The sequence below is a fragment of the Tauraco erythrolophus genome, chromosome 6, assembly GCF_009769465.1.
Source record: "Tauraco erythrolophus isolate bTauEry1 chromosome 6, bTauEry1.pri, whole genome shotgun sequence".
Classification (NCBI taxonomy): domain Eukaryota; kingdom Metazoa; phylum Chordata; class Aves; order Musophagiformes; family Musophagidae; genus Tauraco; species Tauraco erythrolophus.
The window spans coordinates 21,164,674-21,308,852 of NC_141470.1; positions in this window are offsets into that span (position 1 = coordinate 21,164,674).

Consider the following 144,179-nt stretch of genomic DNA (forward strand, 5'->3'; position numbering starts at 1 on the left):
GCAGGCTTTATTTTTCTCTCAGGGAAAATTATATTATTTGGAATCTCCTTAAAAAGCATTATACATGCGTAAATGTATAAAGCTCTCCTTAGTCATTTACAAAATTCTGTCACCATAAAAAAGAAAGAACTAATTTGGTTTGGAATATGTTTAACAGTGTAAATTATCATTATAATAGCAGTAAATTACTTTACTTCACTGCTGAAAAGTGACCATATAGATACAAAAATAAAATGCCAACCTTTTTTTATTAGAAACTTTCGTACTATCAAAACAGCAAACAGTTGAAGCAGTTGCTTTTCATGCATTTTAGTGTTGTGTTTGTAGAATTTTAGCTTGAGGTTTCTAAACACCATGGTTGGATTAGTCAGATATATAGCTGAATTGATGAACTTGATAATTGAAGATGATAATTTTGGCCAGAGACAAATTCCTCACAGGACAATTTTTAGGACACACAGTATTTAGCTACTTATTAGCAGAAGCACCTTCAAATACAAATCAATAACAGCACTGAGGTACAAGAAGAGCTGAAATAGGGGATGTTCAAATCTTAACAGTAAAAATAGGTGCAAACACAAAATATTCTACATGCAGAGAAACAGAAAATGTTATGTGTCTGAAAAGGGGTACAGTAGTGATACGCAAAACAATGAAGGACACAAAGATTCACAACTTTTATTCAACCTATTTTTACACTCAAGCAGAAGGACTCATGTCATTGTATGATTGTAGTTTTAAGGTAATAAAAATATTTGTTTATATTGTAATAAGCCTCTCTAGAGGCCTGCATAGAGGTTAAACAGCCTCTATACTGGAAAGTTAGAGTAGATCAAGACTTCATGGCAAATGAAAAATGTCAGCTGCTTAACAGATAAAGAGACTACCTATTTTTTTATTTTTACCTGTAGGACAGGCTTTGGACTACTCTACAGAAGCAAACTGATTCACAGAAGGCTAAGCACATAATTTTTTATGAACCAGCAACAATATCTAACTCCCTGCATAAAGTGAGATGTTGCTTAATCTCTTTATATCATGGTATCATCTAAGAGTGATATATTAATCAAGCAGCCTGATTAGCCATTCTACTGTAGCTTACTCCACATTAATTTCCCTGTGTAAACAAGTCCTGGAGTTCATAGGAAGAAAAAAATTTTAAAAGGGAATATAAATCTCTTCTAGTGCAGGATTTACATTTATCAGCTGTTGATGATTATGAAAGTTATGAAATTGTAGTTGGTAAATGATAAATTTGATATGGTTTGGTGGTCTTTATGTTCCTTAAATTAGTCTTGTCTTAGAGGCATAAACATTAATAGGCCACTACCCTTTCCCTGATGCTACTGGCATTGATACAAATGCTGTATTTTCTCCAGTCCTTCTCATGACATGGCATTACTTTATATTTCCTCCTCATAAATTTTCTAGAACTGTTAACCTGTAACTTAGTAACTGGATTCTACCAGTGCTACACTTAGCTTTATCAAGGAACTACTATGAGTTTGTGTAAAATAATATGAACCTCTTATGCACAATTATGTTTTCATTCTAATTTTTAAGACGGGCTAAATTCCTGATCAGGCCAAACTAATGAAATGCAGCCAAAATCCTAATACTAATTACATGTTTAAAGAATAGCAATGCCTTTAGCAACCTCTATTCATTAAAGGCTTGAGGATGGTTCCTTTAAATTTATGTTAACATTGCTTTCCAATTTACTAGAAAGAGGAATCTTACGCTGACAAGGAGACAGTGTAATGGGGGTGGAAAATATACATGATCCAATCAGTGAAGCTAGAGGTGGGAGGAACAGCTGCTTCTTAAGTAATGACATATAAGTAATATTAGTCCCATTGGTTTAATTACAATGTAACCTTAAACAACAAACATCTGTTTTCCATGTTTTCTTCCCAAAGGCCCTGACATTTCCAACATAACCAAGCCTCCTTATATTTTTTCATGATAAAATAGTTTGAAGCAGTCAATAGTTGGAATGTTATTAGTATTAAAAAAACCCACACCCATAACTGAAAGCAAAATCCACAGGAAAAACATATCATAGTTGTTTGCATAGTTTTCTTGCCTCCTATATCCTAGTCGATTGTCTGATACAAAATGCAGAGATGAATTATGGGGGAAATAGTAGTTTAAGATGTCGGTATTTTTTTTCTCTTGTCCTCATGAATGTTTGCAAAGAACACGTACCTGTGATCTATGAGACATACTTAACTTTCAGATCAGTTCTGTTTCCAACATAAAAATAACTGGTGAATCACTGTGCAGATCTCAAGCATGTTTTTAAATTCTGTTGTGTTTTCCTTTCTCTCTTTGGTGCATCTACAAAACCAATCCATTTTTGGGTATTGTATAGTTGGAGTATGATGTACTGCTGTGATAAAGGGTGAGAGAATTTGCCTAAGTCTGTGTACCATATAGGAAGTCTGAGTGAATCACAAAAAAGGGAAAAAATCCTACAGGCAAAGATTTGTTTTATAGTAAAATTCAATATCCTGAAAAATTGTATTTGCAAGTAGATGCTTCTAGACATCAAGAGATGAGTCCCTAGAAATACCTAAAATGAGATAGCTAGGTAGGAAGGTAAGTGGGAAAGATAAGCCAGCTGGATAGTCTTGTAAATACGGTAATATGCTTGTCTTTCAGAGAAATTAATTTAAAATCAGGAACTCAATAATGTTTAGTGGAGTTTATCTATGGTACAGGAAATAATTCTTAGAGGAGGATTACAAATGCAGAAATGTATATAGAAACAACTAGTTCAGAATGCTGTAAATTGCATTATATTCATGTATTTCAAGAAAGACACAGTACACACTAAAATTGGAAATCAGGTTTAGAATGCATTTTAATAATTAATGAAAAATCATTAGAGGAGTATTGTAAATTTTATAGATTATGTGCATAGTACATACAAGATTAGCTGTGTCTGTGAAATTTTGTAAATCTGTAGGATGTAGAAATTCACAATTAGAGATATGACCCAACCCCCCAAACTCTGATAGTGCACTAACCATACACTTAAAAAATATTTCATTATTTTAAGTCTCATATTTAAATATATTGGTTCTTAAAGATGTATTAAAATAGTTAGAAAAGAACTGCTTTTCACATTGTCAAAAAATATTTGCAAATACATAATTTTCCACAAATACTCTGATCTGCAAAATACAAAAATATGTTTGAAATATTTTAGATATATTCTAAAAATAATAACCTTGTGGTTTTTCTATAAAATGTGGCTGAATGTAATTTAAAAGGGGTAAAACCTAATTAGAATCTATCAAAAAAAATCAGAATTAAATATTTGCATGACATATTTTTTTGTTTTGCAAGAAGACTGTGTTGTCTTACGGGCAAAAATAGGTAATTCCCAGCTATTTTCAGTCTACCTAGCAGTTACTTTCACAGACCTATAATAGATTTTGCTTTTAAAATGCTTTTTCCACAGTATCACAACAGAGTACCTTTACTTACTTGCTGCTTCCATGTCACGCATTCTGGGTCAGACTAGAGTAACTGACAAACCTTGTCTCAGATATTCAAGCCATTACCAGTGACAGCTGTTCACCCTGATTCTTTTTTTGAGGGTTTTGCTCTCAACTATACAGTCAGTTAATGGAATATGCGTCCCCATCTTAGCCAGTCCAGTCTGAAACTTGCATTTTAGCTTGAGCAACTCATAAAAGCAGATTTTAACCTAAGATTCTGAATTATGACCTGAAATTGCAGAGACAATAGCAGACACTGTGTTCTACAGGCTCCGCTGCAGGGAAATAACCTGAAGCAGAAGAACAGGGGTTTGACCAAAACAAAACAATGTAATAGTAAAATTTCTGAGTTCATTTCTCAATATCTTGTCTGCCACGTTAGCAGTCTTAAGCATTGAGTACTTGTGAATTAGGATGAAGTTTTCCAGTCTTTCTTCTCAGTGTAGTGCCTTTAATCTCTGACGGAAGGCCATATTTTTAAACTGTATGATCGTTCTCATGGTTTCTTTTTAATTTGTAATTCATTTGAAAAGTGACTATCAAAATTAAATGCAGTAATCCACTAATCTTACAAAATACTAGATCATTGATCCTAATCAGATGTCTTTATGTTATGAATGCCAGCATTCTGTTAAATTAGATATTTTAGCAAAGCATCACTTTGGGATTAATGTTAATGTGTATTTATATACAGACTCACATCTTGAAAAGACACCTGCATTCATGCTGTGAATAAGGTGCACAGTAGTAGCTCCTGCATGCATCATCTTGCATTAGTTGTGTTAAAATTCAAGTTTGTTAAACAGCCATGGAAATTTCCAATTTTAAACAAGGCCAATGAGATAAACATTGAAATGAAGTCATCCGACTCCACTGGAAAAACTCCAATTAATAAGATTCTCCATTAACACAGTGGCTTGTGATCTGTCAGCATCCTCTGTTTTATATTGATTTTTCCATACATATTCCTCCATGCTAAATGAAATGCCTAAAATCTAGAAATTTTGCGGGAACAACAAACCAATCTGCTCAAAATTTCTATGTAGTTTGTTTGCTGACATTTAATTCCATAAAATTGGAACTGATTGGCAACACTCCTATTTTTGTGGTTTAGTCCTTATTTACAGTCTGTTTCTATACTTTCTGTGGGCTTGATTCAAAGCTGTTGCTCTTAATACTGCATTTTTTTTCTTGGAGCTAGATATTCCTTCACAGTGTATGCTGAGGATATAAATAGGAAGTAAAAATCGCTGAATTGAGATAATGTGTTATTTGTGGTTTAGATCCTGTTACACAGGGCATATCTAAACTGCTAACGATGGCCCGGAAGCAGGCTCAAGCACTGGATCCCTGATCATCCACTCAGTTCCTTGGTTTACTTTGGATCATTCCCAAGATGGAATTGGAGTGCTCCCAAATAGCAGGATGAATCAAATCAGTGTATCAAATTTAGCTTCCTCTACCTACACGGTCTTTTAAAAAACTACCTCAGAATGTTTAGCACCCTCAAATGCACCCTCATGCCACTACCTCAGTCCTCTCCTTCACCTCAGCTTTGTGTTATAAAATCAGCCTCTCCGGTTGGCTGCAATGAAGCCATTGCGTTATCATAGACACTTGGGAATTTTAAAAGTCTTCAACAATGATAACATATCAGGGCAACAGAGCACGACAAGGGGATCAGAAGATAGTAAGATACAAAGGCTAAGGACCCTGGATGTGGGCAATCTACCGCAAAAGAGGCTACCCTTAAGTAGTGTGGATATAAATCAATCCACTCCACTTGGTGTTGGAGTTGCTTAGGTGTTTGAAATTGGTAGTGCTGAGAATGCGAGAAAAAAAATTCAAGGTTGGTTTTCTCCTCTACCTAAATGATTTTGCATGGCAGGAAGTGGTTTAAATTTGAAATTTTGCGTTGGTCTCATTTCTAGTTAAGAACAGTTTTATTTTTTATTTAGAAAAAGACAAAAATGTATCTTAAAGCTCTTGGAAAGAAGTTGGTTTTGTCTGTAGTAAAGAGTGCAGCAGGACACACTCACGTGTCGTCTCTGTACCAGGGCATCAACTGACAGGGAGTGTTGCATTAAGATAACATGAAGATTTTCCTTTTCAGGATTTAAAAGGTATATGTGACATGTCATTTCTGGTGACATTAACTTTAAGAAAAACATGTAGTTGCAGATTTCAGAGAGAAAGAGTATTTGTTGGCTTGTCTAGAGCTTCTTTCTTCACTTCAATGTGAGAAGTCAAATGTGAAAAGTTAAAACAACCCTTCTTCTTGCATTGAGTTGGCAATATCACCTGAGTTGTAGAAGGTGACATTTCCTATTTGTTAAATTTTCACAACATCTTGTTCTCTGTGCAATTTTTATCTCTGATGGATCTTTGTTTTGAGCTGTTATAGTAGGGAATTAAGGACTCACATATAAGATAACTCCCGAATCATAAGAAACACATATTCACGCTCAATTAATGGGCATTTTTGATCGGTAAAGTGCAGAGGCTTGGCTATAAAAATCAAAAATCTCTTGACGTATAGTGTTCCTGAGCAGTGGAAAAGTTTTCTTCTATCATTTCAGTAACTTAAATGTATGGACAGGAATAATTCTAGTATCTCGTCTGTATTGCTAATGCTGTATGTTGAACACATTGGAACCTCACTATCTTCATTTCTGTACCCGACTTGAACCACCACTTCCATCCATACTAACTCTTCCAAATAGCGAATCTTCCCATCAAACTCAAAACGTGTGGAAGAGACTTTCATCATGTTACACAGTTACTATGCTGTGGATCTTAAAATGCAAAGGTTATCGATAGAGGATACATGTCAATTAATCTGCAAAGACTGGGAGGAGATAATGAAAAACACGGAAATACACAGCAAGGTGGCATCAGTAGTGATTGGACATACTGTGTGTGACTAACCTTTGAGGAGCAGGGCTAAGAAGGAGCCAAGTTTGGGGAACTCACTGACACGTCTGTAAAACTCAGTTGCCTTGGATGTTAAGCCTCTCCTTGGTCTTCAGATTTTAAGACTCTTTCAATTTGTGAGTGCTTCAGTGTAAAGAAAAAAATAAAATCCAAAATAATATAAACTTTCCAGAAGACCATATAGAACATTTTAGTCTGGCAAATAATGCAATGCAACCTAGATTTTGCCAATTTACACTCAAATAAATCCTATTTCCTTTCAAAATAATCTCATGTACAGTGCTGGAATCCTTACTTTAAAGAAACAATTATAGAAAAACAATAGCAGAGGGGACAGTGAGAGGTAATACGCTTCACCCCTTTGTGCTGAGGTGTGATCCATCCTGTTCCTCAAGGTCTATTTGTACAGTGGATATTTAAATGTACTTAAAATCTGTTATTTTAAAAAAATTCCCATTTTTAAAATTTCCCATTTTTAAAAAGGGGAACAAGGAGGACCCGGGCAACTACAGGCTGGTCAGCCTCACCTCTGTGCCTGGCAAGGTCATGGAGCAGATTCTCCTGGGAACCATGCTAAGGCACATGGAGAGCAAGGAGGTGGTGGGTGACAGCCAACATGGCTTCACCAAAGGCAGATCGTGCCTGACCAACTTGGTGGCCTTTTATGATGGGGTGACAGCATCGGTGGACAAGAGTCGACCAATGGATATCATCTACCTGGACTTGTGCAAAGCTTTTGACACTGTCCCGCACGACATTCTTCTCTCTAAACTAGAGAGGCATGGGTTTGATGGATGGACCACTCGGTGGATAAGGAATTGGCTCAATGGCCGCACTCAGAGAGTAGTGGTCAACGGCTCAATGTCCAAGTGGAGACCGGTCACGAGTGGCGTCCCTCAGGGGTCTGTGTTGGGCCCGGCCCTCTTCAACATCTTTGTCGGTGACGTGGACAGTGGCATGGAGTGCACCCTCAGCAAGTTCGCCGATGACACCAAGCTGTGTGGTGCTGTCGACACGCTGGAAGGGAGGGATGCCATCCAGAGGGACCTCGACAGGCTGAAGAGGTGGGCCCGTACCAACCTCATGAAGTTCAACCAGGCCAAATGCAAGGTCCTACATCTGGGTCGTGGCAATCCCAGGCACAAATACAGACTGGGCGGAGAATGGATCGAGAGCAGCCCTGAGGAGAAGGACTTGGGAGTACTGGTGGACGAGAAGCTCAATATGAGCCGGCAATGTGCTCTTGCGGCCCAGAAGGCCAACCGCGTCCTGGGCTGCATCAAGAGGAGCGTGGCCAGTAGGTCGAGAGAGGTGATTCTTCCCCTCTACTCTGCCCTCGTGAGACCTCACCTGGAGTACTGCGTCCAGTTCTGGAGCCCCTAACATAAAAAGGACATGGACCAGTTAGAGAGGGTCCAGAGGAGGGCCACGAAGATGATAAGAGGGCTGGAGCACCTTTCCTATGAGGACAGGCTGAAAGAGTTGGGGCTGTTCAGCCTGGAGAAGAGGAGGCTCCGGGGTGACCTTATAGCGGTCTTCCAGTACCTCAAGGGGGCCTACAGGAAAGATGGGGAGAGGCTGTTCAGGAGGGCCTGTTGTGATAGGACAAGGGGTAATGGTTTTAAAATAGAGGGAGGTAGATTCAGATTGGATATTAGGAAAAAATTTTTTACCATGAGAGTTGTAAACCTCTGGAACAGGTTGCCCAGAGAGGTGGTGGATGCTCCATCCCTGGAGACGTTCAAGGCCAGGTTGGACGAGGCCCTGAGCAACCTGATCTAGTTGGAGATATCCCTGTTCCTTGCAGAGGGGTTGGACTAGATGACCTTTGAAGGTCCCTTCCAGCCCTAACCATTCTATGATTCTATGATTTTTCTCACTCTAGGGCCTCATGACTGGACCACAGAATCTGTCTATTGTTCTATCCTAGGATAATGTATGCTTTTCCAAGCAAAAGGCTTAACCACCTTTGTTAAATAGTGCCAAATATTCAGACAATAGAAGCTAAGCCTGTTGTCAAATTGCATTTCCAATTGACATTCTGTGAGACATTAGAAGACACTACATATATCTTCAGTGCATGTGGGAGTCCTGACATTAAAAATGACATAAAACTTATTATGCAGACAGAAAATAAACATTTTCTTCCCTTAAAGAATCTAAGATTGATGGATAATTACTTCGCTTGCCAAGGAGAGACTTCCATAATCAGTATAAATCATAAGGTCATTAAATTGGTAGGGCAATGAGAAATAAATCAGTGCCCTGAAGATGACTTGTAATTGCTTGTTGCAGGATACATGGCTGAATGATATTTTGTAAAGACCATACTGTGCATCTCTCTAATTGGGTTGGATGTGTTAGAGAGTCTATAACAGAGCTAGCTGAATAAGTCAAAGAACACCCACATATGAACCAAATGACTTACGTGTCTCTGGGACACTCAGGAAAATCTGTACTTTTTGCTCCACCTCAACTCCATCAGGAAATTCCAAGGCTGCCTTAAAAAAAAATAGAAAAAGAAACAAAAGATTGATGCAATTCATTTTGTGTAATGTTTCTGAAAGCGACGACATGGAGACAAAAATGACGTGCAGTCATAGCGACTGAGATGCTATTTTGGAATGTTCTGCGTGTACCTCTTTCATAATTGGATTCAAATGACCAGAAAGTGACACTTCTCCCACAAGCAGCCAGCTCGCTCTTGTAGCTAAATCTGATGAATAGTTTGGAATCAAAATCTCAAGAAATTAAGACTTTGCAGTTCGTGACCTTTTAGATCTGTGGGTTTATAAATAATATATTCATCAAAATCAATTTAATTAACATGTGCATCTGCATAAGGACAGTGAATAACTATTCTAAAATTTAAGCATATTGTGGTATGGGATTATCAGCGGGCTTTGTATTCTAGAGAATTGCCTTGAGTCTGTTTTGCAACACAGGCAAAATAAATGTGTTCATCTAAACTCCATTTATTCTATTGTTTTCCCTGTGGATTCTGGACTTTTTTGTTCTCAGCTGATGTCTATATCAGTTTGGATTAACTCTACTAAAAATAATAGGATCATTCCAGATTTACATCAGTATCATTTCATTTTAACATGCCTGTTACAAGTGAAGTAAAAGGCAGGGATTTATTAAGTGTTCTTGCTCATTCAACATGCTTAGTTTCAAGTATTTGTTTAGTATTGATGACGATGATAAAGTAGTTACATGACATTAGGGCTTAATAAATGTCTAATTCCTGTTGTTCTGGGAGCTGTACAAATATAGAAAAAGACATGTTCCTTACCTCCAGAAGTCTTAAATCTATGAATCTATGAATAGGCTTGGCAAAGTGATGTGTCACGCAAACAACTGAAAAAGGTACAATTAACATAGTTTTGCTAGTTACGTATTGTAGCTGGGTTTTTAGCATTTGTCTGTTTGTTTGTTAGTTTGTTGTTTTTTTTTTTAGTCAAGAGAAGACATAATGGAAAGAGGAGACAGTAGAAATAGCCAGATAAGTTACCACAAAAAAGCTGGAAAGGTGTAAAAAGCGAAGACTACATATTTGCCCAGTAAGTTACTGAGAAGAGTAAAGGAAGTCTGAAATTATTATTTAATCTGAATTCCTCAGTTTTATTGTTTGTTAACTGAGAATAGGCAAACACACAAGTGTTAGAGACTCTTCAGAACGTTTATTAAAGCAGTTCACTGTCTGCAGATTGCCATGGCTACTATCCAAGCATGTAACTCCAATAGCAGTGAATATGGCATCATTCAAAATTCCAAACATTATTCTAGATTAAACATTTGTATATTATCTCAGTCTTTATAAGGAGCCAAAGCATCAGAACTCCAAATAATACTGGCTGTTCAAAATTGAGATTAATCCTTCTGAATGTAGCTGGTCAATATCTTTCTAAAAACAAGCTAGATGAGTAACGCAAGAATTTTATTTTGCACATTTTTCTAATGGTTGAATCCAGTTTTAAATTTCATTTATGTTTAATTTTAAAACTGATGGAAATGAGTAAAAAAACAGCAAAATAGTTTCTAGTCTGTCAAATTACAGATAAATCTATTTAGCTGGTTTAGAATGAAGTATTGAACTATATTGAGGATTTCATGGCTATCTGTGCTTGCCTGAATTATGTCGGGTTAGCCTTCAGAAGAAAATCCAAATGCTTTGAATTATGTGATAACATGAGCAATTAGAAAATACATGGCAGCATCAACCATGATCGATTTTAACTTCGATATTTCACTCCAGTAGTCGCAGTCTTCCAGTAAAATTATTGCTGAACATAATAGAATGAGGATATGGCTTGATCGTATTCTACTTTCACATTCACTCTGTCTCAGACCTTTTCTGAATCATGACAATTTATTTTTTTCTAGTGAGATTTAAACAATTATCCTTTCTGTTACCCATGAGCAACAATGAGAGAAAGAGTTCATACTTTTCTGAAAAGTTGAAATTTTTATGCTTCTGCAGTGATTTCTTTGATTAAGTTATTGGGCCAAATTTTCAGGTGCAACAGTTCAGTGCTGTTCCATCAAATCTGCTTCTTTTAATACAAGCAGGCAAAGTATGCAGTCAGGAAGATGGTATGCAGGAGTGGTGAACAGAATAGACCTCTGAGCCATATGAAGTTTGAACTTTGTTGAATGCCTAAAAATAGATTTATGATATAGTAGAAGAAAGAGACTTAAATATTTCAAGGCTTCAACTGGAGAAACTAGAGCCATAGTATTTGCTGCTGTTTGTTGCTCTGTTGCCACATCTCTGTATAGAGAAGGGAAAAAGAAGTTTTTTGAAGTCTTTTCCAATGATCTTGAGCAGCTTTCTTGGACTCGAATCCTTTCAAAGTTTATATCTTACAGAACTGTGGAGCTTATTCTTTTTTCAGCACTACTGGTGGGCATTTCCATTTCCACCAGCACTGTCTGAATACAGAATAGGAAGATCATAGGGCACTGAATTGCCATGGATTGGCAGTTTTACTTAAAGTTAGTCTTCATGATTGTGTGGTCTATGCTTCATACATTAGATAAAGAAAAGCTTGTCCTCCTGTTAGGCGTCCGAACTTGGATGCTTATGTGTAAAGGCTAGACAGAAGATTAGGTAACATTTTTGAGTCTCCATGACTAAACGTCTTTGAGAACAAATCAGACAGACATTTAGGCGGGGCAGTAGACCAAAAGATCTTTTCTACCTCTGTTTTCTACAGTTCTATGATAGCTCCATGCCATTCCTTTTCACTTTCTCTGTATTTCCACTATGACCTGGTAAAAGAATTGCAAACATGGCAGATGCAATTTCAATATTACCTGGAGAAGCAGATGGAAATAGGGAAGCCAAAACCACTTCTTATTTTATTTTGGGAATTAAAGTTGAGGATAAGAGGTGTTTTCCCTTGGCCAGGGAGGCGGAGGGAAAGGAGGGATAATGCCAGCTGCTCTGTTACTCACGAAAGCAAGATCTCACTAATTCAATGTTCTTCTCCACCTACGTACAGAGAATAATCATCTCCTAAAAATATTTATACGTCTATACTGATTTCAAATAGAACACATGCTTCCAAAAATGTAATAAAGAGATGTATGTTCCAATAATGAAGGTTATAAAATATTTAAATACTTCCTCCGCTTCTCTCAAGAGGAAATGCCAAACAGTGAAGAGGAAGGAGATTCCAACTTCTCTTGTTTTTAGTGTGAGGTTCTTATTCCCCTTTGCTTTATCACTTTCTTCTCCCAGAATAAAAACCTATTACTATTTTGTGATGCGTATCCTGATCCAAACTTCATACATATGCATTGCCATATGTTTCACACATCATATGCTTTCCTTAGTTTCATTTCAGGTTCAACATCAACACTCTTTACCCATCACGCTTACATACACATACTTTGTTCATTTCACACATCTTCCTATGTTTGCAGAGTTAAATAGAGAAAGACATTGAATTGACTCTGTATCTTATGAGGAAGAAGAGATTCAAGCCCATATCTAGGTGCTTGTATGTCATCCTTACTCACCGCTTACTTTAAAAGAATAGCATAAGATATTCACTGACTACATGAATCCAATTTAAACTCCCTTGCCTCGGCAGGAGTAGAATTTCAGTGAAATTAAAAAAGAAAAATTATTTTATGAAAAGCATCGAGAGGAGAAATTGCAAGCAGATTTGGGTAGCTCTAGGCAGCATCACAAAATCGAATTTTAGACTCTGTCACCTAGCATTAAACTCTTGCTTAGTTTAATGCCCAGGTTATCCTGGGAACAGGTGGTTGCCTAAGTATGGATTCTCAGAGGCACAGCCTAGGGCAAAGACCTGCAGGCTGCAGGGAGAGCCCTGCTGCATCTCAGGGTGCTCAAGACAAGAGACCTAGACATACATTTTAGACTCTAAAGTGGGTATCATGCTTTTCCAGATACTGAAGTCCCAGCAATATAAAAGGAATCTTGCTTCTACTGACTGAATGGCAAAGAAAATAATACAGAAAGGAAAGGCTTGAGGTGGTTGTTCCTAGCTCTAAATCTCCTAAGAAACTGCTAAGGAGCTGACTATGAAAGACTTTCCATATTTGAAGGGTTCTTCTAAGATATTGTAACGGGTAGATGAAATGACTGCTACACAGGGCATGCAACAAATGTTCCTCTGGAGTGTTAAGTTTTTCTCCTGGCAGTTGTCTTAAAGGTCTTAAAGTCTGGGATTCTTTTTTTCTTTTTTTTTTTTTTTTTTTCCCAAGGGGGAGGCATATTGTGATTTACCTGCATAGTAACTGAGGAAGGAATTGTAGGGAATTTTTATGATTTTTTTTTTTTTCCAGTGGAAATGAAATGATCTAGCAGCCCTTTTCCTAAATTCTGCTTTCTTTTAAGACCATAATTATATAATTACAGTATGCTAATGTACTTGAAACAGGTGTTGTAAAATAGCATTTCTTATTATGTTTAAATTTTACAGTCTACACTTACAGTATATAAGAAAATCAGCACTTGGAACTGTGAATCTCAACGTTTTGAGATTTATAATAGGATTAGGCATTCCACCAATATATCTAGGTCTTACAAGGGAATGCTAAATGTATTTCTAGACAATGATCCTTTTGATCTGTTTTCTGCTTAAAGTTTTAGTTATGGCTACGGGTGGGAAACATTTATGTTGTGGATGCTTAAAAACGGATATAAAAATTAAGAATACTTTTATGTTTTAGAGGAAGAAATTTTTTTGCTTGCTTTATTGACCTGTATGGTAATATTTTGGTTTCCAAGCTGAGCGACCTAGCGCTGTTTGGTGTTACTCATGGACAAACTGACTCTTTGGCCTATTTAGATATTGAAGAACAAATTTTTAATTTTTTTGAGCTCCTTATAGTTAATAATGTAATAATTTTAGATTACTCATAACACAGTCAAAGTTCTTACTTATGGGGTAGCTAACCAAAAATTTACTTGGGTAGTAATTCTGTTCTGCTGATACCTGAGAAAAAGCAGATGGGTTTCACAAAGTACAAACGTTATGGTTCTCTAGTCTGAGGGGCATACACAGTCTCGATATTTTTATTTCTTCTGAGGGGCATACACAGTCTGGATATTTTTAGTTCTATCTCTACTGTCCCTATTCAAATATAATTCATTTTTAACTGTATTTTGCAGCTCTATTTCAGCAAATACGAAAATGAGCCATTCCCATAAAATAACTAATAATTTAGTGATTTGAGTACTCATCCAAAAAGTGGAATACCTGAGTTCATCTCTCTTCTCCAATCACATAATGAGGAAGGAGGTAGGAATTAAGTGTTGTGTTGGCTAAGGGTACAGCTGCTGTAGAAGGATCCTGTTCTTAAGTCATGAACATGAGCTGCTTAGGGCAGCCAGGGTATGGTGTGAGCTATTGCTTTAGAATCTGTAGTATCCTGGTTCATCACCACTATTAACCTCTGTTGGAGGAGGCACCTCTGTTGACCTCTACCCTTTCAGAACCCTAAATATCAGAGGAAGCAACCATTCATTTGATATTTATACAGATAAGAATACAGCTTTATTCTCATTTGACATTTATATACAGTTACATTATGGTTTTTCAGATAAATGTCAAATGAAAGGTTTCCAAATCTGACATTTTTTAATAGTATGTCTAAAAATGTTGCGGTCAAACGAAGGACTGTGATTCATGTAGCACTTAGAATGGTCTACCTGTCTTCACACAACTCGAAGGCTAATTCCAGCTAAACAGAGATCAGTATGGTAGCACCTAACCAGAAAAAGAGAACAGGAGAGTTCTCTGTGAGATTAATTATGCTGAAGGAATAAAACCTCATTTTCAAGTAATAGATAGTTTGAGTCTTTAGTATCAAAGAGATTAATAACCATTTTAATCCCATCAGACTCCAATACTCTCTGACCAGATTCTTCTAGATATTTCACACATGAAGGGTTTAATATTTAATGCCAGATTTATTTATTTGTAGATATTTGACATTATATGTGATTTTTATTTAGCAGACTGATACTGCAAGGTACTAAAATTGTAATATATTTGCAAATTTCACTTCACAGAATACAGGAATTGAACTATACAGTTAAACCACAGTACAAGTGTGATTCTTACTACTGGTCTTTATAATATAGTCACTGTCAAGACACTGGGCATCACCAGTATATATGGTTTGAAACCAGCTCAAGCCTATCACTCTCTTCAAAGTTCATTTTGGTTTTTTTTCCATCTTCTACACCCTGGGTTGAATTGAGCCACGTATAGACTCCCCCCATGTTAGTCTGGCTAACTAGGGAAGATATTCACACTCTTTTGATTAACTTGTCAGAAATATTTACACAACCAGTTCATCCACACAAGTGATCTAAGGCCACCTTTCAGTCCCCTTTGTGTTGAGCTAAGTTCAATTTCCTTTGTAACAGCTATCATCAGCCACTCCCTCCATTCTTCCCTGAGCTTCATGAGCATATCAACTTCACCCATATCCTGCGTGTCTTCTCTCATTGTAGAGGTTTATTGATCAGTCACAAACATGTTGACTAGTCTAGTTCTTTCCAAGAACTGATTGGATGTGGATTACATCAGAAAAAACGGTAACAGCAAATCAAACCAGAGTGACTCTTAATATAGGCAAGTCAATCATCATCTTTCAGGGATTTTTAACTATCTGCCTAATAGATTAAATTAAATTTTGTCTTCCAAAAATATGCAAAATTGACTTGTGATCAGAGACAGTTGTTCTTGTGTTGGCCCAGCAAAGGAAGATGCTATTCCATTGAGATTACTTCAGAAGAAGAATTTGTCAGAGGCACATGGGATTTCTGGCAGCATTTCTTCAATGCTGTTGAACTCTACTGTTGATACTATATTCTGTGTATAAGACCTTTAATGGACCTGACTAAATACTGAGAAGTTTGCAGATCTGCCAATAAATAACTTTGCAATCTATTTTACAGTAGTATAAGCCTTTAAAAAAAAAAGTTTCAGTGAGATTTTATTGCCTTATAGGATTTTCTTTTTCTCTTTTACAGGAGAAAGTAACTTAGCCCCACATCAGTTCATATATGTACATTTATTTGTACACACATTTAATGCCTAATGATTAATAGATCTAAGAATGCTCTGCCTTCTAGACACAGTTACTTCTGCTGTTGTTAAAAGTTACTTGCCAACAAGATGTTACCATTGACTTTTTGATTTGTATCAATCTCTAATAAGTGACCATTAGTAAAAAAATATATTAATCATATATTAACATTTTATGCATACTCTGCAATGAATTATGCTTAAGAAAATTTGAGGGATATAGTACATTTCAGCCTTATATAAGAATGTTTAAGAGGCATCCTTACACTCTCATGCAAACTACCAAGACTTGAGACACAGGCTTGTAGCACTAATTGCCAGCTTCTCAGAAGGAAAGTGGTCTGGGAGCAAACAGCCTCTTCTTCTCCTGCTTTGGTTCTGTTCCACTGGCAGCCCTAGGGAGGGACTGGAGTAATAGGCAAACGTCATTAATATAACACCCTCTTGGAACAAAGATTTATGAACAAGAACAAAGGAACAAGCCATCAGGAATCCTGCATAGTCTGTATAAACTTTAAATAAAGAGCATGAGTGTGAGAGAGAGAGACAAAAGGACTTGTGAGAGTGCAGATGCAGACATAAGTTTAGTTTTCAAGCATGTATAGGTGTGTACCAAAGGTGGTATCTACAGTCAGTCCTTAGAGCTGCAACAAAATCTTGAAAAATAAAATGACTGAGAATGTTGTTTCTTCTTTACCAATCACATTTTGATCAAACACATCTATGAAACTATAGAATATCCTCAAGTAAAATTTGTTGTGGACAATAGCTTAACATGGACAGTAACAGCTGATAAGAAAAGAGATTCTCCAGTCTAGCTGCATCTTTGTTCCACCTCTTTTCTTATAAGTAACCATGTTGTTTGTAATAATACAAAGAAATTTGGCTCATGTGAGACAAGGGAGCTTCTTTTCTCAATTTTATTTATAAACTTTAGTCCAAAGATGCAATTGATATTGTGAGCTCTAGACCTACCTTTTCAGGAGTAATGTATATTTCCTTCTGAGATAGTGTATCTCTGCTTTTTTCCATATTTCTGTGAAATCAAGAATATAGAATTATTTCAGCTCTTCATGGGGCATTTTATTCAATTACACATACCACCCTTTATCCTGGCAACATGTCCAGATGTATCTCACTGTGTTTCAGACAATGATCGATAATGTTCTTAATTACTTCCATGGAACAAGACAGGGAAGAAAGTCCAGAGCGATGTTTTCACTCCTGGAACTCTCCACTAAAAGATAATGGGCTGCTCACCACTGCCACGTATATGCCTCCACTATTGTTACCAGCCATGCTCATTAAGTGGCCATAGGCCAAAAGTTCAATCTTTCGAGCTCCATACACAGATATCTGTATAGAGTCAAAGCTGGCTTGGGTCTAGTTTTCATTTGGAGCATGTGCTGGTCTTTAGGGTTATATGCTCAGCCACTGCCTCTAGAAGAGAAAACTGAAATCAGAATTAGACTTATCTTTTTAAATAAGAATATACTTTGAAAATAAATTCTTATGAAATATAAAAAAGGTACTTCTTTTGCTTTAAATCGTAAGTTTGATTTAAAGATCTTGATCTTCAGATAGGCAAAATTCCTGTTACTGACATTTGTATTTTGTTTATGAAAAAGTTTTACCCATCAAGAATTTTTAATTATATTGGCTGATCATTACAGCATTGCAGATGTGAGCAAGCATAATGTTTTAAGTCAGAAATAAAATCTGTATAGTGAAGACTCTCTTCATTATTTTGATGTATGTGCAGATGAATAATGGCAAGGTAGAAGGGAGAGAACTAGAAGAATGCCGGAATGTAGAATTATGAAACTGAGTAACTCCATATTTACCAACTGGTATCTCTTAGATATTTTTTTCTTGAAGTTGGGGATGGTGAGGGAGGCAAACAAACCTTAAACCCATGTAATTTATCTCATAATATATGAAACTGTGTCTTATCATCATAGAATAATCACCAGGAGAGAAATTTGTCATAATTCCAATGCAAAACATTCCCAGCAGGGGCCCTGACCAGTAAGGCACTGCGAAGAACAAAACAAAACCAGCTATGTCAAAATATCATTTTTGTCATTTTTATATAAAGAGTTCTAGAGAATTAGAAGAATTTGTCTGAGATGTGTCAGACATGGGATGTCTGTGGAGAAGACACAAGCTGAACTTTGATCCAGATCAGAGTTAACTGTTAGACTGCTGTTCTTTTAATTACCAGAGAATCATAGAATCATAGATTGGCATAGGCTGGAAGGGACCTTAGAGATCATCTAATCCAACCTCCCTGTCATGGGCAGGGATGTCTCTCAACTAGACCAGGCTACTCAAGGCTCTGTCCAACCTGGCCTTGAACACCTCCAGGGAGGGGGCATCCACAACTTCTCTGGGCAATTTATTCCAAAGTCTTACCACCCTCGTACTGAAGAATTTCTTCCTAAAATCTAATCTAAATCTTTTCTCCTTCAACTTAAACCCATTTCCCCTTGTACTATCAGTGGACACTCTTGTAAAAAGTCCCTCCCCAGCCTTCCTGTAGGTTCCCTTCAGGTATTGGAAGGCAGCTATTAGGTCCCCTCGAAGTCTTCTCTTCTCAAGGCTGAACAATCCCAGCTCCCACAACCTGTCCTTGTAGCAGAGGTGCTCCAGCCCCTGGATCATCTTTGTGGCCTTCCTCTGAACACGCTCCAACAGATCTATGTCTCTCTTATGGTGGGGACACCAGAACTGGACGCAGTATTCGAGGTGGGGTCACACAAGAGCAGAGTAGAGGGGGAGAATCACCTCTCTTGACCTGCTGACCACGCTTCTCTTGATAACATCCCAGGATGCAGTTGGACTTCTGGGCCACATGAGCACACTGGCGGCTCATGTTGAGCTTCTCATCTATAAACATCCCCAAATCCTTCTCTTCAGGGCTACTCTCAACCCACTCTGTGCCCAGTTTGTATTTGTGCCTAGGATTGGTCCGACCCAGGGGAAGGGCCTTGCATTTTGACTTGTTGAAACTCATGCAGTTAGCACTGGCCCAATTCTCAAGCCTATCAAGGTCCCTCTGGATGGCATCTCTTCCCTCAAGTGAGTCCACGGCACCAAACAGCTTGGTGTCGTCAGCAAACTTACTGAAGGTGCACTCAATGCCGTCATCCGTGTCGCTGATAAAGATGTTGAACAGCTGGACCCAGAACAGACCCCTGAGGGACACCGCTTGACACTGGTCTCCATGTAGACATCGCACCATTGACCACAACTCTTTGAGTGTGATCATCCAGCCAGTATATGACAACCCAAAGGACACGGTTATAAAATTGAAACCTCATTGAAAAGATTAGGTTTGATTTTCTTAACAAACTTGGCTTTAACTCTAATAGATGAAACATATGTGTTATTGAGCAAGGAATTTAGTTTTTTATCCTTAAATGCATGGATTTTCAATACTTCTTTACTTATTTTGTTTCATTCTGTTTTCACAGAAAAAAAAAAACACAACCCAACAGTGAAACTTCCTTCCAGGTTTGGATTTTCAGTATCATTTTACCACTGTTGGCTAAAAGAGCTATCATAAGGAAATAAACATATTGAAACTTTATGAAAACCATTTGATCTTTACTGAGAATAATAAAGATAACTATTCTTTTTGTCATATGATTAAATAAGCACTAGAACTGAAAACACTTATTTGGTGCTAATCAACATGGTATCTGTTTTGGTATTCTGCCTTTAAGCCAGCCAATATTCCCATGGAAGATGCTGCACATTGATGATTTCATGTTGCACTAATCAGCTGTTCTGTTGGCTAGCCCTGGCCAACTCTTCAGGAACTGTTTGAGACATTTTTTGATTTCTGAATACCATAAAGGTAATTAAGTTTTATTTTTTACCCTCCACAAACTAGTTGATGAAAATTTGTTTCACCAAAATGTCTAAGTTAGATGCAAGATTTGAAATTGACTACTTTCATGTACGATTTAGATTCAGTTTGAACATATCCTTGCATAACTAACTAGTTTAAGGTTAGTGCAGTTAAGAGGACTAATTTGTTATGTCTCTGTCTTTACTGTGTCTTTTAATCCTTATCTTCTCTCTAAAACGTATTTCTGAACTGATATTACAGAAGAACATATAAAGTAACCTGGAAAACTGAAATAAAAATGCTTATTCTATCATCAGAAAAAAAAGGGAAAAAATGGAGAAAGAAAACAATAAGAGATATTGAAGAATGTGTTTTACTGAACTGAACTGTTCGAAGATACTCCACAGACCTTTAAATCCCCATTTCATGTCAAATGCTGTCAACTAAATTATTTTTTTTAAATTTTATTCATTACCTATACAAAGAAACATCTTAACATGAATTGGAACAAATTAGTCTATGCTTCTTCAAAAACTTGTATTTTGAATGAGGTTAAAAGAGAGATTAAAAAAAAAAAAAACAAAAACAACCAAACACACCAAAATCAACCTAACCCATAATATTCCTTATAAACATCAGATGGACCAGTTAGAAAAGAATGGTGTCGTGGGTTAGGCTGAGTCCGGCAACCAAACCCACGCAGCTCTCCCAGTCCAGTAAAATGGAGAGGAGAGAAAAATGTAATAAAAGAGCTGAGGATCGAGACAGGAACAGAAGAGCACCCACCAACCACGGTCCCGGGCAAAAGAGGCTTTTTCTTAATGCAAAACTATTTATTAACAGCTACCTAGAAAGAGAAAAGCACACAAAAACGGTTACTTAAGAGAATAACGAGAAAACAAGGCCAGGTCTTAAAACCAACACCACTCCCCCCCACCTTTGCCTCTTCTTCCCAGCTCTACCTCCTCCCCCCAGCGGCGCAGGGGGCAGGGAATGGGGGAGTGCAGGTCAGTTCATTCCAAGTTGTTACTGCCGCTTCTCTTAAAGGAAAAGGAGTCCTTACACCGTTGTCCCTTGCTCCAGCGGATCCCCTACTCACGGCGAAGGCGTGAATCCTGCCCGCTGGGGGGCAAATCCTTACCCCATCGGATTTGCCCCAAGTGCGGGCTTTACCAGTCCTGGACTTTTAAGGAGCTGTAGCCACTCGCTCTGGCGTGGGTCATCAACAAACTTTAAATGTGCTCCGGCGTGGGTCGTCATGTCGACCTTAAATGCGTCTCCGTACAGACTCTGAATGCGTAAAATGCGTAAAATGCGTAAAAGTGTCTCTACCTGTGCCCATGATTCACAATAGTCTCAGGCTTAGGCATCTCTTTCCAACGTGGGTCATCCACTGGTTGCGAGTGGGTTTTCTGCTTGCTCCACCGAGGACTGTTTGTTAGAAGGGGCCGCTCACAAGGGGGACTCAGCCGCGGCACACGTTGTTCCGTTCCATCTTCACTGACCTCTTAGCTGTGTGGCCGTTTCTCTTAGATTTCAGTCCTGTCTGGGTGAACTCGGCCCGGTGGGCGCCCCGGCAGCGGGGCTCTCCCCGAGTTCCCCAAGTGGCTCCGCCGCCGCCATCCTCGACGGAGCGGGCACCGGCATGGAGCGGGCCCGGCCCGGACCAGGCCAGGCCGCCGGCCCGGCCGGGAGCCGGGAGCGGGGGCCGTGCCCCCCTCTCCCCTCTCCTCGCTCCTGGGCAAAAGCACACCTTTCCGGTTCCTTTGTCCGACGTAAATAGGGCAATTCGCAGAGGCGCCGATTGGCTCAAGCCCCGAGGGGGACGGGAGTCCGGTCTGATGGGCAGCTTGTGCCACCCGGACCTCCCCCCCCCACTTCAAACCATAACATTGCTACACTTGAAATTTTGTTATCCCATGTCTGGGCCAGGTTTACCTTCTCACCATGAAAAGGAAATTCACATCTGCTTAAGTTTTTTTAGTAATTTATAATCCCAACCACTGAAATTAGAAACAGGTGGCAGTTAAATGAAAAGATGATGTAAAAACCCTACACAATATGTTTCCCATAAGATGGGGGAAGTGTAAGAAAGAGGAGGAAAGATTGTTTGAAGTCATACAGTCAGAGATTTGAGGAAATCAAATAAAAAAAATATCATGAAGGTCAGATAGGATATTTAAAATTGTTTCAACCTTACATGTCAACATCTGCAATAAGTTGCATGGCCAACATCACTACTTCTCCATCACTTATATCCGTATTAGAGAATCTGAGGTAAGAAAGTCCGTTGTGGTTTTCTAGTTTAGTCTCTGTTTCAGATGCACTTGAGTTTGGGGTTTTTGGTGATTTCGCGTGTGTCCCCGCCCCACACCTTCTCCATGAAAGGCATGATCTCTAAGGGAGAGAACAACTGATCATACATTGGTAACTACTGTACAAAATAATCATGCAACAGATAAGCAAACTACTAACGCTAAAGAACAACTAAAAAGATGGTCAAAAAATAGACAGCACTAAAATTTGAAATAAGCAACTGGCCTGACTAGATCTGGAGAAGTGAAGAACAGATTTGAGATGGTACAACTGGGTTATGGAATATATTGTTGGCTAAAATTTATTGGCAGGAAGTTATTAAAATATTACCTATTAAAGTAAACATATATGAGGTTACTTCTATAAAAAAGGCTGTATTAGAGATACAATTTGTTCAGATAAAGGGGACCTTCTAGTTCTTTACAATAATTAGGCTTCAAAAAGACAGGTTGAGTAGCAGACAATCTACATAGCATGTCATTCATTTTATGACTTTGTTGCAATAGCAAAAAATGATTTTTTCTTACTAGAAAAAAGCCAAGTTTATAGCCAGAATGTTAGAGGAAAACATACTGTCAAAGCAGAGAAAATAGCTAATGGAGCATTTGATAGCTGTTTTGCTTTCCAATGGATCCTTTACTTTCGTAGAGCTTAAAAGTCACAGTCTGTCAAATGGCTTCAAAAGTACAGGAATAATTTTGTGAAACCCCAAAGTATGAACTAGATGTTTCATCTTTCCTTTCTTTCAAGGTCTTGTATTTAGATGATAGAACGCAAGACTTTAAATTTAGGGATATAAGAGAAGTCTTAACATAAAACTAAATTAAAGAAGACAGATTTTAAAATATTTGACAAGTATAAGACTAGGAAATACTATTACTTTTTAATTACAATGATGTAAATCTTGAGGAAATTTGAGAATTAAAGTCATAGTTCTCTTTGACCTCATAGAAATCGGAATTAAGTGATTTGTTAAGATTACCAAGCTCTTAAAGCTGCCTTATTTTACAAGGGAAAAGCTGTAAATTTACAACATGGAAATTGCATTTAATGGAAATGGAGATTGACTGGCAATTGCACCTGTTGCCAGTGAACACCAGAAATTTAAAAACCAGCGACTTTTTAAAGTACTGTAATCTAAATGCTGTACTTCTGTATTACTTTTCTTACTATTTATAAGAAAAAAAAAACAGATGGAAGAAGATTGTATTTATTTTTCATACTATTTTTAATTCGTATTATACTATTAATAAAAGTGAGCATTTCTGATTTGTGTCCAAGAATGTTAAAAAATTTGCTGTTGGATATAAATGCTGAAAAAATGAAAACTGTGTTACCAAAGAAAGTCTTAGCTCCTATAAATTAGTTTAAACTTAAAAGAATATTCTGTTCTCCTGCATTTATGAACAGCTTTGAGTGCACAGGAACTTTGTAGTGAAACAAAGCTTTAATACAATACTAATATTTTTGAAATTAAACAATGTTGACTTTAATTTTTAACAACCCAAGGAAAACTTTGATTTCATTAGACAGGTTGAAGGGACAAGGAACATGTGCTTTCAGAAATTTTCTAACTTTTCTATTTCTAGTAGAAATACAGAATTGCAAAATATTATTGTAGAAAATTGTCAGAATGTCTAATTTTGGAACAAACCAAATTAAATATTTTTCTTGAGTTTAAAAACTTTTTTTTTTTTAAGTCTCTTACCAGGGTTTCAACTTTTTCACAATGTAGTCCAAATCCTACATATTCTGGTGTACATAAGTGCCTACAGCCAGAGAGTGGAGTTTACTCATTTATTTAACGATATTATAATAGCTGGTGATCAGGACATTCTCCTGACAGTGGGAGTCTTGGGTTTTTATCCTTGATTTCATATTTCTCCAATGACTCTATAACGCGGAACATATATACAAACTCAGGAATATATAGTAGAGTCAAAGATTATTTCTTTTCAGATTTGCTGTGAGCTATAATACAATGAACATCTCATAGTCTTTGAGCCTTATGAGTTTAAACACTTCAGGAGCTTATATCAGCAAATAAGCAGTGGTTTTAGACTTGGGCATCTAAATTGTCATTTATGTCCTAGACAGGTAAGACCTTAACGCAATTTTGCTCCAAGTGCCTAGATCATGTGTGTAAAGGTTGAATTTAGCAAGGCTGGGAGATAGAGAAGAGTAAAACAAATACAAATTGATTTGAGTGGTAGGGTCAGGAAGCACCAGGGCAGACTGTGTACCAAGGTCTTTCCTTATGAAACAAAAAACTATTGTATTTAAGCCAAAATATATGGTAAAAGGAAGAGGAAGATCTTCTTGCCAAGCCAAATATAAGAGACATTGCTCCTCAATTTATGGAGGAACAGTAGATGGGTAAAGAGCTAAAATGAGGTTTTCTTTGATAATTTAAAAAATATTTACGATAGATCTTTCTTAGAACGGGATTATTGGAATATCACACTACTACTCCGTGTTTCATAAGAATAATTACTTTTTTACCCATTCTGCCCACATAGTATGCCAGCATAAGAGAAGGCAGATCTCATGTTTCAAGTAATTTTTCATTAACAGAATCATGAATCTTGTGACAAGCAGCAGCAACAGCAGCAGTCTTCAAACTGCCCAAACCAGAGTTTCTAACTATCGCTTATTCAAGTTTCTTAATTATCTGCAGTAGGTTCTGAAAACAATACCATAACATATGACTGAATTCGAAGATAAGAGATCACAGTTTTATTTTAAGGAATTTAGCCATACAACAGTGGTTCTATACTCTGAAATGTGCTTTCTATTCCATTTTATTGTTCTTGGATTTTTAGCATATGCATTTTGGTGAGATCTTAAGGAACACATAATTATTATATTTTTAGACACATGTTGAGGTAGCTTAGTTGATAATTAGATATTTTGAAATTATATTGGTCTCAAAGACTTTCACAAAATCTAATATATAGTATTTTTGTGGAAAGTATAAAAACAGAACATCCTTTACTTAAAATACTTTACTGATCCCCATGTTGTGTTTAAAATGTCCTTTTTATAAACTAAAATTTAACAGTAGTTTTTAATTTTCAGCACGTCTAAATTAGTATGTTAAAGCAGATGACCCATGGGAAATTTTGACTTCTTTAACTCTGCATATCATTGTCTGTTGTGATACCAATTATGAAAGAATGTCAACTTTAGAGAAGACATCTGCAAAATATGAATCTCATAAAATTGACCTACCGTTTTACTTGTTGATGCAGCATCATGAAACAGTAGTACACTACAAAAATCATGTCCTTCCACTAAAGAACCAAATGCATTTTTAAATCATTGTGGGGAAGAATGCATTTTGGTTTACTACCATTCAGTGTCTAAAAAGGATTCATTTTTTGTCAAACTTTTGCATTAATCTTGAGCATCAAATTCTATCCCTGTCCCCCATGTTCTGTTCTATTACTCTATATTACTTTGGCTTTTCTTCAAAAAGAACTTTGGCAGTAAAATGAATGTTTTCAGCACCTGAAATATAATGCAATTATAGGAATTTCCTGACTTGAGCCCCTGTTTGGTTACCTCTGGGGAAGACCTGCCAGTCAGGGCTGTGACAGGAGTCAGCAGAGTTCTCCATGACCAAGGAGGGAGCAGAAAGTTCAGTTACTTGGGAAGACTGTTTCCTGCAGTGTCCCTTCAGTACCCATCTTCTTTTCATTTCCAACTTTAATGAACACAGCCATGACGGGAGCGTACAGAGGGAAAGAGACGGCCCTCCAGGGCAGAACACAGTGAGGGCAAATAGCTCTGAGACAGGAAGGGGGATAAAGCTGCTGTGTAATTCTCTGTGGAGCAGAAGACAAAGCAAAAATAATAGGATAAAAATGGAAAATTTAACTAAGTGTATAAATCTGGAGGAATTCTCAACTCCAAGACTGGCATATTAGAACAAGGTCTATATGCACAATGGGGAATAAAAGCCACAAAGATAGTGATGTTTAAATCTTATTTTTTTATGTATTATATGTTTTCTTTCTTTGGCTGAAGCTTTTTATTTTTATTTACTGCATTAAAAATATGACTGAAATACATGTGTACTATCTAATACGCAACTTCTCTCAAAACAGTAATTTAAGGTGAATTTCACTAAAAACCCTCTTTCTGAGCACATAAACAAAGCAGTAATGTATTTTTAATGAGGTAAGGTGATTTCTTGCTGTGCAAATGCGCCTAGATCTGTAAAAACACCGTTTTCTTTCTATCCAGTGAAGATAATCATGAGTGTTTGTCAATGCATCATTGTCCTATTTGCTGCTAAGACTGACCTAGTGAGCTATATACAAGCTATATACGAGCTATATACTCTGCCAATAAAAATGTCAGCATTGCTGTTCTGAAATTGCATTGTTTAATTGTTTGAATTATTATGATGTCATTGTCATAAACTTCCACGATCTTCTTTGTTTGAATTACAGCTTTAAGTTGAATTTGTCATGACATTTTTAGTGTTTTTTACTTAGGCTTTCCTGTTTCTGCTTATGATCACATGTGAAATGGCACCCATCAGAACTGTGGAGGATTTTGTTGGGTTTCACTGTGCTCTGAGTAGATGCTCATGGTTGGAAATAAATCATACTCTTCCTTTCCAAAAAACACTGTTCCCATGTCGAAGAAGCTTCTTAGAAAGTGGAGGATCATTCGCTTAGCAGTTTTCTTTTCTTCTTTTTTTTTTTAGAATAAAATCTTTGTTTTGGAGGGAGGTGTGGAAAGGATTGAAAAAGAGCAGGAAAGGTGTTCTCAAAGCACAGAATTATGGTATTTTTAGTAAACAAATCCAGATAAAAGGCTGAAAAAAATACCTGAAATGCATCTTCTGAGATACAGAAATTACTCCACCTGTGATTCACAAAAAAATGACAGGAAACAAAACCCCCACATAAAAGTAAATTGTGCTCTTTATCCAAACTCATCTGAGCCTCTTTGGTTCCACTTAATATAAAGCACTCTGGATACTTTGGGAAATTTCAGTTATCGTTATATATTAGACACCTCAGATTGCCTTAGAATAACCTGATGACCAAAAATGCATGATTTTGTGTGTTTTTACATTATGCTGAGGTAGGTATGTCACTTTTTTTTTTTTTGTATTATCTAAATTGGTTTATGACATTTACATATTATTATTACTATGATTATTATTGTTTTGAGTTTGGTTTTTGCTTTCTTTTTACGCTTTAGTTATGGGTAATATGTAGAAATTCTAATCTGGATCACAGACCTATTGCAAATTCATTTAGTAATTTTTCTGTGAGTGCTATGTTGTATTTTACACTAAATAAATGCTGTTAATATCTTATTGTCTTCCTAATTTTTAATTATGCTAATCCTGTGATTATTACTCATACCTAAATTTAGCAAAGTCCTGAAGTATAGTTATCTAATTTGATATAAATCAATGGAAAAATTCAAATTAATGTAAAATCTCTGCTTTTGGGTACAGGTATAAAATAAGCAGAAACTTTCAAAGAGAAGGCATACTTTGATTGATAGGCATCTGAATTAATACCTAAATGGTTAATGTATATTGCGTACACAAAGATAGATCTGAGAAAATCTTGGCAACTATTTTCCTTTCATTTCCTATTTGTTGAAAAACTGCTTCCATAAAATAATGATTAATTCTAAATTGGACTCCAAGAGGATTTCAACGCTGCTAAATTTGCAAGAGTATTTTGTGAATTATTGGCACTTAAATTTTTTTCCAGTTGGGACTTGTTGTGGAAATACTTTTTTTTTTTTTTTTTTTTTTAAATATCTAAGACCAACTTGTTAGCTAATCAGTAATAAGAAATACTGATCTCAGTGTGCAGATTCTGGACAAAGACAAGGGAACTGGTTTAGAAACATTTAATTTCAATTAATGGGAGTACGGTTTTGAAGAAAACTAAGCACTGCCATCTTTTGTTGGAAGAGACTAACTGCAACTTTCAAACGTCAGAATGGATCAGTTCTGATTTGTGTGCACTGCTTCCTAGCAGAAGGTTTATTTACCACTAAGACAACAGACCTTTTTTCTTACTAAACACAAGAAAGAACATTTTCTGTATTTGGTGAATATTTGCTGATGGAGATTTCAAGCATGAGCGCAGTTATGAACAAGACTCAAAACCTACCATTCTACTAAACTACTATAACTCTTATAAATTTCAGGACAAATCTATAAGAATAGACATTGTCTTTTTTTTTTTTAATGATAAAGACAATGCATTCAAGTGTGATTTGTTAATGTACCTGATGTTTTGCAGAAAAACAAACCCAAACCAAACCAATCCTAACTTTAACCTATACTACTGCTGAATTATAGTTTATTTTCTGAGAGGAGAGATCAAGCCTAACATGGTCAGAAGGTCTTTGCTTTCTGTTTTGTAGGTCAGGGAGCAAAGGGTGGAATGAAAAACGCCACATAATATACATGAAAATGCAGAAACTTCTATGTAGCCAATTTTACTTGTTGTGTATTATAGCAGCTTAACAAGGACTAGTGCTTCATGATCAAAAGTGTTTGTAAGAAATAGCTTAGTGAAGTTTCATAGTGCCTTTCAAAACTGGGAGTTCTGTGGTTTTAAAATGGTTATCAGTTCTTCATTTTCCCAAGTAGAAAGGCATGTCGGATCCACGCCTACCATTTTTGTATACATAATTTACTCATTTATATCTACTACTTCTTGAGTTCTTTCTGACACTTTTGTAACCAGACAAGTCATGACTCTTAAATCTGCATTTGACTGTCACTCTTTTGCTGAAAATGTACAGTAGATGACCTATAGGCAACTGTAGTTTGATGCCAGTACCTCAGTAGGAGTTTAAAAAAAAAGAAAAGAAAAAAATGTTCTATATTTACATAATGTAATAAATAGGCTTATAAAACATTCGCTGCACTCCCCCTGTTCTTCCTTCCCACTGTACAGTAGCTTCCCACTTGGAAGTTCAAGAAGGTGGAAAATGCTTATGACAGAGGGAAAGGACTGAAGATGCCAGATGATGGAAGAACCCTCTTTTATGTGAGTGCTGGGCATAAACCATCTTTTCACCTGAATAGCCCTGCTTACAAAAACGTGTCCTGAGCATGTAGAACTGCCACCAGCCATCTTAAACTGCAGCAGGGGGTGTGAGACCTGAATTCTCCACAAATGTGGCTGTAAAAATTTCTTTATATTCCTGATTCAGATACCACCCTGGTTTGAACACTGAGCATATCTGAAAAGGCAACTATTATATTCTTGCTCTATCCAAGCCCAGACGATCTAAGCTCAAAAGGCAATGCTTCCCCCCCCCGGGAATATTCAAATCTATACTATAAATATGTCACTTTGCTTTACAATCAAGATTGTTTTCTAAACCACTATCAATACTTTAATACAAAGTATCTTTTCCTTTGTCATCTTCAAATTTAGTTTCTAGCTTACAGTGCTTGACCAGACATTGGGAAATCTAATTTATTTAGTTAAGTTTTCAAATGGTCCATTTCCTTTAAAAAGTATTGAATCAAAACATTGTTTTGCTTTATTTATATTTTACATGTACTTGAAATTACCTGACTTGTATAAGACAAGTAACTAACACTATTGGATCTTAGTCTGTCAAGAGCCCAAATTTCATATTCCAGTAGCTTGTATGAAGGAGCTTTGGAAAGTTGTCATTGGAACAGCATTAATTGTCATATTGCTCATCTTGTTAAAAAAAATCAAGTGGGAAAGAAATACACTTAGGATTAAGAAAAGACATAGCCCTCTCCTTCCAGTTACCGGGACCTTTGTGTTTCAGTGTCATCTATGGTATTTGTGCCTTCCACAAGTCTGAAGCTAAACAAGTCAGTATCATTGATGGCTTTGGCAAGTCTCTGAGTAAGGAGACTAATTATATGACCTCATATATGTATTTGGATGTGTGAGGCATGACTGGTGCGAGCCTGAACTTAGGAAAGAAGAGACCTCTTGTTATTCATCCATGGAATGGCCTACAGACCTCTGTTTTGCCCTGAAGACTATCCTAAGATCTGAGAGTGAATATTTAGATAAAATAAAGATTCTCATAACCTTTAGAATTATATCATTCTGACTTCTTTCAAAATCCAAAATCTGATTTATGGAATGAAAAGCTCTCTCTCTAATCTATTTTGATAAGAAATAATTAGACCCTAAATGTATTAATATATATTTAATACATTAATATGCTCAATCAATGGGCTTATCATGCAATTTTAGTTCTTAGTTTTCCCAACAGGTTATGGTAATGACTGTTTCACGGTCTCAAAATAAAGAACTGCAAAAATCTCATTTGGCTCCATGAGTAAAAAGTATTTGCTCAAACAGCAAAATGTTAATGAGCACATCCCTATTATACTCTATGTCTTTTGTTAGAACTTGTTAACAAGGTTTCATATGAAAATTATTGAGCAATTTCATTTTTTGTCTGTATCTTTCTTGGATACGTAAGCAGTGAATTTTGAAAGACATAAATGCCACTTATTTAAGTCTTCTTTATGTAACCTCTGAGATTTGGCCATGTCAATGCTTTTATGAATATTAGCACAATTATACATTAACAGGATGCCCAGATACCCTAATTATACCTGTTTAACACAGGTATAATTCAATACATTTACTGGAGATATAATTTAATACACTCATTCTGTTCAAGCAGTTTTTGCATAAAACTGAGCGGTGATGTTTTTTAACCCAACAATATATAAACACATTTGAGTTATTGCTATAGGAAAGGAAAAGTTTTCTGCTCCAGTCAAGGCTACAGTCAGTTGTCAACTGATTAAAAAAGTAGTAAGTTTGTGCACTGAATTAACTCTTAGCTGTCTGTACATATCAAGCAGAGTTACTTTTTTTCTTCTGTAAAAGAATAAAAGTTCTAGGGTAAAAAAAATAAGCATGATAAAAGCAAGGGCAACTCAAAAGCAATGCATGGTAAAAATGAGAATGGTGATGCTCTTCCTAGATAAGAAGGGATTGCTGACATCTACTAAGTAAGGGACAATGAGCATTGCCGTATTTGCATTGCTATCTCTAGTTCAGTTCTTCATGCAACAAAATTTACGTTACAATTTCCAGCTCTAGGATGTTAGAAGTTTGCACGGTAAAATCTTAAATTAAGGGAGTGGTTTTGGAGATTTCTTTTTCCTTTTTTTTTAATAATAAAAAAGTGTTGGTTTTGAAAACTGAATATAACAAATTGCTTATGGGCAATCAAAAAAGCTCATCATAATAACAAACATATAAGCAGTACAAATCACTCATTCAACAATCGTAATGCATTTCATTCAAAGTCTGGGGTTCTCGAACTGTTCTCCCCTATACTGCAGAATGGCAGTAAGGCAGCCATCCGCTGCTGGAAGTGAAGTTACTAGATTTGAGAAGTCAGGTATATCCTAGGGTGCTTCTAGTTCATTCATGATCTTGCACTTTCCTTACTAAGTTCTGTTTCCCAAGTAATTAGGTGGTATCTACTTACATGCAGTAGACTAACCTCTGTCTCACGCATTCATGCCTCATTTCCTCATTTAATGCTCTTTTCAGTCTTGTTATTTATTTTCTTTAATATTACACTTCCAGCTCTATAGCCAGATGAGTCACACTCATTGCCATCTACAACAGCACTCTCCAAGGCCTGTGAAACAATAAAGTAATTTATAAAAGCTTTTCCACTGAAGTTATATACAGTCAGAGACACTAACCTTTATTTTAGTGGCACTCAAATTGGGATGAAGTTCCATTCAGAAAAGATTATTCATAATAAAATACAGAAGAACATCATGTATTTTATATTATTAAAAACAAAACAAAACAAAAGAACCCACAACACCACAACCACAACATACCACCATGGTGGTGTGAGACACAGTGGCTTGCACTCAGAGATTTTGCTGCGTTCCGAAACATATGAAAAAGAAATAGACTAGAAATTTCAAAGTAGTTTTTTTCTTTGCCACAGAAAAGAGGAGATCAAGTTCCCAGAAATTCCTGCATTAGCTACAGAATGACTGATTTATTCTCCTCACAACAGAAGAGTGATTTCTCATTTCAAAATATTGTTTCCTCTGAGTTATATACTGTTCCCTGTTCAGCTATCATTATCCACCTACGATCATTACATTTTAAAATTAGGATCTGGGATAAGAAAGTAATTGTTGCTTTCCGGAAGGTGATGCTGTCAGAGAGACAATAAAATGCCTATGAGATAAAAGAGAGATAATCCCTTCTAACATACAGAAAAAATATTGCTAGCCAAGAATAAAGATATCCAGAACGTAAACACAGAAGAATCTGTTTACCTATAACAGAGGGGGAACTCCTATACTTTTTCCGTGAAGGAAACTACCATTGTTTCAATGACATCAATAGAAACTTGATCTGTGAAAGTACAATACATTCCTTTTTCTGTCATTTTAACCACAAGTTTCAGTTTATTTATTATGATAGGAATATACTGAACGAGGAGATGGACAAATTGTTATTATTATCCTTTAATGCTTTTCTTCAAGGTAGCTCACTCCATTAACTTCAACTGGAATTAGCATGAGAACAGTCAAATGGATATACTACATATCTGTACCTACGTCACCCAAACTGCTCTGTAGAATTTAAGCAAGCTTCAAGATGCTGACATCCTGTACTAGTTTATAAAAATCACTTGCTGAAGACATTTAGTCAAATCTGCAGTGAAGCACCAGTCAGAATACAGCACTGCCAATTTCAGTGCAACAGTGTCATTTCTACAACCGTCACGTTCTGCCATGTTTAGTGTTCTATATCTGTAAAGCATAAGATGAGTTGTCCTATTTACAGTTGTTGATGTAAGCAGGGCACAACTACTTAACAGCATTCCCATATTAAGAAAGATATCTCTTAGTCTGCTAGGAAAAGAAAAAATATTTAATAATATATGCATACAGAATTCACAGTCTAATACTGTGTAGCTCATGAATTCTGTTAACTTGGGTTCAAGATGACAAATAAATCTTAAACAGACAAATATTGCTGAAATGGAGAAAATGTTCGGCTTCTGTTATTTGTTTTTTTTAATAAATAAATAAATTTACCTTTATATGGTAGAGGAGCTGGAAATGAAATTAAGGATCTAGACTGCCACACTTCTGATCTGATGTTCAAACATATATAAAATGAACGTATTTTGCCAGATCAAGAAGATGACTAGTCAACCAACACAAAACCACCAACAGACTTACAAAGTGCTGTTTATGTCTCTGTGAAGAGTATTCCATTCCCATTTGAGGAATATTTATCTCCTTCAAAATTAAGCAAGTGTTACTTGACACATTCGAATATTGTAACTTTTTACTAGTTTAAAAAAAAACCAACAAAACATTAGAAGTATCCTTTTAATACTGTTGCAGTGCTGTTAAAAATCAGAGCATAAAATTTCATGCTTGGAGAAGATGATAAAGTAGAACACATAATTTGTACCACCTTAAAAATCTACTTGTCTTTTCATATTTATTATATAAAGTTCAAATAAAATAATTTTTCATACCTGCAGACAATGGCATATTACAGGTCTATGTAAACGTCACATACACAATTTTAAAACTTCTTTTATAGAAAATGTTATATTTCTGTAATATTCTAGGAGAAACTTAATTGTCTTTGGCTGTACACTGACATTGTTAGCAGAGTCCTTTACAACAATAGAGTACATTCTGTAATTTTCCCTAGAGCTGAAAACTCAAATGAACATGAGTCAGGCAGTAGTTTTGGGAATAACGCTGCAAAGTTGTAAATGCTGCTTACCATTCCCATGAATACTGCCTTCTGGAGGAAGTACATCAAGTGTCAGAAATGATGTGAGCTCCAGTTTGCTGGAATACCTGTTAACATAGTGATATTTTCAAAGATATTGCTGTGTTGTCTTGCTAACTTCAAAGAGAAACAGCTATTTAGATTGACAAATGAGACAAAAGTTACACAAATCAAACAACATCAAATCAATTATGGTTTGCTGAATGATTTAAATATAGACCTGTATTCAAAGCTCATAAGCACTTTTGATCCAGGACAATTTCATATTAAATATTGGTCATTTAAAATCTAGAACCAGCCTGTTTACTGGAGAAACGCTAACAATAAATAGATTGATAGTGAGCATTCTCATGATAGTTCTGAGACCTCTTTTAAAATTAAGACACATGCTCAGCTCTTCCACCATCCTCTAGGATACTACCATAATTTGTGCTCTCTATTTGAAACTCTAGACATATGATAGGAGCCAATATGATTACTTTAGCAATTAAACTCTTATTAGAAACAGAGGAGAGCACAAGGTGGCATAAAAAGAATTAAATAAATCTGAATTCATCATGAATAATTTACTTCTTTCTGTAAATATTTTTACCTCTCCAGGAGAAACTTTCTTCTTATTTGATGATGGAATCACTATTGTGTGTGTCTTCTTCGGGTAGATGCTGTCTCAGATTTCTGAAGGTTTCGCTAATTGTTGTCGATGTTGAAATTATTAAAAAAAAAAAAAAAGTTGTATGATAATATAATATTTTCAAAATTGTCATGTTTCAGCCAAGTATTCAGAGTATTTTACTGTGTGAGAAGATTAATATTTCATAGAAATAAACTTCTTGAAGATAGACACAATTTTAAAAAAGGTGAATATATAGAGTTGATTTATTTTAACAAGTGTTCTAAGTAACTTTTTTTTTAAAGAGTTTGATACAGAGATGGAATTTCCAAAGTTGTCTATGGTTAAAGTTCTCAAAATCTCTTGTTCTGTATGTCCTTATGTCTTACATAGTATTACTAGTTTGTGTTTAATGAATGATACATGAAGGGCTGTTAGGAAGTTGTGCTGTAGGGAAAGACTTTATTCTGAGTCATGAACAGTGCTGAACTGTAGACTCATTAATTTGAGTAAAAGCATGGCTCGTTATAGCCCAGCTGGTTGTGCAATTTTTAAATAATACATAGTTTGTCTGAGATCTCACTAATTGAAGTTGTTATATATTTTATTTATTTTTATGACATTTTGATCTAAATTCTTGTATTACGCTGTTTACGCCATCAAGTTTGCTACTGCCTATGTATGTGCAACACCTGCATGTTTGCAGCATAATCTTTCTAACGCTTGCTAGATATTTAGTTGAGTTTTTGGCTTTTTGGTATAGTTTGAAATTACAAATCACTCAAAAGATTAATATATTGCATAGACTAGGTGCTGGGCCTGTCTCTGCAACCGTTTTGAAAACTAATTATGTAATCCCAAAGTATTGCTAATAAAAAAAAATTGTGACACAATTTAAACAATGCTGTGAAATAAACTCCCTTTCTACTTAAAAAAAAATAATTTAAATAGGATATAGTTAACAAAACAATCTACTGACAATTAGTTCTATACCGGCTTTCATGCACATACTTCTTTTCGTGGTGGACAAAGTTATTAAGGTCACAGTGATAAAATTATTTTTTTCTATAAATTGCTCAGTATTACATACCATGAGGCAATCAGCCATACATAAAATACTATTCTGAATCATCTGATAGATGCCAAGTTAGTAAGTAACAAATAGGCAGCAACGGTAAAACCCAAAACAAAACAAGACACCAACCAAGAACAACGTTGAAGGAAATCCTACAACAACAGGAAAAACAAAAAACATTAACACTGCAAAGCCAACTCACTTAAAAGCTTTGGTTCACATTCTCCTTAGATGAACTATCAATGCCATTTTTAGTAGGAATATATGATGATTCAAGTCATAATCTATTGTCTCTAGTGAATGCAGAAAGTTGATCTGTGTCATAAAAGATGCAGGAAACAACCCATACTCTGACTCTATGTGGAGAGAACAGTAACAAAAAATTTCCTTCAAGACCTAAGATTTCTTTCTTGTGGAGCCCTTGCTGACAGGTTTATGTTTGACATGACATGTCTGGAAAGCTTGTAATTGTCTGGCTTTCATATAATGTACTCTGATTCCGCAAAGAACTGCCTCATGACTCAATTGCAGTTCACTGGGAATATAACATTTACAAATAAGGAACTCTGAATGACAGACAAATTTGTAGAACTGGGGTAGGCTCTAGACCTTTTTATCAGAATTACATGTACTTGTCTCTTATAGACAAACACACCTTTCTTAGAGATGGCAAATGCTGTTTCAAAGCTTGACAAGATGTACCTGAAGATCGAATAGAAAAAATAAATTGAGATTTTCACTTTCTATATGTAACTTTTAAACGAATTCTGAAAATCTACACAGGCAAGACTTCTACTAATGTTAAATAAGAATATATATATAGCTAAAAAAAACCCCCATATTAACTAAGTCCAGAGGAGCTTAAGTAGAAAGTAACTATTGCTGGTAAGGATTTTTCCTGAACATCAAACTTACTTCAGTGGATTTATCTAAAGTATGCCAGATAGAACTCAACCAAAGAAAACTTAGTTTTAGGGGAAGTGACTGTTATGCTAGCTAAGAAGCTATCAGAATCATAATCAGAACTCTTTACTCATGGCTTTCTTGTGAAACATGATAAACATTTTTTAAAACCTGGGCCATACATCCCCTATCTAGATGCTCAGGACCCAAGAAATAACACTACGTGGAAGAGAGAGTTAATGCATCTTTCTAGGATTGTGGCATTTCAGGCTTTCTAGTACATGCACGCATTCTTCTACCCGATGAGTGCTCAACTTACAGGAAGAACAAGAGCAAGTCCTGTCAAAGAACGTATAAGAAATTTGGCACATGCCATATTAAGGCAAAAAGCTTACTGAGATGCATCTGAAAAAGGACATACAGTCATATAGTAGCAATAAAACCATATAAATCATATAGTTGAAAATCATTTTGAATATAAGATGGCATACAAATTAACTCGGATAATTTAACACAGTGCTATCTCTACTCTATCCTGTCTCACAACATGCTGTTGAATCTTCATCCAAATGAACTTGCATGTTCCTTTGACATTGTCACAGTTCTTTCATCTGCAAAGAGTTTCTCTGTATTTTAACAAGATACAATCTTGTCTTTAAATGAGGATGAGCTAATCAGGCAAAGTTTAAAAGATTCATACCCATGTATGAAGAATGTAAAGACCAAGTAATTAGTAATTGAAAATGTTAGTGTTTTACAAGTCTTTTATTAGATGTTTCAATATTCAAACTCAAATATTTTTACTCTTAGGATTATTTTTTTTTTAAAGAAAACACTATTCCATTTTCTTCTCATTCTATTCTCTTCTCTTTTATTAAATTACAGAGTTGTAGGAAATAACTGACATGTCCTTCTCTAGAAAGATGTCTGTTTTGGCCAGTTTTACTGACACTGCAGTGTTGAAAAAAGAAGCTTTCCTTATATCAAGTCTTACTTGGTACCTGAAGTGCCTCACTCCAAGTACAACACCCACTCTTCACGTTCATTTTAATTAGTAAAGACTTCCCAAGTAGAAAAATGTAAATCACCTGTGTGAACACATTTGGTTTTGTTCTTTAAGAAAATCCAAGTGAATGGAGAGCCTAGATTCACTTTATAGGACATCTAATAGCATAATATTCCTTTAAATCCCACTCCAGATATTATGATGGTGCATTTTACCCATCACCCAAATAGACACAGGATTTACCCCAGAAAAATCAAGTATAATTTAGTAGTTCTGTAGAAAATAACACAAAAATTAAAAGTTTATTGACTGATAAAGAACTAGTCCTTTCAAAAAAATTTTAGGAAGACTGCAATTCTGTAGCCAAAAGCTAGTGTAGTGAGTTAGTGAACCATAAATAATCATTTTTAACTGTCTCTATGACTCTCCTGACTGTTTCTCAACAGCAGATTGGATGCCTTTTTTTTTTTTCTGAAAACAATGAAAATGTAAAATAGCAATTGTAACATATAAGTTTTACATTTTTAATTTTTTTTTTTTTTAAAGCAAAACTTTGAATTGTCTGTTTGGGGAAAAAAAATAGATCTTAAATTGACCTTACTTTTTAGCAAAGTTAGCATATCAAGAGAAAAAACTATCCTCAGCTGCTGCACAAAAAATAGACCATCCAAGCAAAAAAACATCCCAACAGAAAAATCTCACAAATGGAAAGATCTGAGGAAGACACTTAGCTATTTCTGAGATGGAATATTTTGTAGAGCTGGAGATGACTGAACTTACTTGGGTGGAAAGACTCAGAAAAGGAAAACTGGCTGGGATCAAAGAACCACGGCTCAGGGTTTTTTTGGTGGTTTGGTTTTTTTTTTTTGAATGGGCTCAATTGGGGTGGCTTGTTTGTTCTTAGCACAGTTACATCCTTCTGGACAAATTACTATACAAAATACACCTTAGAACAGACACAGAATTTTTTGGACAGAGATAGTTGAGGCATAGCAGGCACCAGTATCTGTCTTCACTGGGAGTCTTATCTTGCCAGATGGCAGCAGAATTTGCCTCATGGTCTCTGAGCATAATTCTACCAATAATGATGAAGTTTTACAGAAGATATTTATTCATGAACCTTTAGAACTACAAGAAATAGTTATATTTTCGTAAAAAATGACAAAGTAGTTAATGTCCATGTGTTAATAGATGGGGTAGTATATGCTTTGGACAGCTTATTTATATAAAGCTAAGAGAAACTGTAAAATCACAAAAAGATAAAAATAATGCATATATTTGCTATCCATGTAGTATTTTTCCTTGCAAAGCATCTTCGATCTTTTCAATATTATCAGACAACTTTTGGGCAAAAGAAGAACCTTGTAACCAAAGGCACCAGAGAATTCTTACTTTCTGGGTACATGCAGAGCCTCTATTTAAAGTCTCATACAAAAGGTTTCTATAGAAACCTGAAGGGCTCAGCCAACCAGTGCTAAAAAGCTGAACCCTGAGGCCTATACAAAACCCACAAAAACATTTATCTGTCCTAATGGCTCCTGAAGTCACTGATCTCTACCACACTTCAGCATACCTTCTTAATATATGACGTTATACCTTATTATCAGCATAATCTATCTTTGAAAATAAAACATTCTGATAACTGTTAAACACATGGCTTTACTCAGATCCTTAACTGATCCCAAAGCTAGTGAATCAAAAATTAACTCTGATCTTTTTGGCATATACTATCTCCTAGGACATGTAATATGAGTTTGGTTTTTTTTTAAAGGAGCTGTTTGTCCTATATATATATTTATGTTTCAAATTGTTACTCACTAAAAGAGCAAGTATTTTTGGTTCCTTCTGAAAGTCATATTTCCATAGTGATGCCGAGCTGACAAAAATGTGCAATACATCATGATAACTGAAAATTAACTCACTATCACAGATACTGCTCCCAGATACCATTTTAAACTCATCTTGGAATATTAAATTGATGCAAAACTCAGTTTTTCCTCAACCTTGTTTTAATACATATTCAGTATAAAGCATTCACTCTTAATTTTCAGCTTGTTCCTTGTTTCTGTTTTTCTGTTGTGTTTTGTTGTTTTTTTTTTTTCAATTAGTTGTCTCAGGCTAAAATACAGATAATGACTCATTTCAGGATCCACTCCTAAACAGTAGCTTGGATGAGATTGCGCTAGGTTTGTCTTCCTCTTCCCTGTGCTCTCCTAACAATACTGCTGCACTGCACAGTCCTTGCAGAAGAGTTCCATCCCTAATCTGCACAGCATCTCTTTCCATTATGCTCATTTTCATACTACAGAACCACCAGGATCATCATTCCTGAGACAGTCTTTCTCCATATTTGTCTCCCAAAATGTTCATAAATGTTCATGTTCTATTTATTGTTAGGGATATGCAGAAATACAGAGAGAGACAGACATCCATTAAGTCGCCAAAGACGAAAACTTCCACTGAGCAGAAGGTGTACAGCACAAGAAAGATGGGAGATAACTAAACTCTACCACTTTAGAAAATGCTTTCAATGTGCCAGAAAGGACAGATCTCATATATCTCTGATCTGCCTAGTGGGAAACTTTCGTCGTACAGAATCTTTTTGTTTTCTTGACAATGGCCTTAGAAATGTAGACTGCTTCATTTTACTACTTCTAATATCTCAATTTCTCTTAAAACAACATTTAAATTGAAATTTTTGTTCATCAGTAAAGTAATATTTCCTTTCCACCACTTCAGGAAGAACCTGAAAGAATGATGGAACTCCAAAGCTCAATGGCATGCCAGTGCTTAACAAAGAAATGGCTCTGCAAGAGAAATAGAGCTTTCATTTCTCTCTGAGTTTGCAGAGCTACAATAATAAGACATACCACAGATACCAATTCCAAAGATAATTATTCATACCATCTATGAACAACTCTCACAAATGTTATGGAGTCTGGGGCAAGTTTATCTTTATAAAGAATTCATGACATACCTCCTTTCAATCATCTCACATCCACCCACACTGACATTTCACAAACCAAACTTATCCGTAATACCTCTCAGTGCAAGGCATTTTCTACACATTTGTTCAGGTCAGCACGCAAATGTTCTCACTTTACAGTCTTAAAAAAAAAAAAGAAAAGAAAAAAACCCACATACTCCCACATCCTTGTACAAAAGACTACTCAAGGTTGAGATCAAGAAAAAAAGACCTTTGTCCTCCTCTTTTGTCCTCCCTTAGTTTGTACAATACCTTCTTTCACACATTGCATAATAAATTTCCAATCAGAACTTTGCAACTCTTGCAACTTCTTCATATCAGGGATAACAAGATCAGACAGAAACAAAACAACAAATGTTAAACAGCTTCTCTACTTCCCATTGGAAAAATAAGGAACTACTGTCATAAAAATTAACTGAAAAAACATGTTATAGAAAATAAACCACAGTTTTCTATTTCTCTGTAAAATCTGCACTGTCCCTTATTTATGCCAAGAACTGTATTATGGTTTCTTCTTCTATGGCTATTGGAAATATTAGTTGAGGTACTTACTTTCCTATATCTTAATCACCTACTAAGTTTTCTAGACAGTTTGTGCTTTTTTCAAAGACATAAAAACTGCTGAACACTACTTTTTCTAATTCTGAGGCGACAGTTGTGCTTTCTCTTGGATGGACCTCAATGACATACTTCACTTACAAAAAAATGACAAGAAAAACAACCAGAGAGTTCTTTCTATGGTAAGGCAATATATGTCTCAGCTGAAGATAAACTTCTGTGTATGATAGTTATTATATTTGATGAATTGCACTAAAAGTTGGAAAACTACTCATAGAAAATACTGTGGTGTTTATGAAAAAGAATGGTGCAAAGTCATTAGCATACAAAAAAAATTATATATGGTATATGACTTAACATGATGTAAAAGCAGAAAACGCTAACTCGTATTTTCTGGTTCACGAAGACAATTATTCTACAAAATTCTTTATGTACTAAACGTAGTTATTCTCTGATTTACAGACTTTTGTTGTAGAAGTAAAGCCACTTGCTCACAGTTTGCTAGCACGTCGTGGCACTTGATGTATTAAAATAAATCTGTTTCTGATGGTAAATAGCATAAATGAACTATTACACCTGAATGAAGTAAGGATCTGTTACTGTAGGTTCAGAGAAAAGTCCTCATCAGCTTCTGAATTTTATTCCCGTACCACTTCAGAGCTGTGCAGACCCATTCACAAAAATAGCAAAAACTCATGTCAAAGGATGCTGAACAGTTTTCAGATGTTTTTATTAATTTCTAATCTTTATTCCTAAGTATGGAGTTAATGCCAGTAAAATGGCCAGAAGAACTTTTATTTTATTTTTAGAAAAAACAGTCGGTTTTATGCCAGTATTGCTCTCAGGTATGACTGGAACGTTTCATCTTAAATTCCCCAAAAATGTCAGCTTCAGGCAACTCATCTCAAGTTAAAAATATCAGCTTCAGGACTGAACTACAATAAAGCAAACAAAGAGGGCCTGGCAACTGGAAGTGTCAGTAAAGCTTAACTATAGATCACACTGCCAGTCCCTGTGCAGTACGAGGTATTACAATGCGTGCATGGCAATCGGTGGGGTTTGTGATGTGGATGTACTACTTAATGATTTCCGCCCCTTCGCAAATGTCAGACGTGTGATGTGAATTTCTATTCACATTACCATTTTAGCGTATAATGCTGAATAATCACTGTAATCTGTTCTTAGCAACTGTGGTCATGATGGGGGATGTACGTCTACTTCCTTAACTTCCTCATCAGAAATCGTTGCCAGCTCTCACAGTAAACTTCAGGAGATAGGAAAATGAGATTGAAACAAAAGAGAAACCTTTATTCGAGATTCTACAATGGCAGTATGATTTGTGATCAGTTCTCGCAAAGCCCTTGAACACATGTATAATTAAGAACATAATTAATTCCACTGAAGGAAACAAAGCTGCTTTATGTGCATACTGTTTTGAAGGACAACAGTATTGTTCTCACAGCAGTAAGATTTCATGGAATGCTGTTGAAAAAGATGAATTACAATTTTTTAATTACATGGAATAAGAACAACCACCCTCCCCCCCCCCCCCAAAAAAAAAAAAAGAATATAAAAAAGAAACTTAGCCAAACAGACATGAATAAAATGTATTCTTGTACAGCTTGAGAGAAATTTAAGATGTAAATAGATGGACCACATTCAGATCTCAGTCAGAGAAACTAGCTAGGTTTAGTTAGAGAATCTAGTCAGATTTTTTTAAAGTATCAGTATATAATTTGAGGAAAGGCACTTTGATGCATTCAGAGGAGACTTTGCTCACACTTCTTTGCTAAATATCAGCACAAGTACTACAGACTGCAGAATGACTGCTGCTGCTGCTGAAAAAAGATCTCAAAAAGGGGTCATAAAGGGAACAGGCACGAGCTTTGATTTAAGGACAGAATGTCCTAAAAATAACATGCCTGCATACAATATAGCTGCAACACAGCATAGTAGTATTTATTACTTTCCCTTATAAAGAGATGAATTAATGAATTGATGAATGACATTATTTTCATAATTAATAAATATTAAATGTATTAATTTTAGAATTAATTTATTTGCTAAGCACAGGTTAAACTGAAGTTAAAACCCTCTTAATTGTTCATAAGGATCAACATAATTAAATTAAATTGAAAATCAATTTATTTAATACAAATCTTCCTATTCTGTGACCAAAAAAATCTATCATAAAACCAAATATGGTCTTCAAAGTTCCATAAAATTGAATACTCTGAAAATGTTCTCATCTTTCTAATATTCAAAAGGTGGCTTCTACTGAAAACTGAGGTAGAATAGAACCAATATATCTATCTTGGTAAAGGAGCTTATTAGAACAGGCTTCTCAAGAAGAAATAACAAACTTCAGCAAAGCAGGATTTCTACAGAGTCCTACTGGAAAAAAAAAGTTAGCATTCCTGACAGAGGCGCAGCAGATAGAAGGCTGTGACTAAGGACAATAAATTTTAGATGTGAAAAATTAATATTGTAATTTTTTAATAGTCCGTGAAAAATTAATATTGTAATTTTTTAATAGTCCTCCAGCAAGAGATCAAATACCATTTGAAAGCATTGCTAATAAGACTATCTTAAGAGAGATTTTTGGGAGGTAGGACTATAGACAAGAATTACTGAAGGTAAAGGCTACAGAAGGAAAAGAAATAAAACCCTTCATAGCATATCTGACTTTTGATAGAAGAATGTAGGTGAAATTGAAAAATACTCATTTACATATGAATGTATTCTAATGACCACAGACAAAATAAACCATAAAAGGTAGGAGGAAGCTGAGCTTTGTTGTTCTAAGTACACAAAAAAAAAATATCGCACAAACACCCAGAGTAAGGAAGGCCCTGGTGTTTGTTTTAATTTCTAGGACTCAACAGGCTATAAAAGTCAAAAATCCTGTCTCATCTTAGACTAGGTCAAAAAAACCCCACCCCTCACTTGAAGGCGGGTACAGCTTCAGCAATAATAAAACTACTTTCTTCAGGCAACCAGATCGAGCCCAATAAGTTGTTCTACGTCTTGCTGCAATGTGCAACAACCATGTCCCATTTTATGGGTTACAGACCACTGCCCCTGAACATCGCTGACACAGGGGCCTTTCCTAAACTTCTTGCTGAACCTTCAATTTACTAGAAGTCAAATTGTTTACCCAGTACGCATCTTGCTAAGCATCTGCATTTCCACTAAATTAATTTTTGCAAAATTAATGTCTTCAAAACACTGTAATATCACACATACACCAGCATAACCATTTCCAAACAGAATATCAACAATTTAGATGTGGATTTCCAGATATTAGAGAAAGATTAGTATTTAAATTAATGAAATAATCAAGGCCTGGGTTATTTTGTTCTTCTGTTCCCCAAGAAGGGAGCCTCATGATTTTCTATCATAGAGCTTACGCTTCTCTTTGTATAAAGAATCATAGTGTCAGACTATGTTCCTTTGGGCTAGTATGTCTTTTTCACTGACGAGCTAATTTACTCCTTCCTTTTCGTTTTTATGGTCAGTATTTTAGACATGAAATATTAACCTTAGAATTTATTAACCATCCTCTAACAAGAGGTCAAATAACAGCTGCAAACAGTCCTAATAAGACTGCCCCAAGACACAGATTTCGGGAGGGTAGGACCCAACTCTTCCCTGTTGAGTGCAGAGCCCACTATGTGCTGCAGGACACCTGCCTATAGAAAGCTGTAACAACAAAACCTTCAGCTCCAGACTCAGAGGATCTTCCCTCTCTTTTCCTTTCTGACCAACAGTTGCACAATGTCTTTTGCCAACCAGTTTCAGTCACACTGCTATACCTGAACAATGAATCTTTCTTTCATGACAAGGATACTAAGTTAGTTGACCAAGTAACTTTGCTTCCTGCTATAATAGAATGAAGTAGCTGTGTTACACCTGTCCCTTGGGTGCCGATATATCTTTCATAGGTCTAATTAATATACTTCTATTGAACAAGGACAGAGTAGAAGACTAAAATTATTTCAATGTAGTTCTAAAAATGTATAATGAACTGCATGTTCTAATACCAACCAGGGAAAATAGAAAGCAGAAATAGGCCAAGACAGACAGGAAATACAGTTTTCCATGTGACTTCAGCCCATTACACAGGCAAGAACCTGTCAGTTGCGTCAAAGAGATAAAATTCATATTATAATAAAAAGATTTTAACTTTTAGGGTGAGACAACATGGGAGACACTGTTATAAAAAGTCTGAAGGTGAACGGGATGGTATGTTAAGCTACTAAAACGGAGTTTTATGACAGAACAGAACATAACATGGTCCGCAGATACTCCTATAAAGTATCGATGGCAGAGTTTTCTAAAAGCATTTGAGTATTGCAAATGAATTAGAAGAAAATTATTAAACTTACATTACAAGAAAGACTAAATAGTTTGTCAGTGAATAATACATACAGCATGCAGACACACACAAACGAAACAAACGGTTATCAAAGAATAACTGTTGACTTGAATGCTATACCAGCAATTAATTTTCTGCCTAATCCTTCAAAATTTACTTGCAGAAATAATCCACTCTCTTGACTTTTGCTAAACAGAACTGCTCACAGATGAAAACTGTTGTCCTTATGCTCCTCTGAGAAGCTGCATTCACTATGTCTGCACCAGTCTGTTCATGATTTTCTGCAGTTGACAGATCATGGCATCATAAAAAAAGGTTGAACCAACAGAGATGTGCTAACCTATACAAAGCTGAGGTGCTAGTCTTTCCCTTTACTAGAATACGTTATAACTAGACAGATATGAAAATAGTACTTCTTTGGCATATGCCTTAAACCTATATTTGTGGAAAATGAGTTAGTAAACTAAGCTGTATTTGACTGGGTTTTAAGGAAGGTGTTGAAAGAACTGTTGATCCTAAAAACACCAAAGGCTTAACAATGCCCTCTAATTAGCAATGGTCTTCAAGGAAATGGTAAATATGATATTAAGAGGCCTTAAATTTCATTCCAGACAAAAATGTTTTTTCTCTTAGCTAGTAAGTCTCAGTAGATGACATAGGTGCATGAACTTCAGTCAAACTTTTTCCTATTTTTGATGAGCATCAGCTATAATGCAACTATGGCCCTTGGTTCTTGGAGGTATGTAAGTATTACTGATTGTTTGTATTGCAACACTAACAGTCAAAAATACCTTGGAGAAAGGGAAACGACCAGCATGTCTAGACAGAGCAGGTAAAATTCACAGAGAAAATATCATTGTGTTCCAATGAAATCTTGTATGAGATACTGTGTACTGACACATCCAAGAGACAGCACTTGAGTTTTTGAGGACATGAATTGTTTGACTGTTAAATCATTTCCAGCAGTCTCAACAGCAACATTAGTTTCCAAACTATTCAGCATCAAATTTGCCTCAGGAAAGATAAAAGACTAGCTGAAATTCTGATATGAAATTGGCACTGCTCACATCACTTTTTTCTGTTTTAACTTTATCTATATTTGATAAAGCTGCTCTCTGTAAGTCCAACACCTCCTTTTGCCATTCCACTTTACAGCATACTTTTGAAGTTCTCCTGCCATTGGTATGTAGAAAGGAGGAAAAATAATAGAGGCAGGAATTAAAACCTTTTCAAATAGGTTGAATTGCCCACTGTCAAATCACCAAATTTTGCTCCTTTTTATGTGATGAGTTAACTCCTTCTAAATTTTTTGTAGATCAGACTCACCATCCCCTTTCAGGCCATTCTGCTTTAAGAATTACATTGAGTTCTAGTTATAGAATTTTACATATATATAGATATTATACTGAGAAACTCCATCATCCATCTTGCTAGTATGAGAATCTCTCTTCCTTTATAAAATCTTTCTTGAGATAGACACTAAGCAACAGATGATATCTGTGAGTCAAGCAAAACAATAGGGACAAAATCTATGAAGATATCTTGAAACTATACTATTATGTCAATAAAATAATTAGGGAAAAAATACAACTCGCTATTAAAATTACAACTTACATACCATTCAAACTCTGATATCAGCTGATATAAGTGGACTGACTTTCCTGTTTAACTACTTCAAAACAGAACTAGAAGCATTTTATGCATTGTTTTGAACTTGGTTTGGAGGGAGAATCAGGTCCATAATTTTGGACTAGAAAACAATATTTGTTTACATATACAATATCAGGACGAAGACATTTCTTCCCAAGCAAAGACTTAAAAATATGCTTTGTTTTAGGGAGTGGAAATAATTTTGACTGACAGCAAAGGATATTATTATGTATGCCATCTTAAGTGTCAGTATTTGCAAAAGGAGACCTTTTTATTTGCTAAATATCCACTGATGTTTGGTTTAGTCTCTCCAAAAATAAGACGGAAATCAATTCCATATATCATATCAGCACTGGTTAAAATTTGAGCATGAGATTCTCAAAAGATAAAGACTTTCTCAGAATACTCCATACATTTATCCATCATTAATAATCACAATTTTACCTGACCAATGACACAGAAGAATTGATTGAATAATTAAGAGAAAGAGGAGATCAAAATCTCGGCTTACTTTGCTCAACAGAATGAATGCTTTGGGAAGAGGGAAAAGCAAATGAAAGAGGTAAATTTATTCCCTAGAAACATACTAGAGAACAGAGAAAAGTCAAGAAAAAGGCTATGTGAAAGGTCAATGTGTCAATATAACGAGTACGCGTGAGCTGTCCATAAATAAACGAAGTCTTCTATGCATCAAAGGAGTGAAGGTCTGGAAAAGATCTTCAGCGGGAGCAAAAATATTTATTTTAAGATGGAGTTTCATTAACTTAATGGAACTAGATGATGTAAACATCTACAATAAGAAGGTTTTGGACTTGATGGCCCTGATCTTTCAGAACACTGTGTTTTAGTTCTGGCCTTGGCTTCACAGTTCCTTCCCTTTGTCCATCTCATGCAGGTTACATTTTTCTAGGTGAGAAGCTGGTATCCGACACCAAGATATTTTATTACAACACACATATGACATCAAAGATTAGCTGTATTTTCATCTCCCATCAGGAAAGAACAGAACAGTAAAGATCCCCAAGCATCAGTTCCCTGAGTTATAGAATTTGATTCATGTTTCTTTTGGGATCCTCTATGTCCGAGGATAGGATGGAGTTTACTTCTATCTCTGGAAACGTCAAATACGAGATCACAATGCCATAAGTTTCTTACATAAGGTACACCATACTGCTATCTGCACGGGATGAATTCAAGAAATTTATTCTCTACAACTTCATCTAAGTTTATTTTGAAAACATTAACATGATAAAGAAGTAAGCAAACCACATGAAACACATCCAAACCTACCAAAATTACATGTTTCCAGAGATAGCCAAAAAAGAATCTTTGGATATATGACAGAAATAGAAGGCTAAGAAAGAAATTCTTATGATGGTCTATGCATAAAACAATGAATAATTTTGGCTGTACTTTCCCAATATTTCCTCTTCAGTCCCATTCAGTTTACTGCGTGATCAATATGTACAAGTCTTCCAGCCATAATGAAAACTATTAGGGCTAAAGACTGAAGCTGAGGTAGGACCAACACACTTCACGTAGAATTCTTCCAGTTTATCCAATTCAACAAAATTGCTCATTGTAGCTTACTCAACACCAGCGGTCCTTTGTTCATAAAAGCTCATGATTCTGATGGGGGAAAGAACAACTGCCTTTTTCATATGGTGAGATGAAAAACATTCTCAATGCAAAAAGCAATCAGTACTGTGAAGTTTTGACAGAATAAGAGGAAAAATAAGACAAGTTCTACAACTCTGATGATGTGAACACAGTTTCTTCGGGCTTTTTTGGTGATATTGGGAAATGGCTAATAGGGGAAAACTGTCTCCCATCTGTAAAATCTAGTTTACGCCCTTACATTGGAATTACTGGGATGAAAGAACTAAAATTAGTGCAAAAATGAGTAAAACAACTATATTACAAACTCATAAACATAATGGGACTTAAAAGATAGATGTAACAATATTATTTGAAAATCCAATTATTGGTAAGTGATGCCCACTGGAATGAAGGAAAAAAAAAGAGAGAAAGTTTCTTTTAGAATTGATAAAATATTCAAAACCTAAATAAACATTTCAATACATTTGAACAGAATATTCAACCCTCAACCCACCTCCCCATGTAAATGTCTTGCTCCACATCAAAGTTTGGGAAATTGTTATGGAATTAAAGTGGAAGGAGGTCTCCTTTCTGCAATATTTCTAGGCCTTGCTTTAGCTTCAGAGAATTTTAATAACTTGACTAAATCTTATTTTTCTTCATATAAGACAACAATTCTCCCATCTATCACCCAACTTAAAGGGTATTTGCCAGAAGATATAGAGCCCCAAAAGATAAGAATCAAATCTACATTTCCATAACAAATACCCACATAATTAAATTTTCTCTATTTTTAAAGTTGTGTAGTGCAATAAAATCATGTATAGGTGTATGTGGTTTACTTTGGTTTTGGGATAGAAAACTGAACTTTGCAATATGAAAAAAAGATTAATGAGTTCAGTTTCACCTTTAGTACAAGTGCTTCTATATACGACCAGAACAGGTGGTTAACTATTTAATAATATTTTTGGTACATTTATGTTTGAAATGCACTGTTTTATGCTTTTAAATTTTCTTTTATTATAACAAAAGTGACTTAAAATTAAGAGTGTGGGAGGCATAAGAAACCCTACCCTACTCAATGTCAAAAAGAATATCAAATTATTGATCTGTAGACAGGAGGAAATTAAATATGGCATCTCCTCCTCACTTAAAAGAAAATAACTGCAACAACTCTGCAAAAGTTCATGGAAGAAATAGATTTAAAACGTAGGCATAAAATCAACTACTGTCTTGAATGTATCTTCTGCAGGAGTTTTATTTACAGACCACAAATATAAGGATTTATTAGAAGAGTATAGACTTAACTTTCATTCCTGACCTTAACTCTTGTGCGTACACAGCAACAGAGATATTTCATAGTTATGACAGACAAAATTATTACTTTGTCTCTGAAAGCAGAATTGTTTTCAGTGACATATCATCTTAATATATTTTGCCTCTGGAAGGTTTTTTTTCTTGTTCTCAGATTTCTTGAAAACATTTCTATATTTTGTTAGAAGATATTGTAATGGACAAAAATCTATCAATACTTTTTCCATGAAGAGTTACAAAATAATTTTTGCAACTCTGAGGCCTGAGTTATATTAATCTTGCATGTTCTATCTCCATTAAATATTCAAGTAAGGGTCAATCCAAATTTGTCACTTAACTGTAAACTCTTCATATCTGTGTAATTGTATCTTTACCTGCTCTTAATGTCATTCCACATATAGCTTGACACCTAACTTGAGTACTCTCCATGTACCAGTCTCCGCCAGAAAGCAAGACTCTTTCTCTCCTTTCATTGACAGTAGATAGAACCAGAGATGTTCATTGCTTAGCTAAAGTTTTCCTTTTGCAATATTTACTGTCCCTCTATGATTTAGGCAAGTGGCAACAGTATCAGAAACACAGATCACCATGCTCCCAGAACATAGGTTCAGGTACTCAGTTCATTACTAAAACACACTAGAGCCTGTGTTCTAAGACCTATATAAAATTCTGTTTTCTTAGATATCGGTCACTTCCATTTAGTCCTCGACTCTTGTGCATATATATTGTCAAACTCAACACTGCAAGTGGCATACTTGATAATTTGAGAGAAAAAAAAAAAAAAGAGTCTTGAAAGGATTGTGGATATTCAGACAACAAAAGTTTGAACACAGAATTTTAGAGACATGGAATAACTCCGTTTGGAATAGACATTGGTAGTTCATCTAGTCCAACCTTCTGCTCAGAGCAGGGCCAGCCATGTGATTAGACACAGTTGCTCCAGACTTGAACCAGTCATGTCTTTAAAAATCTCTGAAGATAGAGAATACACAATTCCTCTGGACAACTCATTTCACTATTCCAGTGCCCTAAGGTGAAAAAGCCTTTCCTTGAATCGTAACCTCTCATGTGTCAATTCATATCTGTTATTTCCTGCTTTCCCAGTGTGTGCATGGCTTCCCTCATGCGGACTATAAAAAAGTGAGACAAATACTGTTTTCCAGCACTGACAAAATAGTGGTACTGAAGTGAAATACTTCATGTGAAAGTACAGAAAATATAGTTTTATTTTTAAGTTGCAGGTTCTTACAAGTAATTTCATTAGCAGTTCATTTAAAAAAAATAATAGAATAATTAAACAATTCATTTTTCTCTGCTGTTTCCATTCCTGCCTCTCATAGATGCTTTTCTAGCCTTACAATACTCTCACTGAAAGAAAAGAAAAAAATACAAAGAGAAAAAAAAATAGAAATAAAAATAAATAAAAATATTTCAAAAGTTTAGAATTTCAATTTGAAATATTGAAAGACAACTCCAGAACATTTTTTGTATCTTTAATATTTTTCCATTCCAAAACTTTTCATTACTACTAAACATATTGAGAAGAAAAAGTTACGTGTTCCACTCTAACATATTTACAAAGCCTCTTTCTTATCCAAGACATTTCTTGCATCTGCAGAATTGCTGGGGACTCTTAGAACCCTTAGTCATTCAGTCAGTCAGAAGTACTGGGAAGAAAGCTCTTGTACAGTTTTCTTACCCACCTTGATTACTGGCAAAGACAATCAAAACACAAATTCACAAAATATAAGAAATAATTTGAATATAAGACACTGCATCAATGTTAGTTCTGTTAACTATGACAGATATTTGGACAGAATATTTTGTTAGTTGAACAGATTTATCATAGAATAATTTCTAGGCAAAGGCTAACATTTTCAAATGTCAGTACTCAAAAATCGATCTCCAGACGCACAATTAAACAACACATAATTTTCAACTGTACATCTGTGTAATTTTAACTTTCCAATGAAAATCTCATGACTCCCAAACAAGATTATATCGTGTGTATATGTTACACTGAGGTTTGAGAGGCTTCAGGTTCTAAGGGGAAGGATTCCAAGAGAACCCTCCTTCTCCAGATAAATTCCCTGCTTGACCATAGATACTAAAAAACTCTCAACCAGCTTTGTACCACTTTACATCCTTCTGTGCTTCACAAGGGAGAAGAAAATAAATGGTTGAGAATTGTTGAGAAATAAATATATTAAAAAGATGATCAGAAAGTTAGGTTTTACGGATGGTGGCTAACATATTAGGGAAAGTAGGCTTGGCATATTAAAAAAAGATTCATTTGTTTCTTATAAAAAGTGCTAAGGATATAAGAAAGTTTGCTCTTCCTTACTTCTCCTACAAAAAGAAGACAATCTTGTTTTTCTATTTTGTTTCCATCCATGCGGATCCAGGTAGTATTAGAAATATCACTCAGACAGTCGGAAACAACAGTCTTGATTTTTATATTAAGTGGTTTTACTTACATACAATGATGTTTCGGACAACAACATTAGAACACATTTTAGCAGACATGCACAAGCTCCACTTCTACAAAGAGAAAGAGAGATATATTAAACGTACGTCATGAATTGAGAAGCAAGCAGCTGGCTGACAAATCTTTCCTCTGCTGATTCTTGTCTTGTTAGCTTTTTGTAAGTCTCCCAAGAGCTTCTTTAGCTGTACCATGTGATATTTCACTACTGCTATTTTCTACTTTTGCAGCAAAACCTAGTATTTCATCGTAAACAAATAGTGTTAACACTTGTGATGCTTAATGTTTTGTCAGTTTGCTCAGCAAGTGTGAAGAAAATGCAAACACTTCCAAGCCTTTTTTCATGCTGTCAGACTTAGTCAAGTCCAGGAGATCTCCCAAATGGGTAGTCTTGTAGGTTGCATTTAGATAATTTGATGAAAAATTAAGAGTTGAAACTCATGCGAGTCTTAAAACAGTCAATACCTGGTTAGTAAAACCTTTCTTTTCCACCTGGAAGAAGTAAATATTTTTTTTTCAAGAGAAGCTTACAGGCTATGGATGTACTACTTAGTTACAGTAGGCTTGCTTCCCAGAATGGCTTGCCTTCCTTCCATTTGTGTGAATAGCTTCCTAGGTACTCCTATGCATAAGTTCTTACACACATATTTTATCTTATATTTTTCTTTAAAAATCTGCACATTATCTACCCAAGTAGATAGGCTTTTCAAAACCTACATTTTTCACCTATATTCATATCTTTCACCACTTCATATAATAGTCCTTTTTCAGAAGAGAATGAAAAACTCTACAAGCAGAAAATGTTTCCAAAATATGGATTTTTTTTAAAATTTCATTGGGTTTATTCATACACCATTGTTAAAAAAAGAAAGAGCTAGATGTGTCAGATAAATCATTAATAACAGATACATTATTCAATTGCAATAACTTATATTAACTTTAACAAATGTTAGTAACCTTAGGAAAAGTTGATATGCACAATTCCTACTGTGCAAACAGACCCAATTTTAGGGGTTTATATGAAGTGCTCAAAGAAGCAATCCTGAAACTTACTGCCCCTTTGATTTCTAAAGGTGTTTGAGGTGCATTAAAACCTTGAAAACATAAAGGTCAATGTATTTAAGAAATATCTAGGGCTTTTGACAAGGTCTATGATATTCACGCTGGCCTCTGGCTGCTAAGCCAGAAGTTTAAGGGCTTCCATAGGTCATACCTGCAAGCCCCGTGCAGCTGTCTCGGATACTCCATTGCATCTTAAATGGCAAGAAACAGTTATTTCTAAGCAACTGAATCAAGGAGTAATAATGATCTGATGATACATCTCTTATATTCTAACTAATCTGAAGCTGTTAATGAGATGCAAGATACCACATTGCTCTCTTTAGAGTGACAGACAAAAGGAATGCTCATTCTTGGAGTTATCCACCTGTGAATGACTGAGTGTAGTGTTTGGGCCTCAAGAGGTGGGTGGTGTTCTTGTTGTTCTTTTTTTAAAGTCTGTTTGTTTGGGTTTTTTTAACAATTAATTCCTCACATATTGCACTGATGTAGTCCGATCAAAACTATTGCAGATGTAAGTACTGTACTTAAAAAAAGCACATATACAATCCTCTTCCCTGAACTGATCTGAAAATTTTCACCAAAAGGCTACAATGTCCTTCATAAAGCTATGCTTATATTCAAGGCAGCATAATCAGGACAATGGGCTAACTGTTACAGCATGTTTATATCAGACCCAGGAGATGGGGCTTAAAACCCTATATATTTCATTCTTTTTTAACTAGCTATTGATTTTCTTACAAATATCCAAAATTAAATCATTTAAACTGTCTGTCTTCTATTTCAGCTGTAGATTAACACAGTTTACATTTCACTTTATGAAATGAATTCACAACACTTCATAAATGTTCTAATATTTTATCCTGTAACAGATAAAGGTAGGCTCAGAGGTGATGAGCAGCAGAGTGCTGGAGGGGACAGCACTCAACACGCCGTTATTGAGCTGCCAACAGGAAGAGAGAGTGGAGAGGTAAATAAGTTGTTATTGGTATCAGTTAACAACTAAGCATTATTCTACCCATGTAAGAGGCAAAAAGTATGAAAAAAGTGAGGCAAAAAAAGATGTCTCCATAAACCACTTAATCTTACTTAAGATGTAACAGGGATACATCCAGAAACAGAAGAAAAGGTACTTTCTTAGGAACCACCTATTCTTGGATGCAGGATTTCTTTAATACATTACTTATACAATATAGATTATTTTGACAAAAATTTTCAATATTGCCTTTGCTGTTTTGAACTATGGAGTAACACAGATTTTATCACATGTGCCTATTAATCTAAAACTAGAAATGAAGGGCATCTGGAATGTCAGCATCACCCAGGAATCTCTTCCTGACAAACAAGAACAGCTCTAGCAGATACACTCTCCATAGCTCAGATTTGACACTTTTTGAATGTAACAAAATAAACTTAAAAGACTGACCTGTGAAGTTTAATGAAAATCTCTCATCCTACATACTTTATTTTTAAAATCTTTCTACCGTTACCATGAATGTTTTATACGTGACTGTTTTATACATCAATTTATTTCTGGTTAAAGTTTTATATTATTTTAAATTACTTTCACTAGACTAAAGACAACAAACATGGTCCCTACAGGACAAGGAGAAAAATGAAGAAAACATTTCCAAGAGAAGTAACAAATCAATGCTAGCTAAAACATTGAACAAAACCAGGCAATTGCAATACGTTCTAGAAAAAAAACAACACTATCATTAACTCTGATTAAAAATTCTCAATTACTTGGGGCCACAAAGAATTTTATTACTTGAACTATGTAACAAACTGTTCCTTGCAACCTCCTTAACTTAACAGAGACAAACTCAACAGTATAAAAAAATAGAGAAAGTAAGGAAAGGTATCAAAACCAAGCATCCAAATTGCAAAGTACCTGAGGTAAGCACTAATTCAATTGGCTGAGGTCTCAGAACATTGCTGTGACTTAGTGATAAACTTCTTTTCCTGAAGGAACTAATTCCCAAGCTGAGAACCCACTGCCATTCCTACAACTCATATGAAACCCGTCAAGCACGTAGTGGAATAACCTGGTAGGGAGAGGGAAATAAAAAATATCTATAACACTGTATTTCCAGGCCATTTACCCAGGTTGATGGCAACTAAATTGGAAGCAGACTAGTAAATCCTGCAGGATTTAGTACAGAGAGAGCATTCAGCAGCCTCTGATGCCACCAAGTTTCCAAACATCTGCCTTAACTTATTAACAGATAGAAAACATTGAAAGAAACAAAACAAACAATTATACTCAATTTCCTGTAATCAAGATGCCTCTTTTCACATTTATAGCAAATTGCTACAACAGGAGTTGCCTGGTTGTGTCAGACATCTTGTTATATAGAATGTTTTTAAAATAAGACTGTTTGCCAAGGGAAACAACAACAACAAAAAATTAATGCACAGGCAAATTTAATCTCTTACTTTCTGCTGGACTTTTGGTTTGTATGTTCTTGTTCCACTTTCAAATTATTTTTAAACAGGTTTGGACATCCCTTTACATAACATTGGCAGTTTGAAACAGATTTATTTGTCCAATGAAGTATGTTTTATCAGAACATTCATTACCCTTTTTGAACACAGTGGAGTCAAGGATCAGAAAGTAATTTTCCTTCTTTCCTGTTCTCAAAAGTATGATTTTTTTTTTAGTGAGGTTAAGCAGCGCTTTTTCAAATTCCCTGTGCTTGATGTGTCATCTGTCGATGAGTCAAGCCTGTTATGCTGGAACTCTGAATACAAGAATGGTCCCTCACTTTGAAAACTTTTAAAAGCAATGCTTTATTGTTTCTATAGGGGAATTTGAAATATTCTCTCCTTTTATTTGTAGATGTCATGGCCATACTCATTGATACAAGGTCTTGACTTTGTGCACAGGCTCTTCAAGTATTCATACTTCCACCATGACTGCACTGCCTAACTAGTTCTGTTTTGAAAGACTAAAGCCACTACATCAACATGAACAGACTGGAAATTCTTCATTTTTTTAGAAACATCTGCTCTACATAACACTATGTAATATACCTATGTATTTACTGTAAAAGAAATTAAGGTGTTACTTTGCTGCCAAAACTTTAAGCATGTACAGGACATTACTATTTTTGACACACTGCAGATGGAGTGCTTTAAAAAGGACAAGTTTAGCCTTTGCAGCCACATGTAATGGAGGCATATCCATCCTCCAGATAAAAACAACTCTATGAAGTAAATGTTTAGTCTACCTTTCTGCTTTTCACTGAGTTTTACTTCGAACAGCTGTTTTCTAGTCACATAAAAATACAACTGATAATTGAGTTAAGAGCTTTACATCTAAAACTTGACTCATGTTTTTCTTACAAATCAGCTTATCCCCTTTCATAATTTAAGTTCAAATCCATAGGTCCAGACTCCCAGAAGTTGGATCAGGAGTCTGATCAGTGATAGGCTGGATAAGGGTACCCTTTAGGACTCTTGCTATGAAACTGCCATTATTTAAAGAAGCAGAATATTCACAGAGACAGAAGAAGAAAACACTAGTATGACATCCCTCATAGTGGTTACAAGTTTTAGCTACAACACTTGTCATTTCTAAAAGCTCTTACGTCCTCTACTACCTCACTTAAAGAACAAAAGAACAGTGAAGAAAATTTGAAAGGTTATGGAAAATGATCAAGTATTGACATGGATTAGGAGAATTTGATGGGGTAGGTGGGTGGGAGGGGAAGATTTATCTGTTTCCCAAGATACACATTTCGTTGCTACAGCTGAGGCAGTGTTGAAAATGAGACATTTTTATTTTTGCACAATCCATCTTTTAATTTCTCAAACTCTGCCTGTTCTCAGTGAACAGTCTTTGCTGGACATTTTTGTTCTTGAGAAACTCCAATTGCAAAAGGAAATGCTACTCCCATTTAAACTTTTTTCTATTATTTGCAATTGCTCTGTTGAACAAAATTGTCAATTACAGAATACATCATCTGAAAAGTTGAATTGATTGAGGAGATAGTCCACAAAATCTAAAAAAAATATATCTTAATCTCTAAGTTTCAGAATATGTATGTAGTCACTACCATAAAGTATATTATGGTAAGTAAATACCTCCATGACTGTTATGTGGAGGGGAATTTGCAAAAATGAAAGGGTGTTATCTCAGCATGGAGATTCTCCTGTGCTCTTTTACTTCCATAGCTACACATAAGAGCCAAAGAATAATCCAGTTTTCAACATTGTTCTCCTAAAAACTTTTTCTGTAGTATTTAGGTTCATATATTGTGTTTGATATACAGAAAGTGAGAGTGAAGGTCTATTAGAGTTTCAGCATAGGTTAGAAAAATCCTTCTTAGGTGAGTCTCTGACCATTCCCTTTTACTGTGCTTTAGTTCGCACTGTGGAGTGGTATCAGTGACCATGATCTGGATTCTGCTTGGAGGATACACTGCAGGAGCTCACTTACCTCACTCCAGCTGCAGAGGGGCAGGCAGCAGCCCATGGGACTAGACTAGAGCTAGGCTGAAGGAAAACCACTCCAGCACAGGCATAATGAAGATGTCAGGTCCTCAGCACCAGCTGTTTTACTCTGCAGAGCCATTCCTATTTATCCACCTGCTAACACAGAAGTAGCTCAACCACCTGCCAGCTCTATCTTAAGCACCATGACTAGCATTTCTTGCATATGCTCTTTCTTTTTGTCTCTCTCTCACAAAATCAGGCAGAGAGATTGCTGCTAAATAGCACAAGACATTCTCTCTTTTCAGTGCCTGAGCAATCTGTCTCTGTGGTCTTCCCAGCCTTTATGAGCCCAAGGATTTGGAAAATAAAACTATCAACTAAACCCAACTAAATCATATTGCACAGAACAAAGCAGAGACAAAACTCTGGCTGGCCCTAACCATTCTGAAACACAGTACTGTGCTTTTACCACTGATATGTGGAAAAATGAATGCTTCTCAACTGACAATTTTTTACTTTCATTTTCCTTTCAATAAATAATTTTGAGTTAGTGTAGATACTTTTGAAGATGGAGAATGAAGCAAATGAAGCAAAATTAAGTAGTATTGAACATCAAAACAACACTTTAGCTAAGCAGCAGGATATTTAGATCCTTGCTGAAAGCTTATCTGAACTACTGGAAGCTCCTTGACTCTGCAAAATCATGCAATACATTTTAAAGCAGGTCGAATATTAGGCACTTCAGCTGCCAGGAGTTTCCCATCAACAAAAAGACAGGACAGGGAAGAAAGAAGCTCTTAAATAATTTCAGAACCTAGGAAGGGCTGCTGCTACAGTCAGGTGACAGTTAGTGGTATTACATGTTGTTTCGTCTAAATTTTCCTTCTATCAAATTTGATTATATATCATTAATGTTTTTAAATATCACTAGCTTGTGTTCTTTTTAAGTAGTAAGACTTGTGTCTATATTAAAAAGTATTCCGAAAATGCAATGCTATATACGCTTACGAAAATCGTTATGGACAGTTCTGTGTACAGACTATTCAATTGCACGTATGCACATGGATAATTTCCACCATTTGCATGTACACATCCCTAAGTGTTTGCAAGAACAATCATAATATTTGGTCAGAATTTATTAGCTGCACAATTACAAAAATTATATATTTGTATTTTAAATGAGTCCCTTATTTTTTCTACATTCTGTGTAATATTTGATCAACTCATTAAGAAACATGAAGATTAAAATTCAGGAGCGTCTGGATGCATGCCTGTTACACTTAATTAGTGAATGCTGAAAAAAAGATCTGAGAATTATCATACTGCATAATGGCAAAGATCTATATAGCAATAAAAACATTCTGCACAATGTTTTAATGCGATTCACTGTCTTTGGTAAACTTTAACAGGTGAAGTAAAATAGAGCATTTTGCATTACGTCAGGGTTTAATTTTAGAGTTTTCTTTACAAATGCTGCAAGTCATTTAAAGAAAGGAGTAAGTATAATAGCAGGAAGGTGTAGCATTATAGATCTTTTTTCACAGCCATGCTGTAATGGCTTCAGTGTATATTAAATATTTAAACATACATATCATGCATTAAAAAATTGACAGAGCAGCAGAGGATAAAAATGCAGCACTTTTGGTATAAAGATTTCAGATACAATACAGGGCAGAAAAGCAAGGTAACTGAGTAAGCGTGAATCATCCTGCTAAGATGCTGAAAATGTTCAAAGGGTTAAGGATGGCAAATCACATTTTGTTGCTATGTGCAGCAAGGATAAAAATCTACTGGAACCCCCTTTAATAGGTGAAAGGTGGTCTGAGCCAAAACGCACATACTGACGTCCAACCCTTCCCCAGAGAATCAATGATGTTTTTTTGTGTGTGATCAATGTAATATTCCACAGCTAAATTTAGGGAGTCTGCATCCTATGAAAATGGCACCTCTCTATGACTAATTAACAATAAAAAATTGTGGTTGTCTACAGGTTTAGTTATTTAATCTCCAAGGTTTTGATTAACTTAAATCTTTTTAGTAAGGACAAAAGAGTATACAGGAAAAAAAAGTGCATTTCTAATGTTGTTTATTCAGAAGGGATTCTGTAATTTTCCCTAGTCAGCTTGTAAGATTACACCATCTTTGCTGTTAACTCTCCTAACCCAAGCAACATACAGTGTGAGACAGGCTGCTAATAAACCTGTTTCACTGTGTCTGTGCATTATTTGGCTAAATCATAAACTATGTCTACGTAACTTCTCTTTTTTTATTTTGAAATGGTAAAGACTTTTAGTAATACAGAGATCATAAGATTCAGTGTTTGATTTTGATGTGTTAGAAGAAAGCTGAAAAGTTAAAAATAGATGTCTTTAGCCACAGTGATGAAAACTGGTTTCAGGCGTATTTTGTAAAGAAAACAAATCTTCACACCCAGCTACACTCCCTTTGTGGTACCCAGCATTGCATCTCTGTGTTTACAGGTCATGAGGTGATACATGTTGCTTCCACCAAAGTCAGAGGGAGCTTTGTCTGATATCAGTGGGGCCAGATTTCACTTTTAATAACACATTTGTCGTGCTGGCTGAAGTATTTGCAGTGATACAGTGGGTGGGTATTGTGCAAATGCCAAAATAGGAAAGAGACACTCTCACCACAGAAACTCTTCCAGGAGCCAGAACCATTGTAAGGCCTGTTTTCTCCAAGCACTCTGAAGATTCTAGCTTATATGTTATTACTCTGCCCCAAAACGCATAACAAAAGTAATTTAAATGAAGATTTAGGGGAAGAAACAGACCTGAAACTCAGGGAGTAAGAGTTCAGTTCTCAGCTCTGACACTAGCTTGCTCTAAACTCTTACAGTTCAATTGAGAAACATTAATAAGAGAAATTAACACATAAGGAGATTTTTGAGAGCCTTGCAATTCATATCACAGTGAGAAAAATCCCATGAAAGTCTGATTTTGGAAATATACTCTGCACTCTTCTTTTTTTTTTTTTTTCCTTTTATCCCCCCCAATTTATAAAATGGAAAAATGAAGGCACATTATGAAAAGCAATATTTTAATATCAAGTATTTTTCTTAGTACTGTGAATATTTAATTTATTTCTGTATGACTTAACTTATCAAGCAGAAGTTCATTAGGAATAAACTTCATATGATGCAGGCATTACTTTGAAATAGTTTTTATGTTAAATTAATATCCAAATGCATTTTTGCTGGAAGATACCTAGGATAGCAAATAAAACAAATTTTCAAGAACCAATTAACCAATATGCAGGAAAAATAACGACACTCTATTCAAACATCTGTAGCAAAGTTCCATTTGTATGATTTCATGGTGCCCTTGTGATCTAGATAGACACGATCTTCCCCAACAGAGAAGTCACGTAGTACCATTAAACCAACAAGAAAGAAAGATATATTGGTCAATACAAGTCAGGCTTACAGTTCTCACTGTTGGCAAGTTAGCAATACACGGACAACTCAGCTAGAAGGTTTCATATTTTGAATTAGTTGTTCTAAATAAATGCAGAATTTTGACCAATGAGTAGAACAGCCTACATATGAATTCCCAGACATATGGTTAGTATTGCAGTTCTCCAGTGATATTTTTAAAGTTCCAATACTAAAAATACTTTGTTCATCTATAATTATGGGCCATGTCCTAATACCATCATCCTACAGCATAAAAGATACATAAAAACCTCTCCAGCTGTTAATGCACTTTTTTACTCATTGTATTTTGTGTTAAATACAGAGTTAATGTAAATGCTTATATTGTTACAAAAATAAGGCTCTTTTGATCTTATCTCATAAGTATTAAAAAAACCCCAAAACATTGAAAACATTTTTTCCTATTTCAATGGACACATAAACAAACAAATCAACTCTCTTAGACCATTCAGCTCTGCCTTGCCTAGAGAAGGCAAGAGACAGCTGTCAAGATGACCACAATCCTACCTAATTGCGGCTGAGAAGTGTGAGGACTCGTTTACACTAGCTTTCTCTGCAGTCTCCCTTCACAGACAGATTTCAGATGCCAACGTCTCCCTAGGAATAAAGTTTCAGGTCCATTTTACCACCACATGGCCTTATGATGGTAAAAAAGAGAGCCATTCACATAAAAACCAATTCTGCTTTGTTCCATGGAGTAAGAATATCCACAGAACTCTGTTCAGTCTCCCTCTTAAACATTAAAGCAAACTGTAGTGACAGAAAGACACAGAAGCCTCAGCCCTTAGGGAGAGCAAACACCTGTGGATGCCACTACTTCCAGGGGGTCACTGATCATTATGAAGTCTTGACTATCACATGCTAAAATAAGGAAGCTATTTCAATTTCACTTGAATACGTACAGCTGTGTTGGCTTTTTTTGAAATACTGTAAATTATCTGTGCACAGAATAGGGTACAGCTGAATTTTAGCGATGCTCAGGTATGTCTAATTGGGAAGGTCAGCCACTGCAATTTTACCTCTTAAAAAGATGCATCCTACAAAACAACCTAGAAGGAAAACACCCAAACCCAACCCCCTAAAACTCCCAAACCATTAAAAATATACTAAAAATCTTGCCGGCCCATTATAATCCCAGGTCACAAGCTAGGGAAGTTCGGCACTTCTCTATCTCTAGCAGAGTTAATGTGATGGAAAGAATGAAGACTAGAAGGACAGACGGAAAACTCATTTGGGAGATATTCAAACATGTGAGAAACTAAGTAACACATTCAGCTCCACTCTAACAAAACAAAAGGATGTGTGTGGTAGACCTACCCGAGTATCTACTCTATAAATGGCAAATTCTTTTGCTAATTTGCTGAAAGTTTGTAGCTGGCAGGATGTGTAGTTAGTCTGCTCTCAACTATGGTTCTTGCTATACACAATGATAAAAGCTGACATAATGAAAGCAAAATTCAGTAAACTACAAATCTTGTGTGCAGTTTTTTTTCAGGTGTTTACTCTTTTAATGCCCCTGCAGGCCTGAAAGTGAGCTGCTTATTCCCGATAATGCTCCATTACAAATCAGTGACACAGAGAAAGGTTACTCAAACTATCCATAACATGGGTTTGGAGCAAATTATTCTTTCATATGTTCAATATTTTTGGAAGAAAATAGTCCAGGCAGCCTTATGTATACATGCTTAACATTTTTGAAACAACTTTTAATCTAACTGAAATTAACAGCTGACTACACTGAAAGAAGAAGAAAAAGAAACACCTAAGCATGATCATGTTATTTTTCAGATGACTCTGTCATGTTCCTGACAAAGAATATGCAAATTTCAGGGTAGGTATTATGTCCTTACAGTGAACGAGGCTGTTGTCCATTGGAATACTGCTTTATTTGAAGCAAAAAGAAAATATGCAGGATGAAAATGGAAGAAATTGCAAAAGAGTGGAAAACTGAAGGATCAGGTAACTCCCAAGGTTGCATAAAACAAGCCTCTGGCACAGGCAAAAGAATCTCTTTTTGGTCTCATCTTCTAATCACTGAACAACAGGTGGTATGGAAAAAAGCCTGTTCATGTAGTAGGAAAAAATGCTTGTTTTGCCCTTACAGCCCAGCTCTTTGTCTGTGCAGTGCTGTGGGCTCACTGCTCTGCCCTGGGCTTCCACACTGCTTATGGGAAAAATCAATCTTAAAACCAGACCAGCTGTTGGAACAAAACCGATTGCACTCCCACCCTTTTCACAGGTGATACAATCCACTCTTCCTTTCCTCAGATTAGTTTCTTTAAATGTATTCCGTTTCCATTTCATAGATTCAATGGAAAACTACGTAAGTCTTGCATAAACAATACTTTTAAATGGCCACAGACATGTCACATCTATTTTTCTTTCAAGAAAAATTCTTTCCTTATTGTGCATAAAGTTTCTATAAGATGAGCTTCAGATTTGCTTTTAGGATGTCTGAAAAAAAGTGAAAAGACACTCTTGAACATCAGGGATGTTTAGTCACATGATTAGAAATGCCAGGAAAATGTCATGATATGAACTGTTTCCTGACCCAGAGCTCAAATTAACTTGTCCATGGAAGGTGAGAGTACAAGAACACGTCCAAAATTAATATTGGCTCTGCAATTCTCAGGAATATCCTTAACCAATGCGATTTAGCGTAGTTACCAGGCAGCTAAGATCTGGGGCACCGTATAGCCTCTACACAGCACCTGTGTGAATACCTGATGCATCTTTGCTCTGATATTCTGAGAATCCACTTTCCGTCCCACTTCGACATTTCCTCTGCTGAAAGACTGAGAGGCAAAAGGAATTTTGTGGAATACTTTTTGGCTGTAGGGGCACACTGAATTTGGCCCGCTACCTGAGTCATTCTACTAACACAAAAACCACTGTTGCTGACCAAACGTTCTTTGTGGCTTGCAGTGTCCAAGTACAATTCCATGTTAACAATACACAATTACTTGTTCCTGGCTTCATTACCTGTTGATGCTAACAATATATAGATTGACCAGTGTATCACAGTCCTGTCCTCTAAGGATATTGTGGCTGTCCGGTAAATAAATTAAGTGAAATGCAAATTAAAAAAAAAAAAACACAAAAAAAAACCCCACAAACAAACAAACAACAAACCCCACACCAACCTAAACCAGTTTGTGAAAGACTGCTTGTAAGCGTTCTATTAGTACTTTTGTCACTGCAGGCAACCAGAGTGTGAAGCTGGTAAGAAATCAAGCAAGCTCTTGACGTCAGTTATTTCTCATTTGGAACAATTTTAAACAATCTTTGACTTATGTTCATGTGCTGATCATTGATTAAGCCACAGGGATGTTTCCTCTGGTGTTTCTTTGCCCTTATTACTATAAACAACGTAGTACTTTTCCAAACCACTTAGTTTTAGACTCTGTGTATAGTCTATTAATAAATGCATCCTCATATTTTTTGGTTTTCACTAATATCAGAAGACAGCTGATTTTCTGACAAGCTCTGGATCTCTGAAACACTCAATTATCAGCAGTAAGTTATGTTTATTTCTTAGTTGCACTTGAACATTTGAATTTATGCATAAAGAATAAATCATTCCTCTAACAGAATGATCAATTTTTGTATTTCTCCATGTAGTTACACATTAGTCACTTGGCATTTTCAGTTAAATGAGTATGTTCACTTAAAATAAATAGCAAGGAAAAAACAATAGCAGACATACAGACTTAATAGGCAAGCAGCATGCTTATTGCCGTAACTAAGGGACTTTTGATGTTATAAGAAACCACTGATGTCTGCTTTCATTTACATAGCACACACAGTGAATTTAGACAGAATTAATTTATTTTGGCGTCTTTTATTAAAAGCAAAGGAAGGCTCCACTTCACAGATTAATAACCTGTGAGTTATTATTTCAGCTGTGTTCGGTGAATATTGCATCTCTGTGCCTGGATTTCCTATTTCTTCATTGCCTAAAATCCAGTAATATGGACTCCACAAGTTTTCTTTTCAGCCTTTCTCCATACCGTTCTCAAAAGCCATTGCTATTTCTTGCTACCACCCAGTAAAATCCTTAAGTTGCCTCACGATAATTGTTTTTCAAGGCAGTCACTGACACAGGTGCTGCAGCTCAATAGATGAAGTCTGAGAGCTTTTCCAGAGGAGCTGTGGACACCACAACTACTAAATGTAAGAAGGTCTGGTAGGTCAGCTATGAGTTGCACAAGATGTCTTGTATTGTGTGCTGAAGCTAAACTTGCAGGTGTCAGCTCAGCAAAGATGGGAAACCGATGCGATGACTGCCGTGAAAGAACACCACGTCAAGAATTGCTGCTAACAGGAAAACTGTTCCTTTCCTTCCCACCTCTGGTTATAGTCAGGAATGGCTCATCTTTCAAGCCAGCACTGCTTTAGAGTGCAGCAGAGCAGAGATGCTTGGCCTCTGAGGGAAGGTGGGAAAAGGGAGTATTCCCAAAGCAGGAGGTGGAAGGAAGGGAGCAGGTCTGAAATGGTAGGTGTGCAAAAGTACAGGACAATGGGTTTGCCTCTCTGTTTACTAGACTCTATCGACCTCATTCTTCCAGTTTCCAAATTATTTCTTGCCTTCACAGAGAGCATGTAATGTTTTTTTTTGGCTGATTATAAATTCAATGTGTCTTTAGCTGAGCAGAATAAACAAATTCTGAAAGTCTTAAGATCAAATTCCTGTCTCTGCCATTTCCACACATAGAAAAAAACATTTGAACCCTTTCTCTCTTTTATGAGTATGTGAAATAACCCCCATTTTTTTATCCAGCTACTAACTCACAACCTGTCAGAAACACCAATGGAGAGCAGTACAATGCAGAGCACTGCACAACTATGAGCTAGCAGGCTAGTAGTTACATATTTCTGTGGTCAGGTCACATAGTAACATGATGAGCCTACTATCAGCTAGATCTGAACCTTTCAGTAGGATTGTGAAGCACAGCAATGTTTGTATTCAGCCATTTTCTGCTATTGTTACTTTCTTCTCTCAGCCATGTTCTAAACTGTGACAAGAAGGAAACCCTTTAAGCTTCTTGACACATCTTTTTCTGTCTAAAAGGTGTTGAAGTGTGAAGTAACTATTACTAGATAGTTCAGGATAAGCATTTTTGTGCACATGATGATAGCAATTATGTGATAGCAATTATTATGGATTCTGAATATGGTACTATGGTCTATTATTTTTTTCCCCATCTGTTGGATATTTGGAAATTCTTGGATAATTAAAATTATCATTGTATTGGGTTTGCATGGCAAGGTAGCATGGCAAGGTAGCAGGAGGGCTACAGGAGTGGCTTCTGTGAGAATCTGCTAGACACGAGTTCCATAACTGGCACCAAGACAGACCCACCTCTGGCCAAGACCGAGCCCATCAGCGAGAGTCGTAGCACCTCTGTGATAATATATTTAGGAAGGGTTAAAAACTGCTGTGCAATAGCAGCTGAGAGGAGTGAGAATATGTGAAAGACACAACTCTGCAAACACCAAGGTCAGTGAAGAAAGAGAGGGAGAAGGTGTTTCAGGCACAGGAGCAGATTCCCCTGCAGCCCGCTGTGAAGACCATGGTGAGGCAGGCTGTGCCCCTGCAGCCCATGGAAGTTAACACTGGTGCAGAGATCCACCTGCAGTCCCTGGAGGACCCCACGCCAGAGCAGGTGGATGCACCCGAAAGAGGCTGTGACCCGGTGGGGAGCCTGTGCTGGAGAAGGCTTCTGGCAGGACTTGTGATCTTGTGGGGGACCATGCTGGAGCAGTGTGTTCCTGAAGGACTGCACCCCATGGAAAGGATCTATGCTGGAGTAGTTCATGAATTACTGCAGCCTGTGGTAAGGACCCACATTGGAGAAGTTCATGGAAGGATGTCTCAAGTGTGTGGGACCCCATGCTGGAGCAGGAGAAGAGTGTGAGTAGGAAGGAGTGGAAGAGACATGTGATGAACTGAGCGCAACCTCCATTCCCTGTCTCCCTGTGCCACTCAGGAGGAGGAGGTAAAGAAAGTGGGAGTGAAGTTGAGTCAAGGAAGAAGGGAGGATTGGGAGGAAGGTTTTTTAAGATTTGTTCTTATTTCTCATTATCCTACTCTGATTTGATTGGTAATAAATTAAATTAATTTCCCTGAGTCAAGTCTGTTTTGCCCGTGATGGTAATTACTGAGTGATCTCTCTGTCCTTTTCTTGACCCATGAGCCTTCAGTCATATTTTCTCCACCCTGTCCTGGAGATAGAGGGAGTGATAGAGCAGCTTGATGGGCACCTGATAGCTAGTCAAGGTCAACCCACCACATTGTTTACCTATCAAGGTGTCATCAATTACAGTGGCACAGCTTTGAAATAAATTCCGCTCCCTTTGATGCTAGAAACAGTTTTGCCATTTTTTCCACAGATACGAAGTGCATGTTAGTCATATGCCAATGGTAGCTGCTATTAAATTGAAGAGACCAATATGTTCAAAGTATATACTGTCATACACTATAAGTACTACAAGCTTTCCCTGTGAATGCTTATATGTGATCTTCCCACCACCACCCTCCTTAAAGGGTGAATCTAACTTCGTAAAAACAACTGAAAAGGCCTGGAAGAAGTGGGAAAATTAAAACACAACTACAAAGTATTTCCAGTGGAAAACTAACGGTTTGAATCACTCCTTTGAGGAAGCCTGTTCTCTCAACTCTTATTGCAGTATTCCTAAGTAAGGCCCTTACAGTTCTTCCACTTGGCCTGGTTCAAATCATCATTTTTGCTGCAGGAAAGAGAGTAAAATTATTGCTGTAAAACAAAAAGCCATGGACAAAGGCCTTGGATGGAGGACACTCTACAGAGAGCAGCAAGATGCCTTCCTTCCTTGTGGCTTGCCGCTTCTGTCCCTCACCTGTTGATACTTATTCAGAATACTCCTCTCGAAATGTGCTGAGTTTTGTCCTGTGATATATGGTGCGTAAATTCCAGCCTACCAAATAAAAACAGGATCACAAGCTAAACTGACTTATTAAGCCAACACATCTGGGGAGGTTATTCTGACAAACAGATTTTTATCTTGTTTTTTTAATTCAGTGGATCCACGAGGCATAGAGCGCTAGGAGTTACTATTCTAACAAGCACATTAGAGTAACAACAGGTGTTCCTGAACAAACTCATGAGAGTCCTCTTCAACACCGTGTAAATTCAAATTAGTCACAGTTTAGTGTTGAGTGTGTAGGTATCTGAAAGCTTGTCTCTCTCTCACCCTGCTGACCGACACAATCTCCAAAAATACTCTTCTGAGTACAGCTAAGCAAACATTCAGATTAAACTCACTGAAGGCAGCAACAGAGGCTAAAAGAGAAATACTATTAACATGCAGTGCTACTCCTACACCAACAGCTGGTAAGCCCTCAGAAAAGCATAAATAAACTAATTAGACACAGAAAAATCTTCAGTGTAATGATGTCCATCCACACATTGTACCATCTTCTTTGATAAGCAAAGGGAAAAGGGAATAAACAAAATTTCACTTGCAGGCATATGACCCATGCACCAGTGACCTCTAAGTAGCAGGATACCTTTACATATAGCTATATGCTGATGTACACAAGCATGCCTGGCTACCCCATTAACTGGATACAAATTCCATAGCTTTTCAAGAAAACCTTTTTTTTTTTTTTCATTCATAAAAGTTGCAGCAGTCTAAAAATTCCCAAAGGAACATGTAGGATCTCATGTTACCTGTGTAATAACACTCTGATTATGAAGTTTTTAATACCTATAATGGAATACTGAAGACAAGTCATTGTTCAAAGTGAGAGCACCCATTAAAATTTAATTACGGTATTTCTACTGTCATTTCCAAAACCTGCAACGCTGTGTATGTTTCCTGGCATATATGCACAACTACTGTCCCACTTTTATCTAGAAGAGTAAAAATTCTTACTTATCAGTTTAATGTATCAGACTGAAGAGAAGGTGAAAAGGGAGAAGAATTCTACAAGATTTGAGATGACTATTGCAAGACAGTCAACTTTGTCAGCAACCATACATATGGCTATATGAACCTGTGTCTACTTCTTTCTGGTTGTTAGATTTAATTCTGCTCAGACCAAGGTTAACATTGTTCACCTCAGTTTCTCCCTTTTCCATTTCAACGATCGTACCACAACACGGGCATGGACCGAAATTGGATGTTTGGTGCTACATAAGGCTTTTCACTGAACGATTTTATTCCTCTCCAAATAACATATTTCTTCGCTTTTCAACTCAAAGATACATGCATTAATTGCACAATTATATGCACAGAGGATTTGTTTTCAAAATAAGACACAATACCAAAGCACCAAGTAAGCATGGCTGCTGGCTTCAGTAAAATTAGAATCTGAACATAAATGTTGCAGATTAGATGCTGTGCTGTTATACAGTGATGTATTTCAGTTTTAATCACCTTATTAGTGAGGGTTTTGGTTTAGGTCAGGATGTCCTCTGACACAGACTTTAATTACATATTCAAGGTATAGACAGTAGTATGAAGAACAGTTTTCCAGATATTGCAAAAAGTAAAGAGAATGAGAATCTGAAGTGAGCAAGAAATGGGCTTGGAGTGAATTTAGTAATGGTGAAATAGCCGAGATTTTCTCCCAGCCACAGGTTCTCCTAAACTTAGAGATCTGCAAAGTCATAATTGTATTTTTCTTCTTATTTATTTAAGAAATATCTTGTATATTCTTAGTGATGTGTAACAGCTACTTATTAATGACCTTCAACTTTTCCATTGACTGTGGGGCACTGCCATTTTGCCACAATGCCAAAACCTACTTCAAGTGTTTTGCAGAGTCACATACTGCTGAATGAAATTACAACAAATGGAGGATTTAAAATTTCACAATACCTCATGCAGACAAAATTTCAAAATAGAGAGAACTGTGAAAGCCTTGTTGGATCACAGAAAAGAATACTACAGGCAGGGGCTCTTTTCTGTATGCAGCATCAACGATTATACAACTGTGGAGGGAAATGAAGTATGACAGCAACAATAATTCGTCTCCCATCAACAGCACAAATCAGCATAAAATCTCCCTACAGCAGAGGAATAGCACTGATCTACCTCAAATTTTGGACCACTCTCTGTGGTATGAGGATCTCTCCATCCACTCTTGATGTATGAGGTAAGGGTACATACTCTACCATTTACTGGCAGCAGTTGGAACATTCCCTTCATCTTAAAAAAGATCTTAAGCACCCACTACTGCAATCTTTACATTTATAGTAACCTGCCAGCTTCTGCTTTTATTTAAAGTAAGTTCTAATTGTACATGGAATTTTAGGTCTCAGTTTATATTTGTAATATGAAACAGTATTCTCCTACAGATTTTTCAAGGAAAGCCGAGAAAATACTGGTTTTTAAGACTGCAAGTGAAGAGAGAAAATCTTTTTTTTTTTTTTTTTTTTTTTTAAGTTCTGGGAGAAGAATAATCTAAAACAAATAGAGGCAATGACTAGCCGTACTTGAAAAGACATTTTCATTCATATACTTGCTATTGTATTTCCACCAGAGTCAGAACTATAAAATTTGCCCCATGAGTTCCATCATTTAATTTTTATCATTCAATTCTTTATTTTCATATCAAAGACTTTCACTAATAAGTAATTCCTGTAGGAATGTTATAAGACTATTTGCAAAACATTTTTTTTTTCCCCTCCCCTTGAGTTTTCCATTCTAAGCAGGAAATGATGCTGCTAGTATTTGGATTAGCTCCAGGAAAAGGAGTAGACTAATTGCATATGTGCTAGAAGAGAAAGGATTATAGACAATGGGATACGCTATATGCATATGCTTCCTTAAAAAAAAAAAAGATATCCTGCTCTTGTAATACACACACTTTCACTGTTGCTCCCTGCTGCCCATTCTCAACAAGTTACACTCTTCATCTTTATAGATCCTGTCTTATGACAGAATTGTGCGGTGGGATTATTAATTGCAGCAACATGTAGCAGAAGGATTTACCCATACCCTACTTACACTGTCACTCAGTGATTTAGCATGCCAGGGAATCCGTAGATTTAACTTACTGTAGGTTTCATTTCTTGTAAAAGAGAACATCAGATGTTTTCCTCATTCCATTAGGCTACGCTTGTCCTGCTAGCTCAAGTGAGAACCTTGTAAACAGCACACGACACACTAGCATTATCTTATGTATATAGAGATCACACAACAAAACATAACTGAGAAAGAAATTCAGATTTTGAAAGCTGAAATACCGCAGTTTGGGGTAAATGAATGGTTCTTTCTCCTCTTTTTGATTTCCCACTCTAACAAAAATAATCAGCTTGTAGTACATGATATTTTTGCTCTTCCACCTGACTATAGAGCAGGAGGTCTGGGAGCTGGAGCCCAACTCCTAGTCAGGAGTGGGGGAAGTGGCTATTTTATTTACTAAATAAAATAAATAAATAAATGAAAATAAACACAACAGCTTGGGGTGAGGGAAAGTGATCTCCACAAGCTGGGTTAAAGTTCCCTACCCTATCCTCCAGTGTTCATGGAGATAGGAGTCCTGACCCCATCCTTTCCCCGATGGAAGCAGAGGCCCAGAAACTAGCCCATTACCTTATGCCATAAGATTTTCACTCATTAACGGAATATGTAGTTTTTTCAGATATAGATCATATATTTGATTGTGATCATCTGGCCACAAGAGTATGTCAGGGCAACAATAGAAGAAATTCCAGTTGTTAAGTTTTGAGTTTATTGCCTCAGAACTTAACTCCATGGTCTATAAAATACACAAGGCAAATGACATGTATGTTATGTTGCATTCTATGCCAAAGTTGCTTTTCCAGGCAACGGGCAAGTAAACACTCAGATGTCTTTTACTGGCTGGCTCATATCTATATTTTGGGTCAAATTTTGCTGAAGACTTTGTGGTTATCAAATACCATACAGTGTTATGGGTTTCTGTACATTATGCATCTTTATTTGTCCAGCAAAATGAATGTATCGTATGAGACATTGTTAACTCTTTATCCTCATATTCCTAAATAAATTTTATATACTTAGTATCAGCATCTTCTTTTTTTTTTTTTTTCAAGTTTCATCAGTGGAACTTACTAAAAAACCCACAATGAAGTACCCAAAACTGAAGAGGCTAAATCTCAATTTAAAAAACATGAAAAGACACGAAAGATTGGGTAAAGTTTAGGCCAATGAAAGTATGAGTCATTATTATATAACAAGCAAATTGGGTATGTTCTGATATTTTAAGCTGAAGAAGAGATAGGTTGAGAGGGGAAGAGAGCACAGAAGTGGGAGTCAACAGGGGAACTGAGGTAAAGTAAGTGGGTATGTAAAAGTTTAGAAGCACTATTAGGAACTTATATGTTGTCTTAATTCTTGTTTTCCTACATTTTTTTTAAATCTCTGGTAGAGTTCTTAAAAAATGTTAATTCTGTTTTCATCCTAAGGGATGAAGTATCCATTTAAACCATATCAACGTAATTAATTGTCACTAGGTAGCTGTTAGGCAACTTCTAGGTAACTTTGACAAACTTCTTCCATTCATAGAAGACACAGCTGGGTAGAAATTAGTCTCTAAAAATACTTTCACACAACCTGCTTGTTTTCTAGTCACTGTCTTCTTATGTTATGCTCATTCCATCTGTCAATAGATATGAGTCACACATTCGACCTTTCAGTTTCACTTGCGCACATAAATTTCTTCCAATTTCCTGTGAAACAAACACTTTTAACTCCTTAGGGGCTAGCAATTTGCACATGTAGCATGCTAGAATGGTTAAGACAGAAACAAGCTCTTGTGCAAATATTCTTAGCTTTCCAGTCTATACTATGTTTTGAAAGCAGACTGTCTCTTCATTTTGCTGACCATCCTTCTGCCCACCCAACCACTAACTTTTACTGAAAAACTAGCAAGTATGTGGAGCTCCAGCTAAAAGCCACAGTCTAACTATATTTTCAAAGGAAGCTAAACAGCAGAGAAGCAGACACGAGTCACTCCTGACATTAACAGCCCCAATCAGCAGATTCACTGAAGGAAAACTATCATTTCACCATTTTGAAATCTGCAGCAGGCAACATTTGGTTCAAAGCTAACTTAAAAATAAAGACTCATGCTTGCCCAAATGCTACCCACTGACATAAATCATGATGCCTTTACCAACAGATCCTATTTTTTTCCTCCCCAAACACAATAAACAACTTCAGTATGAAAAAAAGGAGGAACATGACCACAAAGAACCCAGCAAAATGTGAAAGAGTTTTATTCTGGGATTTGGGAGGATATTGCCTTAGTCTTTCTTTCAGGCACAGTACATAATTTAACCTAATCTTTCAGGTACCTTTCAAGACAAAGGGGAAAAAAAATCAGTTTTAATGAGAACCACAAAGCTGGACTACTGAAAAAGAGACCAGATTCTGCACAGTGCTCTGGTAAAGAAGGACAGAGACTTGACATGTCCAGTTTGTTGTCAGACCTCATCAATGAGCTCATTTAACTCTTTATTATTGAAACAGCAGCTTAACAGTGAGATGTGTGATAGTTTGATGTGGGGGGGTGTTCTGGTGGCAGGAGAGGGGATTTGCTCCCTGTGCCACCAGATCTGAGTCCCATCCCCCTCGGGGGGTTGAGCCAAATCGGCGCCTCTGCGAATTGCCCTATTTAAGTTGAGACAAAGGGACGGGAAAAGGTTCTTTTGCCCAGGAACGAGGAGAGGGGAGGAGGGCGCTGCTCTCGCTCCCGGCTCCCGGCCGGGCGGCTGCCCGCGCTGGGCTGGCGCCACGTGCTCAAGATGGTGCCGGCAGGGCCGCATGGGGAACTCAGGAAGCACCTCACTCCCGGGGTGCCCACCGGGCCGAGTTCACCCAGAGAGGACTGAGGTCTAAGAGAAACGGCCACACCAACACCAGGTCAGTCAAGATGGAGCGGAAGGAGGTGTGCTGGAGCTGAAGTTTCCCTTGCAATCGGTGGTGAGCTGGCAGGTGGCCCCCCCTGCAACCAAGATAGACTCGGCGGAGCAGAGACCCACTCGCAGCCCATGGAGAAGCCCACGTTGGGGAAAGAGATGCCTGAGCCTAGGAGAGGTCGTGGAGCAGGGGATGCACGACCAGGTACCGTTAATAATGGGGCATGGGATGCACGACAAGGTCGTGAGGCATCTAGAGTCCGTGGGACGACCCACGCCGAAGTGAGTGGCAACAGCTCCCTAAGAATCTGAGACTGTGGTGAAGCCCGCATTGGAGTAAACCGATGGGGAAGGATTGCATCCTGCGGGTAGGACTTAGCCTGAGAGAAGTTTGTGGATTTTTCTTGTGAGTAGGGGATCCACTGGAGCAAGGGAAAAATGGTGTAAGGACTCCTCCTCCTTTAAGAAAGGAGCGGCAGTAACAACATGGATGAACTGACCTGCACTTCCCCATTCCCTGTCCCCATGCGCCGCTGGGGGGGGAGGTAGAGCCAGGAACTAAAGGAAGAAGGGAGTGGGGAGGTGTTGTTTTAAGATCTGGCCTTGTTTACTCTTTATCCTCTCAAGTAGCTGGTTTTGTTTCCTTTTTTCTTTATTTAAGGAACTGTTAATAAACTGTTTTGTTTTAAGAAAAAGCCTGAGTCATGTTTTGCTCGGCACCATGGTTGGCGAGTGCTCCCTCTCGGTTCTTGTCTTGACCCTCAGTTCCTTTTATTATAAAACCACAACAGATGCTTCAACAGAACAGGAGACTTGCAGTCTGTTTCAATTAAGCATTACAATGGCATACAAGGGTCTGTGGTTTGGCTCGATGGTTCCCTTCCAAATACACCAGATAGATTGACTGTAATATTGTCCCATCTAAAGTACTTTAACCATGTAAGAAAAGTCCCTTTCCACTAGTGACTGAGATTTCTCTGTCTATAGTAATAAGAGGGTACTTTTAATGGAGCAAATAGGATGTCAGGCCTGAAGTTCAAAGCTCACAGTTGCTAGAAGGGATGACTGGAGCTATGGCTGAGATGACACTGGCACTGCTCAGGCTCCTATGCCTGTATACCAACATGAAAACCTAAAGGGACCAGTGAGGTTTCAGCACTGTCATGTGAGAGAAGGGCTTTAGCTAACACTGTAAAATGTGGAAGCACCCAAAAAAACTGCTATTGACTTACAGTTGAAGACCGAATTTGACCTTTGGTCTTTGGTATGTTAGCATTGAACTAATAAAACAGAATGCTTCATCTGTTGATATAATGGATATGTGTTCCCAGTCGCTTATTTAAGTACAGACTAGTCAAATTAATGAACCCGAGATGACCTTGTAGATGCTTATATGTAGTTTTTGTGTTAAAAGTCTTTTCCTTCCTTACAGATAACACACACACTCAAAGGATTAATTTCACTTTCGGTGAATTACCCTCACTGTCAACTTAAGCAAATCAACTAAAGAAAAAAGAACTTTCTAGTAGTACTGGGGTCACTGGCAGACAGCAGCTTGTACATTGGTTCCCGAACTAAAGAAAAGGAAAAAACCCCACACATATGGACAACATCAAAGACAGAGCCTAAAATTAGCAATAAGCAATATCAGCCACTGGGAGCTTTTTGTTTGTTTTGTGAAGTGGGTGTGGGGTGGAGTCGGGGGGTTGTTCGTGTTTTTTTATTTATGTTTTTCTGTTTGTGTTTTTTTGTTTGTCTGCTTTTTTACAGTGTCAAGAACTATACAAGCTGCATTTGTATGCTGATATTTTGGTCATTAGGTGCCTTTAGGCTAAACTAAAATTATCATTTTTCAGGTTGTTCATATTCATTAGTGAAGATAAACATTTGCCATCAGCAAACGGTTAGCTGATAGTAACACCTATAGTGTTAAAAAAAAGCAGGAAAAAAAGATCTGTTAAGTGATGGCTCTGATTTAATATGCAGCTTTTCTGTGTCAAACTTGGTCTTTCAAAAATATTATGATACATGGTCCATTTACAGATCTATACACTGTCTACTATTGCTTTCTTAAGGCTTCAAATCTCTCAGCATTTTTTCCTCAACTTCCAAAATCATAAGCGTCCATTATTCCTCACGCTTCTTCTCACTGAGGTCAACTGAATATAGAAGATGACTGTCAGAACACGTGTGATGATGACACAGCAACCTAGCCAGGCTGTTCTGAAGTCAGTGAGTATTTGTTTTTCCACAAAAACCTGACCTTACTTTTGGCAAGACCAGGTTTTTATTGCACAAATCAGGCAGAGAAAAAACCAGAAGGACTTAAATACACTGATAGATTAACAAAGAAAAGTTAATGCAAAGATTTCAAATAAATGTTTCACAGGAGACTATCACTGCCCAAATATATTGGCTGTTTATTATGAAACTATGACCTAAAATACAGACTGTGATTTAAGGCTAATTTAAAATATAAATAAGTACTTTACATGTTTTAACCTGACCCCAAAATAGTTGAAGTCAGTGGACTTTAGATTAAAATCAATGAAGTGTAAATATGTACTTTTAGAGCCTGATATAATTCTCTCTAGTAATTAGTAAAACCCAAGACAACCAGTACAAGTAGAGTGAAGGAAAGGTATTCCGCGCTAGGTTTCTCTTAAAGGGTTCTTCGCAAAAAACAAGCAAGTGATCCATATATTTATAACAGTGACAATAAGAATGAGAAATCTATACTTTTAGATTCTTTACCAGATAAGCATTTGCATTAGGCGATTCACCACATGATAAAAATTTTGCAGCAAATCTATAGAGGTCCAGTGACTACAGTCTTCCTTTATTTCTATCTGATAATTCCTGATTAAGGAAGGTAAAATTTGCCAGTGGGCTTTTGGGTTGAAATTCTTGTCTGAGGCAATGCTAATAACACAAGACTTTAACTTCATAAAAGGGAGTTAGAAAACTATTTTGCTATCAAAAGAAGCAGTATCCTACATTATTGCAATTTTTCATGAAGTTTCTAAAAAAGTTAAAGTTTAAAAAACAAACAAAAATATACAGGACTGTGTATGTTCATTCTTTCCTTAGAGTTACTTAACAGATAGAACTGGTCCAAAACAATCGATAATTGACCAAATGTTATCTTCAATAATATTTTCCAGCCACAGCAACTAGGATATCTATTAGCTGACTGCAAACAAACAAGGAAGAACTTGATCAAAATATCCAGACAGTAACAAATTTCACACATTGTTCACTTTCTGCAGGTTGTTCTGGAACCTTAAGTTTAACCAAAGTGGAATGGGAATAGGCAGTTTATGATTTAGCATACCAATATGCCCAGGCACCTTCATCTGTATGCTGCCAGAGTTTTACAGCTAGAAGCTGCATTAAAATTGATGAAAGACAATGTAACTTTTTTTGGATGATTCTGTGCATCTTTGAGTTGACAAAACAATACAGCATTCCTTATTTTTGTTGACAAGAAAGTCTCCCAAATATTTCTCTTGTTCTATTTAATGAAATGCCTTTGTTCTAACTTGATTTCCTGTTTTGATGCTGTTTCACTGTTTCCACTCTTAGCTGTTTGCATACTGCAACCGTAGACCTAGTGATTAAGCCACCATTAATAGCAGGTTAGTGATACAAAATTATTTGCTAAAATTGAAGGATGTGGGAGACTTTTAAAATCCTTCAAGTCAGATCATTGTAGAAGCCTCAAAATCAGTGAAGGTTTAAAGAAAATAATACACTAAAATAAACCAGCATCTTTAGCGATTAATTATTACATATGCAAGACAATGTTAGACTTGTGTGCTTGACATACGTGTACAGGTGCACTGCAGAGTAGGAGGGGTAATATGCATGATTGCATAGGATGGTAGAAAGGTTTTGTTTTCGGTTGGGGAGGTTGTAACTGCTCTGGATGGCTTCATTACACAGCAAGGCAGTTGTTCTGTTAGTGCTAATTAAGCCTTGGGGAACAATTTGTTGAGATAGTTGGAGAAAATTTGGACAAGAGCAAAAAGAGGAATTTTAATGTTCTAAACCCAAGCAGAAGCAAAAACTTGCAAGGTCTCAACTTCTGGGATTCCAGCATAGGAGATAAACGACTGATCCTGCAAAGAGCAAGAGCCCAGCTTTTCACTGAAGATTACAGATGTTTGCAGCACATTGCAGGGTTGAGTCCTTTTAACACAGGTCCATTACTACATTAAAATGATTTTAATTAACTGCACCCTTTTATATAATTGTACTGTCACAGAATACTCTTCTGTTTGTCAGGGTTGCATTCAGGGGTTTACAGTTGTATATGAGAAGTCCCCAGGCAGTGTTTTTTAATCAGCAAAGATATTTCTTTTCGCTTTTCAAATGCATGTTAACAAATGAAGGAACCATTGCTCTTCCAGCAAAGAAGTTTCTCTAATGACTATTTGATTTGATTAATGACAGCCCTCCCAGAAACAGCACTGTAGGCTGTACCCTTATACTGTCACGTGAGCTTGTATCAAAGATGGACTGCTAGCACAGGTAATGTCTGATCTTTCACCTAAATGTGAATGTAGGTGTTGCCTGGTTTTTTATTCCAGGCCATAACTTAGAGAACTGAGAACAGATAAAAGGCAAACAAGATAAAAGAGACTGCTTGCTTCTTGCTGACAGAAAAAGCAGCAAACCGGGAGGCTGTCTAAGGAACAAGAAAAAAAAAAAACTAGCCACATTTCCCTCTCAAGGGAGGCTGAGGGTAAAAAAAAAAAAAAAAAGGAGGGGAGAAGGTGTTTTCTAGATTGGCTACCTGATTTAGAGCTGAGAGAACAGAACAAGCAGCTGTGAGATGTAAACACTACCAACTTTGTTATGGATTTGCAAGGGGTGAAAACAGAGGAGAAGTATAGTGAATCATCTAAGGGCAGGCAAAAAGAGATGCAAGTATACACATATTTGTGTATTTGAGGACAACCTTTTGCTCAGATAATATTTTAGAACACTGGAGATGAAAGCATTCCATTTTTTAGAGTATGAAGAGTCTCAACACTTTATAATCCAGAGAAAGACATTCTTCAGAAAAATAATAAAGTTGGATTCTTTGCTGGGCAACACCACAGAAGCAGATTGAAAAAAAATATTCTTTTCTTTTTTCAAACACAGATGTCCCTCCCTGTTTTGACTTCTCAGGTGCCTTTAGTTGCAAAAGAACAGGTCAACACAAATATATGTATTTAACAAAATCTCATTCTTCTGTTAAAATATCCCCTCCCAGAATTCCAGTTTTCCATCATTTATAATTTTGCAAGCTTCCCACCAATCTCCCTTTCTCTTTATTACTCATATCACCTATCTTACTTCACTCCCATCCAACAAATATCTCTGCTTCTGTGTCTCTGCAGTTCTGTCATTCCTTGACCTTGCTCAATGTCACCAGTGTTCTTTGCTCTCCGTATGCATTCCACCACGTCTCCTGTGCATTAACCTTCTCCCCTCAACTTCCTCCTGCTATCACAAATTCCAACCATCTTTCCTTGAACCAGCTTCTCTTTGTTTCTTCAGGAAACAATGCAAGAAAGTTACCGTCTTGTCTAAGGACAACCTTCTCACAGGATGAAGAGCCATAGTAATAATTTTAACAGCATGTTGGAAAAGGTAGTCCACTAGTTTGCTACCGAAGCAAGACTTCTCTGTCCTAACCCACAGCATGTACATTTGTAATTAAGAGGATGAAATTTTTAAATAATGGTTGTGTATGTTTAAATAACGCATAGAATAAGTCTTATTTGTTTTGAGGATAAAAAACCAAAACTCAAATAGAAAAAAACCCCTCAAACTCAATCTTAAATGACTGATGTTCAACACTGAAATCCTCAGGAGCTTAGTGGCTGCTTAAGAGTTGGATCCACAAAATAGTTTTCTTTATGCAAAAGGAAACCACCTAACCCTAAATATTTTTCCTTTAATGCAACTGAAAAGTATTCAGATACATTTGGGGATTCTGCTTTTAGCACCCTGACTCCACAGCCTGCCTAGGCATCAGGCAGAACAAAACAACAGCAGCTTTTGTTTCAGGGAACAAAAGACTGTCAGACTAATGGTTATACCTAAAGTCTAGAGTTTTAGCAAAAAACCAAGTGCCCCTCCTCTCCAAGAACCCCCCAAAACCTTCTCAGTCCCTGAAGAGTGTAAGAGGTGACTCACTGAAATGCCTAGAGGGTCTACTTTCAAATAATTTGAACTCATAGTCAATTATCCAAGGCCTTGCTATCAAATTTATTTTTAAACACAGATTGTGCTCAAAGTTTGAGAAGTGTGATATCTTCTCACAGGAGAAGAGAAGCTGAACCCTTTTGTCAAAGGAAGAGACTGATGGACTCTTGACCATTAAGTTGTATTGTGAACTTCCAGGATGTGAACTGCTTTTTGGTTGTCATCTTCCATGGAGCCCAGGCTCAGAAAAGCCAAAGGCAAACATAGTAATAAAAATAATTATCAACTTCCTCAGAAAGGAAGAGCTAGTTTAGAACTTCAGAATTAAGAGAACAATAGCGTTATTTCTCTAAGCAGAAAAAATACAGCCAACTAAAAACAAACAAACAAAACAAAACTGGTTACACTGTGTTTCTTTACAAATTAATTTCATACTGCATATGGCTTTTGTGACATGTAAATCTTACTTTGAAGGTTCAAATGAACCATAATTATTGATAGCCTTCTACAAAAAGAGAAACAGTAACTCAGAAACAGTCATAGGGACAAAGTCTTTTAAACCAATGTTTAAGATTTTAACTAAAGCTTATGGAAAGCATTTATCTGTTTCAGTAGATCAAGGGTAACAAAAGAATATGGAACAAACTAACAACCCGACAGATTACTGAAAAACATTGATAAAGCCTCATAAGTTATGAAAGTTTACCCAGAAGTTTGCCCATTCTGTTCCCAGAGGTAGAAGTCAATAGTGCAAGCCCATTTCAAGTCCAGCACTTTCCTATCATGCAGGTTTGTTTGTGTAATTAAAGAGATGAAGTCACTGGAAAAGCATTAAACATTTTTTTACATCTTGCTTTGGGTCTATAATTCTCTTTCATAAGACTTTTTCTGCCTTAAGTATCTTGTAACGACTTCCTTTGAGCAATAGATGTTTTATTCTTTAAAAGTCAATGTTACAGATGATTTGGGTAAAAGTCCAAGGATTAATGCTGATCTTTAACATCATGGTTTATATATAGCTGAACACTTGACCACATGATTAAAGTAAGAAAGTCAGAAAGAAGAGGTGGTAAAGGTGAAAATAAATGATTGATGATTAAGCCTGATGTAAGGGTTAGAGCACTGGCTCGGATTCATGGCAGTAGAAATTCAGAATGTGATGTACTGAAGATGTATCAGGGCCTAGAAAATCTGCAGTGGGGGATAGGTGAACGAGAATACAACTGTGCATCTAACACCAGTCAGATTTACCTTGTCATTCTCACTTTAAATTTAGAGATCTTAAAGAGGAAAAGCTGGTACCATCAGAAGTTAAAGCTAGAGATAAGGGCAAGGTCAGGAGCAGCTAAAGGCAAAGCCTTTTGAATCATTGCAACGGCCATGTGCAGCAGACAAGTGAGTTAATACATAGTAAAAGAGGCAGGCAAGAAGCACGGACAGGATTTGATGTTTAGAAGAGCCAAGTTGCTTGGAGGCCCTGGGCAGCTCAGGGAGATACTGGAAATAGAACGTGGTTCATGGCATAGTCTGGCATTTGGAGGTGTTAAAATCAGATTTGAGGCTGATTTAGAGTTAGAGCATAAAGCACCTGGATCCATAAACTGAAGTATTTACTTCATCCTACAGGGATCTTAAAGGAGACTGAAGACTGAAACTGATGCAGGTTTTTTAGGGTTAGGCCTGGAGTCTGGAAGCTTAAAATTAACAAAAATCAAAACATATGGACAAAAAAAATGAGTACTACTCAGTCCCACAGGATAAGCCAGGGTAATAAGGAAGCATTTAGAGTGAAAGTTCAGTTTAGACACAGCTGCAGATAAATTTCAGAAGTGTCAAGAGATTAAGATGAAGGCTGTGAATCACTTCAGATTTGGATTATGTCCCATGTGAGCAGAAGTTCCTAGGTTACTAGGGACAGTTTAGGGTGAAAATAGAGATAAGGTTGTGAAATTCGGTGATTAAGAGTTAGATTTATATATCAGTGCTGTAAGGGCCACAGGTCTAGGACAAGAATTTATGCTGGCACAGGCCATGATTAACTTTGAGATAGGTTGAAATCCCCGAGATTGGCTGAGAAAAAAGTGGTAGCTTCCATAAGAGATTTAAGGAACATACAAGGTTGTAAACTGGTAAAATAATAATGCAATAGAGATTTGAAAGTGTCACAAGGATCAAATGTTTTGGTGGAAGATTTAACAACAGTGTGGTACATCTCATTAGCTGGGGAAAAAGATCAGTCAACATTCAAAAGAATTATGTGAACACCTACGTGAAAGAATAGGAGTAAAAATGTTCTTACTACCTTAATTTGACAGTACTTGTTCTGTAGATGGCCTAATTCCCCAATAATGCTTCGTAAGTGGAAAATAAATACAGAAGTCGTAACAGCACTGTACAAGTTATGACCCAGAGCTCACTAAGACAGTTGTATGTAAATCCCAAATCTTGACTTCTGCATTTTCATGTCCCAGTCAATGACTAGAAGCACTAAAGTATCTGAAAGAGTCTTTTCACCTTTTCAGGAAACATTTATATTAAAACAAACATGGCAAAGTAAACAGCATTATAACCAAAAGTAACAAGACCAGATTCTCCCTCTGTCTAGATTAGGGGACTGTAAATAATACAAGTGAAAATGGAAAAAGGAAGCACTGCAGGCAAAATTATCTATTCATTTTAAGGTTTGGGTGAGGTTTTTTAACTCAGGAAAGTGAAAACAACATGTATCATATTTTCTTTCTCCTGAAAGAAGTTATGGATTCTTCCCACTGCCTTAATGCACTTTTTCCATATTTTATGATCCAATTTCATATGAGGATAAGCAAATATCATTATCTAAATTCTGTTAAAAAATAAAACATAAACTTGACTTCATATTTAAGTGAACCCTAGCAGAAAGGAAGCATAATTCCCAGTTTAAAAAATAGTTAATTTTATTCAAATGCCTTAACATGTAGAAAAGATTTTATTAGTGTTCCAATCAGTTGTGTTCTCTGTATCATTTCAAAATTGTTTCTTGAGGAATGTTACTGTTGAGAAATTTAAAATGTATAGTTCTTGATTTGACAAGTTGTGCTTAGTTGCCAGCTGAGGTCAAACCACAGCAGTCCTTTTTGTTGCTCAACGTGGGGCTTCTGTGCTTGCCATGGGGCTTGCTCACCTTACTGTATGTTAGAGTCTAGTACTTATTAATGGCTGCTTTTTGCTTTTGCTGTTTGGTGTACTGCTTATCATCTTACTCTACTATGCCTGGGAACATTTTGATAACAGCAATAACGATGTACCTGGGCTGGCAGATGGCTGTTGTTTCTATGCTGCTGTACGGGACAGGCTGGAACTCCAATGTGAACTTCAGTCAGAGAGACTGTGACCTGTGGATGAGTCCATGCAGGAGCAGGACACCCCAAAACGTCTGTGGCTGTGGATAAGCTCATGCCAGAGCAGGGACATCTTGAAGCATCTGTGGCTGTGGTTACATCTGTGCCACAGCAGGTATACCCCTGAAGAGACTGTGACTCATACAGAAGGCTCCACGGAGTAGGTACAACCCTAAGGTACTGCAGTCTGTGGGTAATTTCAAGACAGAGCAGGGGCAAAGGAAAGAATTCATTGCAATGCTAGCCTATGGTCTGGTCCAAAGAGACTAGGGGTGGAGATTGTAGTGGAAATACCTTTAAATTGTGGTAAATCATATTTGAGTTGCATGTTATAGGAATTACTATAGCAGGAACCACCTGAACCAATGGAGAAGAAGTCTTAAAAGAAGCAATGCAAGCACAGTAGTGACCCAAATTGAGCTGGCTTTGGTGCCCAATAACTCCAAGCAACACACCACCTCTGCCTTCCTACATGACCATCATAACAGATGGAGTCCAAAGTCATGAACTAAATGAATTCAATGGACATTTTGTGGACTTCTGTAGACATTTAACAGATATTTCACAGGTGTGAATTCCACAGACTAAGGGAATGATATCTACGTGTTGTATCAAAGGACAGGAAGGGAGTAGTGGTTAATGAGGATGTACTGGATAGTGTGGGACCTGAGCATGACATAAGTGGTATGGAATAAGGGGTGGGGAATGTGCTGGTTTTAGCTGGAATAGAGTTAATTTTCTTCTTAGTAGCTAGTACAGGGCTGTGTTTTGGATTTGTGCTGAAAAAAAGTGTTGATAGCATGGGGATGTTTTCATTATCGTAGAGCAGTGCTTACACAGAATCAAGGCCTCTTCTGCTTGTCAGACCATCCCACCAGTGAGTAGGCTGAGGATACACAAGAGGTTAGGAGAGGACATAGTTGGGACAGTTGACTCCAACTGACCAAAGAGATATTCCATACCATATGATGTCATGCTCAGCATATAAATCTGGAGGAAGAAAAAGGAAGAGGGGTACATTTGGAGTGATGGTGTTTGTCTTCCCATCACTGTTACACATGATGGAGCCCTGCTTTCCTGAAGATGGCTGAACATCTGCCTGCTGATGGGAAGTGGTGAATTGATTCCCTGTTTTCCTTTGCTTGTGTGTGTGGCTTTTGCTTTACCTATTAAACTGTCTTTATCTCAACCCACGAGTTTTCTCTTTTACTCATCTGATTTTCTTCCCCATGACATTGGGGGTGAGTGAGCGAGCGGCTGTGTGGGGCTTAGTTACCAGCTGGGGTTAAACCACAATACAAGATCTAGAATAAGAACCAAAGAAAAGATTTGCACCATCTGAAGCTTAGCAAGCCTATAAAACTAGATAATCAAAATATTAATCTTTTAAAGACTGTATAATCAGCAAGATGGATTATTTTAAAGAAAATATGAATTAAAATAGTATGAAGTTTCCCAAAATCATGGTAGGATATTTCTTCCATTTAAAGACCCAGTCCAAAAGTAAAGCACCTGAAATTTGTCATATATTAGCAGTCAGGTACCAAGGGTTTTACTTCATCTGCATGATAATGTAAATAGTTACGTATTCTGTTTCTTCTATTCAGGCAGCCTTTCTTTGTGAATTCATTTTGTTTACCTACACCACGCAGGTGGCTGAAGACCAGTTCAGTTACATATGCTGCATACGGCAATCATACCAGGTCTCAGCACAAAGGCAGGCTAGTTTTTGATGAAATGTTTTTGTCCCAGAAATCTGCTTAGAGCTTTGTCCCCCACGTCACTGTTTCTCCACCTACATAACATTTAGACAACTGATGAATCACTAGATCTCATCACCCTACGGTTGGCAGCATTTCCCAGGCACACAGCACAGCTGTAAATGGCTCCTCAGGCCACACAGCTGGTGAAAAAGAGTAAAGACTTTTATTTGCTACTAATGCCTTTGGACTAGGTGACAAGCTACAGAGACCAGCACAAAACTTCAAGTGAGTGGGAATCTATAACCACTCCAGCAGCAGCAGACATAGGATATCCCAGATAACTGTTTCTTCCTAAAAGTGCTAGGTGGCTTCATTTTTGTCTAGGCATTTACTTAGGAGGTTGATAAAAAAACCAGCAGTGCTGAAGACCACATTTCCCCTTGCATAGCCCTAACAGGATGAAACAGAAAGCTGGGATGGAGGAAGGATCGAGGGAAGGAAATGCAGAGAAAGTCCCATTTTGTATATTTTATGAAGTGTTTTACAATGCTCAGGAGGAGAGGGAGGGCAGGAAACCAAACTGACAGCTTTGTCTTTTTAAAAGTAAATATGTAAAGTTGCGGAAACATTATGCTACTTCTGTCAAGGGGTTTCCTGGGCAAGCCAGGCCATCTTGCTTTTCAGAGCCCAAGATAGAGGCTGGGTGGCTCATAGCATGACTCCATTAATGTCTGGCTGAGTGGATAGTCTGTGCAACGTGAGGCAAGCTGCCTGACATGCCTCATTAATATTAATTGATTGCAGTAGGTATAGGACACAATTCCCAGTCAAATAAATGTTAAGTCACAGGAGACAACTGATTTCGCCTCTTTTTCCCCCTCTCCAGTCAACCATAACCTTCTGTAAGAGGCAATTGAGAGGAGTGTTTTGTTGTTTGAAGAGATGAGACTTTATAGTCTCTGGCTATTCAACAAACAATAGACACCTCAAGAACTTTTGAACAACATGCTGCTTTTAAGCTTTTCTAGAAATAAGCACTAGGTTAGGTCCTTAAAGCATGGTGCGTGCTGTGGTGAACCATTGTTACTGCTAGAGCTGGTTAAAAGGGAAAAAAACTATGTATAAGAAGGTCAATAACTAAGCAAGATCTCCAGGCCTGACTCATTTACACAGACTTTTTTTTTTTCGCTATCCTGCAGTCAGTGCAGAAAACTGAGAAGCCGTTATGACTGGATACTATGCGTACAGCTACATGAAAAACAATTCTTGTTTTAAACTGGGGAGATTAGTGGTACAGTTTGGATACCAAGGGTAAGGTATGGGTTTGTGAGGATCGGGTTTAAGCCAGTGTGGCATCTGGCTCCCTTCAGAGGCAGAGTTCTGCATGTTTTAATACAGAGGTAGACAGACTTTATGCCTTACAATTTTTCTCTTTTGACGGAGATAAACAAAACTACTAACAAGAATTACTAAAACTACCACTGTGTAGTCCTATTCATAAGCACAAGACCTTTTTTTCTGCATAGGACTGAATTTCACTCCAGTTGACTATAAGAAATAACTGTTTCTTACTTGACTAACATCTCCAATAAGACACTGGGTAGATCTTGATCTTCTCCAGAGCATATCTTCAAGTAACAAATCATTTGGCTTTTTATTTTCCATAGTTTTGTCTCTATTATCAAAGTGGAAGCCTCAGATTTGAAGGTGCTATCACCCAAGTGAATTCTCAGAGCCAGAACTCCAATATTTATAATCTGCAGCTATCTTCTTATCCACAAACAGAGAGAGAAACAACAGCAAGGTCATGTATAGCAACAAAGTGGTGCAGAAAATATATCAACTCTGAAAAGACAGCCTAAGCCAACTGGCTCCCTCTTTTCACAGTGCCAAACATCTCTCTTACTACTCTGTCTCTGAAGGAAGCATTGCTGGAAAAGCCACTTCACACCTGCAGAAATATCTTTGTTGAATAATGGGGTAGGTAAAAGCATAAAATATTTTTATTACTCAAGTTTCCTCACAGAACCAGTATCTGGCTGCAGGGCACTTCCACCTACAGATCAACATAAAAAGGATCCTGCTGTATATATGCTGTCCTCCCCCACTGGGCAGGAGTAATGGGAGAGGGGAATTCTTTAGTTACTACTCTGCCTAACTGGAAGACAGACATTCCCGTAAAACTGTGTGTGGGAGCATTTTGCAGTGAAACCAAAACACTGTTAAAAGTAAATTCAGTGAACTTCTCATGCAATGCTGCTATATGAAAAGACAAGGATATTTTATTACGCACACACAAACTGCCAGACACCAACACCACTGCAGTGCCACGTTGCCACCAGAGAGCTAGCAGGCTTTTTGTCCACAGGATCCTGTTATTAAGGCGATGGACCAAGTTATATCTTCACATGCCAGTCCAAATCTACTCCTTCTTGATCCAAGGAGCTGAGGCAATATGTACCTTGTTGCTTCAGATTCTATGCTACTGCTTTAGTCCAATTAAATTCTTGTTTGCAGATTTCACAACCAGCTAGTATAAGTTGACATGGTACCCTTGACTTTCAAATTATACCAGATTTATGCTGTTAAGAGAATAAATATGTGCCTTCCTTACAACATTGCCATACAATTTATGAACTTCTGTATCAAATCTGTTTCATGACGAAAATTCATTGCACCTAGTTGCTTCATGCAACATCAGTTTAAGGCCATACTGCAGTGAAAAGTCTTACTACAGCTATGATGCACTGCATTTTTAGTGGAGTCATATTATCATGATGGTTAGGTACCTGAAGGACACTGAGAGTAACATGGCTTTGTTTTGTTTTGCAAGTTTTAGCCTCAATATGACAAAATAATGAAGGTTTACTCTCTGCCTTATACTCAGCATAATTTAACAAAATTGAAATACTTGATTTTAAATATAATTGATTTTCTACCCACTAGGAGCAATAGTTAAACACCACAAATCAATGCCGATCTCTAAACTTCTACTTTTTTTGATCACATTTGACTGTTGTGTAACAAGTCATATTGAAAAGTGTGAAAGTAAAGGGAAAAAGGTTGCAAAGGAAATAATATGGTCAAGACCATCAAAACCTTCATAATGACCACTTAGAGCATCAAAATATTAACGACAAAACAATGCTGCTTGACAGTTAAACTATGTTGGTTGTTTAGGACACCAAAGTCCTAGAGTTGGTCTGTATTCCCACTTCATACCAAAGGAAAACAGAAATTTACATCATTGCAGTTCTGTGAATGTCAATGGAGTAGAATTGCAGCTTCATACTTGGCCTGAGCAAGTCCAGCTACTGTTTATCTGTAATTTCTGGAAAAGCTACCCCAGAAAACATACTCTTCCATTAAGCATCAGTGTGACTTCATGTCTCAAATATTTGCAGCAACTCCCACTCGGATTTTCTGTGTGTCCTTGAAGGCATATAGATTAATATTTGCAGAAAATATTTAAAGAAATAGTGATTTTTAGGAGCAACGTTGATTCTTAGGGCAATCTAAGAGAATGACAATTATGTGCATTATGTATCCACTCAGCTATTATTTACAAGGGATGCTCACTTGTTGAGAGCCAGTTTCACAAGTTACATTCAAGATGCCATTACAAAGGTAAAAATACTAAAGAAATGACAAACATTACAGTGATCCTTTAAAAATACTAGGTCACACACAAAGTGGTAAGCTTTGTGTAAGAAAATGCTACACGCTCTACCCGAGTACATGCCATTGTTTCATTTAGCCAAACCAAGAAAAGCTTCCGCTTCTACTATTCCACGATTTTGTGATGTTGTTTTTGTATGGAGATATTCAGTTTCCATAAAGAAAGCTAATGCTCGTCACACATTGGACACATTGACCAAGAAGTATTCCTGAAGCCAGCACAATCAAGTAGAAAAAGACAGGCTTCTTCATTATTATCAGCATTGGATAAAGATGCTTTTCATTTATATCAAATGTTTGAGACTTCTGTATTAATTCGTAACTGGACACAGTTAATTGACCCACTAACTGACTGTTCTTTGTTGACCTGCGTATTAGCTAACCATAAAGAGCTTTTGTATAGCAGAAAACAACCCAAATTCTCTCTTTATAATCCTCATCTGGAATGCAGTAAGTTTTCTTTGTCCCTCAGGAAGATTTCTACCTCAAAGAGGAAATGCAGTTCTGATGAGACCATGTTTAATGAGACAGTATGCTGTCTGATGTACAGAGCCCCACTCTTCTGGTTTCTTGCCAATAAATACATAAATTGTTTTTTAAATTGAGTGAAACTACTGATGTACTACGCAACAGAACTTTCATACTCTTTGGTTTTACAGTTGTACTTCAGTCTAATTTCATGGAAACCACCAGACTGTTGGTGCATTGCACAGTGCATTACATTGTGGCAATTACAGTAGTGATTAGGCTGTAGGCATACAGTCTTTTTGTAACTGGCTACAAGGATACTACACGCTGTCTAGCCTATCATAGCTTGAGAAACTGCGATATCTACATTTTTCTCTGTGAAATCACACTTAGATTGAGACTTGAGTGCAAGTGTGAGTTCAATTTAAGTTATTTAAGAACACGGTAATGATCCTCCTCTTCACCAAGTCATTCATCCTCCAAGCAACGAGTAGACCTTAAGGAGTGGTTGGAGCAGGATCAGTGGAACTGAAAATTGGCTTTACTCTACACGTTCTATTCTGAGCCACTTCACCACTAAAACAAACATACAAACTTAATATTCAGAACGAAAACATCATCTTTATGGTGCTACTTAGCCAGGAGTTAATCAACTTTTTGTGCATGAGGTGCTCTAGAGTTTTTAATCACGAAATTATATTATAAAAGTTAGACATAATACCATGTTCTGTGATCTACACTGAACTCTGTATGCAACACTGAAGTATAAACAATTCATGTTGATCAGTTATCAGATTATATATATGAAAACTGCCACTCAAAATAACTGTTATGTTATATGAATTGACATGGGGAAAAAAATGGCTTTAGTGCTATAGACATTCTGCCATTCTACACCATATTAGTAGATTTAGTTGATGCTATAGAGAAACTTGTGCAATAATCTCAAGCATTAAACACTTCCATCCTAAAGGTCTTACCACTGAGAGTAAGAGGATGGTCTGATCCGTCATTTTCTCCATGCCAATATCACCAAGTCAGATGTCTTTGCTGTGTTAGTGAAAACTATAAACAAAGGCACTCTTTGAGCCTGAGAAAAGTACTCCTAATAATCTATACAGGGAACTAGGTCAAAGAAGCCCCAAGGCCTCTCTGAACTACATAAGGAAGCAAAGGCCCATAAAGGGGTATTTCTGCAGTTGAGAATCCCTTGTGCAAAATAACAGCCAATTAATAGTCTCAAGACACACCCATGCACTGAATGACAGGAGAAAGGACAATGTCCAAGTTACTCCTTAGTTCAAGAAACATCCTGTTGGCTTGCTAAGCTAATTTAGGGAGGGGGAACATCTATACAAAAGAGATCCCAATGGACGCAAGACGAGAGCCCCAGGCTACCCTTTACCGCCAACTGTAGCAATAAGCCAAGCATTTTATCCACTGGGGACTGGAAGGAGACCAAACTAATCTCTCAGAATTGTTACAGTCAAATTACTGTTGGTTGCAATGTACTATATTGAATTTTAAATAGCAGCATGCAGTTAGAAGGTTCTATCAGCCACTGTCAGAGTCATAGGCTAGTCAGTAATCTCCAACTATGTTTTCTTACAGCAGGTCATAACAAATAAGGAAATTTATCAGACAGTTTATCAGAGAGGAAGAGGATGAAAATTATTTTAGATGCAACATAGAATCCACTTGCTTAAATACCATTAATGGTAAGAGCGTACATATACAGGAAAACAAATAAGAAAGAAAACAAAATACAACCTGGTACAAAGGAAGAAACATTTCTCTTAGAGGTCAGCATCCAGGATTGCTTCAGTCTGAACAAGTGTTGTAAGAAAACAAGACTGAAACTTGGGTATCAGACTACATTTACGGAAATGGTACAGAGGTGCCCAAACACCCAACAATTTTCTCTAGGAGCACTGCCCCCTGTGTGCTAGAAAGTTCTATCAATGAACAAATCCTTTCCAGCCTCCACTGACATATTCAGGAAATATTAGCACCAGGGCTAATTCTGCATTCTGAATTGCCTTCAAACGTATTTTTTTCCAAAATGACTCATCTCAGCTTTCCCTTGCTTCTCCAGTTTTGAAAGGTTTGCCTTTAAAAGGCTTCTTGTTCACAATTTTATATCCAAGTTAATTTACAAGAGCACAGCAGGGTGCTAAGAGAACCAATCCTCAAAACAATGGGGTTTCTCCAAAAGGAATGGTGTTTTTTTTGTGTAAGAAACTTTCATATACATTGTAGACTACATAGACATAAATACTTGATTCAGCAATTCAATGAAAATAAGGAATGTAGTTTGAGAAGTTTATTTTCAGGGATGGTGATAAATAGTGATTTAAGTATCAGTATAATTCACCCAAACATTTGCTGATCAAATTAATTTTTTAATAAACCAGCCCTGTGAAGTACGTCTTCCTACCTTCCAGAACAGAAAGCTACCATGAGAACCTGTCTTTTATAATTTTGGAGAGCATATAATTGCAAATCACAGGTGAAGACGTAGCAATACCAAAGCTCATGTCAGCCTTGTACCCAGACCTATCCAGCCCACGTGCCTTCTTGATACAATTCATATCCCTCTGCTGCATCTTCTCCCCAGGAGTTCTAGGTATCACAACTGCTTTCTCTGCCAGGCTTGTACCGATCTGCTATCTCTGAGCAACCCTGATGGATCTCTCTAGAGACATCCAAGATAAGTCAGTTTTTAACCATGAATATTCTCCCATATATTTCTGCTTGACAACATTGGAAAAACAAGAGAGCAGCAACCTAGAGTGCATCTGGTAATACCACCCTTACCTCTTAACAGACATAACTTTCTGACACACGTAAAAGGAGTGGCTTTCCTTCATGCTAGTTTCCCAATTTCTCAGCTGCTTAACTTCAGGCAATACAGGCTCACAATGAACATAACAGTAGTGCTTTTTGGTTTTACAGTTATCTTAGCACCAAAATATTGAACAGTGAACTGATTAGCCCTGTGGTTTTAGCACAAAATATGCTGGTTTATAGGAATACCTATTGCTTTGCACTAGTACTACATTCTCCAAGTATTAAAACTACCTTCACAACTTTAAAGTACTTTTAGAGACCCTAGAGCAAAATGCACTTCTCCCAAAATAATACAAAGAATTAATTGAATAATCATGCCTTAGGGTCTCATCAGCTATGTAATTTTTTCCAGAAAAACTTAATCCGTACATTAAAACATCATTTCATGCTACGCCCGGCAATCATACACTAAGGTCAAACAGGCACAAGGCCTCCCTATGCCTGTCACGTTATTATTAGTATACAAAACCTGCCTCAGTTTGGGGACAAGGCATAGAAAGAAATCAGGCAGCAGGAATAATCACAAATCAAGGACTCTGGACATTCTGAAAACTCTATGTATTTTTTTAAACTGAATTTCAGCAATATTTGGAAAGTGTAGGAAATAAACACTCAGCTTGCTCTCCTCAGCCTCCCTTCCCTCCAGTGTAAGACATCCCCTTTTCCCTCTTGTTTATCTTTCTGGAACACTTGTTCTCTATTACCTCAGCTCGTCCCAAGATGTTGTAGCATTATCCTTATTTGCAACAGTCTTATTTTTTTTACCTTGTTTTTGGTGCAAGTTGTACCTGAAAAGATTAACATGGAAAAAAAAAAAAATCAAGGAAGACATTTTCTCCTATTCTTCATATGAACAGGGCCTAGCACGGGGGACTTTAGTCTTGAATAATCTTTGTGTTCTACTAAAAAGCATTTTTTAAATGGGTTAAGTTAATGGGAACACTTCCTTATGGAATAACAGCTCAGTACAGTAAAATGAGGGAGAGAAATCTCAGTTAAATAGCCCTAGTCTGAACACACAGAGGAGTATACTGGCAGGCAATCGAGATTATTTCCTTATACAAGAGGTGAGGTGTGGAAATAGAAGAATAACACATTTATGCAATTTTGATAGGCAGTTTCTAGAAGTAAGTGTTATTTATAGGCTACCCACTGAGAAGAAAGTGAGATATTCCAAAAGGACATTATTACAAATATGAGATGAGTATGGTTAAAACAAAATGAACGTTTGTCCAAACCTATAGGAATTATGTAGTCAGAAAACTCCCTAGATACTGAAGATATCAGGAACTGTCCCATCAGTAGTAACAGTCCTATGTGGACATAGAAATGAGCAAGCTACCACAGTAACTTTTGGTGGTTTATTTTTAGGTGTAACTGGAGTAGTAACTCCAAACATATGGTAATATAGCATGCCACAATAAGTTCCTATGTACCTGCAGAGTGTAAACCATGAGGGTAAGGACTTACCCAGCATGTTGTATGTAGTAGCAAGTAGAAAAGATGCATTATAAGAAACCGTGTTAGCCATGCTATGTCTTACAGTGAACACATAGGAGCTAGAGTAATCATGTCTAAGATCTGAGAGATATAAACTTCAACTACAATACGCAAAGGTAGCAATGAACTACTCACTCTGGTACATTAGCTGCTTCAGTTCCCTGTTCTTTAGCTTCATATCTGAAGGTACATGTCACACAACAGTTCTCCAGCTGTATCATGAAGTCCAGGTCTTTCAGGAAACAAAGCTACACAAGTAAAACAGTACTGCCCCAATTCCTCATTTATACAACACCAAGGAAAAGAAGGGAGAAATCACATCTGTTAAGACTGAACTCAGTTCAGGAAAAAGAAAAACAAGGAAAAAGAAAAAAGAAGTGCTGCCTGTGCTCACATGTTCTGTAACCTGATCCAGGAGGTAAATTGGTCACAGGTGACACTCCTTTGAGACCCTAATCAAAGGAACCTGCTGAGCTTTACAGATACCTCTTATTTCATTCATTTAGGCTGAACTGAATTATCTGTTCCTAGTTCCCTATTTTTGCTGTTGAAAGTTCTGCTATTGGTTTTTTGTTGTCTAATCTTGGCATCAAAAAAGGTTGAGGCTTAAAATTAAGTCTACTAGACTTTTAAATTACAGTACACAGAAAATTTAAAAAAAATTACATCCTTACAGATATGTGAAAGCTCAGAAGAAGAGTGTTGTGGTTTGTTTTTCCTTTTCTTTGTTTTTGGCTAGTTTTTTACTTTTTAACTTTATAACCTCTATCTGTGACTACTGGCAATGTTCTCTGATTCCGCCCAGTAAACACATACAGACCCCACACACACTCAAACTCCCTTGATTCAACTTACAAATAGATGAAGAGCTTGACAGATTCAATAGATTTTGTTTCTGGTCATAATTCTTCTGAAGCAATGCCTGAACTTTTTTTGCAGCTAGCATCTCAATAGTCTGTCTGTTTAGACTTTCTGTACTCTTACCACAGATTAAACACTCGGTATCTAGCTGCCCATGCAGCCTCAGAACTCCAGTTCTGCACTTGCAAAACTGATGCCAGGGAGTGGTAATTATACTTCAATGACTTTATTGACTGCAAATGATTAAGCCAAGCATGACTGACAAAGCTTTACTGACCACTTCTATTTATAACACCGCACCATTCCATAACCATTCAGAGTTAGCTACATGTGGTTCTTGCATGAAGCAGTGTTTTACTGCCTCTTAAGTCTTGGAGGCTTTTACAATAAGGGAAGCTATCTTTTCATAACTGGTCATAGTGCCTTTTGGAAACTTCTCATAGCTTCTCGAATTTTTTAGGGGTGCAACAGAACTCTGTTGAAAAGCTATAGTGTGATTTTTTTTTTTTTATTTTCTTGATTTGGCTTAACATATACTGCCATCATGTGGGCAGAAATAATAAGAAAAAATAATTATTCAGTGAAAGCCTCTCACCTTGAAAGCTTCACCTTCATTTTAAAATATTCTTATTACCAATACAAGCACTAGGCTCAAGATCATTGAAACAGAAGGAAGAAAACATGATTTTTGTTTGTTTGTTTTTGTTGTCACACCACAGAAAACGTGCCAGTGCTTGAGGACTCAGTGGAAGGACCAGAAAGCTATATTGCAGCTGGGCAGTAAACTGACTAGCAAAAGTGGTAAACATCCTAGCTTCAGCACAGTCTTTACCTACTCTTTCTCTTATGCCTTGACTGCACATCTAGACACAAATCACACCGGGGTGGAGATCAGAGTGACTAGAAAAAGAGCAAGCAAAAGATGGGCCATGATGGAGCAGTACAAATGCACAGTTTGTATGGGAGTACTGATATCGTCAGTCTTTCAGCCCATGAGCACATAAGACTTGAGAAATCCATCAGGCGAATAATCAGCTCCTTTCTACTTGTCACTCCCACCATCTGTGGGTTCATCCTCTTCCTTGAGCATTGCAGAAATGGATTTCTCTCTTTCAGCATTAGGAACTTGAACTGCAGTACTGTTGCAAGATATCAGAGAAAAAAAAGGATAAAAAGAAAAAGAATGATTCACAAGCATAAATGTTCTGGTTTTTACAAACATATCTTGAAAGAAATTTACTACAGAATTTAAATAGATCATAAATTTCTTGTTATTTTGAAGAGCCTTATTACTGGGGGAAAAAAAAGTTCAGTTGTTAAATTTTATGTACTTGTACAGACTAATGCTATTAAAAATATATTTTATAAGGTTTGTACAGTTTTAAAAAATAAGCATCTGATACTGCCACAAACCACAGACCCCACACTAAAATAAGGATATGCTTAAATTCTAGAATTATTTTTGCAATATCGGCAGTTTTCAAGTTTAACTACACTGTAGCAAAAAAAAAGGGGGGAGAGGGTAGGTTAAATCTACATATTAAATATAGTTTATCAAAAACTAGTACTAAAGTCTTCACTAAAGTGTTAAAACGTCAAAGTTAAGGCTGAATTTGCAATTTCGTGGTCTCTTTCTGCATAGCCATTTTAAGCTGCTTTTCAAGGTCCATCACGTGGAACCAATTAGTGGCATGCACCTTCACAATGAGTAGCACTATATTTCAGTAGGGTCTCACTGAGTAACTTATTACTCATAATGAGTTCAGTACATCAGGATCTGACAGTTAGACAGTAAAATATAAATGATACATTGATTCCTCTAGTGTAGCAGCTTATCAAGAAGAATGCCTCAAAATCCACCAAGTATAATTCTTATTCAAGAATCTTAGCTATTGTAGAAAATAACCTTTAATTCAAGAAAACTACATTCGAACATCATAGGATTTGAGTCTCTATGCTACAACCACTGTCTAAACAAACTTATACTTTCTAATGTGAGCAATTACACAAAAACATGCATATATTGCCAAATAGATGTCACTTGAGAAATCAATATTCACCAACAAGACTGAAAGAGTATATCCCTCCACATTTAGGTACAATGGTTCCCATAGGTTTTTTTGCTTTGTAATAACTATTAATTACTATTTTCTTAGGAAATACGGATTCTAAAATCTTTGTCCATAAAATAGTTACAGTATTAAGCTTTTTAATTATTTAGCATATAGAATTAACTTTTGATTCATTCATATTCTGGGTGCCATTTTCCTGTTGTGTTAAGATCACATCTGTTCCTACAGCAACCTTTTAATACACTTATTTAGGTGCTTGTCATGTCATAGCTTGCCATTTTACAAGTTATAGCTAGAAGTAATAGGTAATTAAATTTCTACCAGGTGTAATTGTTAATGTAACAATAATTCTTTCAGTTTGATAATATTAATTTAGATTAAGATCAGGTTACTTCTCTTTTTCATTAAAAGTAACAGCATTGTTCTCTCATTTGCCTTTAGACACAAGCTTGACAAACTTGACTAATGGAAAATAAATTTTAAATAGATTAGAATTAAACAAAAAAGATGGGAGAGATGAAAAACATACGAGAAAAAAGGGAGAGGTATAAACTCTAAAGCAAGAGTTCCATCAGATAAGCTGACAAGTCCAGCTCATAACAATATTTTATAACATTTCTGTCACTAAAACTGAAGTTCAAGCTTGACAGAAAAATCAGGACTCCTACTAATTCAAGGATCAAGCCTATATACAATATAATAAAAAGAAATGGGGGGGAAAAAAAAAAGCAAGCATCATTTATTTCTGCTATTCATTTCAGGGTCACTCAGTCTTAATATATTTCGCCAACATCCTCGTACTCTCCAAAAGAAAATGTCTTGATAAAAAGCAGTTTGAACAGTGGTGCTGGAGGGAATCCAACATATGTTGCTCATTTACCAGTAAAAGTTCACCAGCTTCAGTTTTAGCTCCCCGTCTTTCTCATCATTTTCACTGTAAGCAGAAAGAATTCTCAAGCAAGCGTATGAAGTTCAAGGAAAACAAATACTAAGCCAAATGTATTGTATCCATCTCCTCATATAATTTCTATAATACAGGAAGTTAAGAAACTCTTCTGGCTTGGGTTGAAAGGAGCCCTATAGACAAACACATACTACATTTTACATCAACAAATCTACTTTTATCCAGCTTAAGAAGGATTTATGTAAAGACAGGACAAAAAGGGTGTTTCTAAAATATTTAAAATTGCTAACTAGAGTTCTGGGTTTAAAGTTGAAAGACTAGGAAATTATGCTGCAGTTTCAGTGAGACTCATTCTTTCCAGTTACTTCCAGAAAGAATATATGGCAGGACAGTTTTTTAATTATCTAGTGATTCTGTCAGCAAAGCTGATAGAATAGCTGATCTCTGATACACAGTTTCATAACATTCATGACACTATGACCTGAACCTACACTGAAACACCAACCCTCTAGTGAACTACAGACCAGACTAAAAACACTACAACCTCAAAACAAAAGAACTACTTTACCAACATACAGAGAAACATCAAGTGTTCAGTGTTCCTAAGAAAACTTCTACCGAGATAAAACATATAATGAAGAAAACGTAACTCTGTAGACTGTTTTTCTACGTTTCATTATAAGATAGAAGTCTGTAAGAGCCTAAAATGGTTTGTGGTCAGCATGTTCTCACTTGGCCTTTGATACAGAAATTAAGCCTAACTTGTAATAATGCTCGTAACAGTAATTAAAAGCTTTTTTTTTTTTTTTTTGCAGTCAGACCACAGCATTCAGCAATGGTGGGATAAAAATATAATGTTGCCTAATCGAATCTAACGAAGTATTTCCCCTTCTTTCCATAATGAAATAGATACATTTCCTTTCTGTCCCCTAACCCTCCTAGATCTGGGCCCGTATTTGACACAGTGCTGCTCAGGGATGTCTGGCCAGTTCCAGTTAATGATCAGATGTCGTGGTTTTAGGCTGATCCAGCAACTAAAACTCACACAGTCTCTCCTCCAGTAAAGTAGAGAGGAGAGAAAAAAGAAACACCAAAGGGACTGAGGGTTGAGACAAGAACAGAGGGAGCACCCACCGACCATGGTCCTGGGCAAAACAGACAGGGCTTTCTCAAAGCAAAACAGTTTATTAATGATTACTTAGAAGGACAAAGGGAAACAAAACCGATTACTCGAGAGGACAGAAAGAAACAAAACCAGATCTCAAAACCGACACCTTCCCCCCCCCCCTTTCCTTTTCCTCCCAGCTCTACCTCCTCCCCCCAGCCGCACAGGGGGCAGGGACTGGGGGAGTGCAGGTCAGTTCATTCCGTGCTGTTACTGCTGCTTCTCTCTCAAAGGAGGAGGAGTCCTTACACCCTTTTCCCCTGCTCGAATGGATCCCCTACCCACGAGGAAAAATCCACAAACTTCTCCAGCGTGAGTCCAGCCCACTGGAAACAATCCTTCCCCACAGATTGCTCCGGTGTGGGCTTTACCACAGTCTCGGATACTTAGGGAGCTGTAGCCACCTACTCCGGCGTGGGTCGTCACACAGACTCCAGATGCCTCTCTGCCTTGTCGTGCGTCCCAACACGACCATCCTCGGGCTCAGGCATCTTCTCCCCACGGGCTGCGAGTGGGTCTCTGCTCCACCGAGGCCGTCCTGGTTGCAGGGGGGCCGCCTGCTATCTCACCATCAGCCGCAGGGGAAACTCGGCTCCGGCACACCTCCTCCCGCTCCATCCTCACTGACCTGCTGTCGATGCAGCCGTTTCTCTCAGATCTCAGTCCTCTCGGGGTGAACTCAGCCCAGTGGGCACCCCGGGAGTGGGGTGCCCCCGAGTTCCCCAGCTGGCTCCGCTGCCACCATTCTCTGTGGGCGGCGCCGGCCCGACGCAGGCAGCTGCCCGGCCGGGAGCCAGGGAGCGGGGGCAGTGCCCTCCTCCCTTCTCTGCTCCATCCTGGGCGAAGCACCTTTTCCGGTTCCTTTGTCCTGACTTAAATAGGGCAATTCGCAGAGGCATCCTATTGGCTCAACCCCGAGGAGGATGGCAGTCTGATCTGGTGGCCAGAACTAAGCCTAACCCGGTTCCAAAACCAGGGAGGTCGCAGGGAGCAAAACTCCTCTCCTGCCACCATAACCACCCCCCCCTCCACATCAAACCATGACATCAGAGCTGGCTGAACAACAGGCAAAACCTCAGCAAATCCAAGAGGATTCATTACAGCCCTGGGAACAACAACATTTGAGCTGGAGCACCTGCCACAGGGGTGGTTCAAATTCTGTTGTGGCCACGCCTGCTCTGTGGCCTACAGCTGAATCCCTCAGCAGGAAATTTCCCCACAGTTACCAGAAAGCCAGGAGTTAATAATATTTTATAATCTTTGCATACCTTAACTCTGACCCGCGGAGTGTGGCTGCTTGCCAGCTGACCACTTACACAAAACTGAGAGCTCTTCGGGCAACGTGCGGAGCTCCCACTCAAGCCATTTATGTTGCTGGACATAGGGCCACCTGCGGGGCAGAACTTAGACCAAAAGCTGAGATAAGTGAAGTTTGCCAAACTCCGTCTGGGATTAGCATTATGACAAAGACACGTAGGTTCAACAAGCTAACTGTTCAAAAAGCAGATTTAGATGCCGCTGTCTTACCATATGTTTCAGGGATATTTCATGGATCAGGAGCTATATCCAGGTATGAAACTTTCTGCAGCAAAACTAGTCCTCTGAAACGTTAGTTAGACAAACAAATCCCAGGCCAGTCATATGCTCCTACAAATACATGAAGAGTTGCAAAGACATAGAAAATACAGTTGTTAATAAAAATACAAGTCCATTCTCTACTCTTGCTTTCTTCTGAATCCTATCCTTAACTCCCTCTCACTCCCAAGGAACTCGGGTCAAATTGATTAGTCTGTTTCCTGGGGTGGTGGAAGAGAATCACAGGTGCTTATGTTATAAACAGTTAAGAACTATGTTGAGCTACATAGTTATGAGGCCAAAACTGAAAAGATTGATGAAGAAACCATTTATTTTCGAGGTTTCTGAAATTCCTACCTGGACAACAAGGTTAATTCTAAAAGGACATGTTGTATCAGGTCTTCTTTATTGAAATCATATTTATCCAGTTGTAGGCAGTAATTACCTTTCAAAAACCTGTGGTTAATTTGTTAGTCTTTCTCTTATCGTTAATCTCCTAGAGGTCAAGATCTAAGGACAGTTAACGGAACATGAGCCAAGATCGGTTATCTACAGTTGAGTACATAGCACATACACAGTAATCCATAGAAAGGCTGTTAAAAAGTCAGAGTTTTTGAACAAAAACTTAAATTCTGTAGCATACCACTAGAGGGTGCAAAAGGCTGCGCCACTGGAACCTCTCGCTCTGTATACGCAAATTTTTATTCTCACAAGGCTCCAAGCACACTTGTAAGCATCGTTACTCAGGCTTTGAAGGATGTGAGCCTGAACTCCAGAGGAATCACATTGTTCACATGAGTAAGGACAGTGCTTGTTCAGCAACCGGCACAAAGTCAAATTTGGCTTTCTGATCAGAGTACCCAGCTCCTCCAATGTCCTATGATGTAAGTTTTGGCTGAAGTCACTGTTTTGTGGAAATTTTGGTTTTCATACGGTTTCTACGCATTCAGTGAAGAAGTCATCCTTAGCAAAACCTTTTAATCTAAAGGGAAAACTCTAAGCTCTGCTCTGTTCCTGCTGAAGACTTAGCCCATTTGGAGGAAACAACAGCCCCAAGCAAATTAGTGCAAATAGCCTGTCTTTCAAAAAAAAAAAGTCAGGATTTATTTGCTCACTGCCTTGGAGTCCCTGGGACAAAAACCGTAAGTTGAATCTTTCCGTAAGATTCTCCCTGTGGCCTGTGCTTTCTTCTAGGCTCTGTAGACTTCAGTCCAATGGAAGTGCTTTACGAGGGATGGGTAGGGAAAGAGTTTCTGCATTATTATTTCTAGTATGAAGAAAAGAATACAAAAGTCATAGTGAGAAGGGGCAAGGAAACTCTGGTTGCATAAAAACGTGTGACATGGGGCTTCCCTTTTTGTCCTTTCCCTGCTTTGAATTGCATTACATGCTGCTGGGTTTATCCTGTTTTCTTGCACAGAAACAGAACTCTACTGCAGTGAAAATAAAGGGCTAAAACTATGGCTGTATGATTATTTTTCAGGACTCTGGAAAAGTCCTTTCTACTGCTTCTGCCCTAGCCTAGTCAGAATATCCCGTCCCCCTGCTAGACAGGGGGTCTCACAAAAGACCTGGGGGAAAAAAGCATCAGAACTAAGGATGCCTAGGTCACAGTCTGGGCTGAGAACCACATGTCGCTGGCTTGGGATCAGACGTAAGGCTAGACAAAGTAGGGACACCAAGTCACCATAGATCCTATAGAGAACATGAGATTGGAGTACATAAAAAAGATAGTATTAGCAGCCAAACTGGGTTAGATTTTGAAGGATGTTACATTCTTCGCTTGTAGACTACCCTAAGAAAAGCCACACCAGGGCAGATGGAACAGAAATTAGCAGATAGCATATGGACAAATAATAGTTTATTTTGCTATTTTATTTAATTTCTAATTGCATTTACAAAACAGAACAACCTACGACTTAAGGGCTATTAAATTGTCTGACAACAGGCAACAGCATTTTTTTTAGGACAGACAAGAGAACAGGGAAGATGCAAAATAAAATAAAGTCATCCTTACTGTTCCAGAAGATGGGAGGGCAAATTGTTAAAAGAATTCACAAATGTTGATTTCATGTGAGCTACTGCATTCAGTAGTCCTTTCAGGGAGCTCTCCGGTAGGAGTTATCAGTGACCACACTCAGGACTTTATAAAGTATCTTAGAAACGTTTTCCAACTTTGTACAATATCTTTCCTAAAATTCTTAGCCTTTTATGCATTTTGAGTACCACTAAGCATTTATCTTATAATTCCTGAGAATTATGAGAATTACTTAAACACTTTCTTCCTATGGTTAAAGAGCCCAACACTTTGTTAAGGTTTGTATCGCAAGAACACTCTCATCTTACTATCCATCTGGTTTTATAGTTTTTTTATGTTTAACGGGCATTTTTGTTCAACGATCTCTAAGGGGAAAACTGTTTATTACTATGCTTAATATTTTTCGTTCTACAGCAAGAGATGATCTCTTTTCTTTAGTTAGGAATTTTATCAAACATCCATGAGGTACCTAGAAATACTGTTAACTGTGTATCAATGTTCACATAGTCACTGATTTCATCAAAGAATTCTAATAGATTTTGTAGGTAAGATTTCGTTTGTTTCATTTTTCCCTACTATATTAATGTTCTCTAGGTATCTACTAATTAATTCTGATTTATTACAGTTTCTTACATTTCACGCTGTTTAGATCTGTAGTTCCTTAGACCCACTGTGTTCCTCCTGTTCTTCAAATCCTTATTAAAGTTTAGCATAATAGCTTTACTAATATCCTAATATCTACTCCTTTAAGCAACCTCAAAGGCAAGTGACCACATGAATGGAAGCAGCAATTTCATACTTGATTGCTTTGGCAGTCTTGGGTGTAAATCATTGATCCTGCTAATTTTCTAGTGGTCATTTTATCGATTTGTCTTAGAACATCTCCAACTGATTCTTCAAATGAAGACTGTTCCTTCAAACTCATGTTTGTAAAGGATGATTCTAAAGAGGAGAATATCCATATATTTCTAACTGCTTACAGCTGTGAGGTTACGCAGAAAAGTTACATTAATTTTTGCAACAGAGTAATCTTCCTTGAGTCCTCCCTTTGCACTTCCTTTAGAATAAAGCGACTCATCCTCACTAAATACAACAGATTTGCACCCATAATTTAAGACAAAAGCAGATTTAAGACTGTCTTCAATGACCTTCTGCAATCAAATCTACAATTTGAAAGTTTTTCATGCAGTTAAGGATCACAAATGTTCAAAAGTCATGAAGATTTTTCTTTTTTCCTGGCTGACCGACATATTGCATAACCCTACTTTCACCACCCTGTTTGTTATTCCTGCAGGAGACAACAGTTTATCACAGAAGTAGATGTTGAAACCTTTTCTTTTGTAGCCTGTTACAGATGCTTTTAAGTTAACAATCAGGTCTTTCAGCCTTTTTTTTTTTTTTTTTTTCCTGGGGGGGGCGGGAATAGATGCATCTCCTGGGCAATTAATTTCCCTAATCATAGCCTCTCTTTGATCCAGCTGTAACTAGAGCTCTGCTCAGTTATAACACTTATTTAGCATTTGTACAATAAAACACTCCCATTACAACTGCTTTGTTTTGCTGGGCCTCGTTATATGACATAAACACTAAAAAGAAGAACAAGGTCTTTTTTAGACACTTAAAAGCACAGTTCACCTCACACTGCCCAAGCCACTGCTTGGCCTTTTTAGCACTCAGTTTCCTAGGAACAGTATGTTAGCTGACTTATTTGCAGTTATTATTGCACAGGATTTGTTATCCTCCATCACAACCTTCCTTTACCACATTTTTAGAGCACATCATCACCTGAGAGCTCTTATCTTTGCTATTCTATAGCTACAATGCTCCAGGAGGAATTAGCATGACTGCTTGCACAAAACTCTTTGGGATTATTTGAAAGTTTGGCCCACTAACAGTCCTGAGTTCTTGTAAATTCTTCAGTTGATATCAATTCCCTCTATGATAATGCCAGACCCACTGTGCAAAAGTCTTTGCCTTCAGATATGGGAGATCTCAAGTTCAACACACACTAGATTTCTCCTGGTATCATTAGTTATGAGAAAATAATAATGAATTGTCATGTCTTACTTCTCAGAATACAAATTTGTTTTCCTTCTCAGCTTTTTCTTTTCTTTCGCTGGACCAGGAATCGCTTGGACCTCTTCCAAATACTTAAGCCAGTATCTTATGACATCCCAGCTGTTGTTATCTCTAGAAACACAGTAATTGTTGCTATCTGTTATGGTCACAGAACATACAAATAACTACTGATGGCAGTCTAGATGCTTAGGGGACTTCTACTTGGGCACTTCTGTCTCAGGTGACCTTATCCTTTCATTCTGCTTGCAAATTCATTTATCCTGGTAATGAGGTTGGAAAGAACATCTCAAGTTATTGTCAACAATTCTTAATTTGTCAACTCTCTTGGCAATTGTTTATTGAGATAGTGTACCTGATGTAAAGGAAATGTTTTCATCAGCCTGCCTTTTGGGATTTCTCTTGCAATAAAAATTGGGAGAATGCACCCATCCTTTTCAGTGATTGAGATGTGAATAGGGTTACAATTGCTGCTCTTACAGCACAGTCTGAGAAGGATGACAGGCAAAGCACACATCAGCTGATGAAACATGAAGTTCTCAAAGTAAAACTCACTATACTCTCAGGTTTTAAAACCAAACATTTTCTATCCTAATTCCTGTTCTTAATACTGATACAGTTCTCACTTAGGCAGAGAGAAAGTGATAAGTACTTAATATGACAGAATGGCCCAATGAGCTCCAGAAAGGCATACGCATGCCTAAATACTGTTTCCAGAGAAATTAGAACATTTTATGCATGTTAAAGGACAATATCTAATACATTGCACATAGAAAGAACAAATCGTTGTCTGTTAAGTATGTTTTCATTCTACTAGGACTATTTAAACTAAAAGATTATTTTTTATTTTCTTCATGATATACATCTGGAGTAACTTTATTGAAGGCTGTAAGGCATGCTAAAATGAAGTCTTAGTGAAGTTTGAGTCAGTTATACCTACTTAGAGCAGAAGTTTGGCCCTTTATGTCTGTATTGAGAAAAAAACAGGTAGAAGATAAAATCTATTCTTTTGAAGATACACTGAACTAAGGATTCACATTGAACTAATTCAAACATTTAAAATACTGTGATGAATTGAGATCTCAAAAGAATTGTCAGGTAAATTAAGGCAATTATTTCAGTTTGGTTGAGAAAGCAGACTAGATAGTGACAGATCAACACAAAAACAATAATGTAAGAGATCTTGTGACAAATCCTCAGGGAGACAGAAGCATTAAATTTAGATGGTGGACAAAAGAATTAGTTACATGACAGTAATTGAGATCAATCGGAACACCATGTCCTTGCTTGAGTCACGGTTTCACTTGTAGTCTCTCAGAACAATTACTGTTTTATCACAAGAGAAGAGCTTCAGAGGAGTACGTATGTTCTTAATTGATCTGATATACACCTTGTACTATAATGTTTCTTCATGGAAAAACCTGGGGTTTGTGATGCATCACTTCAAATGGTCATGAAAGAAAACATTTGTTGAAAAACTAATTCTCTATTCAAAATCATATAAAAAAAACAGCAGGCAGGCTGAAGTTTAGTTAAGAATGGAAATAGTTGATTTTACATCATGACGCTTTCCCCCTCAGAATCCCAATAAAATATTCTCAGCCCCAAAATCCAAATAAAATATTTTCAGATTTAAGTAATTACATTTTTTTTTTGCGTGTCTGTGACCTTTCCAATGGAACTGGAGAGAGAATAAATTCACCAAAATAAATTTTGAGGAGAAATTGAAATTTTGGTCAATCTTTGACAAAAAAAAAAAGTAGAAAGAAGTAGAAAGAAATTTTGAAACTGTTGAGTAGCAGGGGGGATTATTTCCCTTAACTAAATGTTTGATGTTAAGTAACTTTTTTTAAAAAGCAAACAAACACAAAAACAAACAACAAAACCCATGTTATTTATTTCATCTAAACCACAATTTTATGGTTTTTATTTAATTAAATAATTTTATTTCAATGAGAAAATAAAAAGTTTCCTTTCCTCTATTTCTCAGCATGTGCATATGAGTATTGGAAGAACAGAAAGTTTCATGCTTTGCTAAGTTTTCTAAATTGTCTATTATAAGAACTGATTTTTAGTGACTCATAATTTGTCTGACATTGTCTGAAGCATGACTGTAGCCTCCAGAATATAGGAAACTTGTTTGTATCTTCCACTGCTTTGTGGGCACTAGCAAGGAGAAAAAAGCTGAAAAGCAGGGAAAAAGAGATTCAGCAGATGCAATTTGGGAGATTTTAAAGTAAATGAGAAAGACAGGGAGAAGTGAAGGGGACTAGAAGAGTGGCTGATGGGAGAGAGCAACTGCAAGAGAGCTAGGAGCAAGAGAAAAACATCTGAGCACTGTAAGACATGCAGGAACTTGGAGGATGCAGTTGGCAGAAACAAAGCAGGCATGAAACAGAGTTGGAAAATAAGAGAAGATGGAGGTGTTGAGAGGGAAGCAGGGAAGGAAGGGTGCATAACCTTTTTCCTGCTTTTACATGCTGTTAATTGAGGGTAAACGTGGACTGTGGTACAGCCAACTTTATGACAAGAGGCTTTTTCCCTGCCTGTCTCCTTTGAGTGACCTGCTTTACAAGTAAACACAACCTTCAGAAATTTGATGCTGCTTTGATAAGAGACAACAAACAAACAAAATAAAAGGCCAAGAAGCATGGTCAGCCCAATGAAGAACTAAAAACATTTATCTGCCCTTGCCTGCCACTCCTCATTTACTGAAATCACTCATCCAGTAAAAGGAATATGGCAGTATCTGTGCCTGATTTGAAAGAGACAGATCAGCTCTCTAGAAAAGTAGAAATTAGTGAAGAAAGTTGAGTATAGTTGCAGTAAAGAAGAAAAATACCTGAAAAGTGAGAAAAGAGAAATAAACCTAGTTCAAAAGAACATGCACGTTACAAAATCAAGTAAAAGTAAGGAAATGCCCCGTGTAAACTTTCTTCTGTGATCTTAATTTGACTTTGCCACATACGGGGCAAAATTACTTTTAAATGTATTTTGTTTTTAAATTAGAGTTCATGAGTGAAATTAGAGTTCAAATCCTTCCTGCCATCATTTGTATAATCAATAAAACCCACATTAAACCAGCAGTGAACAACATTTCAAAATTCACTATTCTGGATAACTGAAGCACAAATATGATTTTGTTGCCTTTAGACTAGTGAATGATGAATAGTTACTCCCAATATATTTACCCATATCATTTGGATATGGAGTAAATATTTATATCTGAATGATGAATCTCTGAAAAACAGATTTATCATGGAAAGTATTATAGACTGTTAATTGCGGCACTATTCAAGTTGTCACAGAAGTAACAAATTACACAAATATAAATTACTACTTTCAAAATGGAAGGACAGGCATCTTTGATGCTTTTTTCAGATTAATTTACTATAAATATCAACATTTTCAGACAACAAAGTAACATGGAAGAAGAAATGTGATGGATGTGATTAATTATCATAAAATTACCAATGGACAGTACCTCACGGAAAATAAACTACTTTCCTTGCTTATGAAGTCAAACTGTTAACATTTGTAAACAAAGTTATTTTTTTGTACTCCTAGAACAGAGATAGATAGGCTGAAAATGATGAAGACACACTGCAGATTGTTCAGTGCTTCAGAACAGAAATGAAGAAAACCATGTTATTTATCTACTTAAAGTAAAATTGAATATCTCCTCTTATATCAATCATGCTTTCTCCAATCACATGTAGGGACTTTCCCTTCCTGAATACCTTGTGGTCTAGGCTGTATTCGTTTGGGAGAACCTTTCACTTTCTTTTTCTGGAAAAACTCTAGTTTTGGTATATTTGGTAATATTAATGTGGCTTTGGAAGGTCTGGTGTCATGATCTCACTTTGGCCCATCGACTGTTTGTATCCTTACTAATTTTTTTCCATCTGGTAGCAGTGCTTAAAGGTCACTTTCAACAGTCTATACTCACTGAACTTCTTATTTTATCTTGACCCCTACACTAAGCACAAATTGTTAATATATCTGTTAAATACATGTGGGGCTAATTCTCATGCCTGGCTCCTTACTGACATCAGACACATTAATTAACCACTGTGAGGAGCATAGACTTGGGATGACTTCAGCTATAGTTGAAAGATGCTGTAACACTGGTACTAAAAATCTAGGGTAAAAAAAAAATAATCCCAGTGCTTCTCCTTTGTCCCAGAAACTGTAAGGTTACTGATTGCATGTTTATTGTTTTTTGATTAAAATTTTCTTTAAATACAGCATATTAGAGCACTTAAAATTATTTTGAAAATTGCGACCTTGAGAATAGTGAAATTTTTGTCCTAAAACTACTTGATATCCTAGAAAATTTTGGCATTGAGCACTAGACATTTCAACTTCCTCACAATAAAAAATGTAACAATAACTTTTATTACAAGTTTTAAGGAACTACGTAATTTTATTTTTCTTACTTCTTAAAATAAAAGAAATCTCACAAAACTCTGGACTACAAATTTAGTGACTATCTAAACTATGATTGCGAATATCTTTATGGAATGCTACATGAGACAATTGCAGAGCCTTGGAATTCAAGCAAAGATTTGAAAGTGGAATAATAAGACTTCACAGAGCTGTGTTTCTACTGTCTTATTTTTAATTCTTGTTTGCAAAGACCGGCAGTATCTCCAAGTAACAGTACAGCTTATGAGCAAAATATACAAATATTTTTGTATATACAATGTGATTTTAATATTATTACAGATAGTGATTTCATTAGCATCAGAATTTAGAATATAATACATACAACTACAGTGGGTTGACCTCAGCTAACAGTCAAGTGCCCACACATCTTCTTGCTCACTCCCCTTTCCTGTGGGATGGGAAGAAAGTAGAAGGAAAGCAAGATGACTCTTAGAGATAATGACAGTTTAATAAATGACATTCAGGCTGTGTTCTCAAGTAAAGCTTAAAAAAGGAATTTATTCCCTACTTCCCATTTGCAGGTGGATGTTTAACCACTTTCTGGAAAGTAAGGACTCAGTGCATACCTAACACTCACTTGGGAAGACAAACAGCATAATCGTGAATGTTCCCATTCATCCTCCTTCATCTGAACTTTCATTGCTGAGTATAATGTCATATGGTCTGGAATATCCCTTTGGTCAATTTGGGTTGGTTTTCCTGGCTCTGTCCCCTCCCCTCAAAAAAGCCAACAAAATAAAAGCTACCTGTGTCACCTTTCTCCAGCCTATTAGACCCTCATAAACTTCAGTAAGTTCTTAATGAAAATCATTAGAGTTCTCAGGATTTCAGTAGCCATTTTTTTAAAGTACTCTGGAAGGAAGTTCATTCTAAATAATTATTCCACAAATATATTCCTACCAATAACACACAGTTGTTCAGATGGAAGTAAGACAAATTTGGCTACTCAGAAATTAGTACTGTAGAATAGCTAATGCATGATGGCTCACAGAGAAATGAACTATTCTATCTGGAAAATTCTTGATTTTTCTTGTCTGAGCATCTCCTGTGAGCGTTTAAAGAGGTTAATACTGGAAAGGCAAATGACGCAAGCTCTCCATTTGCCAAAACAAACAGCTGGTTTTAACATCTTTCTGCTATGTTGGAATAACTTTCAACTGATACTGAAAGAGTTTCACAATGTGAAATTAAGAATTTACTCTGAGCCATCAAACTGCTGGGTACCACATGGCAGCACCAAATTGTACCGTGGAATTCAGTTCCAACTTCTTCAGTTGGATCCAGGGCTGGTTTTGAAGGTTAGTTCTAAACTGCATGCCAGGTCAATATAAACTCTAGAAATTCCATCCCAAATGCAAGTTATACTTTAAAAAACACTATGTCAGTTCAAAATTAACTTAAAAAAAAAAAGACACAATTGAAAATGTGCAATTTCTTTCTTTGGTGGGAAAATGGAACTGTACTGCAAATGATATTTAATGTAGTCATTAATTACTTCAGTGAAAAATATTGCAATGTTATGCAGTTTTTCAATTAGTGAATTGCATAAATAAGTTGTAGAATTCACATCTCTTTTTTAGTTATGCCTTTGGGCTAAAAACTGAACGGTAAAGTTGAGTGAATTCAGGGCTGGATCCAGGTACACTCTGTATGGATGTGAGAAGTCAGAGAAAAGGAGAGGGCTTCTGTTCTGTTTAGTGAATTTCATGGTGACACCAAAGGCATATCTAAGTAGAAGATAAATGTGTTGGACCACATCTTCTTTACAGACAGCTATACATTGATTAACTGTTTAACACAGCACTAAATTAACTATTTTGAAGAAAAGATTTTAGGTCTCACTCTATTGTCTTTAACCCTGAACTCAGCCTTCTGGATGCTGGCTACCATATTTTCATCTGATCTGAGAACCTAAAACCTTCTGCTCACTCATGTCAATGCAATTTTGGGGTTGGAAATGCTGTTATGAATTCTGGGAAAAAAAAAAAAAAAAGAATATGCGTCATGTTCAATATTTTTGCCCTTTTTTCAGCATTTTTTATCCAATACTGGTTGGTCTTCATGTGAATAAGTGAATAAAAATATTGTGTGAACGAGTGAATAAAAATGCTTCATTTTGCTCATTGCTTAACATTTCATACTGATATTCTACAAAGTAATGCAATTTCAACATCTACTGCAAGAGTGAGGGGGAGAAAAATGTTTTGAGATTCTCTCCTGGCTAGGCTACCGGCTTATCATGGGCACCTGGGACCACAAGCTCCTGTTGATTTAATCTCTTGCATGGATATGAAATCATTTAAATCAGGCTGGTAACAAATGAGATAAAAGGAGCAAAATCCATTTCACTTTTAAGTCACACTAAGCACCTAGGCATTGACTCAATAGTAACCAGAGATTTCCTTTTTATATTTGTGACGGTAGTTGAAAAGCTTAGTAAAAAGAACAAAGCTGCTTATATTTTGTGAAAGATGGAATTATTAGGACACTAGCATTTGTTTAGTAGCTGCAGTGAAATGAAGTATACAAAGGCAATGGAATAAACTGTCAGAGATACACTGTCTGTGGATCAGAATGGAACTGGGATTGTTCAACTCTGACTACATTTGTAAATAGTGCGGGTCAATAGAAGTGGACAGACACAACGGAGTAGTATTGAGGACACTCCTCAATAGCTCCATCATATGCAGATTGGAGGGAAAGGGGAGTAATTTCTGACCAGACTTATTCAGGTACCCTGAACCTCTTTGTACACATATAGTTAAAGGTTTTCTGCAGGAAAACAAGTCTGTAAAACCTTTGCTTTCCAGGCTGCAAGCTCCTCCAGTAAGCATGATGCTGTCCCTTCATCTTTCTCTGATAGGTGACAGTAGAATATCAGAGATCTCGGCACCACAGCCTAAATAAGGCCTCACATTTGGAAACCTTATTTTTGTTCCTGTTCATCTAACTGTTTGGCCTGCTTCCTAACTCATCTTCCTATTCTGGGTTTTGCACAATGTTCAATACCAGTATAAATTTGGGGTAAAGTAGGGCGGGAATCTAAATGTTTTCCTGGCAATGGAATAAAACAGACGTCCAGTCTCCTGGATCTCCTTTCAGATGCAGGACCAACTTTCAGACTAAGAAAGATAACCGTTGAGTTCATGAGCTGAAGCTGAACTGCAGCCATAACTCCCATATGACGCTTTGGAGACCATACTTGGGTCCAAGAGAGTGGCTATTACTTCATAGTGACTCATGTCCTGCAGCTCCTACTAGGCAGTGGCTATCCTCTGGTTTTAGCAAGTCTGCCAATGGCAAAACTGCAGTTAAGGTCTCTGAGGCCATTATTCAAATACTTGCCTTTCAAACAGTACAAACTGAGAACAGTTAAGAGTTTGAACTCTGCTTGTTTCCCAACCTAACATGCCATGTAAGTGTATTCACTACTGCACAAAGAAAGGCAGCAGATGTCACACCAGGGCAGAACAATAGTCCACTGAACACTGTGTACTAGATATCCAAAACCACAGCCTAGCCTTCCAGGAAATGATGAAAATTCCTCCTTATCCACATATTCTATCATGCAATTGGATATATCGGATATGTCTGGGAAGAACAGTCAGTTGGAGAAGAGGAACGAAGGAAGCACAGACAGAGCATAGAGGATTTTTTCCAGAGTCATCAAATTGGAATTTAATTTACTGCATAAAAGTTACTAATGATGTTTGTTATTCTTCCTTTTATTTGAGTTATCTGTCCAGTCTCTTCTCCTATTTTTTAATTTCATATTTGTATACCACACAAAATATAAACAAGAAAAAAAAAGGTTAGTAAATGTTAATTAATAATTATATCTAAAAATGAAATTAGAACTGTATTAGTTTTGTCTAATTATAGAAAAGCTATGATTTTGGCTATTGGGACCCTTCCCCAAAACACAGACATTGTGAATTGTAGGTTAGAGGCTCTCAATAATCAACACCCAAATTGTCAAAAAGTATGTAAGTGCTAATTTGCTGCCTTTCTCTTCAAAAAACAAAGGATGAAATTCACTACTACATATACCTGTACATTGAGATGATAAAATGGCTCAAATCTTGTTTGGAAAACAAGAAATAAGAGTGAAAAATAAATGTCAGAATAGAAAGATTATCAATTCTAATGTCTCACATTGCAAACTTCATCTTTCATATATAATATAGTAAATCACAGTGGGATTCTTCTCTTGGGAAAGAGCTGTCAGATCAAACCTACCATGCAACCATAACTATGTATCGACTGCCTACACGGGCCACCTTTGTTTTTTCAGGTTGAAAAGATATGATCATCTTGCTTTTTCCTAAACACAATTACTTAAATGATACCACTAAGCAGTTTGCTGACTTACAAAAATGCAGGGTGACGATACGGTACCGTTATACTGCAGTTTGGGTTCAAGCTCTTTTTTCACTGCTATGCTTAATAGTGCCAGAGGAAGGCAGAAGCTGAACATATTTTCTATTGGAGTAGAAGCATACACAGCAACTTCACAAACAAGCTGTGAATAACCAATATAGTTTAAGGAGCTTTCTTAACACTAAAAACTGTATATAAATTAAAAATTTCAGCCTTGAAAAGCAAATGCCACAAAATGAATAAGACTAAATGAATAAGGAAAAAAAATCACAACAGGAAAACAGAAAAGCACTTTGCCAATGTAATGCCACTCAAACTTCAGGGCATAAATCTGCACAGAGAAGCCATCTCTTTGGCTTATGTGCAACGGTATATAAGCTTACAAATAACAGGATATTACAGGTGTATAGGCCTTATTATGAGGAAAAACTTGTGGGGACAACACTCTGGTCTCTGTGTTAACTCTATTTTAATTTTATAGTATTAACTGGACATGAGAGGTAAAAATGCTTTTGCGATTATGGAATTGGCTTGTAATTGACAATAATAGACTTCAGTTTCTACTTCTGATACAGAATTTGTATAGCAAGTCACTTAATTTCTCTGTGAAGAGTTCATAGTGGGTTTACAGAGTTCATAACTTACACAAAAATGGAACCTGTTGCTATAATAGTATAATCAGACAACACAGCTGAGGTCTTAATTGCAAAGAAAATAAAAAATAAAAGCTAATCCACTTTCAAAATTAATTTTTAAAAGAACATAAAATTCCCAAGCTTGATTTCTGCATGCAGTTATCACAGGATGGTTAAGTGAGGTTGCACTGAGTCATGTTAACGTGGATGTTCTCAAAGGAATTACCTATTTCAGATAGTACTTGACATTCAGTAAAGAGCACTCTTCTCTCTGTGTTAGTCCTGCTTGCAGGAAGGTACAGGGAGCTGTTGGAGAAGCAAACTGTTAGATGTCATGTCAGAAAGTATTCCTGATCAGAAATTTGAAGGAGGTAAGAGAAAAGGAAATATCGACGGTGTTGCTTTTAATCTGTGTTTCATCAACGCCTTTGGGTGACGTCTTTCAAACCTGACCCTGTCCCAGCTACTTGTGGCTGTTATAGAAAAAGTACCTTCTTCCTCACTCCACAGAATCCTGAACAATCACCATTAAATAGCATTTTTTACCACTCCATGTGACACATCTTTACTTTTCAGGAGGACTGAAAACGTAAAACATCAGTAAGTAAAAGATGGAGGCAACATGGAGTTTTTAAACTGAATCAGCTTATCAGTAAGCTAAATATGGTGGTCTACATGATTCTGTATTGTGTTCCCATGTACATATGTACATAATCCTTAGAAGGGAACAAATTTACCTTTGAATTCTGATAACTTTGCTCACTATAAACTCCTCAATGAGGCATAATGTTGGATGAGCAGTGAGGTTGACTGAAAAATGGCTGAAAATCCAGGCCCAGTGGGACAAAGCCTAGCTGGAGGCCGCTAGCTAGTGGTGTACCCCAGGGGTCAATACTGGGTCCAATCCTGTTCATGTCTCCATTAATGATCTGGATGACGGAGCAGAGTGCACTTTCAGCAGGTTTGCTGATCACACAAAACTGGGAGAGGTAGCTGATATGCCAGAAGCTCATGCAACCATCCAGCAGGACCTCGATAAGCTGGAGAAACAGCGTGACAGGACATAACGTAGGTCAACAAAGTGCGAAGTTCTGCACCTAGGGAGGAATAATGCCAGGCACCACCAGCACATGCTGGGGGTTGACCAGCTAGAAAGCAGCTTTGCAGAAGAGGACTTAGGGGTCCTGGTGGACACCAAGTTGAACACAAGTCAGCAATGTGCCATTGCAGCAAAGCACGTTACCGATATCCTAGGCTGCTTTAGGAGAACTGTTGCCAGCAGGTGGAAGGAGGGAATCCCTCCCCTCCTCTAAGTGCTGGTGAGGCCAGCGGAATACTGTGTCTAGTTCTGGGCTCCCCAGTACAAGAGAGCTATAGAGCTGCTAAACAAAGCCCAACAAAGGGCTACAAAGATGATTAAGGGACTGGGGCCTCTCTCCTGTGAAGACTGGAAGAGCTGGGGCTGTTTAGCCATTTTAAGATTATAGAAAATTACATTTTGCAGTGACAGGTTACATGCTCCTTGCTTTAGCACCAAATAGAGCTACAAAGGCAGCATTCTCTCACCTCTCTCTTTGCAGTTTCTAGAACATCCTATACGCCTAAATCCAATGGATAAATCCCACAGGTCTGTATTTCTGTTTGAAAAAAAAAGAAAATAGTGCAATGTATTTCCTAGCTAAGAGCTAGCAGCATCCTGTTAAAATCCTACTCATTGTGGTTTTGTTTGTTTCTTAACTGACAAATGAAGCAAAAAGATATAATCTTTTCCATTATCATTTATAACTTTGAAACATAAGAAGTACAGTTTCTATTACAACATTACCTAACAAATCCTGGAGACAAATTGCTTGCTTATATAATGTGTTAAGGTAACTACCTTGCAGTTATAAAAGTTTAGATAACCTGGTAACTAACTCTACCAAAGAGCTTACAATGTTTGTCCCTAAGCCTTTAAATGGCTATACTGGTGAGTTCATCCTCATGGCACTGAACTGCTTAAATTCTGTTTAACTTATCTGCAAGTCGTGTATACACTTTCAAGGTAAGTGTTTAAATATATCCTAGGTAAAACAAAACCACCTCCTCCTAACTCCACAAAAACCCTTTGCCTACAATATTACAACAAAGGCCTGTGGTCTGTCATGCACATAGTTGATTCTGTTGTCCTGGGAAGCTGTCCTCAGGAATCACTGCATTATCTGTAGGGATTTTAAAGTTATATCTTGTTCACCTTAATTTCCCCCATTTGTCATTTTCATGATTAATAAATTTCTCTTCTCTTCGAAGATGCTTCATTATTTTCTACTTACATTAGTCATTCTTGTTGGGGTGACTAAAACCCGTGACTAAGAGAGCATAGATTAAGCTAAAAATAATAAAATACAACAGTAATTACTAGGAAAGTAATTAACATTTACAGACTTTTCACTCTTCCTTTTTATGTGCTTTACAATTTCTCAGCTTCAGCAAATCCAAATGTACTCAGGCCAATTTTAGGATATTTACTTCCAAGAAAATATAGATGCACAAGAGTGCATTGTAAAAGCTATCAATTTTCTTTTAAAGAAATATGAAACTACAGTAATCAGAAGATATATAAAAGTGCAATTTTTCAGTAAGGACTTTTATTTACTTAGGGTTTTGGTTTTTTATAAAGAAAAGTACCATAACTTTCAACCAAAAGTATCACACTTTCCATGAAATAAATGGATTTCTATATTTATATTGAAACAGTTTAGGTGGAATTAATATCTGATATTAGAAACCTATTTTTGAGTCCTTTCAAGACCTAAGGATATATCCAACAGATTTGATGCCCTGCCTAATAAGAAAGGTTACAATAATAGAGCAAAGAGTTGCAACAATAGTGTAAATTTACGCTAGTATCACTGAACTAGTGTAATGATCAGTATGTGTTCTTGTAGTCTGGTGTAAGATTACCTTTCTGTTTAACATTAAGTCAAACAGGATAGGATTCACGCTAAGTGACAAGATTACACAAAGGTTTTGTATTGTCAGAGTTAAGCTTATAACAGTAGAGAGTTCATTAATACATCCTGACTGAATAGAGAAACTGAGATGTACGGTGAATCCTCAAAGGTGGGCTGTTATTTGGACAGTGTAGGTATTGTTCATATCACTGTTGTTCCATTACCACTTTCTATAACTCCATTCATGGAAATATATAGCTATTTCTTGGTGAAATGATTCGTAATATAATTATCAATTTATTACTATTTTAAGTCTATAATTTATATAATAAAATAATTTGTTAATACAATTATGATTTTAATTATGCATAATCCAACTAAACATAACTAAATTAATATTATGATAGTGCTTCAGACATCACATAGGATAGTGCTCAGAACCACATAGGATTATGTGCTGTCTGTAAGCAAGGATGGTGCTGATCCTAGAGAAGAAATAACACACAAAGAAAGATGAAAATGGACAGTAAAAATAAATAGCGAGAAAACTATAGCAATCTAATAAGCAACATTCCAAGCACTTTGTGTACCAGCCGCTTACAATTTAATATATCACTCATAGGAAAAGAAATATGGGAAGGATAAAAAATGAACTAGCTTGACCGAATAAAACCCAGTACTTGTTCCCGACTGTGGAAATTGAAGTCAAGAGAGTTGATGAAAGACCAAGAGACCTCAGTCAGTACAGTAATGTAGTAGAATAACTATCTTACTCATATCCTTTTTTTTCAGTAATAAGACTCAACTCCATCTAAAGTAAATGTCAAGACAGAAAGCGATAGGCAAGAAACTCATAGAATCATACAATGGTTAGGGTTGGAAGGGACCTCAAAGATCACCTAGTTCCAATCCCCCTATCCCGGGCAGGGACACCTTCCACTAGACCAGGTTGCTCAAAGCCTTATCCAACCTGGCCTTGATCACTTCCAGGGATGGGGCATCCACAGCTTCTCTGAGCAACCCATTCCAGTGCTTCACCACCCTCACTGTAAACAGTTTCTTCCTTATATTTAATCAAAGTCTCTACCCTTTCCTAGTTTAAAGCCCTTACTCCTTGTCCTATCACTACAAGTCCTTGTAAAAAGTCCCTCTCCAGCTTTCCTGCTGTAAGATCACGCCAGAGCCTTCTCTTCTCCAAGCTGAAAACCCCCAACTGTTACTATTGAGTAAAAAACTATTAAACCCAACTATTACTATTAAGTACACATCTAAAATATCTGGAACGTTATATAGTCATGTTCTACTATTCCTCCTCCAAGTGAAGGAATAAGTCATAAGGAAAATACACTTATCTTTATTCATAGTATTAAAATCTATATCGTAGTAAAATTTTTTCAAATCTAACATGTAGGAATGGAAGAAAAGTCCATAGTAGCAATATTATAGGAATAATATTGTCCAAAATGATTTTGTTTCATATAATAAAGCACTGAACAATTTCTATATTTTTTTCCTTTTGCAAGACGCAATTTTCTGTCAAAGGTTCATGTACTAATTATCTGCATTAAACTTAATGAAAGGGCACTCCTTGTTCTTTTTCTATTTCTTTTTTTGACTTTACATCTTCATTGAATCACCTTTTTACTGACAGTTAATATTTCCCCCAATTTCAGGCCTTGCTATGAGGGCAGTCACAGCCTTTCATAACCATCATGAATTATGCTTAATTAACAAAGGCAATAAATAGGTTAGTAACTGTATATAAATGAAATCATCAATGTTATTTATTTTAAAAAGCCAAAAAATAAAACATTGAAAAAGAGATCAGACAATGACAATATCCCTGATTGAATGATAGGTCTATTTCTATTCCTGTTTTTCCCTATTTTGAATGTGTAAGAGGTTTTATAAATGAAGTACCCTTCCAAGGCTGGACTCTTATACACTGAAGCACATGCCAGGAACATTGAAACGATACTGATAAACCCAAGTAAATCAAATGAAACTAATGGCAGAAATAATCATCTAGTTACTTGCATTTTGACTCCTATACAGCAGTAAGATCAGACACACTTTTCTCCATTTTGTCAAAGCAAATGCAACCACTATTTCCCACATCTCCAAAGCAGAGATGATTTGATTATCAGTGTTTTTACCTGTATTGTATACTGCACCTGCACAAGAGAGAGACAAGTCACACAAAGAGAGACTGTGTGATCTTCCTCTGCCTTACAGTTTCCATCAAACCTTTTCTAAATCATCTTCTGCTTATCTTAGTCTAAATGGCTGAACTAACTAATTTTCTACACTCTCAAAGATACTAGAATAAATTCCCTGTACTAAATAAGTAAAAGCTGGACATTTAGGGCTAACTGCAAAGCTTATCTACTTACTCAAACTCTCTTTAAAGAAATCGACACTGCAAATGGAAACCAAGTTTGAGGACTTTGATTCTTTGCACTAGTTGAGGTGTAGTTTAAACGATAATTAAAAGCGAGCAGATACATCACTGATCCAATTTTCCATTAATTATGGACAACAATGCAGTGAACATTACATTCACAAAGATTCACAGCATAGGCTGAACAAAACGACTTACCCCATACGTCACAAAAAAGCTTATCAATGCCTTATAATAACTGCAAGGTTATTAAGACAGATAGGAAAGGATTAAAATCCATAAATATACAAAGCGCAGGGAAAATCAAGGAAGAATCAGGTATTGTCTTGACTATAATCATATTTAGAGACAAATTAGTACATAGTAAGCTATGCATACAACGGAAAAAGCATAAACAAAGTGCCTAATTAAATTCTTTCTGAACCAGATTAATAAACGGTGTGGAGTACAGTACAGTGAAAACATTGCACAGAGTTCCAAAGGAATACAACTCTGAGAAACTCAAAGTGTACATATCAACAAGTCACTACAAAATAACTTCAGAGTATGTTACTTACCCAGGATCTTAGCATTTTGTCTTCTATCTCCACTACAGATAAGAGATCCTCTGAAATGTTGATAAAATTCAGGTTTTTAACTAACTTTTCTGGTGACACAAACAATTGCTGCCTCCTTTGAAACTGCAGGAATCTTTTAACAACTCCCCACAACGATAATGCACAGTCTTAGCTCTCTTTTTTATTAAATTATAACTTGATTAAAAAGTTGCTAAAGGCTTACATTTTTGTGTAACATACAGATTATGAACAACATCACAAAATGGTATTATGCTCTGTAACCCCTCTTGACTCTTAGTTTAATTTAGTAGTAGTGGCCAAACATGCTGGTGCCATCAACTGGTCCCACTATGATTGTTACAGCTGAAATAAAATCACTTTCACATCGCTGCCAAGATAAGAGTCTCATTCCCTACGCCGTGCTCACAGTGTTTCTGCATCAATGGTAAGGAAATTATTTGATGATACAGATAGTATAGGTGATGTAACAACTTAGAAGTTGGAGAACTACTATTTGAATAACATGGAAGCACTTTACAAAGCATTGGAGCCTTTTACTTCTAAAATAACTGAAAACCAGGAGAACAGAAGTGTGCATTTATAGTTGAGGTATTATAAAACTCTTCATAGCTATTTGAAGACCAATGTGTCTTTATTATTTTATCCTGCCCTTAACAGCAGGTGGAGAGCAATAAGGGTAGGATCCTAAAGTGGAAGAAAACATTGTGACACAGAGTCATCCCAGAGGTATAGGAAAAGTGAAATTAAAATTAAAACTTATTCAAGGGATATAAATATAAGGAAAAACAATCAGGCAAGGGGTCTGTGCTGTAACCGCAGATAAAGATGACCTATAAATACAATACCACAAATTGCCTACTGGTCTATAAAAACGCAGTACTTGTTACTATGAAGTAGACCATAAGCACGTTGTCTACTGGACATAACGTAATACGTGCAGCTGGGCTGCTATAACCTCAGGTGCAAAGTTGCATCCATATGAAAAACCGACCATGCAGGACACACTGAACTACTCAATTTCCACCGAGAAACAACATCCTAATAAAAGATTAGCAAGGGTAGCTTGTAGTAACCTGGAACACTAACATCTCTGTGCATTGTTCGTTGGAACTAACACCAAACATGCCACAAATAAGGTATGCAAACTTGATCTTTAGCTCAAGATCTGCAGAAGATTGGTTGTATCAGCTGACAATCATATTCACAGACAGTAACTTATGATAGGTTCAGAGAATCCCTACGAGCAGGAAATTCTGTTTATAGAACACTATAGAACAAACTACACCGTTCCAGGTAGACAGGTGATGCCGTCGTGATGTTACTCAACAAAAACTTAAACTCAGCTCTCAGATGTAAGTTGTAGTTGGTCTTATGTTGTGGGCAGTTCTGATGATTTAGACATAACATTCTACAATAAAATGATAGGAGTAGTTAGAACGCATCAATGAAATAGTGTCCCTCTGATTAATCTGTGTGCATGCTGACTGGGTATTCCTGTCACTTATTGTTGTAGATACGAAAATAGCAGCAGGACAGTAGTCAGGAGATATATTTAGATTTGATAGGGGTTACAGATTAATAATTGTACAGACTGTGAAAAATTATCATAAATGTTTGTGTGGTTCTATTTGAAATAAATATTTTTCAGTCCACAGAGTATTTCAAAGGAGCAGTGGCAAAAGATCAAAGTGCAAGGTCCTGCACGTGGGTCGGGGCAATCCAAGCACAAGTACAGGCTGGGCGGAGAATGGATTGAGAGCAGCACGGAGGAAAAGGACTTGGGAGTGCTGGTGGATGAGAAGCTCAACATGAGCTGGCAATGTGCACTGGCAGCCCAGAAAGCCAACGGTATCCTGGGCTGTATCAAAAGGAGCGTGATCAGCAGCTCGAGGAAAGTGATTCTGCCCCTCTACTCAGCTCTCATGAGACCCCACCTGGAATACTGTGTTCAGCTCTGGAGTCCCCAACACAAGAAGGACATAGAGCTGCTGGAGCAGGTCCAGAGGAGAGCCACGAAGATGATCCAAGGGCTGGAACACCTCTGCTATGAAGACAGGCTGAGAGAGTTGAGGCTGTTCAGCCTGGAGAAGAGAAGGCTCCGGGGTGATCTCATAGCAGCCTTCCAGTACTTAAAGGGGGCCTACAGGAAAGCTGGAGAGGGACTTTTCACAAGGGTGTGTAGTGATAGGATAATGGATTCAAACTGAAAGAGGGCATTATTAGATATAATGAAGAAATTTTTTACAGTGAGGGTGGTGAGGCAGTGGAACAGGTTGCCCAGATAAGTTGTAGATGCCCCATCCCTGGAAGTGTTCAAGGCCAGGTTGGATGAGGCTTTGGGCAACCTAGTGTAGTGGAGGGTTTCCCTGCCCATGGCAGGGGGCTTGGAACTAGATGATCTTTGAGGTCCCTTCCAACTCTAACCATTCTATGATTCTATGACCCATATAGTGAAAATTTCTCCCTTATCTTAATAAATCTTTACTTCTTTTCTTCAGTAGTCTGTCAATTTACTCTGAGTTTCACCCTTACCATCAGTCCCTAGAGCTAGTCCTTTGATATCTCTAAATCTCCAGGGTTCACTCAGTCCTTGATTCCTCTATTAAGACTGTCAACAGATGTACCATCTAATATTTTATTTCAAATCCTCACACTTTCTTAACTTGATAGCCTACTTCAGCAACTTTATCTTACATAGGTAGATACTACTCATGTAGTTAGCTCTACAGTATCGGGAGCTGTATCAGTTTACATGGGCTGGAAATCTAGTCAATACCACTGCCTGCACAAAGTCTACCTAAGAGTAAGCATGCATGATTTATTGTCTTAATACAGTTATGCATTTGTAATTGCTCATTTATATTAAACCACAAAAGGCATTCAAATTCACAGACCTGCCTATCTATTTTGCATAGGCTTTATTTCCCTTATACCAGTTTTTTGATATACAACAAATGGGCTCAAATGTAGGTCAATGCAATAAAGCATAAAGGTTTTTAACAGGTTTTGTTGAAAAGTTGCTTTTTTTTTTTTTCCTGAATAGCAGAGTATATTGAGTTGGTTTGGTAATACAGAATGTATAAAAATTACACCTATGCCTTTTCTGAAAACTGTACTTGAAATGGGTCACAGAATGGTAATATGCCATTCACATCATATAAATGCTTACGTGAAGTGGTCATATTTGCCTATTACGCCTGTGGACTAAACCCTCAATCTTATTTCATTTATAATTTAGAACTCTTAATAATTCTAGATATAATAAAACCAGCCACAGGCAATAGAAGAAAACAATTTCATAGGCAATCTAGTTCTTTCTATACCCCTTAAAATGCCTTCAATAACCCATATCAAACTTAAAATACATTGTCCAAAAGATTCCAAAATTTATAAATTACAATATACCCTAAGAAGAGATTGGGAGAAATAATAACATTTTTATTTTGCATAGGTATCCCCAATAAGGAATCTTTTTGGTGAAAATGCACAGAGGAACTATGTTAAGATGAAAGCAGACAAGCCAAAACAAACAAACGAAACCCAGCTTTTCCCTGCCTGAAGAAAATTCTGTCCTGATTCTAAATCTGGTGGTTGCTTTAACCCTGATGTGTGTGAAAACACACACTAACCAGTACCTGAAAGATTTTTGTAACCTGCAGAGCAACAATCTAACTGTGGTTTGTCTTTGATGTTTCAGAAAACACCAAAGTGTGCACTGACAAAAAGATTATGCCTTCTACTCCCGCAATTAATATCATCACTGGTAGCAAGCATTACTTCAGTCAAGTAAAATGTTCGTTTATCTAGAGACTGGGATCTCCATTTAGGGTATACATTCTTTCCAAGATCATACTACCTGTAATAATATAGAAAAATGCGTATTTGTGCCCTATTGTTTCCAGGTTAATTATTGAAGGGCTGGAAGGAAAAGGACAATCAGAATGACTATATCTTAAATCGAACTCAAAATTCACCAACATTTAATGAATTATCTCAGGGGAATACCTCCTCCTTTACAAATTGGTCCATAAAAGTTTGTCATTTGCAATACATTTTCAGTCCTGTAGCTCTCATCAATAGCCTACAGTTAGAAAAAAGTATCTTTCTTGAAGGATGCAAGGAACATTCCTACGGGACATAAAAATGCTCTGATCATGTGTAGTAAAGTTCTAATATGTGAGCCCAGTGACAGCAACAAAACATGTTCACAGCTACTTGTAATTTAAATATAAGCTTATCTCTTATCTGTTTAGGTTGAATAAAACTGGAGTGAAAGACTCTATGGAATAAAATAAAATTCAGACAACCAGCTGGCAGGAAGATCAGCATCTTGTTCAACTCTCTGCATTAGCTCCCTACAGAAATCAGAATTATACCAATGGGTCTGTCAAATGTCTTTCTGGATCTTTAACTCAATTGGCAACTGAGCAACTACTTTCATTTATAAATCTCTCCACTGCTACATTTCCAGTTACATTTTTTTCCTTTGAAGTTTCCTAACAGAAAACAACTATTCCAGTAGTTTCCCTTTTAAGTTTCTACAGAATGGAGTAGATATTTAGGCAGCAACACCCACATGGTTTGTGAAAAGAAGGAAAATTCTTTAAATATGTTAACTTTCTATTTCAATAAAATAGATTTTCTGCAGCAGGGTTTTCAAATAGTTGAGTATATGTACATTTATTTATTATTTCTGTAGCAATAAAAATTGTCAAATACTCCATGGATGGTTCTAATAATAACCAATGGCATTCTAAACTATATATCAAAACTCTCTCCGCTGACAGTGATTGAAAAGATTGAGAAAGATGAGGAGAAACTCATGCCACTAAGAAATACGTCAACTATTTGAAGATGCATTGCTGCCATGATGATGACACGAGTAGAAAAAAGGGTTAGGAAGAAAGCAAGACTTCAGTTTGACCTAAATTTCTGCTTACACAATTGGGTAAGCTCATGTACCTGCTCATGTACTTCTGGGTCAGAGCAACTCTCATTACACAGAATCTCTTGGTAATAGGTCTTTATTAGTGTTTAATAAGTTCATTTATGGACTTATTAATAATTGTGTTTTTAAAAGCAATGGAATTTAATCAAGGTTTGTCCCCTGTCTGAAACACAACTGTATTTATGTTCATAGATTCATAGATTTCTAGGTTGGAAAAGACCTTATAGATCATCGAGTCCAACCATCCCTAATTCCCATTAAACCATATCCTCAAGTAGATCATCCACCCTATTCTTAAACACATCCAGGGATGGGGACTCAACCACCTCCCTGGGCAGCCTATTCCAGTGGCTGACAACCCTTTCAGAGAAGAAATACTTCCTAACATCCAACCTGAATCTCCCCTGACTAAGCTTATGCCCATTTCCTCTTGTCCTATCACCCATCACTAATGTAAAGAGCCCTTCCCCCACCTCCCCACCATCTTTTCTCAAGTATTTATAGGCCATAATCAGGTCTCCCCTCAGCCTCCTCTTCTCCAGGCTAAACAGCCCCAACTCCCTCAGCCGCTCCTCATAAGTTTTATTTTCCAGCCCCTTGACCAGTTTAGTCGCCCTTCTTTGGACTCGCTCCAGGAGCTCAATATCTCTCTTAAAGCGAGGGGCCCAAAACTGGACACAATATTCCAGGTGCGGCCTCACCAGATATCCTCACAGGGATATCTCCAACTAGATCAGGTTGCTCAGGGCCTCGTCCAACCTGGCCTTGAACATCTCCAGATGTCCAATCCAATGTTGATATCTCCAGATATCCCTGTTCCTTGCAGGGGGGTTGAACTAGATGACCTTTGAAGGTCCCTTCCAGCCCTAACCATTCTATGATTCTATGATTCAATCTTAAGTTCCACCACAAATCACAAGGGGAATCGTGTCCCCCTTGCCCCAGCTATGCTCCTCCCTTATCCCACCGTGTTTCTGCACTCCGGCACACTGAAAAGTCCTTGGAGTCTCAAACATCAACTTGCTATCAGCATTCTTCTCAGAGTGAGCCTCTGAGTAAAACCAAAACACGGAGCTCTTCTAGCTGTTAAAAACTCTGTCCCAGCTAAAACTAGGACAATTTGCATAATAAATTATGTTATTCAAGGTTGATTTTCAAACCTCAGTAGCTGATGTATATGCTTCCAGTAATGTTTGCAATGATATTAGCAGGCTTATATTCTAAGTAAAGTAACATGCCCGGAAGCATCAAAATCAGAACTATAACATTGTGTTTCATTGGATAACCAGAGCAGGGTGTTATTTTTTTACCATACATTGTGACTAAGATCCAATGCTAGGTCCCTCTTTTTCTATTTGTCACTGGCATCATTTCCACGTACAGGTTCAATACTCCATTTTTAGTGGAGCAACTGTGAAACCTCTGATAGAAATGTTACTGATTGGAATTGCAATATAGTTGGTGATACTTAAGCTTTATAAGATTCTTCCAGTCTCATGTGCGTCCCTACAGAAATGCAAAGGCAAAGGAAAGCACAAGAAACGAATTGGAGATACGTAGACTCTTGTTTTCATGGTAGCCAATTCTGTTTTCATTGATACTGATTGGATTTTCAGAGGTAAAACAGGATATCAATCTGGGCAACATTTAAGCTTTAACCACACATACTGTTTTGTTGTCTTCCAGTTACACACTTGGAAAATGGTATATTAGCAAATCCAGACTACAAAGAAATGCCAAACTTTCCGAATTGCTATAGGAATGCATGCAGGAAAAAAAAAAAACAAAACAGTTGTATTTTAGATAAAGAAACCATGCTGTCTGGTGATTTTTTATAGTTTTGCTGCCTGTAACTCATCTGCAGCTTCAAGACTTTTTAGTGCTTCCATGTGTTTGCAAGCTGAGATGTGTTCAAATGAACACATAGGAGGTAAAGTAGTAAATAAAAATTACATTTTAATTAGTTTTGTTTTCCTGAATAAAGTAGTTTTGAAAATCTAACTTAATTTTACCTTGAAAATCTGATAATATCTGGACCTAAATATGATTTTCAGCTGAAATCTGGAATTTTCATTAACAACAATTATAATAACAACGTTGGCTACATTACCTATCAGTGTCTTTTTTATAAAGTGAGCATATGTGTATGCATGCATGTAGATGATACATGTGTTATTTAAATAAAATAATGTTCAAATTCAATATCAACATAAACTATATTAGTTCCCCACCACCAATACAGATACTGTATCTGGCATTTAAGACACATTAAGCTCACTTGAAATTGCATTCATTGACAATCTTCATTGCTTGAAAGTCTTAACAGTATTTCAATTCTTCCATCTTGCTACTCTGAATTATGTCTGATATAATTTAAAAGTGACATATGATCATAAGGGAAAAAAAAATATTTATAGTCACAGCACCATTTTTGCTGCAAGTGTGAAAATACGTTGTATGATAAGGCCGAGAAGGAATTGTATATCTAGAAATAAAGCCATCCATTGAAGGATTCAGAGCATTAGCCAACTCATTTTCAACAGTTTTATGCTTAATTCATTCAGCAGGTAATGATATTTAGCAATATTAATATTGACATTTTACAGCTAGCTCTATGGCAAGATTGACTTTCTTAGTTCTGTTGTTTGAAAACAATTCAAATACGATGGGGAAATGAGAAATACTATTGAGCACTTTCAAGCTCTAAAGAGTCAGATTTTGCTGTGTTTGCACATTTCAAATAATGCTTTGCACATACTTTCATTGATTCCTATGACTACATTTGTAGATGAAAGCAACAAATACAGCAGAAATAGGCCATAATCTTTTGTCACATTTTACTCTACTTTCAATAATACACAGTAATTCAACAGATTTACAACAGCATTACTGAGAATAGAGTTATTTGGTCTATTTGCCATCTGCATTTCAAGCTTCAATACCAAAGGTTAGTCATTAAGAAGCGCCTGACACAAATACGCTTTACTACTGGGGTAAACATCTTCAATGAGGAACATCTGGCTGATTTTCATTCAGCATAGTGATATTGTTTTTCTATATTTGCGAATCATATCTGTGATTAGTATACAAGAAATAGTGTTAAGCTTATTTTTAAATGGAATTGTACCAGTCTATAATTACATACTTATATCTATTCTATCTTATTTGTAACACATTACTATATATTTGTTTATATATTATATTCAATCATAGTGCTTTTATCTAAAAAGTGACATTTCTAACTCAGCTTTATACCCATTAGAATTCACACTGTGATCTCATTGAGGGATTTTAATTCCTACAGGATAATTCACAGACACATACATGCACTGGCAATAAAAATATTCCATTGATCTTTCATAATTGTGGAAGGAGCTATATATAGCTCATGCTATTGTGGGCATATGTTGTGCCTCCAGGAGGATTTGATTAGATGAGATACTTGGAACAATTCCATGAAACAACAAATTGAGATAATGAGTGTACTGAATAACTGAAGCCTTGCAGACATTTATGGACATGCTTAACTTCTTGCACACCACTAATCCCATTTAAATCAGAGTATGCCTTTGCATAGACAACACAGAGTTAGATACTAAATGAGATATTTATATTGTGTATCAGCAGAGTATCTGTGCGCTCTAGAGTCCTTACAAGTTTTATCTATTTATCAGCCCTCTGAGATGGAAAGCAATGCATTCATTTTAAACAGAATATACTACGTAGAAGTCTGTGGCTGAACTAGATAATGAACTCAAATCTCACAAGTCCCATTAAACCACTCTATATTCTAGATTATCCTTACTAAATTAAAGTTAGAAAATATTCCCAAGTCATACACAAAGGGAAATTATTTTGTAGTTTTGTCAAATTTTACTAAAACGTTGCTAATGATTTGCTCTTTTTTTGCTACTTTGAAATGATCCCAGTAAGTATCCAGTATAAATTCATACCTTGAATCTTTCAACAAGCACTCTGCCATCTGCTTATAATCAATCTGCAAAAAGCTACCCTTCATCTCCTCTCTCAGATGGAGACTATCTGAAATAAGGCAAATGGATGAGACAAATAAATAGAACACTGCCATAGAAATTCCTCAAGTGAAGGCACTCTAAATTTTTTTTCCATAAATGATCAACTACCATTGCAGATGAATGACCTTTTGCAACTAAAGTTCTATGTCAATAATGTCTATGTCAATCCAACATCTTAACTAAACTTCTATGTCAATATCTTCTATGTCAACATGGAAGAAAATTAAAATACAATCTCTAATTCTTAATATAAAACACTATATTGTTAGAAAACAAGCTTCACAGGAGACATAAATAATCATGTTTTCCTTACATCAGTGGAAACTTAGCAACTGTGATTTAGAAAGAAGTTTCTACCGAAAGCAATTATTTTCAGTCTGGTCTGTAAAAAATGTGCCCATGAATTATCTGCCACAATGTCAGAGAATACTGGTGAAAACGATCAAAGGAGGTACATAATAAAACAGTACAGGAAAAAATGATGTAGAGAAAGCAAAATTAGGGTCTGGAGGTTTTTGTTATGACACAATGTAAAAGGAATATTCAATAAAAACTAAAGGTGGAAAACTGAAAATAACTAGTTTCGGTTTAATTGTTGCAAAAGTCAAGAATTTAATAAAAAAATCAACACGAAACTGTACAGTTGTGTAACTATGCTTGAATGTCTTAACAACATTGCAGGAAATCATTAAGCTTCACATTTTAAGTTTAAATTCTAAGTCAATTTAATCTACTGAAGATTCTATGTGACCTAATATGGGTCACATTACTCCCCATCTGTCTGCAGAAGCAATCTTACAGCTTCCTTTAGAACATCTAGTCCTAGCTACTACCAAGAAGCAGAAAAATGTTGGGCTATATTTATTGATATGTTATATAACATAGTTTACAGAATTATAGAATATTTTCAGCATTTTAGTAATTCCACAGGACAAATAAAAAAGTTTAATTAGATGGATTCGTATTTCTGCACCATTACTAAATAAGATTTTAAAACAGTCTGTTATCTTACTTGAAATATATAGGTTGAAGTTGAAAAGAATAACTGGAGTATATACCAAACATACTTCAACAGAAGAGTATAGTTGTAGAAAAAATACTTTCCCTATAAGGAAATGGCATTATCATCCAGAGTGACATGGGAATTAGAAGTGACTCTCTGGTTTTACAATGTGTTGCTCTTTCTTCAGCAGTACGTAAAAGACTACACATAAATAAATTTCCATCATTAGATCTTTCTCTTTAAATTGCAGAATAGGAAAACATTTGAGGTGTAATATTACATTTCAAAATATGTTTCTCTGTCTTGTGATTTGGTGTTCTGAAAGTCTTATTCAAAGCTCTAAACTCATTTTAAAGATGGGCAAAAATGAGTCATCTCAGCCACTGATCAACTGAACTGGAAGAAAAACAAATGACAGTTGCCTTGGGTTAACCAGCAGAACTGATGCACATTCAACAATAGCAAAAGAGAGTCATCTGAAATGTTTACCTCAAAAGCTTTGTAAACCTTTCCAGCGGTTTTGGAAACAGTGCTAAGGATTATGCTTTGTTATTAGCATTTTCCTGATTTATCCCAGTAAGCAACAGAACAAGAGATCTTTCAATACACAACCTCAATAAAGACTGATTTTTAAAATAATGGCATTTAATGCAGTTGATGATTTTCATTAGCTGCAATATCGCAAATATTTTGTTTGCAATGAGAAACACAATGATGAAATATCCAATAAACTAGCATCTGCAGAGAATCCCTTACTATGAAAAATGGTGCAGTCTTTAGTTAAGAGGACATGTATATTTTAATCGATATCTACCACAGACTTGTAGCTTTGTCAAAGTATTACAATTTCTTCAGGCTTTGTCTGCAGCAGAAATCTAATGCAATACAGAAAAACACAGCAAGGGCAATTCAACTACTGAATCAGAGCTCAGTTTCAATGTCATTGCAAGAAACTATCAAATCATTTTGCTGATGTCACCTTCACCACAATAAGTACATTGAACTCAGTAATAGACTGCAAATTGCTGTTGATGTTGCAGAAAACATGTTGCACCCCAGGTGCTTAGTTCAGAGAGGTACTGTGAACCTTCATGTCTTTCCCAAAAGATATTAGCTCAAATAAGGTACATCGTTAAGTAGAACAGGTAAACTCAGGCATTGCTCTTATCAGCACATTCAGGATTTTGATTCAAGTAACACAACTGTTTTACCCAAGCTCCAGAGCGACTTTCTAACAGGCTAGCAAGGTATCTTCACCCAGAGATATTCACTACAGAATGCTCCTTTAGTAAACTGATACGGAGCTGTGGTAAGGTTAGCAGCTAACATCTGGAAGAGGGCTTCTGTGAAAGTGGTGTCTGAAATAGGAATTGTCCTCTGTGAGAAAGAAGGCATTTAGGGGAACAGGCAACTAAGTTACTACAATAGTCTCTTTCCTACTGTACCACCTTCAGCTTCCTCAGCATGTAATTCAAAGTCAATGACAGCACAAATTACACCACTTTGTTAGCTAAACAGACTTTCATGTGTAAACATAAGTTGTGTCACAACTTACATCACTAAATGAAATGACATACAATAGTGGGAAATCCAGAGGGATGCACAAGTTAAAACAATCAGCACAACATACCTGTTCATGTGTACCTGCATTTGGGATAGGGTCTGCGTGGCCTGCACTTCACTTAAGTCTGGTGCCCACTGTTTCTTATTGGTTAAGGGAATCCAAAAGTCTAATACAATTCATAGCCACAGAAGCCTATATGAAATTTCAGTCATTTTAAACCAGCACAAATTATATGAGTACTAAGGCAGTAGACAAGTAGTGCCACAGGAATTAGATTGTTACAACGCCCAAAAAACACTTCAGTTTTTGTTTGTTTTGGTTTTTTTCTGTCAAGAGAAACAAGCAGTCTAGAGTACAGCTGGGTCGTCTAATAATAATCAGGACACTTGAAAGATGCCAGAATTGATTGAAAGGGAATAATTGTTTTTAATTTAAAAGAGCTTTTCTAACAGGTCTGTTTAGATTTTTTGTTGTTGTTGTTTAAAAATTAATTAGGAAACATACTGCAAACAAATTTCAATAATATCTTTTCAACCTGCTCATGGCTATTCTTCAGAGATAGCTCTTCACACTCTATCCATGTCTTGATGTAGAGGGCAATGCCTCCGCCCCTCTATCCTCACCTATCTCTTCTGAACAGCCTGTAGCCATCGATAGCCACACTCCAGTCATAGGATTTGTCCCACCAAGTTCCAGTAATGGCAACTAGGTTGTAGCTTTCTAGCAGCACAGTGGCTTTCAACTCCTCCTGTTTGTTGCCCATGCTGTGTGCATTGATAGACTGCTCTGTTCTATGCACAGTTAATGAACTATCGCTGCTGGAGGTGGCTGGAAATTTGCCAGCAACCTAATAAATAGGCTTGTCAGGAAAAGGTAAAAGGAGACAGAGCTGTGGTTGTGGTAGATAGACTGTGGTGTATTCAAAAAGTGATAATGGTAAAGGGCACATCTTTGGGGGGGGGAAAAGAAGGCCTACGTCTTTCCTTTTGGGGATACGCTTAACTGTTAACAACCTTCTCTGCCTCAGTCTCACAACTAAATTTTCATACTCTAATTGTTAATCATATTAATGACATTGTTCAAATATTTTCAGATTATTTCTCTGAAAAATCTTGTCTGGATATTTACTTTAAAAATCAATATCATATGCCTTTTACATCTATTTCACCAGTGTAAAAGGCACTTAACATTTGCAAAATGACTAATTTGTTTCAACCGTTACATGTTTCTTTCATTAACTGTCCTTTGAGATCTAAATCATGTAATTCCTTCGGGACAGATACTACTCTAGTTTACCAGAGAATTTCCACTGACATCAACAAGAGACAGACCCATGAATTTATGGCAGAATAAGACTCTTAACATGAAGATTGTTCCTTTGGGACTAGGTTGGTCTTAGCTTTTAGTATTCTCGGCCTGTGAAAGCAGCTTCTTATTAATTGGTAATGTCAGTGTATTGGAGCTTTTAAGATTTGACTTCTTTGATGGCTTGGACTTCCCAAAAGAAGCACAGAGAGAAAACCATATAAAACTCCCCCTTGGTTCCGCATTTATAGGTCAATTGAATTTCAGGCTTCATTGCAAGACTTTCATTCTTAAAAGCTGAATAATTTCTTTGTCATTTTAGCATGTTGAGGAAGAAACAGAAAAACAAATGTTGAATATTTACTCAGTCCACAAATCTTAGGGCTAGTTTCCTCCAGATAACAAGCACGTGGAAGTAAAATAGCATCCTTCTTATTTTCCGTGTTTTACATAGCTTACAATGCTTCTGATTCTCTCAACAGAATAAACCTTCCAGTCAATAAATTACTGTGTATGCATGTGAAGAACACATCTCTTGAGATTTGGAACTGAAATTTTTTGTTTGCTAGTTGTAGGGAAGATAAAAGTGTTTTCCTCAGATACAAAGCTGCCCCTCCTGTCTCCACATACAATATAGCTAGTGAAAACAGTTTGCTAGTTATACAATAGTTAGTGAAAAAAGTAAAATATATATATAAAAAAATTACAAAATATTTATCAGCCGAACAGCTGAAATTTAACAAATTTTGATTACAGCTTGAGTAGAAAATGCACAGTTGAAGATGAAAGTGCAAAGATTAGCACTCAGCTGTCACCTCTTGGGTTATTGGTATCACAACATCTCTCATTACCAGTCTCAGCAGTTCCACCTGCTGTCAGATCTCAGTTCTAGTGTCATGAATTTTAAGCTTCCTGTTGCTCTCAGGAGGTAACATTCATAGAACAGTAGATCATTTTATAACAAAATTTTCCCTGATTGAATTTTATGTTTACTATATTCTTCAAAAGCTACAGAAATAACTGTTTTCTCTGTTTTGTCTAATTCTTAATGGGAAAAGAGATTTTGCCAGATTAGTCCTTACTTTGATGTAAACACACAAAGAGGCACATAGTAAGTGAAAAAGAGAACTCATCACTTTATCAGTCACAATTAGCATCCCTGATTCTCCAAGACTGCACAGTTAACCTATGGATTAAATAATAGGAAGAAAATCAGAATGGTAGAGAAAAGGGCTAACAGCTCACCATTTCCTCTCATGTTCTACTCCTTCATGATAGTCATGCAGAACAGAAAAGAGGAGTAAAGAACTAATCTGTGCTTCTCCCAGTCTGCATCTGTCTTCCAGCATCCTTCAGAAACTATTTCAAGTCCATAACAGAGGGATTTAACAGCTGTGAAAGGTACTGATTCATCCTAACAATCTTAATTCAGGGGAAAATAATCAGAACACATATACTAAATTAACCTCTTGAACACAAGTGAGGATAGTTCTCTCTCTCTATGTGGACATGCAGGCACATATGCACACAGAAACATGGACACAGTTAGATGCACAAATTTAAGAGATTTAAGAGCTTGATTTGGCTGATAATGTTTTCTGACCAGCAATAAAGCTGTGGCACTGGGTCCCAAATCCTTCATTACATTTAAGTACCAGTCTAACCTCCTCAACATGCTCATATGTTTCAAAAGTTTTCAAAAATTATGATCATGTTAAACAACCAATGAATTGTCTTGGCTTCTAATGTTTTCCTCCATTTCCAGCTAAGAAACTAAAAAATAAACTTGAGTATTATGTAATTCTGAATCAGACTTGTCCTTTAATTTGTCAACCTAGTGAAGATTTTAAGGGCATCCTCAAATAGTTTGGTTCTCATGGTTTGCTGAACTCTAGGCTTCTTGGTCAAATACCATTACAATAGGTACATGCTCAAAACCACCAATTAACATCAGTTAGTATAATTATACAACATCTCCAAATTATTTAATTATTACAAATTTGTGAAAAATTCCTTGGTGAATACTACAAAGACACTATTGTGCATTATTCACTGCTTTTAACTGCAGAAATCAGAAACTATGGTTTAGGGTATGAATAAATTATTTAGCCAGATGGCTTTTTCTAACATGACTTTTTAACTTTAAATTAATCCTGATCTTGAATTCTTTCAATAATCTTAGTATAAGCATTAGGATCCTTTCTATTACTTATGAGTCCTTTTAAGAACCAGATGGATTAATTGAAAATGTACTCTCCTCTCAAAAAGCTGATTAGTTACTTCCAGCAGTCAATAACAATCTCCCCATATTTTTGTGCTTAACTCCACTACACGGAATCTGTAACCAAGCCAGGCTATAGGGACCTTTCATCATTCGTTTTATTATGTGATCCAAACATCACTCTGATCTATTTTAAACTTATGGCACATTAAATATTTGTGACTCTTTTAGATAGTAAGTAGGGCAAGTTATTTTCTGAAGAAGTAGTATTTACTGTGCGTGTGGGCGGTTGTTTTTATTCCTTGAAGTATTCTACAGCTCAGAGATGTTGGGCTTTCCAGCCCTGTAGAATGTGGCATAGAGATTTACATCTCTTCAGAACTGACAGCAACTGTCAAAAGCAGTGATCCCTAGTTGACAGTGACAGCTGACAAAGGTCATTCAAGAGTTAAAGATGAATAAAAGGTTTTAAAATATGAATGTGGAAGCAGCTTTAAAGGAGTGAAGCACGTTTGAAGATGTGACATCCCATTTATCAAAAATCATCCTTAAAATTACTATCTGATGTGCAGTATCCAAAGCAATATCCTAAAAGAAAAACGATTACAGAAAATATAAGACAGGAAGAGAAGCAATCTGGTATCTAAAGCTAAGGGAATGTTGTCTTCATACATGCTGCAATTTGAAATTAGTCAGTCTTGGTAGATTGTTATCAGCACAAACTAAAAAACCAACAACAACAAAACAAACACCCAAAACATTACCAACACAAGACTGGTTATTTCAGTTATTTTTCTCAGTATTTCTGAATATTCACCAGAATGACTGGCCAAGCATAATTTCCCTGAGGGGCTCAGTTATGCTTGACAAAACAGAAGAGATACGATTTTGCATATGCACTCTTGAAGTACCAACTCACTCGCATATTTACATTTACATTCTTGTTCGCTGAGTTCCAACTTTGTATTAGCTTTTCAAATGTGGAATAATATTAATTTTTACTGAGCCTGAAAGAAAATCCTACAATCAACACTTTCTTTATCCCTAACAATTATAGTAGAGACTTATATAAAGTGAATTGGAACAAATACAAAGAGACCTTTTTAAAGTAAAATATGTTATGACTAAATAGATAAGAGTAAGGAATATCATAGGAATGAATTTCATTCAATGTACTGTTTTAGTCTACTACTCTACCAGTTGAATGACCAAATGAACATCACAGTTGCATCCCAAGTAAATGTCTGCATAGGTTTACATGGATAATGCAAGACACCTGGCAGAGTATTCTTAAACAGACAGTGTACCCTCCTGATTTTACTACAATATTATCCCAAAGATAAGAAAATAATTAAAAAAGCAAATAACACAGGCTTCTTACAATGAAAATACTCTCAATATTCTACCTTTTCACAGATCACCTAAAGACTGCTTAAGATGAATTTGTAAGGCACAATTACAGTTGAACCGTAATTGACTGTGGGTCAGAGAATGGTTGATTCAAAAGACTAAACTATTTCCTATGATATACTGTAATATAGCGTGCTGTAAGAAGCTCAGCTAATGCTATGGCTCAAAAGTAAAATCACAATAAAATATATGGACATTGTCAGATTTCAGACTTTCTCAGCAGGGACAGACACATTTTGACTAAGGTCAACTTACCTTTTATTCTTTCTCAAATAAAGAGACTGAATAAAGTTCAATCTAGTATTACAAGGCATATTTTACAGAGCTTTCAGTCCTTTCGTAGCTGTTTCCTGAATCTCTCTTAATATTTTGCTCTCATTTTTAATGTCCAGAACTAGAAATGGAATTCCAATAATGTTCTTGTCACTACAGAAATAATACAGATGAAGCACTGCTTTCCCACTTTTAAAGGATATTCCTCAAATCATTTAAGGATTCCAGCTGCTGGTTTTAGTGTAAGTCTAGAAAATATGTTATGATAGCTCCTGACAGTTTCACTCTGATTTTTATTTCCATGAATGCAGGGCATCCAAAACCAAATTAAATTATGCACCACAAAAAAAAATGCATTACAAATGTCTTTTCTTCATGTTACAGGTGTCTCTACAAGGCATTGGATTCTAATGCTTCTGCTATCTGAATGAGTTTTGCTAGCACGTATTAGCAAATTAAATAATACTCTGCTGCTTATGGCTCATGAAAAAAAAGGAAAATGAAACAGATTCAAGGCTATAAAACCTGCTCCCAGAAAGGACCAATGCCAGTCATACATCCTGTCTGGTCTCTCCATCTCGTCAACGAATAAACTAAAGAATTTTGAAAGAACCAATTTGGCCTTGAGAATTTCAAATGATAAGTCCGTTGTCTTTGTGATAAGTTCAATCATCTGTTGTGCTTCATCAATGTCACTGTCTGAAATTATATCCTGGACCAAGGCTCAATCTGCCTGACTTCAACTGTCACCATCTGATTCTTAACCACTTCTTACAACATGATTAGAAACTTCCTTCAAGTTTTCCCTTTTCATCATGATTTTTCCTGTACCATAACTGAAGTGTACAGAAACTTTCTAGAGAAGTAAAGTTTCTCTAGAAAATACCTACAGTTTTTTGACTGAATTCTTGTGTTAGATGAGTTCCCACAGAATTAAAGGCAAATGTGTACAAATAAGGCATGGATACTTTCAAGGTTTATGAAGGTCCAGAGCCATTCAGAAAACCTATTCAGCATCAACCTATCTCAAGCTGGTTTCAGGTAACATCTGCAGGACACCTTACTACGAAGCTGAGGTTCAGGTTTACCAAATTGTAGGACAAATTCACTTGGTGAATTTCCATATAAATTAATCTTGGCTTGCAGGCTTCCCAAAGCAGGGAAAACCGCAGGATGCATTAAGCAGAGGAACCATGGGGAACCATTCCCAGTTTTTCATAGTGATTAACAAGCAGATGACAATGCTGTTGGCTTTCTACCTTTTTACTATAAAACCAGGAAGCCAAAAGCCTTGGATCCTCAGTATCAATTACAATCCCAGCTTTGGGATTTCAGGCAGCGAACAGCAACAATAACACTAATAGCTTCAATTTCTTTTCTTTGTTCCAGAGGACTTGGGAGAATATTTATTTAAGAAATAGCATATATTTTGTTTCCATAACAACATTTTCTGCATGGTGATGAACATGAAAACAAACAAACTAACCCTGCAAGTCCTAGTGCTCTCAACCAGCTAGCTTTGTCTTCAGACAGCTTTTTTAATTAGCATTTAAAGAATAAGCTGATTTTTTACATGTTATGCATTAGGGGTTGGGTTTTTCTAATCCTTAGATTGTGGCTTTTCTGAATTTATTCCCTTTTTTTCCTCATAGTGATTAGATACATCTGTTCAATACATCTCCGCTATCTACAGCATGCTGGGTGTTTCGAAGTATTTTACTATACATAACGAGCAACACCATTTCTCACATTACCTCTGTTCCTTGTATAGTACCTTAAGAGACACAGATTTCATTTGAGTGATATATTTAAGAAGATTTAGCACAACGACCAGGGTATCTAATGGTTCTGATAAGATCCTAGTTTCATTTTTAGAAATATTAAATGTACTACATTTACTGCAAGTACCAGAATTCCTGGTTCAGATATTTCTTGCTAAAATAAAACTGGGTTAACAGAAGGTAGCATGCAGCTGGTGTCAGAAGAATGACGTGTTCAGAAAAAAAAAAATTACTTTTCCTAGTCTAGGCCTTTTTTAAAGAGAGATGAACTATTTCTTTCTTCTAGGAAGTGCATAACCTTGTCATGTATACAACATCAAAGACTTGGAGGGTGCTGTTAGAAGTGTTCCATATACAGTCATAGAAAGGACATTGGTTTAAATTTGGACTTTCAAAATCTGATCCAAATTCCCAGATATTTCATAACCATGATGGGCTCCATCCAACAAGATCCTGCAATAGGGTCCTGTCTCTTTTTACCTGCTGATTTCCACACCTGCCCCAGCAACAGAAAGATAAAGGATGAATTCCAGATGTAAAATGCATTATTACTGTTGTGTTATACTGACTTTTGTTAAGAAGGATGTAAGAAAATAAATGAAAGAACCTTCTCTATCTTTAGTTTTCTAGTCAAGAAAAAAACATTCACAGATATTGATAATAATAGAGCAGCAGCTCCTTGGTTTAGTTTCTTAGAAATACCACAAGGCAATGATTTTACAAGTAGTTGTTGCAGATGTTTACCTTGTTGTGAACTAGTATCCTATTTAATCTCTGTCGAATAGAGGCTTATTTCTGCGCTTACAGACTTTTCCATGTGTTTCCCAGTAAAGCTTTTACAGAACATGTTCAGCTGCAGGAATAAGGCCTCCCACAAGTAAAACACTCTGAGATCCTGCTACCTCATGGATTCTATTCTCATTTGTGAAAGTGCTGCCTGCCTGAGAAGAGTTTGCACATGGAAATGAAGAATGAAAAAATGAAATTCATGATCATAGGACCAAAACCTTCAAAACGCATCCAGAAAAGAAGCAGCATAAGAAAAACCTATGTCAAAGAAAGCTGCTAGCATCCACCTATAAAGGGGTCGAATACAGTAAGTGTACATTAAAGAAAGAGAATCCAAGCACCTACATTCTCAAAGAAAAATGAGATTCACATTCTGTTTTTGTCTTTTACTGATTGCCCCTTCCTAGAATAAACGTTTATTTTGTCAGTCAAGAATGACATTAAATTGCATAAGAGGAATTGCAGCTTCGCTAGTAAATGGTTTCTAAAGAATGTAAAGACTGAATAAAGTGTAAACCAGAGATGTTTCAAATCTGTTGATTATGCTGTAATAATCTAATCCATTGCTGAACAACACTTGACCTCTGCTTGCAACTTGTCACGTTCTTTAGAATTCTGAGCAGAAAATATTCTTTTTGTTCAACTGAATACTTCCATTAGCATTCCATTGGTTTTCCTAGTGTCTTCCCCAGCATTTAATTTTCCTACTGGTTTAGTATGTATTTATATAACATATAATATTTAATATTTATAATGGGAGTTGAGATATATCGTTTATAAAAATGCAGTGGTATGTAGTTGCAGTAGGTGAGACAGGCATCAAAACTTTATTAAGCATGAACTGTTTACATACAACTTTTATATATATACTGTTTTGATGAGAAAAATGGTTGACTGCTGATGCTGTAAAATAGAGGGAGGAAAATACAAAACAGTGATCTAAAGTAACCAGTCAATGCCATTATCATCATAGGGCAGTGTAGCAATCATACAATTAAAAAAAAAAAAATCAAGAAGAAAAAATATTCCTTTTGTACTGTAGAAAGCATACCAGCGTGTGTGCAGCCCCCGCTGTTCATAGCACAGATACCACATACAGCCCTTTTCTCTTGTGTTGCTAACAGGAACAGTCCAGCTCCTCTTGCATAAAGAAAATTCAAGGGAGTATGTTATACATATACAATATATATTTTTACAACTTCTACTCATGCACCCATATCTACATGTGTGCAAAACAGAACTAATCAAATACTTTTCTTGAAGTGGTACGTTTCTCTGGGGCGACAGAACATGCTACAGATATAGTCCATTTTGCACAAACCAGGTTAAAAGCTGTATCATTACACACCTTAGTCACCTGAAGGGATGGAAGTTTGCTGAGGCAGGGGAGAACAATCTCAAGAGTAAAAACTGTTGAGATTAAGTACTAGTTTTCAAGATTTGGCTTTGTATAAGTAGATGCAATGTCATTTGTAAATAATTGAAATTATCTGTAGAAGCAATCTCTTATACTGTATGTTTATGAGGATTATTTTCCAATCAAAATCACTGTATGATTTCATAGAATGCTGAAAATAAAGGAGAATTCATAGAGCACAGCTTTCCTCTCTGCTTTCTCTTATTTAAAAGAATACTACTAACTAGGGAAACGTAACCCTGGGAACTACTAGCACTTTGAGGGCAAAGATAAATAGGTTCTTCAATGCTTCTGCAAACAAACTGTAATAAACCCTCCATGTCATAATCCGTTATGCATAATTGGCTTTGTGCATGTAGATGGATGAAATATTTCCTGATAGTTGTGCTATTTTGTATTCAGACCAAGCATTCATTACACTCTTCAAATCAGAAACGCGTATAGTAAAACAGCTGATTTTGCTGGGAAACCAGTGCTGCAAATCCGGATCTGGACAAAAATTATGAAGGTATTTTCAATATTTCCAAGTGCATTAAGAGTCACAACATTTTAATGAATTCTTCCTGCTACCTACTTCTACTTCAAAACAAGTTGTTCCACACCAGAATAGCGGAGCAAAGAGAGCAGATGGTGAGAAATGCACTCTTAAACCTTTACACAGCAGCCCAAAGTCTCAATTTTAACACTCCAGAGAAGGCAAACCACTTCAGCAGCTTCTAGTGAGCACAGGAGCTTTGTTATACAGGTTGAAGTAATCCCAGGATCCTTTCCTAAGCTATGTGAACAGAGCTCTTCCAGTGATGCTGCTAACACAAAAGGTTCAGATACACCTCCAGCTCAACCAGGTCGATGGATGTTTAACATATTTTACTCCTGGGTTAAGAATTCTTCATCCTTTACACTCTGTTGTTAATACTACTTATCTGAGGTTAAAGAATAATTACAGTACCTACATTTAATGCTTTTTGCACTATGCAATGGTAAATTCTTATTTTAGAAGAATTAATACACATTTAAATATCTTAAACAAATTTAAGACAATATGTTGTCCTTCCCAGCTAGAAATATTTCAAATTTCTCTGCAATTCTTCCAAGTATCAAAGTTGCTACAACTACTTTCCATATAGGAAAATTTAGAGCATTTCCATTTGAATAAAGCTCAGCATTAGTGTATGCAGTCCTCAGCCTGAAAATGAGGTTGCCAGGGGATTACAGTATGCTATTCCAAGAGAAAAATCAAATAGTAATACTGCATGTTAGATGTTTCTAATTATAATCAACTCTAAATATAAAGGCCTAGTCAGAAAAAATCTTTTCTTAATGAGAAAGAACTGTGTAAATAAGGATTTTTCTTATGCTTTAACAGCAGGTGTTACTAACTCCACATCGCTGGTATTGCTTTAAAAAGGCATAAAGCATATTCTTTTTATTATTTTCTGTTGATAAATACCCATGGGATGTTCATTTTGATACTGAGTGCATCAGTGCCATTCTCAGTCATCTGCCCATTGTCCTAAGTCTCATCTTTGATTACAGCAGACTTTGAATCAGTTCTCCTGCCCTCTCCTGCTTGCTAGCTCAATCTGTTGTATTTCTTCTAATATTATTTTCTATTCTTGCAATTGACTGTGCACAGGACCTCTAGGACCACAATGAATCCCACTGAAGTAATTTCAGTGAATAAATGCTACTTCCACAGTTTACTTGGGAGCATTACATTCATTCATCACTCAAAAACTGAGATTTTGAATATATAAGAACATTATAATCTCTGTCCTTTGACTGGATTAACACAGTTATTCAGAAAAAGGTTGGAATAAAAAAGATTGAAAACAACTGACATCTGATGAAATGAAAAGATTATTCCAGCCAGGAGGATTTTTTTCTTTTTTTTTAAACTGGTCTCTCAATATGGGACATGACTTTTGTTTCTCTGAATATTTCTGAGAGTCAATACATTGTTAAAGTATCTTAGAAAGAACAGCATACTAAAAAAGAGGGCAAAAACCTCAGTCAATTCTAGATTGAGTAAACGTTAACAAATGTTTTGGCAGATATTCCCTCTGTTTAATTACAGAATGAGTCATGTTTAACTATCCTTCTGAGTTACAATGGATTGTTCCTTTAAAATGTATTATGTGTGTATATATAACATATATGCACATCTAGCACTCTTACAAATGTGTTTTTACAATAAAAAGCCCCTGATAATATGCACTAATGGCAAAATTAGAACAACATTCATTTGGATTTCTGAGACAAAGAAGATGTGTTATTACCACGTAATGTGTTTTCCTTTTCAGAATAGAAAGACAAATCAGATTATTTCAGCTAATACTCTGAAAACAAGGAAAACGTACATTATTGTATTAAAACCTGTAATGGAATGGTCTTAAAGAAACATTTGAAATTCTTTGATATGAAGAAACTGTAGTCAGTGGTTTTCAGTTTGCAGTCTTTCTTTCTAGGGATCTGTGGACTATTTATTGAAGGCATACACAAAAAAGTAATTATGAAAAACAAATGTATTGTAAGCACAAAACATTTGGTTTTATGTGCATTCAAAAATCAACAGAGGCTGAATCTCATTAATGTCATTACCTTCTCTCACATGAAACAACAGTTTTTCAAAAACAAGTTTAAGAGGTTAAGGCAAAAATTAAAATATGCAAATTCCTTCCTCAAAAGAAAAACAAGGGTTTACTTCATAACCAAGAGATTATGATGGTATGGAGACTGATAGCGGGATACAGAGTCCTTCAAATCTTTGAGCTTTGTGATAGGAAATATAAACCAGGCTTTGTTCCATTGCTGGGAGGTGATGCTTTCCTGCTATGAAACAAGGAAGTTAAAGCAAAATGATGGTTAAGTTCCAACACAAAGGTCTAGACAACAGCAACCCTGAAGAGAATGTGACATTACGAAGAGAACGTGGAAGAGAAACACTGCCTATATATGTGAATTCAACTATAATTTGTCTGCCTGTCATATTTTAATCTTTGATACTTATGGACATTAGAAGTAAATCAATTAAAACTCTTAAGTTTCTGCCACCAAATGTACACATCTTCTATTGTTTAGACACTATAGTGAAATACATAAATTATCAGGGTTAAAGTTATCAGCTGAGCTCAGCTGACAGAGTTACATCCCTCTCATGCACCAGTACAAACAATT